The sequence below is a fragment of the Saccostrea echinata genome, unplaced genomic scaffold (assembly GCF_033153115.1).
Source record: "Saccostrea echinata isolate AGI-Se365-2 ecotype Australia unplaced genomic scaffold, CSIRO_AGI_Sech_v1 ptg000030l, whole genome shotgun sequence".
Lineage (NCBI taxonomy): Eukaryota > Metazoa > Mollusca > Bivalvia > Ostreida > Ostreidae > Saccostrea > Saccostrea echinata.
In genome coordinates, this window is record NW_026889779.1 from 23,207,776 (window position 1) to 23,329,246 (window position 121,471).

Sequence of the window (121,471 nt, forward strand, 5' to 3'; positions counted from 1 at the left end):
AGTAATGCCACCGCTGCTTCTGGGAGTATTCATTGTAAATTTGCAGTAATATTTTCACCTCAAGAGCAGTTCTCAACGTCTTGACAAAAAAAATTACCCAATGATTTTTCCAAAAACTAATATATTTTGTACAAATTATTATAAGTGACTTACGGTTAAAATATGAAGTAAGGTCATCACATTCATTTTGACGCTACATGCATTTCAATACCCCCCCCCCCCTCCTAAAATATTATAAGATTTCATAAATTTTCCTATGTTGCTTTGCTGCTGAACCTTAAATATGTATAGTCTGTTAAAAGACTAAAAAAAAAAACAATGTGTATAGATTAATGCTTTTTTCCTGAAAATCTTACGTTTGTTGCTCATTTTATATGTAAATCAGAATAACAAAAGTAAAAAAATACGATCATATACTAAAAAAAAGAACAACATGCACATTTGTTTTTTTTTTATTTTCCCATCTCCAAAACATTCATTCCGTTATTATATCAATATAAATATATATATTCTAAAACAGTACACGGTGGTCCAAGGGGCAAATTGTTCATGCGCTGAACAAACATCGAGGTCTCTGCACTGTGACCTGAAATGGGTGGGGGGTGGGGGGGGGGGAGTTAGACACCTGTCTGAACATATTGAATGAATAGGGGTTATTTCATAGAACTTATATCTGCAATAAATATATAAAAATCCTAATATCTTATTTGGCAAAAAATAGTGATTTGGGGTAGAATTTGCTTTGCCGGTCCCCGGAAGTTTACGCAATGCGAATGTCATGCGACCCACATCTTGGTTGCTATGCAAAAGTAAACATTACGACGCCATTTTGTTTCAGTGACTGATCGAAAGAATAGCAATATTTAAATTATCTTACCTTACATCTGGAAATCATCCAAACTGTTATTTAGGGCACTAGTGATGTCGGTTAAAGGTTGAGTTTTTTTGAGTTTTTGGAGGATTGGGTACTGGATTTGACACAGTTTTGGTTTCAGTAACAAATTCTGATTTGGAGGATTCCGGGTTGTAGACTTCTTTGATAATATTGCAGAAAGCTAGGAACGGGTCTGTGGAGTCTTTGAGAAATACTTTTCTGACACAGTACTGGGCAAAATAACTGTCGAACAGTACTTTCTGTGTTCCGTGTGTGGGCAATGATTTCTTGAGTGCCCTCCACGTTGATTCTATTGTATTGATGTGTGCACCTGAGCTCCGAGATAGCATTACTATGTTGGGCCAACGTTGGTTTTTGGTTGTATGGGCGTTGGGGAACAAATGTAGGCACAATGTTGGTTCAACGTTGATCTACGTTGGCATGAAAGCTAAACCAACGGTGTTGGGTATTCGATGTTGGCCCAATGTTGGCCCATTGTAGTAACATGTTGACAAGAACCATGGCGACTATGTGTTGGACATTAAAATGTTGGCCCAAGATAGGTCCAACCGAGTAAATGTTGGCATGGATCAAGACCATTGTGTGTTGGGTATGAAATGTTGGCCCAACGTAGGTCTAACTGAGTACATGTTGACACGAAACGTGGCCACCTAGTGTTGGACATTCAATGTTGGTCCAACGTTGGTCCAGCTTAGTAAATGATGAAAATATTATGAGTCACCGCTCTGTGTTGGGCTTGTAACACTGGGCTAGAGTTGGTCCAATAGAGGGAATATTGGAATTACATGTACCGGTAGCCTGTAATGTTGGAGATGAAATGCTTGTCCAATGTTGGCCCAATATTGTGAAAAGTGTCATTCATCAATTTATGTTTATTTATTGTAAATCGATGGAAATGTAATAAGCAACTCATTATAAACATTGATCTATATTATATTAAATGGAAAATTATGAAACAAACTTTATAAGTCTGTGAATTCCATAGTATAATGTTGTAACTTGGTAAATTCTATATTTAGCATCATTGAATTAAATTTAAAGTGCTGTGTTTTAGAGCTCCAAATAAATAGGTCAGTGGTGAAATTCACTGGCTCGGCAGGTGACTCATCGGTCTCCAAGGAAACCGGCATCTTAATCAGATTTTTTTTCACAAACCGTCACGTACCTACGATGGCCGATATCAGCCTGTACATTTTCCGACTGTTTTTGAAATTTATACATTTAAAATGTACATTGACATGTACATTTTGCACTGACAGTGCACACTTCGTGCTCTTAACTTTTGTCTGTACATGTACAAAATGGCAAAAAGGCAAATGTCAAAATGTGAACGTTTGAAACACATATTCTTTTAATTAAAATTCCTGGTTGGTGAAAACCATTAAATATGAATAAAATTGTACAAGGCACTGGGAAGAGTTTTGCAGTAAAAAAGCTGAAAAATATTAAAAGAAAATGTTAAAAATTTTTGTCCATCTGTAAGTTAAAATTAATCGATCTTCTTTAAAAAAGATAATCATAATTATAAAAAATGAACGAAAAATGAAAGGAGTGATGTTTATAAATGATACGTTTGTTTTCCCTTTTTTGAATAATCATAATCATTATACGTATATATAAAATAACATTTTTCGTGTTTTTTTTTGTTTGTATGTTGTTTAACGTCCCTCTCGAGAATTTTTCACTCATATGGAGACGCCACCACTTGCCGGTGGAGAGCTGCAAATTTTGTCCTATACTCGGCACTTACGGCCATTGAGCAGTGAGGGATCTTTTTCGTGCCAGCACCTACTGCGACACGGGACCTCGGTTTATACGGTCTCATCCGAAGGACCGGTCTCCACGTCCCACAGTGGGATTCGAACCCGCGACGTAAGGATCAACTCCTTACTTCGCGACTCTAGAGCAGACGCTCTAACCACTGCGCCACGCGGGCGACTATTTTTCGTGTTAAGAGTACTTCTATCAGATCCTTCCAGCTGTGTAAAATTACCATTGAATTAGAACTCTTCAGTGAGCAGTGTTTGGAGTTTTCTTTTAAATCAAAGGTTTAGAACATTTTCCTCTAATATTTATCAGTCTCTTTTTTATTGTCCAACTCTTTCCAGTGCCATTGAACAGTTTTATTCATATTTAATGGTCTTCGCCGACCAGGAATTTTAATTAAAAGAATATGTGTTTTATGCCTCTACTTTTTGACATTTGCCTTTTTGCCATTTTGTACATGTACAGACAAAAGTTAAGAGCACGAAGTGTGCACTGTCAGTGCAAAATGTACATGTCAATGTACATTTTAAAAGTACAAATTTCAATAGTAGTCAGAATATGTACAGGCTGATATCGGCCATCGTACGTACCGCACTTGAACAAAGCATATGTGTCTGTTAGTGAACGCAGGAATTTTAACCCTTGAAATGTAAGTATAGTTTTTGTATTTGTTATTGATAATTAATAGTGTGAAATTCAAACTAAAGAATTGCTTTAAATATATATATGATTGTGTTTCAAAATCATAACGGCCAAAAAGCTTTTAAATTATCAGTACCGGGGCACAGGGACTTGCGACAATCTTAGCAAAATCGGGTATATAGTACTCCCCTATTATACTATATACCCGATTTTGCGAAAATTGTCTCAAGTCCCTATGTACGGGGTGCTGATTAAACATTTGAAAATATTATTTAAATTGATGACGTTCTTAACGTTTATAGGAATTGGTGGGCTTGAACAAAGCATATGTTCCGGATCTGTTAGTGAACGCAAGAATTTTAATCTTTGAAATATAAGTATAGTTTTTGTATTTGTTATTGATAATTTATAAATAAATGTGAAATCTAAACTAAAGGATTGCTTTAAAAATATATGTGTGTTTCAAAATTATAATGACCTGTAAGCTTTTAAATTATCAGTACCGGGGTGCTGATTAAACATTTGAAAATATCATTTAAATTGATGACGTTCTTAACGTTTATAGGAATTGGCGGGATGGAAAAGCCTTCTATATTGTGAGACTATTGGGGTGGCATTTTCTTCATATGGAAGGGACTGATTAATATGTGTGGGAGATATGGATTCTAGGAACAGATAAACAACAGACAAAGGAATGAATGATTCAAATGTGACCTTCCAAAACTCTACAAATCAGAACTTGAATACTCTTATATCAAAGCGATATTTTGTAGTGGACATAGTGATGTGGAATATACTTGAGAAAGATTGAACTTTCTACCTCTTACTACTTTTAGTTACATTCCGCGGGATAATTTAATGAAAGTGACAAAATATTGAGTTGGCGTAGGTATGTTGGAATAACGTTGTACCAACGTTGACATATAAACAAACAGTGTTGTACCAACATAGGCCCAACAAGTTGGGCCAATGTCGCGCCAATGAGCAATAGGACATGGGGCCAACATAATCAACATTGTTGGGCCAACGTTGGGCCAATGTCCTCATGCTATCTGGGATCCCAACTCAATATTTTGTAACGTTGGCCCAACGTTGGACCTCAGTTCAAAATATAATTATTACGTTGGTCCGACGTTGGTACAACGCCTTTGTTGAAATGTCAATGTTGGTACAACGTTATTCCAACATACCAATGCTAACTAAATATTTTGTAACGTTGGCCTTACGCTGGACCTCAGTTCAAAATATAATTATTACGTTGGTTCAGCGTTGGTACAACGCTGTTTGTTGAAATGTCAACGTTGACACAATTATTCCTGATTATCAATGTCTTACAAAATCAATTAAATTCTGTAACTTTTTTATTTCCCAGATTATACGACACAATTAATTTCACCAAGTTTGGTCAAATAAATTTTTCCTCCTTAAAATGTATCACAGTATATTCTTTGTCACTTTCATTAAATTATCCCGTGGAATGTAACTAAAAGTAGGAAGAGGTAGAAAGTTCAATCTTTCTCAAGTATATTCCACATCATATAAGAGTATTCAAGTTCTGATTTGTAGAGTTTTGGAAGGTCACATTTGAATCATTCATTCTTTGTCTGTTGTTTATCTGTTCCTAGAATCCATATCTCCCACACATATTAATCAGTCCCTTCCATATGAAGAAAATGCCACCCCAATAGTCTCACAATATAGAAGGCTTTTCCATCCCGCCAATTCCTATAAACGTTAAGAACGTCATCAATTTAAATAATATTTTCAAATGTTTAATCAGCAGCTAGCTTGGGTTTACGAAATTCACGCTGTGATTCACAGTTAAATGTTGGAATCCTTCTTCACTGAGGGAGCTGTAGGCTTTCCAACAGTCACTTATGATAGTGATTCCAGGCCTGATATATTTTTAATAATCGTGACAAGTGTATCTGCAGTCCTGTCTGCTACGCTGACAACCCCCCCCCAATTTTTGGAGTCCCTCTCAATTCCCCCAAACGCCCACACCCCGTCCACAAGTCTTCCCCTATGGTATTTTCTCTTTCCAAATTTTGATTGTCAATTTCGACAATTTTTCCCTGGCCCCCCGATGATGTTACTCCGTATTTCTCTAAATAAACTTCACATACTTCTCGTCCAAAATTATACCAATCCGTTATATTTTTCTGAGAAATTTCCAGTTCATGAATGAGAAAATCTTGAGCACATTTATGAACCCGGAAATAAGTGATAGATATATTTTTTCCAATGTTAAATTATGATTTTCAAACCGGATACTGCTATGGGGCGCAAGGGTTTCTTTGCTTTCTTCAGATGCTCTTTTCGCTGGCAGGTGTCGCATTTCAGGACATATTTCTTCACATCATTAAATGACCCCACCCGGTAGTATCGAGAACGGAGCTTCTGCCACCTAAGATTGAAAAAAAAAACTTTATTTTACATTATTTTCAACATAATCCTTTGTAATATTTTTTTTTAAATCTGGCCCACCAACATAACAATACATAAATTATGCATTACGTTCGGGGCCCCACTCAGTTAAATGCAAAAGTTTTACTGTGAGTGTCACAGGCACTTGGGGAATGGATCCCCCCTTGCCATTTTTTTCCTCCTAAAATCTGGGATCGACACACCTTTTTCCTAATTCTGTATTGTAATATGCACTATATTTATCGATAATGTAACCATTTTGTCTTTTTAAGCTGTTTTTAAATAAATCGTTTTCGACTGATTTTTAGATCACCTGAGCCGAAGGCTTACGTGAGCTTTTCTGGTCGAAATTTGCTCGTTGTCTGTCGTCGTCTTCGTTGTAAACTTTTCACATTTTCATCTTTTTCTCAAGAACCACTGCACTAATTTCAACCAAATTTGCCACAAAGTTTTCTTGGGTAAAGAGGATTCACATTTGTTCAAATGAAGGGCCACGCCTTCTTCAAAAGAGAGATAATTACGAATTTGTGAAATATTAATGGCATCATTTAAAAATCTTTTTCTCAAGAATCACTGTGCTAGAAAATATGAAACTTACATGGAATCATCGTGAGGTAGTGTAGATTCAAGTTTGTTCAAATCATGACCCTCGGGGGTAGGGTGGGGCCACAGTGGGCGATCAAAGTTTTACAGAGGAATACATAAGAAAAATCTTTGAAATTCTTCTCAAGAACAGCAAAGTCATGATTGATCATAATAATATAAAAACATCCTCAGGTAATATAGATTCCAATTTATTCAATTCATGAACCCTATAGGAGTATAGAGGGGTCATAACAGGGAATCAGAGTTATACAAAGGAATATAAAGGACATATCAATAATAAAAAATCTTCTTAAGAACAGCAAAGTCATTATGTGTCATATTAATTTCAAAGCATCCTTAGGTAGTGTAGATTCAAGTTTTTTTTTTCAAATCATAACACCCCATCTGAACCACTTTTATATTTAAACTTTTCAATAATGAACTGATTTCTGCTATTTCCTAGCCAAAGTGCTCAGGTGAGCGATCTGGCCCATGAGCCTCTTGTTATGCTTCAGTCGAAAACGATATAATTTAATTTTGTTTGTATTCTAGCCTCTGATTGGTTAATATCCAAAAAAGGAACACAAATTATTTCTGTATAACCTGGTCTGGTATGGGGACCCCCCCCCCCCCACCCCCGACAACCAGCTGAATCATCTGTATCCATTCAATCCTCTCATTTCCAGTCCTCGGGATTCATGGAAAATTCCAGATTTAATAAATGCACCTTTAACTTCAAACAATAATTCGATCTTACCACATGTAAACTAACAAAAAGGCTGCTAGGCCTATGTATCAGTTTTTACCTCCCCTCGCTTCCAATCACTTCCGTTAATTCCGTTACTACGGTTGTATTATTGAGCGGCAAATTTGAACTAATAAAAAGGAACGAAATTTTACACCCATAGTTATTTAATGATTTTAAAATTAAATTATAAGGAATGACTCTAATTCTTGGCCAGGTTGTACTCGAATAATCTGGCCAAGAATTAGAGTCATTCCTAAAATATTTAAAAACGGCTTAAAGAGATAAAAGGGTACATTATCAATAACATGTAGTGCATATTAGAATATAAAAATAGGAAAAGAGGTGTGTCGATCCAAGTTTTTAAAAGAAAAAAAATGGAAATGGGGGGGGGGGGTGTTTCCATCCCCCCAATACCTGTGGTGTGTGTAGGAAAATGTCTTTTAGTTTAGAGCATTCTTCAAGGGCGATTTTGGTTTTGCTAAATACTTACGTCTTGTTGATTCCAAGGTGACCTCCATGTACTTGAGCATGTATACTTTTGAGAATGTCCGTCTTTTCATTTTCGGACACAACTCTGAGGTCTTTGTCTTTAAATCTATGGAAAAGGTTACCGTCTTTCACTAGGACCTTTCTGCAATCTCTTCTGAAATTTCTTTTTCTTGTTTCCGACTTTTTGACTACTTTTGGATAAATTCCTTTGGTTAAGTAATTTTTTTTCTGTAAGATGCGTCTACTCTCCATCTTTGCTTCGAGCTAAGTGACAGACTGGGTTTTATGCAGCAGTCAAGAACTGTCCTTCTTATTTGATCTACCTGCAGAACTAGAGCTAGAGTCTGGGATGGACTAGAAGCTACATTTCTCACCATCTTTGATATCAACAATCAAAACAACGCAGTTAATGCAACTTCTTTGATCTAAACAACTAAAAAGCGCATTTCTCTTCAAAGAAACCGATGAGAGAGAGAGAGAGAGAGAAAGAGAGAGAGAGAGGGATCCTGGAGTTTTTCTCGGAGGCGGGGCTGTGGTGTCAAAACCCTCTGAAATATTGTGACAATTAAAAACCATAAACAAAATAAATAAATGAAACAAACAAACATCCAAGCAAATAAAAAGGGCAAACGAACCAATGTTGAAAATCTTGAGGATGGAAGGGTCGCTTCAGAAACTCCTCACATATAATCCTGCGTTTCCCTGGTGGTGGTTGGCGGAGGTATTATCTTTGGCAACTTTGTTACAAAAATTAATTAAAGCTGAAAGTCAGGTTTTGTGTGTCTAAGCCAGACATTTTTTGATTACCCCCCCCCCCCCCCCTTAAAAATCCAAAACGAAATAAAACTATACAATACAATACATGAACAAAACAGCACAGTCACAAATACAAAAAAAAATTCTTCATATATATGCATAATCTTAAAAATTTACAAGGGATCTGTGTTACCTTGGATGGTACTTATCCCCCCCCCCCTTTTGATCCTCTACTTAACAAAATAAGTAGGTAATGTGGGGTTCGTTGTTGAACTGTTTGATTAACTAGGCGAAAAAGATCACTAAGCTTTTATTAAAAAAATCCGGTTTTCAAGATGGACATACATGTAGTGATTAATATTGTGATGACCGAATATGCATAAAAATGTACCTGCATCATGCGTAAACGTCCACAATATCCCAAGTACTCATATTACGAATTTTAGAAGTATTAAAATAAATGCAGTGTTGTTAGCCTATAGCAAATATAAATAAACATATTTCTGAACTAAATTGTATATTGTGTAACTATATATATTAATATTCTAGATTTAGATATATTTCTTTTTAAATAAATATTACATGAAATATTGCGATTTTACGCTAAATTTAAAATTGAAGATATTTATGTAAATATTTTATTCTAAGGAATAAAACTGAATTAAGTGTGTATATTTAATTGAATAAATCACAGTTGTGAATATCAATTCATAAATATGTGTTTTTATGCTGTTGAATTTAGAACCGGTTTCATGATCAAAATTCCAACACTTTTCAACGGACTAGGGTTTAAATTCAACACCTTTGGTCTCAATATTCAATGTTGAAAAATGACCCCCTGGGTCAATTTTCAACCCAGGTCAAATTCAACTTTACACCGGCGACAATGTGTACCCACACTCATCACGCATATTGTCGTCCATTAGAACATGTCGTATGTCCGGATAGGGCCATTTGCAAAAGCTCAACAGCGCGTTCAGAAAAACACGCCGTCGCGCTAACACACAACGCGCTGTCACGCTAACACAATTTCGCACAACACGATGTCACGCTAACACACAACGCGCTGTCACGCTAACACAAGTTCGCACAACACGCCGTCGCGCTTACACACTACACGCTGTCACGCTAACACAATTTCGCACAACACGATGTCACGCTAACACACAACGCGCTGTCACGCTAACACAAGTTCGCACAACACGCCGTCGCGCTAACACAAGTTCGCACAACACGCCGTTGCGCTAACACACAACAGCGCGACGGCGTGTTGTGCGAACTTGTGTTAGCGTGACGGCGTGTTTTGTGTTAGCGCGACGGCGTGTTGTGCGAACTTGTGTTAGCGTGACAGCGCGTTGTGTGTTAGCGCGACGGCGTGTTGTGTGAACTTGTGTTAGCGTGACAGCGTGTTGTGTGTTAGCGCGACGGCGTGTTTTTCTGAACGCGCTGTTGAGCTTTTGCAAATGGCCCTATCCGGACACCATACGTATGACAATGCACGGCAATGCTCCATATAAATATGACTAATCATTGCTTTGCTGTTTTTGAGAAAATTATTTTTAAAGAATTTTCCCATATATTATTATGTAAAACTTTGATCGCCCATTGTGGCCCCACCCTAGGCCCGGTTTTATTTGAAGATACTTGAATCTGCGCTACCTGAGAATGCTTTCATATAAACATCACTAAACACGGGCCTACTGCTCTGCTGTTCCTCAGTGGTGGATCCAGAAATATCAGAACGGAGGGGGGAGGGGTCTGCGGTTCAGAATTCTTTTTTGATAACCAAAAAAAAAAAAAAAAAAAAAAAAATGAAAACAAAAAAATAATAATAATAATAAAATCATTTGTATGTTAAATGTGTTACTGTATATGCTAAGTAAATTATTTAATAATGAAATTTTATCTATGGACTAAATAGAAAGTATATACAAGTTAAACAAACAGAATTTACCAATTTGAAAGAAAAAAAAAGAAAAGAAAAGAAAAATCAAACCATCGGGGGGGGGGGGGGGGCGACGGCGGTGCTACATCTGTCTGGTTTAAGAGATTTTCTGTATACAGGTATATTCCTATGTAAAACGTTGATCACCCATTGTGGTCCCACCCTACACCTGGGTTTATGATTTGAACAAAACTGATTTTGTTTTTGTTTGTTTATTTGTTGTTATAATGTCCATCTCGAGAATTTTTCATTCGCATGTAGACCTCACCACTTGCCAGTGGAGGGATGCAAATTTAGAACTATACTTGGCACTCAGGGCAGTGAGGGATCTTTTTCGTGCCAGCACCTCAAAATTGAACGAACTATATAATGAAGCTTTTACATAAGTATCATCTCTTCTGACCCAGTATTTCTTGAAAAACGATTTTGAAAGAATTTTTTCTAAATATTTTATGAAAAACTTGGATCACCTATTGTAGCCACACCCTTCCCCCGAGGGACGTGATAGAAATAAAATTGAATCTACACATTCTATACCAAAACTTGGGAAAATCTGAACTGCAAATCTTCTAATGTTGTCTACGGAATAGAATGTAATCTTTGTGGAGTTATTTATGTTGGTGAAACCAAGGGTTCACTTCATAAAGGAATATCGGGTCATAGATTTCAAATAAACAACGAGGCCAGCAGCTTCTCTACAAGCACTTTAATTTACCTGATCATTCAATTTTGTCAATGAAAGTTAGAATTCTAGAAAAGATTTACCATCATACAATCAAACAGTCCATCACTGAGTACAATTTTTCGTAGACAACGAGAAGAATTTTGGATAAGGAAACTAGGGACGGCCTTTCCCTATGGATGCAATGACAATATCGATAGTGTTGGGAATCTTCCCAGTCCACAGTGTAATAATGTCAATGTGATGGGACTTTTCAACCATACATAGAGAAGTAAACGTAGTCATGGGCATTGGTCTTACAATAAACTTTTAATACACGATGTCTCTTTTGATTCGATACTACCTTATGTAAATCAACAGTTAGTCTTCATCCCATTCGCATCAAACTTTACTCTGTCCCTTTGAAACTTTTGAATAGTCTACTTGTAAAGGTCAAGGAAAGTCAATTTTTTTATTCCTGTCACCAGTATACAGGCTCGGATATGTGATTATGAATATTGCAAATCATAGGCTTTCTAAACCGCCACGTTTAACAGAAGAAAATGCAGCTAAAACAACCCGTTTTTTTCCTTAAACTCCAATATGCCAACAAAGGAATTGACGCGGTGAATATAAGTAATATTCTTAATCACAAAAGGGTCCAGTCTTGTATTCCACCATATTTCAAGTTGAAGACTATACCTTTTATTTCCTACAAATATACATCGACTATTGTTTCCAAACTTTTTAATTACAAGAAAACTTTACAGGGCCTGGATATCGCATATCTGAAACATAACCCTCCTTCGTGTTCATGTTTCTCACCCTATAACTATAGTCCTGTTGGACTATTACTGGTAACGTAAATATAGTTAATAATGAGGACCTTAGTTCATTAATTTTTAAAGGTCCTAAATATAGGGAACCCCGATCCTTTAACTGGCGTCGTAATTTCTGTAGAGGATTAAGGCAGGCGTTGGGTCAGACATGAAAAAGAGGACCTTGACACTTTGTCAGAATGGATTCAATGTATCAGATATATGTTAAAATCTCTCATTAAACGATTGAGGGGTAGTATGAAAATCATCTATCATTCTGTATTCAATAATTCAGAAGTGAAAAAAGAATTAGATAGATTACACGATCAGTACGCACTGGTCCCTGCTGACAAAGAAGGTAACAACATTTTCTTTGTAGGGCTCATTATAAAAATTGTATTTTAGAGGAACTGGGATTTAATTCTACAAGTGGTAGTCCAACTTATACCCATAGCGCCTTTTCTAAGGAGGAAATTATTCAAAATCATATGTCAGTTTTGATTATTTTTAATATTCCCAACAACCAAAATGGATTTGAATTACCATATCTGTACTGAATTCCAAAACTTCATAAAAATCCTTATAAACAAAGATACATAGCGAGTTCCAGTAAATGTTCTATCAAGCCTCTTTCTTTACTCCTGACTAAGATATTAACAGTACTGAATGAGAAACTTCAAGAGTACTGTGCAACAATATATTCGAGAACTGGTGTAAATCAGATGTGGATGCTGAAAAATTCCAAGGAACTTTTGGAACATTTGAAATCACAAAATTTTATTATTACCAAAATCAACATCATAAAAACTTACGACTTTTCAACTTTATATACAACTATTCCCCTTGGTAAATTGAAGTCCAGACTTTCTGACATCGTTGACAGCTGCCTTTTCAATAAAAATTAAACTCGTAAATTTACTTACTGTGTCCTAGGTCATTTGCAAAGTTACTTTGTTAAAAAACAATCTGATTGTTGACACAAGTACTCGATTTCTGATTGACAATATCTATGTGGTTTTTGGAGACCAGGTCTTCCAACAATCTATTGGAATTCCCATGGGTACCAATTGCGCCCCGTTATTAGCAGACCTATTTTTGTATTCATATGAAGCAGAATTTATTCAAAATCTTTTAAGTGAAAAGAAGAAAACTCTCTGTGGCCTTATACTCGACATTTAGGTATATCGACGACGCATTGTAAATTAACAATGGTTATTTCCATTCTTATGTCGACACGATATATCCTGGTGAGCTTGGGATAAAAGATACCACAGAGTCTGACACATCTGTTTCATATTTGGATATTTTATTAGAAAAAAAACTTAATTGGTAATCTAACAACAAAGCTTTATGATAAACGTGATGACTTAAACTTTTCAATCGTCAACTTCTTTTACTTATGCAGCAATATACCCTTATCACCTACATACGGGGTTTTTATCTCTCAGTTGATTCTATACGCCAGAGCATGCTCTGCGTACGAACAATTTCTAAAACGAGGTGAGTTATTGACAAACAAGTTGATGAAACAAGAATAACAACAGTCTCGATTAAAGTAATCATTTCGGAAGTTCTATGGTCGATACAACGAATGTGTCAGCAAATACAATCTCTCATTAAGTCAAATGCTGAATGACTTTTTTCATAATAATTGTTAGGTCATTATTTACACACTGAATTGTTGACGGATTTTTCCGTTGCTTCCCGATCATGACAAGGAGAACACGGCGGGTGTGACCGGTCGGCAGGGGATGTTCACTCCTCCATTGATAATACGTCGCTGATATATCGAAATGTCAAGTTGAAGGCAAGTGTTTTCTTCTTCTCATGTAGAAGTTTTGAATAAATTCTGCTTCATATGAATACAAAAATAGGTCTGCTAATAAGGGGGCGCAATTGGTACCCATGGGAATTCCAACTCCAACAGACTTTTGGAAGACCTAATCTCCAAAAACTACATAGATATTGTCAATCAGAAACTCAAGCATCTTTTTAATATCAACTTCAGAGTACTTGTGTGTACAATCAGAGTGTTTTTAACAAAATAATTTTGTAAATGACCAATCACAAGGTAAGTATATTTACGAGTTCCATTTTTATTGAAAAAGCAGCTGTCCATGATATCAAAAAGCCCGGACTTCAATTTATCGTGGGGAATGGGTGGATAGAGTGTTGAGAAGTCGTGCGTTTTGATGCTATTGATTTTAGTAAAATTTTGTGATTTCAAATTTTCCGAAAGTTCTTTTAAGTCTTTTAAGTGGAGTTTTTAAGTATACACATCTGATTTACACCACTCCTCTAATATACTGTTGAATAGTACTTCCGAAGTTTCTCCTTCACTACAGTATATATATTAGTGAAGAGTAAAGATAAGGGTTGGTAGAACATTTACTGGAACCTGCTATGTATCTTTGTTTGTAAGAATTTTTATGGAGTTTAGGAATCCAGCAAAGGTATGGTGATTCAAATTCATTTTGATTGTTGGGAATATTAAATTATTTAAAACGGACATATGATTTTTAAGAATTTCCTCCTTAGAAGGGAGGTATGGGTGTAAGTTGGATTTCCACCCGTAGAATCAAATCCTATTTCCTATAAAATACAATTCAAATAATGAGCTTTACAAACAAAGACTATGTTGTTACCAGCTTTGTCAGCTGGGACCAGTACATACTGATCGTGTAATCTATGTAATTCCTTTTTTCTTGTAATGTTTAATGGACTTTTGAGCTCGAATACTGTTCGTTATCTCCACATATTTCAATCAAACTTTCACATAAGTTTCAACTTTTCTGACACTGTGGTTCTTCAGAAGATTTTAAAAAGATGTCACTAAATTTTCACTAATTCTTAACTACTTACCTTGAAAGAGGACATGGCCATTCATTTGAACAAACTTGAATCCCCTTTATCCACGGATGCTTTGTGGCAAATTTGGTTGAAATTGACCCAGTAGTTCTTGAGAAGAAGCTGAAATTGTGAAAAGTTTACAGACAGAGAAACAGTCAGACAAAATGTGATCAGAACATCTCACTTGAACTTCCAGTTCAGGTGATATAAAAATGTCAACCCCAACACCAATTATATCGACACGACATGGCTACATATTAATTCGACTCGACATGATTGTATATAAGAATAATGCAAAAAATAACTTCCTAATAATCATTATTACTGAACAAAAAGAACTAATACATGTATTCAATCTCCAAGTATATATTACAAGAAAAGAAGAAGAGGTTGATATCAGATATCTCAAGAATTACGGTATCTTTGACATATCATAGTGATGTACATCAATCCTGGACACAATTTTTCTGTCCAATAAGTATTCTACCTACAGTATTGCGAGTAATACTGTCTGTCCCCCCTCCGTGGTGTGTGTGTGTGTGTGTGTGTGAGGGTGTGTGTGTGTGTGTGTCGATCTAGCTTTCTTTTCTCAAGTAAATATTCGTCAAAACAATATCGACGACAATTTATGCCAACCTTGACTGTACATATCGTCGCCGACGACAATATGTGCTGTTGCTTGACTGCACATTTTGTCTTTCATTATGCAGGAGGAAAATAAGGCTCGTCTCGGTACATATTGTTGGTGGCGACAATATGTTCCGATGGACGACAATATGTGCAGTGAGGGTAGGTACATATTGTCGCCGACGACAGTATGTACAAAACGACAACATGTACCGTCACAAAAGGGCATTCAAATCAATTTCACAGCTGGTTTAGTAGAAAAACACAGCAGATGTAAATATTGAATAATATTTGATTCCTTAGAAATAATTTAACAATTATTTCTTAACGCAAATCCTAGACAGAATGTCATAATTATTGTAAGATAAATTTGTGTTGGGGAGAGAGAGCGTCTTCTCTCCTCAAAGTCTAAGGTTGGAGTGCTCGAGAATTAGTATTGGCGCGAATGCGCAGGGGACAGAGTAAAAACCAGTTTGATCATTCACATTAGTACTCTCACTGACCACTCACCCGTATAAATGAATGAATGAATAAGGCAATGAATGAACGTAGTAAATTCCGTAGTGACAACGGAATTCACTAGTTACTGTAATAATATGATGCATTATGAAACTATATGAAAATGATATGAATGATAATTAGTATTATTAATTTATTATAATTAATATTACTGTGACAAAGATCTCGTGTATTTAATCTAATGTATTCACGGATGTCCGTGACTACGCCTACGTCTAGATGTTTTGCCAAAAAGTCCCATCATATTCACATTTGCACATTGTGGGCTTGAAAGATTCCCTACATTATTTATGTGGTCGTTGCAACCATACGGAATTGCCGTTCCTAGGGTTCTTATCCATTATCCTCGCGTTGTCTAGGAATGGAGTACTTAAAATGGGACTATTAGTTGGATTTTACAGATGTTTTACCCTCATTGAAAGAATAGAGTGATCAGGAGAAATGAACTGTTTATAAAGATCTAGATTCAAACCGAGTGTGATCCTTGGCAGACAAAATTGCATACTCTATTGAGCTCTCCAGCAAGCATCAGATAACTGGTATTTTGAAATTTGCTGTAATGATAGATTAATGTCATCTCAATGGAATTTGCATTGTCATCCTGCTATTTAAAAACTGTCTATATAGCAAAGAGTCGCAAAAGTTTTTAAAATAAAGGATTGTGCTTTAATCTTTTTTCTTTTCATTTGATAGACATTTGATAGTTATGCAAAGCGCACACGTAAAAAGGTACTTATTATAAACATTTCACAAAACCCCCCGGAATTTCCAATTTAAATTTAGAATTAAACATTAACAACTGTATAAGCAGGCTAGGTAACATAAAAAGGATAGGTCATGGACAGGTAAATGTTTAAATTGTTTGACTTTTAAAAACTTTGCTTAATATACTAGACTCATTTTTGGAGAAAGTTTCGTTTTAAAAATATTTTGGTTTATTTATCATGGTTTTAAAGAAATCTAATGTATCTGACGTGTATAAATTCGGAAGTTGCGAATATAATACATGAGCAATATGACAAATGCATTTTCCGGTGAAACCGGTTTCCTCCGAGTCTGTCTGTCCCTCTGTCTAGCTGTCTGTCAGTCTGTCCCGCCACAAGCCCATCCGCGACTGAAGCATAATAACACGTACTTTAAAAATAAAAAAAAATTGATTAACAAGTTTCTTAAACCGGTAAATACAGAAAGAACTCAGGGACCAACCTACTAACCTAGACCCAATTTAGGGAGACCTGAAGTCTCCCTCGGAGAAATTTAGAGAGAAGTTTTAAATTCTACGGAAACTTCTTTATTTAGTGCACATTGATCATTATTTAAACTTTAAAAAAAATAAATACATGTTAATGTATATCCTTTAAAAACCGCCTGGATCACGTGATTCGCGCATGGGCAGCACGGTGGCAGTATGCATTAAAATCGGAGATGACCACTTTAAAAAATAATAAACATTGAAACCTTATTTTATTTCTTTTATGGAAGTAATTCAAATTAATTCGCGAACTTTTTGATTACCCTCTTGTGTATTAACATATCTCAAAATTTTCCATTACTGATATCAATTTTATGACATTTTAACTTTGAAATCTCAAAAAGTTCCAAAAAGTTTCATAGTAAATCAAAGTATCAAAGCACATGTATTTACTATAGTTAACAATAGTTAACTAGTTTACTATAGTAAATATTTGTTAGGGGTGCCCTTCGATTGTGATAGAAATGCTGGCAATATACTCCCCTTTCTTTTTCATTATAGATAAATGCATAATCTACATTATCATGCACATATGCATTATGTAACTCCTTACAAGTAGGATTTTTGATGTAAGGAAAAAAAAAAGATTTTTGTTTACTTTTATCCTTAAAACTCATACATTAAACATCGTATCACACAGCAAGAACGCTTAATTTGTGCACAGGAAAGACATGGCCAGAATTTGGTTTTCTATTGGCTAGAAATTTAAAGAGTGGGTTACATCCTCGTTACCCACTCCCTCAAAACTTGCCACTTTAGATACGCTGACAGGAATCACGTACTTGATTCTGACAAAATGTGATACAATATTTTTGGGCACAGTTCTATGATTTTTGCAAACGCAACTTCAAATATGCTAATATTGCCAATCATACTAGGGAAAAAAAATAATATGTAAAATAGGCTGAGAAGCTTTTTCATGGTGCAACATTCGTTTTTTTTTTTTCTTTCAGTAAAGACTCACGGTAGCTCAGTCAGTAGAGCGCTCTCACCATGATTGGAAGGTCATGTGTTCGAATCACGACCGCGAGTGATCTAAGTCGTTAAATAAATAGGTAGCAACTGTTCCTTCGCCAGGCGCTCCGCACTTTGAAGTGAAAGTTGCGGGTCCTTCGGATAAGACCTTTTAAAAAACCGAGGCCCCGTGTCACGGTAGGCGTCGGCACGATAAAAAACCAACACTGCTCAATGGCTCCGAGTGCCGAGTAAAGGTCTAGATTTGAAGCCCTTCACTGGTATATGGTGACGTCTCTATATCAGTGAATATCTAGAACGGGATGTAAAACAACATACAATCAATCAATCCATACATGTACATACATGTAACTAGGACTATTGCAGCTCTCACATGTATAATGCAATTAGTTACACTAGCATAAACTGCAATATGAAATAAAATCCCATATGCTTTGGTACTGGTAAACTGATCAAGATGCTGATAAAATCCTTCTCTATTCCAATTTCAAGTTTTTAAATGTATTCATATAATTGCAGTGGAATTTTTCACGACGTTACGATGTAACGTTATGACGTTACGTTATAAATGATGACGTTCCTCGCGCAAATTTCCATAAAACAATGCTATACTGTAAAATCTATTATTGAAAAAGTATAATAGATATCTTAAAAAGAAAAACAGTAATGGAAAATTAAAAGTCAACATTATCTATATCGAAGACCTCGTTAATTTTTTAGTTAAGGCACTCTTGCAACGCGAAATGTAACAACAACGTAAAATGTAATAATCAGAGATTATTACATGCACTTTGCTTTATTACATTTTGCGTCGAAATCAACGCAGAATATAATAACGCAAAATGTTGTAAGAAACTTTTAGGAATATTACATTTTGCGTTATCATGTTTTGTGTTGAAGTAAACGTAAAATCTAATAAAGTTAAATATAATAAGATATTTTTGGATTATTATATTTTATATTAATATAATTTGCGTCGAAATTAAGCAAAATGCAACAATAAAAATGTAAAAAACACCTTTTGGTCAGTTTGCTTGAGAATGATTTTCACACCAATGATTATATATTGCTTTGTTATTAGCCGTTTCCTGATCTACGAAATAATGCAAGTTCCATTTCAAGGGATCAAATATAATGTGCCGATTTCCTGGCTTTTAGACATGACAATTTTTATTATTTTTTAAATTTTTTAAAATGTAAAAGGACATGCCCATGTCTTGTGTTTACGTATATTTTTTCGAGTAACTAGTATTTGATTCGCCAATTATATCATAGATTAAATTCTGCTGATTTTAAATCATCATCAGACAAAGCTTTTTTAATGTATAAACAAAGGAAAATTATATAAAGGACCTTGAAAGCATTTTATACTCCTAACCAACTCATCCACTTCGGTACAATACTTATTCATATTTTATAAAATATATTTAATGCTTAAATCAATTTTATGATGTTTTGCGTTACAAATTGTAAACACAATACAAAAAATTATCATGTTTTGTGTTGTTACATTTTCATTTTATTACATTTTGCGTTGCTTTCAACGCAAAAATTAAATAACGCAAAATGTAATTATTAAAAAGTACATTATTACATTCTGCGTTAATCTCGACGCAAAAAGTAGTAATCCTAAAAAATTTGTTATAACATTTTGCGTTCAAACATTCTGCGTTGATTTCCACGCAAAATGTAATAAGAAAAATGTAACAATCCCAGATTATTACATTTTGCCTTGTTATTACATTTCGCGTTGTAACAAGGAACATTTCGATGGCTCTTGGCTCTAGCTCTTTGTTTTGAGGTTATGGAAAATTCTCTAGTCATTTTATGCCTTTAAATGTTTTGTATTTTTATTCACAAGTTAAAGAGAAAAAAGTTATATCACAAGGTAAATGAACCATTACAAAAATTGTTTAAATTGCATCGTCATTTATCTTGAAGAAAAAGATTAACTTCACCCAAAGACGAGTATTTTAAGCCCTTTATTGAAATGGATACTCTCGGTTTTATCTTAGGTTTTGTTTTTTGTCAAGTTTTTTCTATTGGTGTTTTAGGTAGTTTAAAATGTACAGATTACATCATGTTCAAAATGCATCGGAAATGTATGTTTAAAAAAAGGTAAGGAATACATTTCCTCATCTCATCTGATGAAGAATAGAAAATACAGAAAACATGAGTACATGTACTAATGAGTCTGACGGAGGGGAGGAAAACTTTGATAAACTAAGAAATTGTTTTAAAACGCCTTGCACAAATCTTTTCCGCAATATTTTGAAACTGAAATTTAGACGATATGAGGAACTTAAAGAAGCAATTCCTTTGGAAAATTTATCCGATGGATCAAAATCTACTTTAGAAAGACTGAAACGAATACAACAATTAAATTTTCCGGTTCTTTGTGAAATATTTCGTTTGGGGATTTGTGATCGATTTTTCGGTCCGCCAACCATTAGTTGGTATTCGAATGAAATAATTCCAGAAGAGTGTTATGGTGTATCGGACGATATCCAAAGAATATGGAGGATTTGGAAGGAGAATATAGAGAACAATGTGAACTGGACAGTTTCAGATAATGACAGTAACAAAGTATTTACAATACTGATGAACATAGGAAGGAGGATGAGTTATCGACAGGAATTTAAAGAGTTTGGTCAGGACTTCTACAAGGAAATATGTTTGGCAAGAAAAGGCAGCTTAGGTAATTATATATATTTTTTTATCTTTATACATATATTTATATATGTTTGTCTTTTTATATACATGTATATTTTACGGTAGCCAGTAGGTGCCAGGTAGAAAAATATTTTATCTGGTGGCCACCAGAAACTTACCTGACGGCCGCCAGAAATTATATGGCGACCGCCAAATGATTGTCTGGTGCCTGCCAGATAACTTTCTGGCGGCCGCCAGAAAACTATTTGGCAGCCTCAGATAAAATTTTTTTTTTTTACCTGGCACCTACCGGTTTCCGTAATATTTTCAGTATGGCATACAATATTTTGCTCAGAATGTAAGTGTCTAATCTTTAAAGTTGATAATTACATTATCAGATCAGAGAAGCAACAAAATACAAACTTTTAAGAGAATATATTTGTTAAGAATGATAATGTAAATACTTTGTACATAAAACTGTACAAAGTACATAAATTGCTCATATTGGAAACAACAATTCTGCAAATTACATTTTCAAATATTACAGATGCTCTCTCTCTCTCTTTCTCTCTCTCTTTATATAATTTATATATATGTATGTATGTAGCGTGTGAATGTTACTGAAATGTTTTGACAAAAAGAAAAAAAAAGATTATTTAATATAACCTTTTGAGGGTAATATAAGGAAAAAGTTACCAAATACAATTTAAGATATAACCACGAAATTATTTTATCTAATATCGGTATAATAAAACAATTGATTACTCCTTATGAGGTCAATATGTGAAATTAAGTCATTTGCTGATCTGACATCATGTCAGATCATGGGCCATAAGGGGGTAATTATATTCAAATAAAGTATTTTTTTCTTCTTAAAGAGGTGCATGCTGATGCTATTCAAGCAGGTGATGGAAATACTATTGAAATGAATGTTGATTCATCCTTCAAGGGGCGAGTTAACGTTGCCCAAGGAGGAAACAACAATACATTTATATTGTACCTGTTAAAGGACAATCGAGTTGGTAGGCTAGACTACACATCAACAGGACATGGTGAATATAATTATTTTTAATCTTGCAAGCATGTTACATAGTTTATCACAAAATATGTACATTATTCCTTTGTGTATAAAGAATTTTCATACCGTTCTTATATTTTAAGTGCAAGCTACAGCTGTGCTTCATTCAGACGATCCAGCATTCCAAGAGTTGGCAGAAAACGCAACTAACCTGAACATTGAGGAAATCAACGAGATGCCTGCTTTAAAAGACAACGACGTTTCTATTAATGAAATAAAACGTGGAAGTCTGGTGATTTCATTTATATACAAAGTCAATGATACATTGGAGAAAACTCTTGACAAGATATTTCGGTGTATTTTTAAAAAGGAAAAGACAGAAGAAGTATTTAAAAAGCATAGTCGCGAAAATGTGACAGTATTTGGATATATTTATAATCCTCAGGAATATTATCTTGATTATGGTAAGCACATAGATTTCCCATATCATCTTAGTAGCTTGTTGGATTTATAGTTGGTCACAAATACCAACTTCCTCACGTTTTGCATCATGCCTAAAAATACATAAATATCTTGGCCTTCAAACTAGTATCCTTATAAGTCATTTTCCCCAAGATTTGCAGGAATTGTTTTTAAGATCTGTAATCGGTCCAAATGTACAAACGTCATCACTTTTTTCACAACACACTTGGAATACATTTTACCATCCCCGGAAATAACGACATCTCCCTGCACTTGACAGCAATGGCCGAAGTTAAAAGTGATATTTGGTAGAATTTAGAAATAGTTTGAAGTTGCATTCCATCTACTAAATATTGCTCGGAAATGTTAAAACTTTAATGTTAAATGATATTTTCTTTCAAGAATTCCCGAAACAATTGATTAAATTAGTAAATGAGGTGGAAACGCCCATGAGGGACATTCTTTATATGTTGTAAATTCTAATAGATCAAAACATTGTAGAAAGTACGCTTAACACTGGATATAGGAAGAATTGTATGATCTTTTCTACAATATACTGGAGCCAAAACCATTACGATTCAGGCCTGTTAGAAGTAATTTCACTTTTAGGGCGGCATCGATGAAATAAGATTTTTTTTCCATCGTATAATATATACGGGCAAAATCATTGAGGGGCATAACCATAATTTAGCTTTGTTTTCTATTGCCTCGTATATACTGGCAAATTTAGGGGGGCATAGTCCCCAGTGCCCGCGGTTTCTATCTACTATATCCCTAAACAAATGGCAAGCATTCCACTCGAATGATTATTAAAAAAAAATCAAACATTGCAGTTGTAATTTTTTTTCACGATATTAATAAAGGAAGCTGACGAAAGAAAAGTTGAAGTCATAACGTTTATCATAACGTTTTGATGTTAGGTTACCATTAATGTGTTTTTCTAGAAAAATATCCAAATATGAAACAGATGTGTCAGACTCTTTGGGATCTTTTGTTTCAAGCTCACTGGTATATATCGAGTCTACGTATGAATGGACGTAACTATTGTTAATTGATAATACGTCGTCGATATGTCTAAATGTCGAGTTGAAGGTCACAGCAAGTGTTTTCTTAATTCTTCTCATGTATATGCTTTTGAATAAATTCTGCTTCATATGAATAAAAAATAGGTTTGCTAATAACGGAGCACAATTGGTACCCATGGACATTCCGGCAGATTGTTGGAAGACCTAATCTCCAAAAACTACATAGATAAATTCAATCAGAAACTCAAACATCTTTTTGATATCATCTTCAGAGTACTTGTGAATACAATGAGAATGTTTTTAACAAAATAATTTTGCAAATGACCAATGACAAGGTAAGTAAATTTAGAGTTCCATTTTTATTGTAGAAGCAGCTGTCTATGGTGTTAAAAAGCTTGGAGTTTAAGTTATCGTGGGGAATGGTTGTATTAAATGTTGAAAAGTCGTTCGTTTTGATGCTATTGATTTTGGTAAAATGTTGTGATTTCAATTTTTATAAAAGTTCCTTGGAGTTTTTAAGTATCCACATCTAATTTACACCACTTCTCGAATATATTGTTGAACAGTTCTCCTTAGGTTTCTCCTTCACTACTGTTAATATTTTAGTGAGGAGTAAAGAAAGAGGCTTGGTAGAACATTTCCTGGAACCTGCTATGTATCTTTGTTTAATTTTTTATTAAGTTTAGGAATCCAGTATAGGTATGGTAATTCAAATTCATTTTGATTGTTGAGAGTATTTTAAATATTTAAAACTGACATGCATATAATTATGAAAAATGTTCTCCTTAGGAAGGGAGCTATGGGTATAAGTTGGATTACCACTTGCAGAATTAAATCCCGGTCCCTTTAAAATACAATTTTAATAATGAACCTTACAAACAAAGACAATGATATTGCATTCTTTGTCAGCTTGGACCAGTACATACTGATCGTGTAATGTATCTAATTCTTTTTTCACGTCTGAATTATTGAAGACAGAATGATAGATGGTTTTTATATTGTCCTTCAATCGCTTAATGCGAGATTTTAACATCCATCTGATACTTTTGGTAAATTTTGACACTGTTTGGAGGTCTTCTTTTTCATATTTGCTCCATTGCCTGGTGTATTCTTCAGCATTCATAAAATTAATGGAATTAAGACGCCAGTTGAAAGATCGGAGTTCCCTAAATTTTTACCCTTTCAAAATAAGTGATTTAAGGTACTCATTATTAACTATATTTACCTCACCAGTAATAACATTTCAATAGGACTGTAGTTGTAGGGTAAGGAAGAACATGAACACGATGGAGGATTATATTTCAGATGAATAAAGTGTTAAAAAGGCGTATGTTTTGATGTATTGATTTAGGTAAAATTTAGTGCTTTCAAAATTTTCTAAAGGTTCGTTGGAGTTTTTAAGTATTCACATCTGATTTACACCACTTCTCGAATATATTGTTATACAGTAATTCTGAAGTTTCTCTTCACTGATGTTAATATTTTAGTGAGGAGTAAAGAAAAAGGCTTCGTAGAACATTTACTGGAACCCGCTATGTAATTTTCTTAGCATTTAATTGGGAGGCTACCGATCTATGAACAGATTTGAGTAAAATAAGCAAATAAAGTTCTTTTTCTCTTATTTGACGGTCAACATTTTATTTTATCTATTTATTTTATGTTATTTGTTGTTTTTTTTTTTAAAAATTTTTTAAAGTATCTTGCTCTTAAAATTGAGTTACATGTTTTGAAACTGTAAAATTGAGTCTGATTGCTACCATCACTTAATAATATGGTCTTCTCGAATCTATTGAAAATTTCATTAAATTTGAAATACAGTACATATGAGAAGAGTTGAATATATGCTAAAAATAGCAAATATACCTGTATCCTAAAGGAAAACTTCCCACCTAATTTTTAGGAGTCAGTTTCCGTCAGTTCATATTGCAAATTACATATTTTGGGGGTTCAAGTTTCAGGAATCAGAAATGGCCAGAACAGAGTTAAGTTGGTACTACATTCTTCACTACCGATATGTTACTCTAATGAAGTTTTATCATATTTCGACCTATTATCACATTTTGAAAAAAAATATTAATACGCTGAATACTATTTGTCTTATCTACACCAGACAACGCATACACAAAGAACATAACAACAGCAACAAAAGACAAACAAACCACATTTAAAGCAAAGTAAAACTTAGCATAGACACACGCGTTATACACAGCTTATGCATAAAAGGCGAAGGTTATCAAAATAATTGCTTAAACTCATGAAAGAAATATTACTAAACGGGGAGATGCTGAAGTACATTCTTATCTAGGTCATGTTATGAAAATAACTATTCTCCAGAACATAACATTATTACATTAATGTACTTTTCTCTTTTTTTTTTTTTTTTTTACTTTTCGTAGTCACAAAGGAACGCATTCACGTGAAAAATTTACCGAAGTTTCATTGGTATTCACATCTGACATGGAAATTTGCCGAGTGTACATGTGACGTCGACGTCATATTGACTGATTTGTTCCATAATCTATTGCATTACGATTTTACAACAGGAGGTATATAGCATAGTTTTTACATTTATAAAAGCTGTAAAGTTTTGTCATCTATTTCATATCTAAGCATGATATGATAGATTAGGTATGGTCAACATTTCAATTTTCAATTTTGCTAAATACATTAATTCTTGAAATGTATGAGCTTCCAATTATCTACATTTGTAGCAAATGACAACTACATTTGGATCAGAATAAAAGGCAATGTGGTCTGTCCAGAGGATATAACATTTTCATCAATTGAACATTTGCTGGTTGTAAATGGTGATTTCAAAATAAAAAGAATCAACAGCGAACTTGGAAAATTAGGACACTGTGAAATTCAGAGCATAACTCAGGTGAAAAAGACGATACATGTTACTTTGAAAGTAAAAGGTTGTGTCAGTTATTCAAGATTATTAGCAAAAGAGGGAATTCTCTCTATCATTAGAGCAATATTGTGGTGTGATGAGACTCGAGATTTCCTTTCCAAAGTTCAGCAAATGAGAATCGGCCTAATTATTGATACACAGTTGACGCAGAACGGACCAGATCAGACAGGCCATTGTAAGTACAAGCACTATATAAGCAAGCTTTTTAAAATAAATGAATTACAAATGCTTTTTTAAAAAGAAAAGTCTTCTGACGATTATAACAAAAAGAAGATTGGAGTATTTGTCTGTTATCTGCAGGAATCGTGTACGAACATTTAGGCCTATAGTTTAAATGTCCAAGATTTTTGGTCGGCGGCGCACAGCTGGACAGACTTTACAAAGTTACTCACATAGTAAAGTGTGTCATTTACATTGAAATACCTTGTCAAATTGTAATATTTAATTAAGTCTGCTTATCTTAATAGTTAGGACGACATAGTTACCCTTCAGATAAATAATAAACTACTATAAGATAATAGAGTATAAATATATTATGATTTTAGTTGGTTGGAAGAATTACTTCCGCTGAATCTTTATCTATTTTAAAATTTGAATAAATTAGTACATAAAATTAATAAGACAAACGACTTGATTGTTTGAATAACAAAAAATTACAACTGACCTAGTGAGGATCGAACAAAAAAATTCTTTATTCCTGCTTGCTCTGGACTGATAATAATGCTTACTGCTGAGCTATCATCGCTACACATAATACATGTACACGTGTGGATTTTAAAACGGCAGTGAAGTGCTGCAATCACACAATGTAATTCTTTTGGAAAAGTTTATTTTTATGATCTCTGGTTCTTCTCTCAACATTTTACAATGGTTAGGTCGTTTGTTTGAATTAAAATGCACACAAATAACTGTAAGAGGGATCTTGTAGATACTAGTAAAGAAACAAGAAGACATCTGTGGGTTTGTTGATGGTTTATTACCCAGTGGTATTTTGTAATTAATAATTAGAAAAACAATATTCACCCTGTAAATATACATATAAATAGTATTAGTACAATATGATAACTAGAGTGTTCCAAGGAACGCATGTGTCGCCTGCTTCGTAGCTTCATTAAAGATGTAAATAAATCTAAGAGTGGTTTTTTATTTACTATTAGTATGATAGTTCATGTATTTGCCTGCAAAGAAAAAATGGCATCCATGGATAGTAAGAGACTGCGATAGAACTTGACAATCAAAGAAAATTTTGTTCCCTAAACCTCCAATGAATAATTAAATTGAAATTACAATGTATTAGAAATAACTGTTTATCATTTTATTAATACGTGTTTCCAACAATCCTCCAAAAGAGACTTCATTCTGTCTTTACTAAAATTGTCAGTCTACACAATCCATTGTAGAATACAGATCCCAATGTATTTTCATAGTTTTTAAATATATCTGAATATCATACAATTTCAAAGTACAGTATCATGAGCTCATAAACATGTATAAATGCTAATTATCAAATTCTGCCTCTCAAATTTCGAAAGTCATAAGTTAAATTAAACTGCTCAGGGTATTTTTGCAAAGTAGGTCAAAGGTCAGGGTCAAGTGGATTGTAATACTGATATTTATTGTCTTATGACAAACAGTGTACATGCTAAATAGCATAGACTTGCCTCTTAAATTTCAAAAATATGCTGTCTATCGGCACTATGAACTATTTTGAAAAGTAGGTCAAAGGTCAAGGCAAGGGTCACGAGGTCGGTAGTCATGGTATTTTACAAAAGCCATAGTGCAAAGAAATATATGTGCCAAATCCATATCTCTCACAACTCTCGAGATATAGAGTGTGACAGAGGAACGGACAAACATACAGACACCGGATAAAGTGATCCCTTAGTGCCGCTCTGCTCTGCTGGCGACACAAAAACAGGATGACAATCTTTAAACATACAATATACTGTTACGTTCTAACTATGCATAGTATGAGAGAGTTATTCCCCTTTTTACAGCATTTTATAAAAATCTGCAGTTTATATATATTCTCTTCAATCATATATTGAACTGTTTTGCAATTATTTCTTATAATAATTGCGTGAATTTAAGTCCACTTATTTATTCAAAGTATATAAAAATGATAAGTACATTTATCAAAATATAAAATGTAGGTACATGGATCAGAGTGTCTGGTACCTTTGTGTAATTAACACTGGCACTTTATCTGTTTATCATTTATGTACTTTATTAAAATAATAGCATTCACTCTCAACTCTTTCATACTCATTGTTTCCATTAGTTTATTAATTTCAGATAAATCAGATAAATCACAGACTTTGAAATATATTCGGGTAGCTAGTTCAAAGTTCAAATTATTGATAACATCTCGAACATGTATGTATGAAATAAATATGAATAATGTCTTTGATGTCAAGAATTTTGGAATAAAAGTTTAGCCAATAGGATTACAAGAATACTACTCATTTAGCTTATTTTAGGTGTACAAGTAGTACGAGGGATGGGTCTAAAATTTCAACTGATTGTTCATTTTATTGTAATTAGTTTATTTTATTTAGAAAGTTATTTTATTTGATAAATTATTTTATTAAATTATATCATTTGATTAATAAAATATTTGTCTTGGTCAGTATTGATTGAGACACTAATTAAAGGGGCCTGGACACAGATTTGAAGTTAATATTTTCTCAAATTTTCTGTATAATATTTATGACAAATATGTTGCTACAGCATTTCACACGGAAATATAATTAAAACTTCTCTTATCTGGAAATTATTGAAACTACGAAAAATCGGGACGCGTTTGATTGACTCATTCTTGCACTTTTACAAAGTAAACATTTATTTTTTTAAAAACTATAATCCATAAAATTCAGAGTAGAAATGTGAGAAAGCAAAACCAACTTACCAGTATTGTCAGTCCGTGCTCAGTGATGTGTGCAGAGTTTAACAAATTGAACACACCCGGTGAAACGTGAACTGTTTTTGTAAACAGGTCACAAGCTCTGTTATTGTTAATGTTTAAGTTTCATCGGGTGTGTTCAATTTGTTATACTCTGCACACATGAATGAGTTATAGCAACATATAAGTCATGATATTATACAGAAATTTTGAGAAAATATTAACTTCAAATGTGTGTCCAGGCCCATTTAACACATGTAGTTGAATTTAAAATCAGTAGGGGTGAAAAAAGGTGAAGATAACGAACAGTGATCGATCTCAAAAACTCTGCAAACAATACAAATCTGTTTACGGGATATAAACACGGACCCCCGGAAATACCAGAGGTGGGATCAGGTACCTAGGAGAAGTAAACATCGCCTGTTGACCGGTCACACCCGCAGTTAGCATAATTATATAATATGTTCACAAATGTATAATTAATAAACTATTCATTTGTATATCATAATTATTAAAACAACATAAAACTATCACTATTTTTTAAATAATAGAGAGGTGACCCAGATAGAGCATTTTTGTTTGTTTGTTTGTTTTTTTTCTTCTTCTTCTTCTTTTTCTTTTTTTTAGAAAAAGGAGTTTAAAAATATAGCATTTTGTATCAAATCACCCATCTACCCAATTTTCAAGTTATGTTTTAGCAAATCAAAAAATACAATTTCGGGAAAATATTTTCCTTTCCTATTACTCAGGGACCCGATAAATACCTCTCCCCAATGAAAATGCTAAAATTTTATGTGGCAGATCAATTGCTTTCAGAGTCTTGCAAAATAACAATCAAATGCACCCTCTTTCTTTAAATTTAGCCCTAAATTTTATTTCTTTTAAAAAGTGATAGTTATTTTCAACATGAAGACCAATATTCCTTATTAAAAAAGCAGTGCAGCTATACAAGGAAAAACTGTAATCACAACATTAATAAGTATTACAGTCATACATGTAGCTATAATGTGTAGCATTTGTACGCATAGGAATAAATAGAAATAGTACCTAACTTTGATTAACATATAAATTTCCTTTATACTTTCAATTTATCAAAAAATAACATTTGAAGAATTTGATTTAGTTTAACATCATTTTGTTCCATATTCATTTGCTTTTGAAAGTAGTTAAAAATTTGTAAATATGTTTACTAGAATTTATATAAAATTAATGTATCCCATGATTGTTTTAAATATATTATCATAGCACTGGTCATTAAGTTTAGTCCTGAATCAAACATAACAAAGGCCATCAACAACGGTGTTTTCCCAAACATTCTCACAACTGTATTAGAGAACAACAGAAGCCGTGGTTTGTATGTGCCAAAAAGACTGAAAATAACAGTGGATATCAATGGAATGAGAGGTAACTGAAATTTTATGTTCTAGCTTGATCAAGCGGAGACTATGCTTAACGCTTTAAGTTGCATTTAAAATCCCAGGTTCTATTTAACTTACAAATAGAAATATTTTTTTAATATATATGGAGATAACGAACAGTATTCAAGATCAAAAGTCCATTAAACAATACAAAATATGGAGCAGAGTAAACACGGACCTCTAAAACATTAGAGGTGGGTTCGGGTGCCATGGAGGATTGAGCATCCCCTGCTGACCGATCAAACCCGCCGTATGCTCCTTGTCATGATCGGGAAATAACGGAAAAATCCGTCGACAATTCAGTGTATAAATAATGGCCTAACAATTAGTATGAAAAACGTCAGTCAGCATTTGGCTTAATGATAAATTGAATTTGCTGACAAGGTCATTGTATCGACCATAGAACTTACGAAATGACGACTTTAAACGAGACTGCTGATATTCTTGTTTCGTCAACTTGTTTGTCAATAATTACCTCGCTTTAGAAATTGTTCATACGTAGAGCATGTTCTTGCGTATCGAATCAACTGAGAGATATAAATCCCGTACAGGTGATAATGGTATACTGCTGCATACGTAAGGGAAATTGACGATTGAAAAGTTAAAGTTAAAGCTTGGTTGGTAGGTTACCATTAACGTCTTTTTCTAGTAAAATATCCAAATATGAAAAAGACCTGTCAGACTCTGTGGTATCTTTAATTTCAAGTTCATCGGGATATATCGTATCGACATAAGAAAGAAAATAACCATTGTTAATTGACAATACATCGTCGATATATTAAATGTCGAGTTGAATGCCACAGCAAGTGTTTTTTTTTTCTTTTACGTATAAGATTTTGAATTTTTCAATTTTTATGCCCCTGTAATCGAAGATTCGGGGGGGGGGGGGGGGATATAGTTTTTGCCCTATCCGTCCGTCTGTCTGTCTGTCTGTTTGTCCGCAAAAACTTTAACCTTGCCCATTACTTTTGATTGGTTGGAGCTATGGCTTTCATATTTCACATGTGTTTTTCTTGTGACAAGGCCTTTCTTTGGGTACCATCATATTTGACCTTGACCTTGGAGTTTGACCCACTTTTGCAAATTTTTTTGAGACTTTAACCTTGGCAATAACTTTTGAACACTTAAAGCTTGGGCTTTCAAACTTCACATGTGTATTTCTTGTGAGAAGGTCTTTCTTTGGATACCAACATCTTTGACCCTTTGACCTTGAACTTGGAGTTTGACCTACTTTTGAAAAAATTTAACCTTGGCCATACCTTTTTAACAATTTGAGCTAGGTCTTTCATACTTCGCATGTATACTTCTTGTGACAAGACCTTTCTTTGCATATCAAGAACTTTGACCTTTTAACCTTGACCTTGGAGTTTGACCTATTTCAATTTTAAAAAAAATTTAACCTTGACCACAACGTTTGAACCATTAGTGCTAGGGTTTTCATACTTTACATATGAATTCCTTGTCAGAGGACTTTCCTTTAGATACCAACAACTTCGACCTTTTGACCTTGGCCATGGAGTTTGACCTACTTTGGAAAAACTTTAACCTTGGACATAACTTTTGAACAGTTGGTGTTAGAGCTTTAATACTTCACTTGTATATTCCTTGTGACAAGATCTTCCATAAGATACCAACAAATCTGAACCTTTGACCTTGACCTTGAGTTTGACCTATTTTTTAGAACTTTAACCTTCGCCATAACTTTTCAACAGTTGGTGTTAGGGCTTTCATACTTCACATGTATATTCCTTGTGACAAGACCTTCCTTTGGATACCAACAGTTTTGGCATTGACCTTGACCTTGGAGTTTGACCTACTTTTAAAACTTTTTAACATTGGCCTTAACATTTGAATGTTTGGTTCTAGGGCTGTCACATTTCACGATAATGTGTATCACTTGTGACAAGAACTTCCCTTGGGCACCATTTTACCTTGACCTTGCTGTTTTACTTACTTTGAAAAAACTTTAACCTTCGCCATAACTTTTCAACGGTTTGTACTAGGGCTTTCATATTTCACAAGTATGTTCCTCGAAACAAGACCTTTCTGTGGGTACCAACATTTTTGATTTCTTGACCTGGAGTTTGACTTGCATTTAAGAAACTTTAACCTTTGCCATAAGCTGCCATACGGGGGCATCATTGTTTCACAAACACATCTTGTTTATTATGAATTATGATATGTTTGATAGAGAAAATACCTGCCATACGTTAGTGTGATTCTTAATATTACAAAATTAAAAATCTCAGACCTTCATTGAAAAAAGGAAATGTATGAAATGCTGTTAACTTTAAGCTTTATATGGGATCATATCAATGAATATCATTAGAGAACCGTTTACAAAAATAAAAATCGTATTAGAAAGGTTTCTTGTGACATATGTCATTTCCAATTCTTAGAACTGAGCAATCAGATTAACCTTTTCATCCCCTCTCTATAATGAGGTCACTTAAAAACTACATCGTAGACACTTAACATAATGTTTATTATTTTCACCTTCTACTACAATTTTACAGGGAAAGGGGGTGTTTTTGAGATATGAATGTAAATTTATTTCTTTACGTTTTTAGCTTCGGTACTTTCCGTGAATTTTCGTATCTTAAGAATACTGGTTTTTCATGCACGAGCGATTTAGCGCTCACTATAAATGCATTTACCGGGTAATGTTCGATTAATGCCACGTTCGTTACAAAGAATCGCAGGTCGTTTTGTGTCTTTGGCTTGTCTACAGAATTTTCAAGTACAACTTCTGATAGAGATGTTCCTCGAGAATTACAGACAGAGACTAACTCCAAATTTGGACAGGATTTTGATGTTATTGACGCTGTCAGTCTATTCAACAGCAGGTTAGACGCCCCTCTTGAAAAAAAAAAATTATTCTTTCTGAAGTTCAAGATAAACTTAAACCAGCAAACACTGCGAGGTTTAGAGCTATTGTCACAAAAACTCACATCTGGCGATTTTATAGGTGTCACAGATTTAATTTCCTCCGAAACACAGGTCGCAAACATCGTCTGCCACTACTGCTGACTCCCGGGTCACTTTGCAAGACTCTGCCCGTATACCCAGCAACTACGTATACAGTCCACAAATCCCCAGAGAACCCAAACAACAGCACTTGTTCCAACATCAACAGCAGACCTGCAGTGAAGTTGAGTATGATAGTCATTTATTAGAACAGAAATCTGACTTTGATTCAAAATCTAACATTTCAGTTGAAGATCGTTTAAAAAACTCCTTTGAATTTTGGAAGAATGTTATAAAACCATACGATTATATTTTAAATGTTATCAAATTTGGTTATAGGATAGAATTTATTACATTTCCTGAAGTTGTATTTTTGTCTAACAACAAATCAGCACTGCAGAGCACCCTTTTTGTTGAAAAGGCCATATTAAAATTGTTGAAAAAAGAGTTAGTGATTGAATGATTTGAACCGCCCCTTTGTGTAAATCCACTGACCGTTTCTGCGCCATTGAATAAAAAGCCAAGGTTGATTCTTGACCTTAGACATGTCAATGCATGCGTCTTAAAGAGAAATTTCAAATTCGAAGGGTCTTCAGAGGGTCTCAATTTTGCCCCCCCCCCCAAAAAAAAGGCTTATTTATGATCAAATTTGATTTAACAATGCGGATATCATCACGTAAACATTCATCCAGATTTTTACAAATACTTGGGGTTTTCTTGAAATTTCAATGGCTCAAAGCGTTATTTTGTATTCACGGTCCTCCCCTTCGGCCTCGGCAGTGCGGGTTACTTTTTCACTAAAGAATTAAGACCATTAGTATTGCATTGGAGAACAAAAGCGTATGGAGTTATTATGTATTTAGATGATGGCTGGGTTTGCGATTCAAAAAAAAAATTGTATTTTAAAGTCACAGGATATTCAAAAAGACTTATTGCATGCTGGTTTTCTTGTTAATGAAGAAAAGAACGTTTGGAATCCAATTCAAAAATTAGAGTGGCTAGGTTTTGAGTGGAATTTAGAAGTCGGGTCTATTGGTATTCCTCGGCATAAATTAGAAAGTTTGTGCAGTAAGGTAATTAAACTTAAAAAAAAAAAATTCTGCCAGAGATCTCGCTTCAGTAGTAGGCAGTATTATTTCATTTAAGTTTGCACTTGGGCCTGTTTGTCAAATAACAACTAGACAATTGTCAATGCTAATTGCAAATGCATCATGTTGGGATGAAAATATTAATATTTCACTTCCCGCGTGGTGTGAGCTAGAGTTTCGGTTAAAAAATAGCCTATCAATTCCCGCCAGGGTTATTTCTCCATGGTATCGCATACCGGAACGCATTGCTTTTACTGACGCTAGTGATTTTGCAGGCGGTGGCCTGATGATAGATTCTACTAAGAAAGTTTTTCATGTTATGTGGGACGAATCAGACAGAGTTCAGAGTTCAACTTTTAGAGAACTTAAAACAGTTGAAATGTTCATGGAAACTTTTGGTGGGGTTTTAGAAAATAAATTTGTAAAACTATACACAGACAATCAAAACGTCGTTAGAATTTTGCAGATCGGCAGCATGAATTCGGATTTACAAACTCTTGCTTTTTCTATATACACAAATTGTTTGATTAGAAATATCGATTTTTCTGTAGCCTGGGTTCCACGAGATCAAAACGTAGAAGCAGATTTTGACGATTGGGGTATAAGCAATCATATTTTGCATTTTTCAATAAGGTTTGGGGACCTTACACTTGTGATAATTTTGCGAGTTGCAACAATTTCAAAGTGAAAAAATTTTATTCTTTGTTTTGGTCTCCTGGAACAAGCGGCGTCGCCGCATTTTCGTTTGTCTGGTCACAAGATTTGAATTGGATTGTTCCTCCCATTTATTTGATAGGGAGGACAATAAAACATTTATTAAATTCCGGGGCTAAGGGCACCTTAATTGTTCCTAAATGGAAATCAGCAGCTTTTTGGCCATCTTTGATCGACAAAAATGGAAAGTTTTTGTGGTTTGTGAAAGATATGATAGAATATGAAAAACCAACAATTTTTTTTTCATTTCGGGTTCTGATAAAAATAGCATATTTGCATCTCACAAATTTATCAGTAATGTTATAGCACTGAGATTGGATGCTTCGTAATTAAGTCACTGTAACAATGTACTATGTGCAATTAGCATGCTTTGATTGTGAAATATGGACAGATAGTACACAAAGGTTGACTGCTAGCCAGTGTACAATGTGCATGCGTATTGTAATGAAATAATTGGATGACTGTTATCCAATAAGGAGGACTGCTCTCCTAGATATGATGTGTTAACTTTGAATGACTGCAACTCAAATATAAGATTATAATTAACATAATATTCTGGTACTAACAATCATATAAATTGATGACTGCTTAAATTAAATCAAGGAGGACTGCTCTCCTGTTTTGATGTTGATTATAAAATGTTTTGTGTGTACGTGCATGTGTTATACTATCGTGGCTACATTTGGCTATGGTGCAAAATTGATTTGAATTTTAATGTGCATTATTGTTATATATTTCAGATATTGAAAAATTATCAAGGCCAATGGATAAATATTGAAAAGTTTAAATAAAATCACCATTTTAGTGATATAGTGGAGTCTTTGCCTGATATCGTGAGAAACGCAAAATCTCAATCCATGAACAAGAAGTACGACATATATTTCTCTTAATTCAGAGACTGGTGTTTGAAGCATTCCTTTACACATCTTCCGGCATCAGTATCTACCGTCGTTTTTTTTATGGGAGGTTTGGTGCAACAGAGGGTATCAACATCCGTTCTGGAAGCGTATTTCTACAGCATAAGATGGACTCACGAATTTTCTTCAAGTTTGAATCCATGCGAGGACAAGTTTCTGAAACTAGCACTTGAAGGAGAAAGACGTATGTTATCAAAACCTATCAACAAAAAAGGATATATTACGTAAATTAATGGATGTTTCTTCCAAGGATCCTTCAAATGTGCTGAAATTGAGATCGTTTGTGATGTGTTTATTGGGTTTTTCCGGATTCTTTAGATTCGGTGAATTATCAAATATTCGATTATGCGATATTAAATGGGAAAACGTTTACATCGATATCAACATTCCCAGAAGTAAAACAGATATCTATAGAAGAGGAAACTCAGTGATAATCGCAAAAACTGGAAATGATCTGTGTCTTGTGTTTTGGTTAAATAAATACATTGACATGTTAAAGATGGATAAGTCTTCCGACGATTATCTTTTTACAGCTTTAATCTTTGTAAAAATCTCTTAATGTGTTCAAAGCTTCCAATAAATCCAAACCTCTGTCATACACAAGAGCTAGAGAAATATTGTTGTCATCTTTAAATGAAATTGGCCTTGACAGTTCTAAATATTCATTGCATAGTTTACGCAGCGGCGGAGTTACAGCCGCTTCTAATAATAATGTGTGAGATCGACTGCTTAAAATACATGGTCGCTGGGTCACGGATAAAGCCAAAGACGGTTATATAAAAGACAATTTTGAACAAAAAATACTTGTTTTAATGAATCTTGGATTATAAAATTTATATTATTGCAATCACTGTCCTTTGTTTAATGCGATTTGTAACGAACGCAACAATCCTACAATATATTCTTTTTCTTTGTTTTTCAATAAATTAGTCAAGAAAATATTTATTTTCGGAGGAGTGAAACGAGGGAGAAAATAAATTTATTTCTTTACGTTTTTAGCTTCGGTACTTTCCGTGAATTTTCGTATCTTAAGAATTCTGGTTTTTCATGCACGAGCGATTTAGCGCTCACTATAAATGCATTTACCGGGTAATGTTCGATTAATGCCACGTTCGTTACAAAGAATCGCAGGTCGTTTTGTGTCTTTGGCTTTCCCTGCCCGCCCAGCCCTTGCATTGTTTATTTTGTAAAATTTATATAATTGATTTGTGTTATTTTGAATAAAAAGCGATTTGTAACGAACGCAACAATCCTACAATATATTCTTTTTCTTTGTTTTCAATAAATTAGTCAAGAAAATATTTATTTTCGGAGGAGTGAAACGAGGGAGAAAATAAAAGATGAAGATAACAAACAGTGATCGATCTACGAACTCCAGTAAACAAAATGAATCATGAACAGGACAAAAACACGGTCCCCTGGAAACACCAGGGTTGGATCAGGTGACTAGTAGGAGTAAGCATCCCTTGTTGACCAGTCACATCTGCTGTGAGTCTTATGTATTGATCAGGTAGATTGAGTATTCCGTAGTCAAGTTTAATATAAGAGCAATGGCCTGACAAAGGGTATGAAACATTTCAGACAACATACGACTCAAAGATAACGTTGTTTTTACAAACAAGGTCATTATAACGATCTTAGAATTTGCAAAAATCTGACTTTAAACGGGAAATGAATTTGACTTGAGCCTGTGACTATCTACATATGTTAATCTACATAGAACTGAACTGCTCTCCGATGCGCCGTAACATCATCAAACATTACTATTTCTCGTGTGTTGCCCATTTCAAATGCTCGGAAAACTGTCAAAATGCCTTGAAATTTTGCAAGTGACGACCCATTAGACAGTGAATTAAAAACATGAAAATTTTTACCCCAACGTTATATTCAATTCTTTTATTTCGAAATAATACTTGCATATTCCCTAATAAAATCCAGATTTATTGGTCGTGCGCCGTAGGATCATACCCTGTGCACATTCAAGTATAATACAATACTTATCTTTGCTTATAATTTATCAAAAAGTATTAAGATGTACTTGAATGTGATAAATAAACATTGCTGAAAACTTCAGCTTTATTTTGCGATAATTGAAAACACAATGTCCACGATTTTAACTGACAACCCTCGTATGTCATCACTGGTACAGTTTTTATTAGAAGATACTGTACATGTACAACAGATCTTAATTAATTGTATATATTGTTGTTTTCATCAAATACACTATTCATGTGTTTAGAAAAGTGATTTTTTTCATAATCGTCTTTTGTTTTAGCAGGTGTCATTTATTTTGAATTATTATATTTAAAAAATAAAGAAAAGGCTTCAGTATTGTTTTGGTCAATTATTTGATTTTACATATGTCTGTTGCAGCATTTCTGGGTCTGCTTTCTATCAGGATATTTGTAAAAATATATTTGTGGTGAACGATATCATCTTCCCAAGTTCTTCCGACTTCAAACATAATATCATCAAACAAGAAACAAAATTGATTCTAATATGCTGTTTATTTCTTTTACCAATTTCTGGTACCCATTTCGAGAGCACACACACATTCTCACAAACACACACATTCAACTACTACTGTTAAATATTTATTCTTTTTTTAAAAGGGCATACAAATATGTATGTAGAGTGAAGGCATTTCGTTTGGGTGATTGTTAAGTTGTTTTTTTTTACTTAGATGGTGAATAAGCTTTCATATTTGACCTATGTATAAGGAAAGTTTTGATACATTCAATTTTGAGAAATCGTGGATTTGCCATTCTTGCAGTTCAAACGGTTCTCATTTGCAAGCTTCTTTTGCACTAAGCATTTTTAATAGATTTGAATCCCTATTTTCTTATTCTAAATTAGAGGGGTCGAAAGTAATAATTTTAGACTTGCTTACCCTATAAATTCATTTTCTGGTGTGCGTCTTATATAACAAATATTTTACCTTTCATTTACAGAAAAATAAAGCGGCACTATTTCGTCTTTTGTAAACTGTGCAGTGACTTTTTGAATAAAGTATAAAAACTTTTACCGTGTAGATATTATCGTAAAGACGCAGACTTTAAAACTGACATTTAATCCTGTTTCGAATCATTCGAGTCACCCGACCTAGATAAAAAGGAAGTGTAGACAAAGTTTTTGTGTGTTTCACTCTGAAATTCCACCCAGCCACTAAAGCAGGTGTCAACCACTTCTCTGTAAAGTGATTCCTCCAGCATATACCTAATCTATACATAGAAAGATTCAAGGTGGCATGAAGTGTCATTAAGTAATTAAAGTTAAAACGTTGTATTTAATTGTGTCAAAGGAGAATGCAAGTCTCAAAAATAGGTACGTTAAATAGAATCATATTAAAACTTATATAAGTTTATTTCCATTTAGGAAATATTTTTCTACTTTGAACAAAGAAACTATGAAAGTATACTAAACAGATAATCATTTTAAGAAAGAAACCGCGATAAGTGGTTTGTTAATACCAATTTTTAAGAATGATTTTTTTCTTTTTCTGTGCATCATGTGATTTCTTTTCTCTTTTAAAGCTAAGGCCATCTTCCGAAATCTCAAAACATTTGGTAGACAGGTGTTTTTTTTTTTTTTTAAATCAGCAGAAAGGATGTTTTTATCAATCAAATTGATATATTCCTACCTTTGAGTATATTTTGACCGATAAATATATATCCATATAAGTGTTGTTTTTTTTTTTTCACTTTTTGGTCAAACAAAAAATACGTAAATTGAAATGCCGTTTGACGACCTCTAGCCATACACGAAAAAGTTACATTTTGTAGCATGAGGACAACGTTCGTACTTAGCAGAAAAATAAGAAAAGAATTAAAAACAGGTCTGGGCAATAATTCTTCTTCAGAAATGATGATGATTTAAAATTGCTATAAGTAAAATTATACTTGAAACAAATAGTGGTCTAAATACAGCTTCAATACGACACCGGACTTTCAGAACAGGCTTTAAAAAGCATCAAGAATGTTGGCTATTTTTTTTTTACGTCTTTTAATACACCACTCTCTTTTTGACCGACATTGAGTCCTTTCAAAAACGGCATACACGTAATAATTACATTTGGAAAAAATTCTATGCTGCATTATCATGAAAAAAATTTGTCGTGCAAATATAATATTTATTTAATGCCGAGATTTATTACAGATGTTAGATATCTTTCTTCATGAACATCTCCCAAGTTATGTCATATATACGTATAATATTATAACCTGTGTGCTTAAGGACACTGCACATTAAATGAATAATATATACATAATTGTAAAGGCCTCCCCTTTGGCAGAGGGACATACCCTCACTTGGACAATACAAGCGATCATTTCCAGAGACCACTATTTAGAATTCGTAAAATAACATGACCAGACTACTTCTTGAACTGTTAGTCTCGTTTGAAAGTCATATCGTTCTAACGTTGCTTGTATTCCAGAAGAGCAAATCATCATTCAAATATTTCCCCATACTTAAGGTGATTCTGGATAATGGACAAAAAGGACAACATTTACACAAAAGTCGTATCTTTCCGAGGAAAAAATTTAATAGCCGCTACCTTTTATGAGTTACATGTATGTGATGTTTTTTAACCATAGAATAATTTATGCCAAGAGAATTTTCCGCAGAATAGTTTTGTTTGTCATAATTGCATACTGTATAATTCACTCAATTCACAAATTGAATTTGATTTTTATACATTTAAAGCTAAAGGCATTTGTCACTTCTTCTTTAAAAATTATTTTCATATTTGAGGGTGGGGATGTATACATGTTGCTTTCTCGAATCTTAATTGCATATTTTCTGTTGTCTTGACATGCACATTGCCCAGTAATTATAATTTGAATATGATTTACAGTACATGAGGAACTTTGCATATTGGTAAATGTAACTCGCGTTTAATGAAAAGATTTTGCTGAGATTTCTCCTATATTTTTCATATTTAAATATTAAATTAACATTGTTTTGAAATGTGAAGGCAACGAACAGTGATCGTGCTCAAAAGTCCATTTAAACGTTGCAAGTTGTGAGCAGAGACACGGACCTCTGAAAAAAGAGGTCGGATGAGGTGCTATGGAGAAGTAAGCATCCCATGTTGACTGGTCACACCTGCCGTGTACTCCTTGTCATGATTGGATAAACGGAAGAAACTGTAGGTAATTAAGTTTGAAAATAACGGCCTTAATTTTGTGCGAAAAACGTCAGTGAACAGAAGACATGAAAGATTTGAATAATTTTAAGACGTTTTCAAGAAGAGAGACAATGAGAAAATGTTGGTCAAATTTAAGAGACATCGTTGGATCAATTGGGGTTAAGATGAAATATGAAATATATCTAACTACAGCTTTAAACCCTTTAAATTGCACAGTACATCATTCTTAATAGCGACCAAACTTTTTTTCATGAACATGGAACACGTATCTTGTGAAAACTGAATATAATTTTATTTTTAACTGGCTGTTCTTTAATTTTGATTTGGATGATTATTAGTATTTTAAAAAGCTATTGTAGACTATTTCAGAAACCCTTTTTGTGGTTTCGATTCCATCTTAATATAAAGCGGTTCCTTATCTTTTCCTTATGCTGTTTAAAGTCATTTTAGCATAGCTACGTTTAAATGCATTATTTCAAAAAGAAAGTTCACCAAAGCATGTTTAATGCACAGAATACAGGTTGCGTCTCCCGGGATCCAACTTAAAGACGGACGAATTATTTGGATACACTCCAAACAATTTAAATACCAACATTACACTGTATACCTCTATTGCACCTCACACCACGGACTACTTTGTCAGTGCGGAGAGTTATCAAAGAACAGTGGTGAATGAGCCTAAAATATTACACAGTCTGGTATCCTCTAAAGGTACGCAATGGCATTATCAAATTGATAACATTTTATCTATGAATATATATTTTTAAAATTGAGATTTAAGTATTTTAAGTATAAATTTATTAGTTTAATTACAGTACTAGAATGAAAATAATTTTTATCTCAGGTAATTAATATATTAGAAGAGAGAAATTCAGAGGATTCTATGTCAATACTAATTCAAGAATTAAAATTATCTTTCATTTAGATAAAACGGAACTAGTTGTAGACTTTGAAGAAAAATGTGAAAGGTTTACTGATGTAGAATTACACGACTTAATCCAAAGAACTCGCACTCATATCGTTCCGCGTTTGACAAAATCCAAAAATATTACAGAACTCTCAAAATTATTGGTATGTAAAGACAGGCAATTTCAGAAATTCATACTTGGAAAACTGAAATATATTATCTGCAGGTTAGATATTTCTGCCCTGCCCTTTGTCGACATAAAATGCTGTCTGATGAATTTGATGAAAAGATTCCAAAGGGACACAGTTGAAGAGGATTTAGAAATGTGGTACGAGTCATGTTTACCAATTATGGATATCATGGCAATTTCCATGCTACAGTATTGTTTCCGAAACAATGAAAAGAAAGAGATTGAAAGCAAACTTTGTGACATCTGCAAGAAAATTGATGATGTGTATACAAAATTGAGTTCAAAGAGGAAATTAAAGAAGACTCAGCCTCGTAATTTTGCTGCATTGAAATGTATGGCCTTATTTGCCAGGTCACTTTCATATGGCTTTCAGTTAAGTAGACATTCTCGTTTCATTTTTGAAAGATGGGAGGATGTGTTTTACTCAAAACAACATGCTGAACACCTAGTCGGCATAGAAAATCAGTCTTTCAATGAACAATTCATGGTTCTTTTTGCGTTTCTACTAAAGGTAAGACACTGCGATTGTTTGAGAGAAGTGATATTTTTAAGGAGGAAAAATACACCGTCATAATTTTTCGGTAGGAAGTACATGATTGCAAATCACAAAAGCTAAGTTTAAGAGCAAGTTCATGTTAACTGTTTTGTTCCTTTTTGCTCCCCCTCACAAATTGCTAGTTTGTTGCACGGTAGAGTAGGAGAGCCATTCCCGTAGTCTTTTTTTACTTCAGTAAATTTTTGCCAACAGTTCCATTTTCCGCTAAATATTGCGTTTCTGTGAAAGTTTAGAATACCATAAGGATATTCTTTAGTGTAAAACTATCTATCTATAACAATTCTACTGGGTGTGTTAAACCTGGAAATATTTTTTAAAAGTGGTATTTTTTAAAAAATACAATCATGATGTTAGCGGCCATTATTGTTATGCTTTGAACATTTTAGCTGAAGACCAATGCTGCCGTGCATGATCAGTTCTCAAGGTTTGTAGGGCTATTATTTCTCCAGAAGAAAACTGATAAAAGGTGGTCAGAAGTACAGCACCATGCCTTGGCTGAGATTACCTTACGTGGAATTGGAGATTGTCTTTCTTATCATAAGTGTAAACTTATACTTATTCCAAATAAAATGATATAGATACTTATAGCACGAAAGATATTTAGGGGAAAAAATTATAACAATGCAGTGCACTATTGCATGCATATGGCATTATTAAAAATTACATCAGATCTTATATCAATCAAACCTTTATGTGCAATTTGTTCAGAAGAATAAATATTAATGAATCATTAGTTAATCAAAAAGGATTAAATAATAGACATATTGCATTAGCGCAGTGGATATCGTCCCCTTCCATCAACCCAGCTCCGCGTTCAAAACTTTATCTAAAATAAATAATAAATCAGCTCATGAATGACTGCTGTTGCAATTGCAGTTTTCATATAAAATTGTACACAGTCTAAATCAAAAGAAAATTTCCAATGATGAGACTTTTATATGGAGTGATCAGAGACTCTGTCTTTTCTTTAGTTAAGGGAGAGAAGGGTGACCTTCTGAAGGTTGTTGAGATCTGCTGGAGCAGGATGTCAGGACACAAGAGTTTTCTACCTCTTCCAGAGGAACTCTCCAATCATCTCTTCACAGGTGACAAACAACTTGCCAACGTCATCATCCAATATTTAAACATCTCTGAAAGATCTTTGTTGGAATTAACAGAAACGTACGTTCAAAGACACGTCACTGATATAGTCTTCCATCACACGAAAAGAAAAACTCTGCCAAAAAAGACTGATCATTCATATTGGTCTATTTGTCAAGGGCGCATCAACAAGTGTGAGGCAAGTATTGCCATTCGTGTTCCAGGCATATCAATGAGTTCTCTTCAAGGAATAAAGGAAGAATATAAGATAAAGAACAGCATGCTGGAAAATGACTTCAAAATTCTTTTAGGACTACAAAAGGATGAAACTCATATCAATGTTGTTAGATTACTGGCTTATAGTGACTTAAAATACTCCCTTCATTTCTATGTAAAAGACAACCACAGAATAGAAATATTGGAAAAACTTCTAGAAGTACGAGGACAAAAAACAAGATTTTCTGGTCTTTGGTTAAATAATCGTTTGATTGAAATGATAAGCGCTCTCAATTATTTACATGGCAAAAAGATCATTCATCGTGACGTCACACTTCGGTGTTTTCACCTTGCACATTTCTCAGAGACGGAAGAGGATGAAACCGTTTTGTATGATTTAAATCTTGCAAGTCAAACAGGTTTTAGTATGACAGCGAGTTGTCAGGTAGAAGGTAAAATTTCATTCCAAAATATATTGCACTTAGATAAGCACTGACGTCACTTTTGCAAATGTTATCTCTTTAATTGCGTCATAGACATAGCTATCTCTTCCTGTTTTTTTTTTCTTTTAGACATGCAGGGGGATGGCATTCCTATTCGTTGGTCGGCTGTTGAGTCAATCCTTTTAAATTGTTACGACGCCAGATCCGATATCTGGATGTTTGGTCACGTGATCCACGAGCTATTTACTTACGGATGTGAACCATTTACTGATCAGTACAGCTCAACCACAGATGATATTATATCAGGGGTATGGATCATTTAATTTGATACTTAGACAACAAAGATATATATATTGTCTTATTTACGGGTAAAATTGCAAGTTATGTTTACCATACATGTACAAAACCAGAAATTGATGTTTATATGTTGAAAAGTTCAAATCCTTGTCTAACACATACTGAAATACTCGTTACCTGATGCAGACATCTTTTCAGAATATAAGTTCAACTTATATGCTATTTACAAATAAGTTTTTATGGTAAAAGAACGTTTTGAACAGTAAAGAGCATCCTTTTTAAATATTGCTCGTTCGAGCACATGGCAATTTCACCGCCGTGTTTTTTTCATGGTTGTTTTAAAGTTAACAAAACTTTCATTGCTTAATGGTAAATGACTGTGACTACAAGAAAAGTGTGTAAACAAATAGCTGACAAACTACACTTAGGTTTAATTCAATCTTGAAAGTTTGGTGATGAAATGTGCTTCATTTCAAATATCATATTCTACTCCGAAAAAATGCAGGTATTATCAGGAGACATATCCCCTTACCGGTGGCCCTGTATTCCTTATGACTACCACAAGTTAGCACTATCATGCTGGAAGACAGACCCAAAAGACAGACCATCTGCTGAAGAAATCCTGAAACACCTCAGAAGGCTAAGGGATAAGCGAGTAGTAGGAGGTATGTTACGTACACAGAAAGACTAATTATGATTTCAAATAGTGGTACAATGAAATGCATTTAAAGTATTACTAAAAGTTAATCGCTCTGAAGTATTTTATTGATAATTCAGAGCAATATATATATTTTACTAGTAAAAGCAAATACTTCAGTATTACATGTACTTCGCTGGAAAAGCATTTTGTATTTAGTATTTGGGGTGTCTGTCCGTCCTTCCAATCCTTCTGTGCGTCCGTTACGCTTAAGTGTATCCATCCTTTATCCGCAGTTTCTCCTATATATCACTGAATAAAATTTAATGGGACTTCCAAAGAATCTTTATAAAAGTGCCAAGAAGCACCTCCTATTCTGCATTTCGATCGGACAGATATTTGAGGAATCCCACAGCAAAACATGGACACTGCTATTCTTTCTATTATTTTTGGGGTATCCATCTCTTATCCACAGCTCATCTATACCACTGAAAAAATGTAACCTTCTATTTTACGTTTTAATCAGACAGATATTTGGGGTTTCCTATAGTAAAACATGGACTCTGCCATTCTTTCTATAAATATTGGTGGTAAACATCTGTTATCCTCAACTCCTCCTATACCACTGAATAGAAATTAATGAGTCTTTGACAGAATCTTTTTCATATAGTGCCATTGTGCACCTCCTATTTTACACTTTCATCGGACAGATATTTGGGGTTTCCCATAGCAAATCATGGACCTTGCCATTGTACTTATTTGGAAGCGAAGGTATCATTTCGTGAGCTAATTGCTCACAGAACCTCTAGTTTATTCTGTTATATATAATCATGATATCACTGTATATGCAGAAGAATTTTGATATTTAAACTTTATTTTATCTATTGCTTTGAAATAATATATAACTAAAACAATAACCCAGAAGCATTACAAGTTTCATTGGCATGATGTTGGTATAGATCAAAATTCACTTACGAAAACAATACAAACTGTGAGTTGAGCCAACACGGACCTCTGACAACAGAGGTGGGATCAGGTGCCGTGTAGTATAAATTCCCTGTCAACCGGTCACACAGACCGGGTGTCCTTTGTCATGGTAGGATAAACGGAAACAATCCGTAGACAATTAAGTGTGAAAATAATGGCCAAACAATTTGTATGAAAGAAGTCAGTCCCCAACGTTCGACATAACGACATATTATATTTGCAAACAACGTCATTATATTGACCATAGAATTTTCGAAATGTTGACTTGAAATGATATTGTTGATATCTTTAACTTATTTCTGGATAGTCTGCCTCGTTTTAGAAATTGTTCGTATGTAGAACATGCTCTTGCGTATCTAATCAATTGGGAGAAATAAACTCCATATGCAGGTGATAAATTAAATGGTATATTGCTACACAAATAAGGGAAGGTGGCGATAGTAAAGTTGAAGTTATCACGTTTATCATAAATTTTAGCTGTTAGTTTGCCATTAATGTCTTTTTCTAAGAAACAATATCCAAATATGAAACAGATATGTTAGAATCTGTGGTTGTCTTTTATATAGAGTTTAATGGGATACATCGAATCCCATAAATAAACATGTATTTACCATTAAATCATTGCACGAACATTAAATTGCCTAGATAAATGTTTAATTATTTTTTCTGTAATGATAGTAATTATTACACTCTGTAAAACAAAACACAGAGACTTTTTTTAAAATACTTTTTAAATTAATGTTAGTCTTTGAAGTGAGTTTGAACTATTCGTTTTAAGAGATTGAAGGAACGTAAAATATCATTTTATCGATCCTAACGTTACATTGATGGAAGAAATATGAAACAGTTGCTGATCTTGAACATTTCTTTCAAGTTTCAAATGGTTTTTAATAAATCGGATCTAACAAGTTTAAAAAGTAGAATTCTATATATTGCCTCAGAAAACAGCAGTATTATTTTCATAAAAATGGTGAAAGTATGAAGTGAATGGGAATTAATATCCATTCACATTTTCCTTCATATGGTTAATGTAAATTCAACAATGAATATTACGGTATGATGGAAACAATTTTGTTTTTATTATTTTAAAATCATTCTTTTTTATTTAAAGTTAAAAAAAGGAAAAAAAATTGAAATGTTTCTATTGAAGCGAGTGAAGAAACCCCCGATCTTCCACGACTCAGTGAGAGTCAACAGGAACGAGGCCATGAACCAGAAAGGGTGTGTCTACAACTTATCAATGTATACTCAATGATTTGCTTTAAAAAATATAAAACGCACAAAAACTTAAAGAAAGGAAAGATTTATGCAAGAAATTTTGTTTTTCATAGGAATCATTTTTGTATTTTTGTTGTATTCTGTTGTATTTTCAGGGCATTTCTCCGTTCATAAGAAAGCTTAAAGAGAAAAGCCTAGAGAAAAAAGAAAGTCAGTCCGAATACATAATTAACTGAAAAGTTAAACAAAAAGAATATCAAATGAAATGATTAAAAGAAGCCGTAAATTATCATAGATAGTTTGAAAAGAAACATTATAGAGTTAATTCATGTTGTAGATATTAGGAAAACCGTTATCGAGATGAGACGCCAAAGTATGCCGAATCCTCGAAGTCCTTTAAAAGAACCTGTATTGTGCCTTGATGACATCAAACCATTACATGACCCTGTCGTCGAGGAAACAGTAAATATCGTTTATTTTGGCTATAAAGGTTGGCAAAAAAAATCTAAAAGCTCAAGCATGAAAACAAATAGAATATTGTTGTAAAATATCTCTCTTATCTTTAAGTCTCATAATATTACTAGAACAGATGTCATTGATTGAAACAATCTTCTATCTTGAAGGTTGAACATACATGTACACTGTATTGTATATAATATTTTGAGAGCATGGTGTATGGTTCGGCAAACATTTTCAGGGAGAACACCTACGCATTGCAGAGCAAGTCTCTGTGCAATTTTGCGAGAAAATTCTACCCACCATGAGCCCTGACTTCTGTGAGAAAATGGGAATCATCGCTGATACACTCTCTCGTGAAAAGGGCAATATCTCTGGAAAGGGAATAGATAATATTTTAGTAAGTATTCATATACCTATCATAGATGGCAATGAATTGTTTAAAGAGATGTAAAATACTACATATGGTACAGTGCAGGACAAAGATGTTATTCTTTGTTTGATCTCATGTGTGAAACACAATGTCAGTACAGAATTTTCCCGCGTATGCCTCTCACTGCCTCATATTATAGTTTATATTATTAGGCTGTGTATTAAAACATTTAATTAACTTTATCCAAAATTTTAGAAATACATGTATCCCAAAGCTGTTAATATTCTGAAACTACTGAAAGGCAATGTGTCCCACCATTCTTCTGCTAAGATGCTTTTAGCTGTGGCACGGCTTGTTCAGAGAATGCATGCAAAAAGATGGCTGATGGTTGCCCTGATAGCAAAGAACATCTATATTCAACATCAGGAAAACCAATACAGGGTAAGGATGAAACCTGTCTTGAAAAGGGGAAATTAAAAAAGTATCAAGACAATAAACGTGTACAACAACTGTTAGTATTCTTACAGGTGATGATCGTAAAGATAAGTATCATGTGACCTTTAATTCTTCTTAGGATAACTGTTAGTACAATTATTCTTTAAGGGTTTGCTCTCTTAAAGTTGAACACGACTCGTAAATAGGCTTGTGTCATATTAGTTTTCCCATCTCCGATATCAGCAATGGGGTATACCCTTCGCATTCGTTACACCTGACTGCTTTCTTGCCACAGGTGCCTGCGTGGAATGGACGACACGAGTTCGTGTTGATTTTTTTTACATTACCTTTCTTTACAATTTTTATTTTCAGTTTACGTGTATTTGTGTTTGTTTGTACTGCACTGACCTGTGCAACTGATGTAAGTTTCTTTGGTAACTTTCTTTTCTGTCGTGGAAGAAGCACACAGTTACTTTTGTCGCTACCAAGAGTTTTACAATATTTGTGAGAATATGTATGTCCACACCGACCAAAACTGATTACACTGAATCGTTGCCAACAGAACGGCTTATATAGGGGCCGTACAGTAAGGGGAATTGCAGACTAATATGACGGACAAAATAAATCTCTACCTTTTACGAATCGTCTTCAGCTTATACACACTACAAAGTGTGATGATGAAGTTCAGATTCAAAATATTACTGAAATAGATGTATTCTCTTTTTCTAGGCGTTTCTTGTAAAATTAGGGACAATGGTACGCTTACCGGAAACACCCGATATAAATCAAGGAAGTATTCGTGTCTCAGACAGATTTGAGGACATGATATTTTGGTAAAATATTCTCTACGTCTTTGGCCTCTGACTTTTGATTTCATTCTCTACTTTATTATAACAGAGGAAAACGTCTTGAATTTTAACTTCTGGTTGGTGTCACTTCTCGTAATTACATAACTAATTGTAGCTATACTAAGATCAAATTTTGTCATCTGTATTTATACAAAGCTCCCCTTTTTTCGTTGTCTATCTTCTTTATAAATCCGATTCATCTACACAGGATCCCTAGGGAGGTGATATCGTTTGGAGAATTATCTACAGGAAGTGACGTTTACACAATGGCGATGCTGTTTTACCAAGTTTATATGGCATTCTCAGGGCATGACGAACTTCAAACTGTACCTTTTGCCAGAAATTATAAATCTCAGGTACGTTCAGCACATATAGAAAATACGCTTAAGATACTCAGTTTTATGCTTGAAGTTACCATATATCATTGTATTTTTATGTATTTCATGCGCAGGCATATCCACATTCTTTGAAAATATTTTCTAACAAAATCTAAAAAAATAATCAATGTAGCAATAAAACAGCACAGCAATATAAGTAGAAAAGAACATACATGTATAATCAACACAGTGCAACATACAATCCAAATTAAAATAGGACAAAAAAGAAACACAGAGTAATTCCAATGTAAATGTAATTCACTTGGAACTTGGTTGTTAATATTAGATACAGAAATGACTATTTTGCAAACAATATTGTATTAAATATTTTCATAGTTCACATCAATAATATTCTCACAAGTGTTTATGTCATCAAGTAAATCACATATTATTTAAGCTTTATTGAAAAGATGCGTTAAAGATTTGCAAATTAAGTACTTGTTTGAGATCATGACGTTTAGTATCCTATATTTGACTGAAATAAGTTATGACCAAAACTTCATTTTCAAACTCAACAATGTCGCTGTCTAAGGTATGATAAATGTGCCTCCAAATTCTTTCATTGTCTCCATTTAGAAAGTAAATACATTTTCCTTGCCTCTGAAATTAACTGTAAACACTACACTAAGAAGTTTTAATGATTTTTGAAAAACAAGCCTATAAGAGAACGTTTTAATGTTTATTTATGTCTTCTTTCACATTATTTTCTACCATATTTTTATGCCCCCGTAATCGAAGATTCGGGGACATATAGTTTTTGCCCTATCCGTCCGTCTGTTTGTCTGTCCGCAAAAACTTTTACCTTGCCCTTAACTTTTGATTGGTTGAAGCTATGACTTTCATATTTTACATGTATATTCCTTGTGACAAGACCTTTCTTTGGGTACCATATTTGACCTTTTGACCTTGAAGTTTGACCCACTTTTACAAAATTTTAAGAGACTTCAACCTTGGCCATAACTTTTGAGCATTGGTACTTAGGCTTTCAAACTTCACATGTGTATTTCTTGTGACAAGGCATTTCTTTGGACACCAACAACTTTGACCCTTTGAGTTCATCCATCTAACATAGATTTGTAACAAATTTATTCTGTCAGATACTTGGTGTACTTAATGAGGGTCAGAAACCAGAAAAACCAGAAAAGTGTCCTGGCTGGCTGTATGATGATGTCATGATCCCTTGTTGGCATAGTGATAGATCTTGCAGACCATCGGCTTGTGACATTGTGGAAATCATGACGAAGAGGTGAATACTTGTAAATTGTATGTTTTGAATGTATTTTTATTTGTATTGATAAACTTGCATTCCTTAAACTTTTGTGTATGTATATATAATAGGATAAGTGAGAACCAAGACATCACGTCGTCAAGTTTAAAAACAGACAAAAGATCATTTAATAATCGAGATGATACATCCCCAGAAAGAATTACTGAGGAACAGAATCTTGATGGTGGATATTTGGATGCCATAGACACTGGAAAACAACAATGCTGTGGGTATGACATGTTAGGTCAGACTGCGGAAGACCAGTATGATGATATCGCGAATACTAATTCCACGACAGAAAACAGTTTTTCTAGCAGAATGGTTGAAATATTTAGTCGATCATTTACTCTTAACGAGAAAGAAATGGCACAATTTGAAATGGACTGCCAACCATCAGTGCCTTCTACGTCAACATCATCATTTATTTCACCCAATACAAATGATACGAACTTAGAAATTCCAATATTTCGACCTACTGAACCCCAACCCTTCCGTGATAAGTCTCAGGCATTTGGAGTTATGAACCCTGAATCTCACAATTCAAAGAGCAACCCACTTTTTCAGAGTTTTCAAAGTAGTGTCGAATACTCAGCAAGCACATCCACAGACGGTATCAGAAAAGAAGAACCCGAAAACAAAATTCCATGTGATGTGCTGACAAATCCTAATTCTGACTCGGTGAATAAATCATCGGATTTTTCGAGCTCAGAAAGTAAATAAGCAAGGATTTCTACGGTGAATAGAATACAGTAAATAATGAAGTCTTCCGGAATGTAATTGGTTTAGAAGCACGGAATATTTGAGAAAATAAGGCCACACATCCCACTGAACTAATTCAACTTTTGGATCATTATGCATATGGTTTAGGGGCATTTGAACTACATGTATTATGTTTGATTACATTCATTAAAGTATTACTTCTCTAAATATGTCTATAAATTCTACTTATCCAATGGTTTTTAATTTGTTTTTAAATATCGGATAAACTATGATTTAGATTAGATACCCGATCTACAAATATTACTTTATGAGGAATAGTTTCTGTGATTTTTACTAAAGTAGAAACACTATCCAAAATATTTTAAATGACACCCATATTTTCTCTTCTTTCTCACAATACTCATTGTATGAAATAAAAATGTGTAGAAAAGGAACAGTGTTTATCTCCAAGAAAAAGTCTACGTCGCCCGCGTGGCGCAGTGGTTGCTCTAGATATGCGGAGTAAGGAGTTGATCCTTACCTTTCCGATTCGAATCCCACTGTGGAACGTGGAAACCGGTCCTTCGGATGATACCGTTTAAACCAAGGTCCCGTGTCGCAGTAGGTGTTGGCACGAAAAAGATCCCACATTGCTCAAAGGCTTAAGTGCCGAGTATAGGCCCCAGGATCATGAAACAAACTTAGACTTAAGTCAAATTTTCAATCGCCTATAAAATATTTATCAGTTTGAATTTATCTCTAAATTTGTAGATAACAACACTTTTGTGTAGCAATATTGAAAAATATTTTAATTTTCTACAACATTTTAATATAAAATAAAGATTTTGACTTGAGCTTAAGATGTTTCATGATCCCGGGGCCAGGTCTAAATTTGCAGTCGTCCACCGGAAAGTGGTGGCATCTTTATATGAATGAAAAATTCTTGAAGGGACGTCAAACAAACAAATAAAAAATCTACAAACAATACAAATCTGTGAACAGGGCATAAAAACGGACTCCTTTGGAAATTCCAGAGGTGGGATCAGGTGGCCTAGGAGGAGTAAGCATCTCCTGTAGACCGGACACACCTACTGTGAGTCCTATGTATTGATCAGGTAGACGGGATATTCCAAAGTCATATATAGTATAAAAAAAGAACTAGCAATTGGAATGAAACACGTTAGCCAAAATACGACCGAATGTTAGGGTATATTTGCTAACAAGGTCATTCTAACGACCATAGAGTTTACGAAATGCTGACTCTAAATGCAGAAATTTTTTACTGGGTGGTAAATTCCAGGTGAGGGAGGGGCTTATTTTGTACAGGTGTGAATGCCTTGAGGGCTAGCAGTCTACCTGTGGTCATTTGTCTCCTAATCCTTATACACAGGAAGTGACTTAATAAACAATAGAGTACCCAAGAAGTCACACTTTACCTGTGTTGGGATTTTGTGATGGTTTTAAATTAAAAACAAAAAGTTGTAAATAAAGTTTATTCTCAATAATTTTTATTAACTTGTAATTGAATGTGTGTCAAAGCATCCCTACCCATTAAAAAAATATCATTATTCAAAGTATTTGTTGAGCTTTGAAAAAAATTTTGCTACATATTATCATAAAGAACATCATAATTATTTCAAATACTCTATAAAGGTAAGTATGCATATATATATATATTATCAAGCTAAAAATTCCAGAGTAATACAGTATCTCTATCGCTTATACCATGTGTGGTAAATATCAAAAGATCAAAAAGTTAATTTGAAGGTCACCACGAGTGTCAAACAAGGTGTATAGGGTATACACGGGGACTAGTAAGTAAATGTCAATCAAGTTCTGGCAACTAATGATGTACCTTAATGCACTTGATTGACAGGGGTACACAAACCAGGTATTTTTGAAGGGGGTGCTTTAAATGTTTGTCTTTAAACGAGGTTGTTGAAATTCCTGTAATATCAAGTTATCTATCAGTAGCCTGCCTTGGTTTAAAAATTGATCGTACTCAGAGCATGCTCTTAAATATCGAATAAGTTGGGAGACGAAAACACTATATGCAGGTGAAGTAAAAAAAAAACTGAAGTCAAATCGTTTGTCATACAGTTAAGTTGTTAGTTGCACCTTATAGTCAGTAAAACATCGAAATATGAATCAGATATGGCAGACTCTGTGGTGTTTTTATTTCGATTTCACTAGGATATATGGAGTCGGCATATGAATGGGAGTTACTATATTGTTAATTGATAAAAACGTCGTCGATATGATCTGAATGTCGAGCGGAAAGCCAAGCAAGACTTGTGTTTTAAAAAAGTGATATTTTATGCAAACCCTTAAACTACAGGTAAAAATCTTTGATGCTGAAGCACGATCTTTTTGCAAAAAAAATTTAATGCATTTTTCCAAGCTAGTTAACTATACATTTTTGCTTGGTATGAATCATATTAGCTTTGGTCAAAGAATACATGCTACTTTGTGAAAAAGGTGAAAACAATGAATAGTGATCGATCTCAAAAAACCTAAACTACAAACAATTCAAATCTGTGATCAGGACAAAAAAACTAGGATCCCCTAGAAATTTCAGTGGTGGGATCAGGTGCCCAGGAGGAGTACGCGTCTCCTGTCGACCGGTCACATCTGCCGTGAGCCCTGTGTATTGATTAGGTAGAAGAAATCCTATCGATAGATGTAACCTAAATCGTATACTAGTATTTTTTTTGACGTTCGAGTACTTCAAGATCCGCACGACCATAACGTTATAAAAGTATATTTATAAAATTTCGGGATCATATAGCTCCGGGTGATTTCCTGTAGGACCACCGTAACGTTATATAAAATGTGTAAAAAGAACCGATTTCATATCCCCAACTTAAAAACGGGTATATATTTTTTATATTTACTTAAGATATGTGAAGTCTTGAAAACGGCTATTACGTATTTAACGTAGTAATCACATTTTTACGTTTAAGAACTCTTTTTTATTATAAAATCTTTTTTGAAAAGTTTCTTCAAGAGTAATTAAATCAATGTCATCATTGTTGAATCAATGCTATAAAGGAAATAACCTAGCTATATGAATAAGTGATATCACCTATTTAAATAGGTGATATCACCTATTCGAATAGGTGATAATTATCACCAATTCAAATCAAATAGGTGATATCACCAATTCAAAAGCTGAATAGGTAAAATCACCAATTCGAATAGGTAATATCACATTGTTTTGCATTGTTTTGAAAAAAGTAGGAAAATGTACAAATCTCGCGGGATTTTTCCCCCAAAACAATGCAACGTTATTTATGGCTTATTTTTTTCACTACCTTAGCATCCCAAATGCTAAATTTCCTGCAGTTTTTTTTCATATAATTTCAAGATGATTTTATCATATATTTATCTTTTTGTTTACCCGTAATGAATATAGTGAAAAAATAAAATTTATATGACTCACTTTTGGCCGGTAACTCTAAACTTAATGCTTTACATTATAAAATATCGGGGGAAACGTATATGCAACAATACGGCACCGTTTTTCTGAGAACCATCACCAACCATAAAGGCTCTGATTTTAGGACGACTGAAAAGCTGGAGTGAACTAGTACTACTGTTGGCAAAGTGACTTTTTTTGCATGCAAATTAATTATAATTAAACCTGAACTACTGGCCAGCAAATTGGTCAATATTCGGTCAATTAATCAGCAGTAGGATACATGCTAGTTGAAACTTCATGACTTTAATTTGAGTTCCTAAAGACACTCATCAAATATATCTAAACGCCTCTTAAAAATAATAATAAGCCGGATAACTTTGTGACATTACAAACTGAGGTAAAAATAATTATTGTGTTGTCAACCAAGCTTCAAGTTAATGGTGACTTGTCGAAATATGTATAATTGTAGATCACCTTATTTTCGTTAGTTACTTGGTATTTACAAGAAAAACAAAATTTTCATGGATTCTGGTTATTGATATAATTATATAATCTATAATAATATTATACTTTCTTTTATCATATACTTAGTAGTAAATACACCGATTCTGCACTCTGCGATACGGGTGACGTCACAATACCCTATATCAATGACCGGTCCGAAAATCCATATCACGTATCGGACCGGCGTGCAAAAATTCATACGTTTGTATAAAGTTTAAAAGTTAATTAACTTGATTTTATTTAAATATACATGTAAAATAATTCTTTACTAACATTAGTGGACTTAATTTGTTTTCTAAGACCTAAGGCGCTATTAGATTTTAAAGAAAAAGAACATAAACATGCACGAAACATTTTTCAATAACTTTATGTTAACTCGCATATTTTAAAGTATTTTTAAAAATATATGATAATTAGAATACTACATACTGAAATCCATATCATATGTCATATTAGCCCTCGAGCCCCATATCAGCCCTCGGGCTGATATGGGGCCACTCGGGCTTATATGACATATGATATGGATTTTAGTAAGTAATATTCTCTATTTATTACATGTTTAGTAATAAATACAGGATATTTGCATAGGCGATATGCCTGACGTCACAATAGCCGTATCGGCCCTGCGGGGCTGATATGGATCTACAGGGCTGATATGGATCTGCGGGGCTGATATGGATCTACAGGTCTGATATGGATCTGTGGGGCTGATACGGATCAATATCACACATATGGAGGGGGGGGGGGGTCACATTCTCCTAATTCTCTTCGGCCCTCTTGCTGATATTGGTGTCTCGGGCTGATACAGGATGTGATATGGAAAAAGGTGTACATTAGTTGAATCCGATTCGTCGAGAAACATTTGCTAAAATACGCTATTATCCTCTGCATGATGAAACCACGACCTCCAGCATGATAGAACATAGCAATAGTCAACATTAATTGACGACGGAAGATATGGCAAAAAATGCAGAATTTAAGCGCGAACGATTGATTTTTAAATGAACTTGTTTAGAACATTCAGTATGATAAAATAATTATTGAATCACATGAAAGGCAGCCCCCCCCCCCCCCGAACCAATAGAAGAAAAGTATACAGTATTTCATGCAGTCACTGAAAAAAAAGAAGGAACTTGAAAGTCTTGTGTAAGTAGTGTTGAAGAAAAGTCCTTCTTAAAACACAAATCTTTATATTTTCCATGCCAGTTAACCATCAAAACATGAAATTGTTAAATTTTTTCACATATCTAGTTATTTATTAGTCCCCTACCGGTGAAACCGGAGGGGACTATAGGTTTCCTCTGAGTCTGTCCGTCCGTCTGTCTGTCTGTCCGTCTGTCCCCCTGTCTGTCTGTCAGTCTGTCCCACTTGGTTTTCCGCACTTTTTTCCTAAACGCTAGCAGATATTGAGCTGATTTTTGGTATGTGAGTGTATCTTGATGAGTTACAGATCAAGTTTGCATTTCGTTCCGCTTCATTGATTTTTGACGGAATTACGGTCTTTTCAATTTTTAGGGGTTTCCGCATTTTTCTTCTTAACGCTTTCATATATTGAGCTGATTTTTGGTATGTGAGTGTATCTTGATGAGTTACAGATCAAGTTTGCATTTCCTCATGCTTCATTGATTTTTGACGGAATTATGGCATTTTCAATTCTTAACGGGAACCAGATTACACTTGCCGGTAGGGGGACTAGTATTGCTAATGCAATACTCTCAGAATGCTTGTTAGATGAGCTTTTACAACAAAGAATTTATGGTACATAGCAAAAGAAAAGACCGATACCAGCTGTGATGGCGGGAAGGGGGGGTGGGGCATGGGACCATTATAAAAACAGAGAAAACAGAGACAGAACATTACATGAAATGATTCCTGTTGTTTATTATAATATAGCAAAAACAACCAACCTTGTTCATGATAACAAAAACAAAAGAGCTCAAAGAAAATTAAACTTTACATTATTTTAAACATTTGTGAAACTTCAGGACATGCCTGAATATGGCACAATAGCTTTTATAAACTTATAATGATAATTGTAAACAATTATAAAAAATCACAGCTTCAAATGTAATAACATTGAGACAGATATATCATCTAAGTATTTGTGCTGCAATATACCATCAGAATAAAACTGTTGTCAAATGTATTACTAAATCTCAGTGGTAAAATGTGTAATCTTTGCAAGATTTGTGAATTTTTCGATTTTCAAACAAGTCATTTGTAAATCAAATTGCAAATAGATTGAAAGTTTTAAAATGTAAAGAAATCCTAAGTTTGTATCAATACTTTTTGCATGATGTTAAATTTTCCAAAGGATTTTTTTCTGGCTGAGTCACATGTAGCCACTTTTCCTGAACTGATGTACATGTATATAGGCCTCATGTGTAAAATTGTCTATATATACTTATGAATTATAAATTCTAATGTAGGAAAGTATAAAGGTATATAAACTTCTGGGATATGATATACTTTTACATATATATGAAGGATTCCAAAGTGTGATTGGACTCCAAACACTGTTGGTCTGCGGCAAATCCTGATGGTTTGGCATGCCAAGGTTCACATGCAGTCACAAAAGTCTGGTGGTCTAACACACCAAAGTCCGATTGTCTAATGTTTATATGCCAAAGTCTGATGCTGCAGCCATGACAAAATCCAATGGTTAAAAATAATCACTTATGATAAATTTGTAGATGACATCTTTTATTATAATGATACACCATAATCCTCAACTCTTGAGTTGGTGCAAGCCTAACTTTAACCAGCCCAATAGAGTGCGAAGACTAGACTGAAAATCTCCCTTTGGTGCGAGACTAACGCTAATTAGTCAGTGTGCCAGAACTAAACTAAATCTATTGATTGGATGCCAGACTATCCCTAATCAATATTGTGTGAGATCTGATTGTAATCTATCAGGTGGGTGCAAGTCTTGCACTGCAAGATAAACCTGATAAGTTGAATAGAATTCAAGACCTAACTTTAATCTCTCAGATGGGTGAGACACAAATTCAAAATCAGTAAGATAGTGTGCAAGGACTCACACTAATTAGTCAAATAGTGTTCAAGACAGTCAACTAGTGTTCAAGACAGTCAAGTAGTGTTCAAGACAGTCAAATAGTGTTCAAGACAGTCAAATAGTGTGAGAAGACTAATCCTAATTCATTTTGAAAGTCGAACAATGAATTTAGGATTGATGTCGGAATATTGCAACATCATAAACGTTTCCCCCCACACCACAGAATGTGTCAGACCATCTGACTTTGGAGTCTTACATATACATAAATGAACATTTATATTTCCAAATATTTTCCCTTAAGATTCTTTGCAAATTAGAAAAAGTTCATGATCTCATGAACTACCGTGGGATGAGTAAGAATATTTTTTTCATTGCGACCTAACTGAAGTCAAACAAGAGGTCCATGGGCCACAACACTCACCTGAGTAACTTTGGCCTTGCTGTTTTTCACCTGATTTCCCCTCTTGCAGTACTGTAGATTCCTAAATATGCACGATGAATTAATTATCACGTAATTACGCGAGAAGCACCATTCGCAAAATAAAATTACTCGCCTTTATTTTTATGGTGCTGAAATCAATGTAAAATCACTTGATCAACCGTCGACTCATGAATTATTGTTCTCGCGATTTTACGTGAAAGAGCCAGTTCGCGATAATAAGTACTCGCTAAAAATAAGGTATCTACAGTACTTATTGTGGCCCCGCCCACCCCTGGGGTCATGATTTGAACACTTGGAATCTACACTACCCAAGGATGCTTCGACTTAAGTTTCAGCTTTTCTGGCCCAGTTGTTCTTGAGAAGTTTTTTATGCGCCCGGATCGATAGATCGGGGGCGCATATTGTTTTTGTCCTGTCTGTCTGTCTGTTGTCAACTTTAACCTTCGCCATAACTTTTGAACCATAGGAGATAGAGACTTCATATTTGGTATGCATACTCCACTAATTAAGTTCTTTCAAATGACACCAAGGTCAATGACCTTGTGACCTTGACTGTGACCTATATGCTAAAAATAGCTTTTTTGAACTTTGTTGCCGCCGGGTGCATCTTGTTACTATATATTTCAATGTGAAAATTGGATTCCCTATTGTGGCCCCACCCTACCCCCGGGGGTCATGGTTTGAACAATTTAGAATCTACACTACCCCAGAATGCTTCCACATAAGTTTCAGTTTTCCAGCCCAGTGGTTCTTGAGAAGAAGATTTTTAAAGATTTTAACTACATATTTCAATGTAAAACTTGGATTCCCTATTGTGGCCCCACCCTACCCCCAGGGGTCATGATTTGAACAATTTAGAATCTGCACTACCCCCGGATGCTTCCACATAAGTTTCAGCTTTTCTGGCCCAGTGGTTCTTGAGAAGATTTTTTAATGACCCCATCCAATTTTTGTCTTTTCTTGATTATCTCCCCTATATAAGGGGGCTTGGCCCTTCATTTTATCAATTTAAACTCCCCTTCACCCAAGGATACTTTGTACTTATTTTGGTTAAAATTGGCCCAGTGGTTCTTGAGAAGAAGTTGAAAATGTGAAAAGTTTACAGACGGACGGACAGACAGAGGGACGGAGGACAGACAATGGGTGATCAGAAAAGCTCACTTGAGCTTTCAGCTCAGTTGAGCTAAAAATAGTGCAAACTTTTTTTTCAGAGATGATCGTTGAATGACAAAAATATTTGGCAAATCATCAGAAAAATAAAGTAAATATAAGAAATGAATTTAATTTTTGAGAATTCATGAGGTACATGAACTACAATGCTTCACATTGGCATATTTATCATGAAGCGCTAACGCGTTTCATGAAATATGCCGACGTGAAGCGTTGTAGTTTATGTTATGTAGTTTTGTGAATTCTCAAAATTAAATTCATTTCTTAAATATATCTATTCTGATCACATGTAATTGTAAGTATGCCTTCTCACAGATGATTAACACTATATTCATATATCAAATAATATAGTTCTTCTACAATAAAAGACAATCATGAGACATCTTGATTTTCAGTCTGGATGTTATACCTCTTTGATGATAGATCTTAATAATAAGGGGGTATGTTCTTAATATAACATTAATCTAAAATGTCCTTCACTATACAGTCATACATTAAAGGATCTCACAACTTATCAAATTCAATCAAATAGAAATAAAATGACCAAGAAAATACATACATTTATAAATCAATTGTTCGTGACTTGCATGATATATATAACGGTATAGATATACAAGTGAAAACAGCTGTTTATGATTTCACTTCCTGTGGGAGGGGGACCTGGGTGCGTTGTCTTCCCTCGGCCATCAGACTCTCAATCTCCTCCACGGTCCGGGGGACACAAGTCAGCAGCTCCATCCCGTCATCTGTGACTGCTACATCATCCTCAATACGTACCTGTCATAAAAATACCAATTATATTCTTTATAAATGTATTTACTCACATAATGAATATTTAAAAGAAAAATTTTCCAATGGGAAACAGTCTTCAAATTTGAATAAAATAAAAGGCTTTTTACCCAGTTTTTACTTTGAAATACATGTAATGATAATTGACACATTCCTGAAGAATTCAATATTTTAAGGTATTTTAGACAATTCTCACCCCTCCAAAACCTCTGTACTGGTTTAAAGCCTCACGGCACATGAACTGGGACTGCTCAGGATTATTGAAGGCTGCATCTAACAGCTGAAAAAGAAAACAATAGCTGATCGAACATAACTCTCTACTATTTCCCTTTTGCATCAATTAAATCACTTATTATTAGCAAAAACTTTATTTTCGTTCGACTATTATTTTTCTTGCATACATATTGTAAATTACCGGATATATTATAAACACCACATAAAATACATACTGTAAATTATGTTATAAACACCACATAAAATACATATTGTAAAATACACTATAAACACCACATAAAATACATATTGTAAATTATGCTATAAACACCACATAAAATACATATTGTAAATTATGCTATAAACATCACATAACTATCTCACGTGAATAAGGTATAATAATAATAATATTATTACTGATGTACAGTGGCTACTGTGCATAGTACATTCAAATACCATTCTTGGTTTACCAACATTCCAAAGTACATTCAGTCAAACCTCGTTATCTTGAACTTGAAGGGATCGAGAAAATACTTCGAGATAACCGAGGATTCGAGATATCCAGGGTAAAATACATAAGGAATAAGCAGTTGGGACTTCAAAATCACTTCGACATATCCATGGTATCGAGATATCCATGTTTGAGATACCGAAGTTCAACTGTACCACATCTCTGATATAAACGAGTACTTTAGTCATTACCATTGTGGCCCTTACCACTATTACTATTCTTAGAACTTACCACATGCATTCCTGATTCTATCATCACTATTATCATTCTGGGCACTATCATTATCGCCAATTTTAAAAACTTACCACATCTATGAAATAAACTCCTGGTTCTATGGTCACTATACCATTCTGGGCACTATCATTGCCAATTTTAAAAACTTACCACATCTATGAAAAAAACTCTTGGTTCTATAGTCACTATACCATTTTGGGCGCTATCATTGCCAATTTTAAAAACTTACCACATCTATGAAATAAACTCCTGGTTCTATAGTCAGTACCATTCTGGGTTGGACTACTCTGGCCGTCCTCAGGGACTTCAATCCGGGCTGATCACTCCTCTCTATACCCTACTCATATCAACAACCACAACTGGTTATTTACAGAAATATAAAACAACTGTACAAAACAAACTTTCTTTCTTCCTACATGAGGTGTGTTCATTCTAAATTCATGAACTTTGAAGCCAATATACAATACATGTATATAGATGAATGAAAATTTACTTAGCTTAGTTTAATAACATTACAGTTAAGAATGAGTCATATTTTTTAACTTAAAATAAAAAAATTGAATCAACTATTAAATAAAGAATGATATGCAATGTTTGTCATCTGAATGAACACAAATAAATAAAGTATGCCTTTAATGATCATAATTATGTGTATTGATGGATGGGTATTTAATGGGTATACAAAGGTTTTATAAAATCCTAACCTCAGGATACCCTCCAACATCATGGGTATCAATTCCCATAAAGTGTCCTAGACCATGAGGCATAAACACTGCCCCCAGACGGACCTTCATCATCTCATCAATGTCCCCCTTTAGGAGCCCCAGCTTCTTAAGCTCCTCCAGGTGTACCCTATCTGCCAGCAGGTGCATGTCCACCCATGACACACCTGTCAGAAACAACAGAAGAAGTCATGATAGGTGATTCCATGGTGAAATAAAAAGAAATGCAGAAAATACGAGGGCTGTTCAAAAATTACGCGGACTCTGCTTTTACTTACTTTTACTGATGTCAAATAACTATGAAATTTTACAGAAACATATTCCTTAATGATTTTAGTAAAATTTTGGCACAATTTTTTGATAATAATTAATTTCTCTAAAAATTATTGCTGTTTTCATATTGCCCATGGGGACGTACGGAGCACGGCCAAATATTTGAAGAACGAACTCTCAAAACCCATAATTTTACTCATTGAGTTTATATAATTCGCGAGATTATTCGACAATTTTCTCAAGATTCTTTACATTGTTACATTATTATGAATTAAAAATTATTGAGGTTATATTTGAGGTATTAACAGAAATACTGTTATTTTTCTCCGATGTGTTCCCTATGAAAACAACTGCAAAAATGACATCGAGTGATTCGACGGAGCAGCGCACGTTTGTCAAATTATGTGTAGAATATGGAACACGCCCTCAGAGACCCAAATATACTCGATGAAACATGTAGTAAACAAGCGATAAGCCAGACATCTGTCTTCAAATAGCACAAGAAAAATTCAAATGGTAGGACTTTATTAAAAACGTTGGAGGGGGGGTGTCGGAAGAAGATCTGGACTATTCCCCTTTTTCAGGGCGAACAACGTCACATAATATTTCAGAGGTAGTTCCAGTTTTGGGGTTAAAAAACAAAAAAAAAGATTTAAAATACTTCACTAGTTTTATAGTTTCCAAGCTGGTTTAGAAATGACATATAGATGTTAATGATGAGTGGATAAAGTGACACAAACTGTGTATCAAACGCAAAGGAGAAGACTATTTGAGAAAATTAGATTGCATAAGTTATATGATGTTGTGACATCCCAGATTTCACTTTAACTGCATCGTGATTCCATGATAGGTCTGAAGTTATCACTCAAAATTGATATTTATTTCCAATATATTGATATGAAATGTTGTTGACCATTAAAGTAAAGATTCAGTTATAATATGTGTGACTGTTTGTGTGTTTTTGTCGTCAAATATTTTTTCTCTGCAACAAATCCGCATATTTTTTGAACGCCTCTCGTACATGTGTTCAGCAACCAATGATAATTTTAAAGCACCATTAAAAGTGAAAATTGAAATTCAAAACAGGTGACTGTCATGTATGAAAACCCTCCTACAGTAATGAAAACTACTAGTAATTGCATGGTACAACATGCATTTTCAGCCAGTATTTAAATTAAAAATACTTGAAGGTCAGGTAAGACAGCTCATTGCAAAATTTCCACAGGGGTTGGTGAAGCACAAAATATACCAAGTAAGGTGAAAATATTAAAAAAATTAACATAGGTTGGGATTCGAACCCTGAACCTATCAGAAACTGGCCTTCCAGCAAGAAATCAGAACATTTTTTTTCTTTTTTACTCAAATAATTTTTTCCAATGGCATTTAACTCAATATTGAATGCCCCCAATCTACAAATTCTTCCCATGGTCTTGTACGTTTGACTACAGGAGAATTTAGTACAATTCACCTGGTTTCAAAGCCTTCATTACAGCCCTGCTTGATTTATACACAGTCTCATAAATTCCTCTTTGTTTTTCTGTAAACTTTCCATTGGCTGGGTAGGAACAGGTAATGTCAGATGTGTAACAGTAATATTCTCCACCCATGTCTAGAAGGCTAAAGGGAAAAAAATTCTTTTGCTATAACACCATCTTCTACAGTTCATGTAATTAATATGCATCCATAACAATGTATAATATTCAGTATAAAACAACATGTGTTTTCCAAACTTTTTTTGACTTGTCATAAGGTTAAGGATTCCTATCCTGGGACCCTTACCACATGTCTCCGTCCTGTACCTTTTTGGCATTGGGGGCACCTGCATGTCCATAGTGTAACACAGAGCCATTATCCCCACTGAAGTAAAACACAAGAACAGTGTAGAGAAAACACTATGTCAAAAACACACAAAGCAGAGACAATCATATAGCTGTATATCTACTCATCTTTTTATAGTAGCCTCACAGTGATAATAAGTACTTTTATTAAACTAAAATTTATAGTTAAGCAATGCCTTTAACATATGCCCTACCTGCCACAAATACATGTGTATGCTAACAGTCGAATTCCTCCATTAAATTGACAGTAATGCTTGAAGATACTGTAAAGAGAAGAAATGGAGAAATCATGAAACACACACAAAATATAGCAGTGATTACATACAAGTCTTTTATACTACTGTATAGATGATCAGATTTACCTTTCCATCTGATATTCATACATTCCAGGCCTAACACATCTCATCACCTGTAATTATAATGCCAAGATAAGATAAATTGCTCCATGTATTCTATATCTGTATACAATACAATGTACCAGTATAAAAATCTAAAAAAGAAAAGATAAGGGAAATTTGTGTTATTATCATATTTATATGACATTGTCTGATTCATTGAGAAAAAAAAAAGGAAAACTGATTCTCTGCACTTAATTGACAAACAGTAATATTACTCAAAACTGTTTAGAATAAGATAATCTGGCTTTATTGTAATTGTTTATATAATTGAACGTTTTAACACATTAAAAGTCTTATCATGTACTTGATACTAATAGTCTTCATTCATTGTGACATTGCTGTATTCTGACAAGACTTAATCCAACAGATTCAGTTTTGCTATTACAATTGACTGACAATGATAATTACATTCACAAAAGGAAATAATTCTGTATTAACACAGTCAATCTTTTGTCAAGCCATCACTATATAATTATTCTTTAATAATCCTTAATTAACAAAACAAGAGGCCCAAGGGCCTTAATGGTCACCTGAGTATAATACAACAATTTAGAAGTTAAATACACTGATAGATGAAGCTTTGTTGCCCTAAAGCAAGAGAAGTAGAAAGATCAGGATCAACAAAATAATTAGTCTAGTATTCAGTATCAACTCATAACTTAAGTTCTAAAGCTGTCCCCCACTTAACACTATCACCATGCAGACTATTATAACACACTATTAGTGCTCCTGTACTATTTTTAAACCCATATTAATACCTCTAGCGTTGACCTCTCTTATGGTCTTTGAAGAACTTTTAATAAGATAAGTTATTTTTGTTCATTTTTATTTATCTATTACTTACAGGTCTGCCTGATTATTAAAACTAAGAAAGTACTTATTGAAATATACGATAAACATTCTTGCATAATTATCTTATTCTATTAACCTTTCAAATACATTATTTACAGTGATTCATTATCAAAGGTGAATGGAAAAGGGGAATAACTTCTCTCAGTAGAATACAAATTAATAGAGCCCTGCCCAGTACCAGAATGCTTAGACAAATGGTCCAGATGTTCAAAAATCTGGTAGAAATATGCTTACTTATATCATTTAAACTTTTACTCAGTTTGCTTCCAATATGCCCAGAAGCAGAGAAGAATTTCACAGGTACAATGCATTTTCACTACAGATTCAACAAAGCCTTACCCTAACACCAGAACCCAAGACCAGAGGTCAAGAAATTTACAGATTTGGAAGAGTTACCCTCATCATCATACCTATGGACTTCAAAGAATTAAAACTTTTCCACTATATTATCAAAAGCCCCCCCCCCCTCCTCATTATGCCAGAACCCATGACCCTAGGACCACAAGATTAAAAAATTCTGTTCGAAGCTCCCATTTTCATCATAGCTAAGCAATTTATTTATTAGCTCAACACTAAGGAGCAGACAGGATTAATTAATGATTAATTAATAGAATTAATGCATTTTCACTATATAATCAATAGAGTCCCCCCCTCCTCAAGAACCCCAAAAACTGAGGCCATATATTTAAAAATTTTGGAAGAGGAAACCTTGCCTATCATAATCATGCACTTAGTTTGTTTAAATAATCTCCAGTAGCAAAGAAGAAGATTTTCATAGAATCAATGCATTTTCACTATATAATCAATAGAGCCCCACCCTAACACCAGAACCCCTGACCCTGGGGCCATGAAATTCACAATTTTTAAAAAGGAATCCTTATGCATCATAACCATGCACTTAGTTTGTTTAAATAATCTCCAGTAGCAGAGAAGAAGATTTTCAAAGAATCAATGCATTTTCACAATATAATCGATAGAGCCCCACCCTAACACCAGAACCCCTGACCATGGGGCCATGAAATTCACAATTTTTAAAAAGGCATCCTTATGCATTATAACCATGCACTTAGTTTGTTTAAATAATACCCAGGAGCAGAGAAGAAGATTTTCAAAGAATGAATGCATTTTCACTATATAATCAATAGAGCCCCGCCCTAACACCACAACCCCTGACCCAAGGGCCATGGCTTTCACTATTCTGGAAGGGGCCCACCTCCTCCTCATAACTATGTACTTAGTTTATCACCTTAATGCCTAGGAGCAGAGGAGAAGATTTTCAAAGAATTAATGCATTTTCACTATATAGTCAATAGAGCCCCGCCCTAACACCAGAACCCCTGACCCAGGTGAAATTCACAATTCTTGAAAAGGCACTTTTGCTCATCATAACTATGTACATGTACTTAGCTACTTTATTTAATACTCAGGAGAAGAGAAGAAGATTTTCAAAGAATTAATGCATTTTCACTATATAATCTATAGAGCCCCACCCTTACACCAGAACCCCTAACCCCGGGGCCATGAATTTCACAATTTGGAAGAGGCACTCTTGCTCATCATAACTATGTACTTAGTTACTTTATTTAATACCCAGGAGCAGAGAAGAAGATTTTCAAAGAATCAATGCATTTTCACTATATAATCAATAGAGCCCCGCCCTAACACCAGAACTCCTGACCCTGGGGTCATGAATTTCAAAATTTTGGAAGAGGCACTCTTGCTCTTCATAACTATGTACTTAGTTACCTTATTTAATACCCAGGAGCAGAGAAGAAGATTTTCAAAGAAATAATGCACTTTCACTATATGATCTATATAGCCCCACCCTGGGGCCAGAACCCCTGACCCTGGGGCCATGAATTTCATAATTTTGGAAGAGGCACTCTTGCTTTTCATAAATATGTACTTAGTTACCTTATTTAATACCCAGGAGCAGAGAAGAAGATTTTCAAAGAAATAATGCACTTTCACTATATGATCTATATAGCCCCACCCTGGGGCCAGAACCCCTGACCCTGGGGCCATGAATTTCACAATTTTGGTAGAGGGCTCAATGCTTATTACAATGATGCCAACAGTTTGACTGCTTGATGTCCAGGAGTAAAGAAGAAGATTTTAAAGATTGCATTATTTTTGGTGGTTTTAGCCCCATCCCTCAGGCCCCAGGGGGGCAGGGACCATGAAATTCAAAAATTTTGTTCCCCTTCACCCATAGCTGCTATATGCCAAATTTGGTTGAAATTGGTTGAGTGGTTTCAGAGAAGAAGCTAAACATGTTCAAATGTTAACGCACGATGACGGACGAGAACGGATAGCAATAGGTCACCTGAGTGACTCAGGTGACCTAAAAATTCAAAGAATTGTGGTCACCCGCTTTTGGTGTCTTAGTGGATGGGATGCCATTATTAACTATTTTGGTCAAACTTCAAGGTCAATGGATCAAAAATCATAGTATATTTGGAAAGGTCTTGCCACAGGTAATGTACATGTCGAATATGAAAACCCTATCTTTTCTTAATCAAAAGTTAACAGTAAAGATTTAATTTTTGAAAAGTAGTTTAAAATTCAAGGTCACAGGTTCAAAAACCATAGTACATTTGGAAAGGACTTGTCACAGGTAATGTACTTGTGTAATATGAAAGCCCTAAATTTTCTCATTCAAATTTTATAAAATTAAAAGTAATGTTAAAAGTTTTGAAAAGTAGGTCAAACTTCAAGGTCAAAGGGTTAAAAATCATAGCATATTTGGAAGGGTCTTGTCACAGGTAATGAACATATACAATATGAAAGCCCTATCTCTTCTTAATTTAAAGTTATAAGCAAAGATGAAATTTTTGAAAAGTAGGTCAAACTTCAAGGTCAAGGTCATGGGGTCAAAAATCAAAGTATATTTAGAGAGATCTTGTCACAGGTAATGTACAAGTGAAATATAAAAGCCCTAACTCTTGAACTCTTCTCATTCAAAAGTTATGACCAAGGTTAAAGTTTTTGTGACAGAATGACAGACAGACTGACAGAGGACAGACTGACAGACAGACAGAAGAATGAGATTTAATGTCCCCAGGGGGTGTTAAGCGGGGGACAAATAATATAGGCACTTTATCATAGATATCATTTTACAAATAGTTCTGCATAACACAGAAGCACAATATTTAGCAAGGATTCAATTTTGGCATAATTCGCTAGGGTAATGAGATCGCTTTAATTGTATATCATGAAAAATTCATTCAGCACTATTAGGTCTTAAGGGGTAGGAGTCATCATGCAAGATATTGTCAAATCAATAAAATTACTTCTTGCTAACATTATATACCAATTATTGAAACTTAATCCCTTAATCTTTTCTATTTATATCTTTATGGACCTCAGTGTTTGTGTGCTGATCATCTCTTCATTAATTCTGTGTGTGTTTGTGTACCATTCTATAGGCCTCTTAACTTGCATTGAAATGTTTTTTTAAATCTTTTTGAATCTGAATTTGTGTGGATTTCATTTTGTAAGTTTGGTCTGTTCTCCCTCTAGCTATAGACTTTAATAACACCCTTTGCTTGATCCACTAGCTTCTGCTTTGTAAGTTCAAATGTTTTTCTTTGTTTTTCTGTGCCTCATGTACCATTTATATCATTTTGAGCAAATGACTTGAACTTGATCTGTTTACCTCTTTGTGGGCCTCACTGCTAATTCTGTTGGAGTACCTCATTACTTCCAGTTCTAAATCTGTCTTAAACACACGGCTATCAAAAAAGTAAAAAAATATTTCAAAAAAGATGCATAATGCATTAATTAGAGCTAAGTTCCGGTGTCTGCACATGTATATTCTGTGAATTTATAAAATTAATAAAAACTAGAAATATGTCCATAGGACATGAATGCCCTGCCTAGGGTATATTAGTAATGCAACATGAAAATTTGTATTAGTGTATGAAATTTGAAGAGAATATCTTGAATAGTTTCTTTAAAATTGAAATCTAAAAAGTTGGATGTAGATGATAAATTCTCACCAAATTATTTATAAGTGCATAAGCTTACATAAATATATCTTAAATGGTTTCTTTAAAATTAAGCAAAATGCAAATTTAAGAAAAGTGAGGTCAAGGTCACAGGAAAGTTCAAGGGCAAACATTTTTGATGCAGTTGAATAGTTCTCACAAATACATATCAGCATATTAAGTTTGCTAAAAATATTTTGAATGGTTTATTTAAAACTGAGCTAAACACTAATTTAAAATAAATGAAGTTAAGGTCAAAGGGAAGGTCAAGGTAACAAAATGTTGATGCAGTTGAAAAGGTTACATCAGTGTGTATAAGAATATGTAGTTTGATAAAAATATCATGAATGGTTTCTTTAAAACCAAGTTAAACACTAATTGAGACAAGATGCCCAAGGGCCTTAAGGGCCTGAGTATAAAACAATAATCCATAGAAGATCCATGGAGTATAAAATAAACTGATAGAAGGAGCTTTTGTAAATCTTTGATCGTCCATTGTGGCCCCACCCTATCCCCAGAGTCCAGAGTCATGATTTGAACAAACTTGAATCTATACTACCTGATGTTTCCATGTAAATATAACCAATCATTGTCCATTATGGCCCACCCTACCCCTGGGGATCATGGTTTTAACAAACATAATCTACACTACCTGAGGAACCTTTCATATAAATATGACTCATCATGACTTTGCTGTTCTTGAAAAAATTTTTGAAGATTTTTTATATATATTTCTATGTAAACCTTGATCATCCATTGTGGCCCCGCCCTACCCCTGGGGGTCATGATTTGAACAAATTTGAATCTACACTACCTGAGGATGCTTCCATATAAATATAACCAATCAGGGCTTAGCTGTTCCTGAGAAGAAGATTTTTAAAGATTTTTCCTCTATATCTCTATGTAAAACTTTGATCGTCCATTGTGGCCCCACCCTTTCCCTGGGGGTCATGATTTTAACAAACTTGAGTCTACACTACCTGATGATGTTTCTGTATAAGTTTCATCTTACCTGGTCCAGTGGTTCTTGAGAAGAAGATTTTTAAAAGATACCATTAATTTTTCACTAATTCTTAATTATCTCCCCTTGGAAGAAGGCCTGGCCCTTCATTTAAACAAACTTGAATCATCTTTACCCAAGGATAGTTTGTGGCAAGTTTGGTGGAAACTGGCCCAGTGGTTCTTGAGAAGAAGTCGAAAATGTGAAAAGTTTACGCACGACGCACACCCGCATGATGACGGACAAAAACAGATTGCAATAGGTCACCTGAGTGACTCAGGTGACCTAAACAGTGAGGTCAGGGTCAAAGGAAAGGTCAAGGTAAAAAAATATTGATGCAGTTGAATAGCTTACATCAGTATGTATCAGCACATGAAGTTTGACACTAATTTAAGAAAAGTGGGGTCAATGTCAAAGGAAAGGTCAAGGTCAAAATATGTTGATGCAGTTGAATAGCTCTCATCAGTATGTATCAGCATATGAAGTTTAATAACATTATATTGAATGTTTTTTTTAAACTGAGCTAAACACTAATTTAAGAAAAGTGAGGTCAAGGTGAAAGGAAAGGTCAAGGTAAAAAAAAAAATTGATGCAGTTGAATAGCTCTCATCAGTATGTATCAGCATATGAAGTTTGATAAAAATATCGCTCTGTTTCTTTGAAACTGAGCTTTGAACAGAGCTAAATGCAAAGCGCGACGAAAAAACAGACAGAAGGATGGAAGGACGGAAGACGGACATGACAAACACTATATGCCCCGTCCATATTCATGGTAGGGCATAAGAAAAACATAACGAAACAAAAAACAAAACAAAACCAGTCACGCTGTAAACATAATTTAGAGATGTTCATATTTTAGCACCTTTTGTGCTGCTTCTTGAATTTATAAGTACATGCTAATACATGTATATCACAGGCACTTGTTTCTGCAATTTTTTTTAACCCATACTTATATGTTATAATAACACTCCCCAAAATCTCAGTCATGTACACTTTCAGTTTTAACGCAGTTTACGGAGATAAAAAAAAAATAAAGACAAGTATGCCATATAAATTATCATAGAAGATAATGCATGGTAATAAATACTTTGCCAGTGCATTTTCTCTGAAAGTGTTCATGACTGCGATTCTGGGGAGGGGGTACTCCATGTAATTCAGAGTCAGATACCTTGTGTTATCATTATACTATGGGTTAAAAAAATTATTACAGAAACAAGTGCTTGTGATGTATAAAATTACTAGAAGCTTGGCTCTGAATGTGCTGATTTTTGATATATACTAATTAAAGAATTGTTAAGGAAGATTGCACATAATTTTAAGCCCACTTATTTATATACATTTACAGCATTTAACACAAAATTAAAGAATTAAACATACCATTCAGAAATCTCAGGATGCAAGATGGCATTGTCAACTTTGAACCTATAAAAGGCACAAGTTATAATTCCAAGATAAATATTGATCTTTCTTTTACCATGTTCTCAAATAATTGAATTCCCCCCCCCCCCCCAAAAAAAAAAATATGCTCTTGTAGAAAAAAGAGGGAAAACAATTCGTCATGAAAATACTTTTAATTCAATATTGATTTTTATTAACTGTTAATTCAACACCCCTCCCCCTCACTCTACTTACTCACTGATGCCATCAAATGCTGCTTCTCTACTGTACTTGCCACTGTCTGTGTTCAAACCCCTCTACAACAGTCAAAGAGTTAAACAGCTTAGTGCTTAATGTGTCATTCAAACCCCCTCTACAATAAAATAGATAGAGGTGAAACAGTTTAGTGCTTAATGTGTCATTCAAACCCCCTCTACAATAAAGTAGACAGAGGTCAAACAGTTTAGTGTTTTATGTGCCACTCAAACCCCCTCTACAATAAAGTAGAAAAAGGTGAAACAGTTTAGTGTTTTATGTGCCACTCAAACCCCCTTTACAATAAAGTAGAAAAAGGTGAAACAGTTTAGTGTTTTATGTGCCACTCAAACCCCCTCTACAATAAAGTAGAAAAAGGTGAAACAGTTTAGTGTTTTATGTGCCACTCAAACCCCTCAAAATAAAGAAGACAATGAGTTGAAACAGTTTATTGCTTTATGTGCCATTCAAACCCCTCTACAACAAAATATTCAAAGAGTTGAAACAGTTTAGTGCTTAATGTGCCATTCAAACCCCTCTACAAATGTAAAGCAAAAATAAACAGTGAGTTCAAACCCCTCTGTAAATAAATGCAGATCCAAATATTTTTCAGTTTAAAAACTACAAAATGTACATAGGCCTGAGTATTGCAAACTACCTAAATATACCATACGTATCATGGTATGGTCATGAGATACAACATGTATCACAATACAGCTGTCAACAATAGAATTAACTGATGTCTTTACATATTTTTGTGTTGCTTAGCTTCACCATTCTAGAAAATATAATTACAGTGAATATTTCAACCCCATTTACCAAAGTTTATTATGAGTAAATTCACAGTCTCAACATTAGATTCTTTTTAATCTACCTTATTTTCCACCTTTTTGGAAGGACAAAATTTGTAAAGATTGTATGTAGATTTTTCAGGTAAGTCAATGTAAATGAACTTGTACTGGATACCTCAGCCATCAATATGATCAATGTAACACTGTATCTTTACACCTCTCAATTGTAACTGCTATTGCATACCAACTAAACACTCTATACAATGCACCAAAAAGTATGAGTGGTGTCCATTTAAAAATGACAATAAGCAAACCCTGACTGGAGAAAGTCAGTGCTGGAACAAAATATTAAACTCAGTCCAGATTCTGAATGTTTGGATGGGTGAAGTGGGCACTGACCAATCATTATGGAATGTCTACAGAACACGGTTACTGTATCTTAACTATGCCTAACTTGCATTCCCTTCTTTGGTCTTAGTTTTGTTTGATATAATCAGTCACATACTCATGTTATCATGGTAGATTGCAGGTCCTTTTTGATCTCCTTTTTAGACATATAAACTTGATACTAGAAGTGTAATGAAAGACTGATACATTGATCTCAAGGGCTCATGATAATAATAAGGCTAACTAATAAGTCTGTATTTTGATACTGTGAAAGTTAATTTTAATTAACTTTTTTATAGTTGTTTCATTAAAATTTTCAATGTCTTACTTGAGAAGTATACAAATTTTTCATGTTCCAAAGTAGCGGAGAAACAAGGTAGATAAAAATTTCCAATGTTGATACTATGGATTTACACATAACAGACTATCAAAGTAAACAGTGTTGAAATATTCTATATTTTCTATAAAATTGAAAGTAAGCAACGATAAAATATGTAAAGAACTAAAGTTGTTAGTTTATTTAACTGTTGACAGCTGTATTGTGATACATGTATCACATGACCATCTCATCATGATCATGGTGCGTATCATATTGTTAAGTAGCTTGTGATACTCAGGCCTACTCAATACACATATGAAACTGCATACAAAATTACAAATACTACAGTGTGTACAATTTTCATTTTGTTTTTGCTTATTTTGGATTTTCATTTGTTAGATGAAAATTATAGTCTTCTTAGAAAAAGCAAAAATTATTTAAAATTATAAACCTGTGAATTTAAATCTCAATACATTACATCTATATAAATTCAGGTAGCAAAACTTGATTAAAATGTCATTATCCTATAACTTTTAATACACCATTGGACGGGTATAACATTACCATCCGATTCAAAATCCATAGACATTTCAGCATGATACTTATACCTTCAGTATTAGATATAGAACTACTTACCAAAGTAAGCAGAAGGGAAGCTTTTTTGTCTTTCAGTATCTTGGCTATCTGTTGAGAAAAAATAAATTCAACGTTTGTGTGATATTGAAAATTATTAGTGTATTATTAATTATATAAAATTAATATATATATATTATTTTTTTTTTTTTTTACAAATTGTTGTGAGGTTACAGGGAAAGAACTCTTACATCATCTGCCCAATGAGCCTCCTCCACACCATAGCGAACCTGGAAATCCTTTAGTTCTAGAAGTCTACAGTGACAAATATAATCTTTGATTACATCATAGTATAACCCTTTTCTTTTCTAATTAATGAATCAGAAAACACTTTTTATATCATGTTTATAAAAAAGGTTGTTCCAGACACAAAACAAGAATATTCTACATACAAATATGAATACTGAGTACAAAGGAAATACAAATTTGAATTCAAATCAAGACGTGTTTGTGAAAAGCTGATGCTCCCATGTGGCAGCTGACTGTGAAAATTAAAGTTTCTCAATTGCAAGTCAAACTCCAAGGTCAAGAGATCAAAATTGTTGGTACCCAAAGAAAGGTCTGGTCACAAGGAATACACCTGTGAAATATGAAGGCCCTAGCACCAACTGCTCCATAGTTATGGCCATGGTTTAAGTTTTTCAATAGTAAGTCAAACTCCAACATCAAGGTCAAAGGGTCAAAATTATTGGTGTCCAAGGAGAAGTCTTTCACAAGAAATACACCTGTGAAATATGAAAGCCCTAACACCAATCATTCAAAATTTATGGGCAAGGTTAAAGTTTTTGGGAGTTTTTTTTTGTTGGGGGGGGGGGGGGTAAGTTTGTTAAAATTTTGCTAAAGTGGATCAAACTCCAAGGTCAAGGCCAAGAGGTAAAAAATGTTGGTACCCAAGGAAAGGTCTTGTCACAAGGAATACACATGTGAAATTTGCAAGCCAACGCTCCAACCAATCAAAAGATATGGGCAAGGTTAATGTTTTTGCAGAAAAACAGAGATATTGATGGGCATAGCAAAAACTATATGCTCCCAAATCTTTGATTATGGGGGCGTATAAACCTGTTTTATAAAAATAAGACCAATGCCTTAAAAATATAAATGATAATAAGATGAGCACATGAAGATATCAAGGAAAACTACAAGTACTGCAAATTTGCTTTGAAAATGAAATTTTTCAATCGGTGGTAACTAAGGCATCTAAAAATAACAAAATACTAATCAAAATTCTGTCAATATTTGTCTGAAAATAACTACCTGATGTATTATAACTGTAATGTATAAACAAATAGAAAAACATGTATCTGCTTTTGAAATTTTTCAAGTACCTGTTAGCCACAGAAAGTATCTGTTGCCCTAGAGTTCTCTAATATTCAATATTAGAAATATGAATATGTGCAGAATTTCCATGGATACAAAATAAAGTGATATAATCCTTGTAAATGTGACTTGCAATTTCCTTAACAATAAAATAAGGAAAAGTTTGTGCGGATTGTTTTGTATAATGTGTTTAAGAACTGGATTGATGGCAGATTTTATTTCTTTAGCTTTTAATTTCTCTAAACAGTGCACAATTCAATCAATGGACATGTGTACAAATAACACTAGATCACCCAAAGATATGTTTGGTCTTTCAATTCAGTTGAAAAAAAAATTATTATTAAGAAACAGGAAAGAAACAAGACTTACTTTCCCATCCAGACTGCATATACATCAGGAAGCTTAGGTGGAAAGAGAATCCCTCGTCCAGTGTCCACCTCAATAGCACCGTAAAAATCGGGTTCCTCCACGCCAAAAGCCCAGTGGAAGTAAGACTCCTGTTAAAAACTCACCCATGAAATTCATGACCAAAAAGGTTCAATGTTATATTATAGATTCTTAATCCTTCAACTTGTATATATAACACTGTTTTGAGTAAAAAGAAACTTGCTTGTCTAAAAATAGGTTCATGGTCTGAGCAGTGTCGTGTTTCTGATTCTCCACCTTGGAGGAGTACATATGCCCCCGCAGGTACTTTCTTTGTTGCTCTCAGTCTCTCTACCAAACGTTTCCTATTCTCCGTGAACATTTCAGCTGGTACCTTGAAGGTGTGTTCTCCACGACAGAATGCTGGCCTGAAAATACATGGTATAAGAGACAGGTGTTCAAAACAATAACAAAACTTACCTAGTAATTAATAAAAAAATTTTGTTTATCAAGAGGGCCACCTGTTCCTGAGCTTCCTTGTCTCAGATGTGATAGAGCAAGAGTGCGAGTGTAGGAAAACATGAGTAAGAATGCGAGGGAGAACAACAAAGTAGAGTAAGAAGTTTTCACATTATCACTCTTGTTCCTCTGCTTTGTTGTTCTTGCATTCTTCCTCAGAAAGCTCAGTTGGTAAAGCACCTGACTAGTGATTCTGGGGACCAGTTCGAATCCTGGTCTGGCACGTCACATTTTTCTAATTTAATGTTACATGTAAACATGGTAAATTAATCCCACACAGAAAAAGTATGTCTTCAATATCTTACCGTGAACCATACCTGGGAATTAGTTAGAATGCTAACTCTGTCTTGGGACTGGACATATTCATTTTAATGATAGTACATCCTATATATATTTCCATTTCTATTTGTTTTCTCAGAGTGTGATAACTCTTTGAAAGTTAGTTGACTTGATTTCTTGATCATTCTAACAGAATGCAAATTTCGCCAAGCAAGAGGCCAGGAGCTAAGGATGCCTAATATGCATGTAAATCTTGTGCGTATGTCTTAGCGTCTGACGCCAAGTAGGCCTAATATGCATGTAAATCTTGTGGTAGTTAGAATATTCTAACTGTGTCTCGGGACCCTCACCACAGTTAGAATACGTCCCATATACTTGCAATGTAGCAAATCGGAGTGGATCCACTCCGAAATGATTCTGAAGAATACAAAATGAGTTGCACTGAAAATAACTACCAAATTAATCATAACAAACCTTTTTGAGATTGTATATGCCTTTTAACCTAAAAATTAATCCATATATATACGAAAATTCAACTCATTTTCTCAACGTTTTTTCCTCGCTTCAAATTTAACGCCATGTTGACATTCGGAACTCTCTGGATTCTTCATAGAAAATGCACAGAGTTCAAGTTATCGCCCGTGTTTATTTTGCTACATTGCGAATACACGGAATGAATTCTTCCATTAAACCGGGTCTGTAGGACAATATCATTTTAACGATAGAACATTCTATCTAATCTTGTGGGGCTGTCTTTGTGTTTGACGTCACTGGGCAGGGACTATTAAATTGACATGGGAGACCTCGTGTAATTTAAATCTATTAGTCTACAAAGCTAAATTTACAATTTTTTTCACAATGCAATGGAAATATAAGGAATCACTGTCTAGTTAGTAGAGTATGCCAGGGACATCAACGATAGTTGGAAACGTGGGATAATTTATGCATAATGGGCTTCGCCCGTTCTGCAAATTATCCCACGTTTCCAACTATCGTTGATGCCCTGGCATACTATACTAACTAGACAGTGATTCCTTAAGTACCTAGACAGCAAAAATATCATCAATATGTACGATACCTTTTATGCGTCTGTACATGCATAAAGATTAAAACCTAGGCTTCAGTGAGATAAAACTTTTAAAATGTGAGGTGAAAAAATACTGACTCTGTTCTATAGGCTGCCATCTTCTATGTACGTTGCGGGTGATATGTCTCATGTAATTAAGTGGTGTCACAAGATATGACCAAATTGAAAGTGAAACTAAAACTGAAAAATCAAGACAGACAATCATATTTGTTTCGTTTTATCTAAATCATATGTCAATTACACAATTTAATAATTTTTAAAATCATTTATTCACAAGAAAATCATCTTAATTATTTGTAAGTCTATAAAATTAATCTTTCTGGGAAAATTGATAAAAATAGTTTGGAGAATCTAAACCTCTTATACGAACGAGTTGTTAGGTGTGGTGTCATACGGGTACTTTCAAAATGGACGCACACATAACATAAAATTCCGAAGTTCAGTATATAGGTTTACTTGCTTATTTCTATGATGGCAGCTGTTTTGAAGCATTGGAGAGAGGCAGCAACTTTGTTGCTAGTTTCAAAATCTTCAAAAATTGTCCCTAATCTCGTTAATGGCGGTGGAATGCAGCTTCAAGGTGTGACTTCCGAGTTGTCGGAGTACAACTACAAAATACTGATGCTGAAAAGGTCATCGAAGAGCAAGTTCATGCCGGATGTCTATGTGTTTCCCGGAGGTATTGCAGAAGATGCCGACTTTTCGACAGAGTGGTTAGATTTATATAAGAAGTTTGGTGTATCAGAAAGTCAGGAGTTACTTAAATCTCTGACTGTTTCAGGGGAAGGTCCCCCTATGTTCAGTAGGCGTCGAAATCCTGAATATGAGCAAATACCAAGTGAATTAGCATTCAGAATTTGTGCCATACGTGAAACTTTTGAAGAATCAGGGGTACTGATTGCACGAAAATTTGAAGATAAAACTGCTTTAAAAAATAATTTCCCTCAGCAACCAATATCTGGTACAAGCTATCACTTGGAGAGTGATGAATGGCGTAAACGTGTTGACAGAAACCCAGAAGAATTTATCAGAATGTGTCAGACACTAAATGTGATTCCTGATGTCTGGTCACTTTCAGAGTGGTCTAACTGGCTGACCCCTACGACCTTGTCAATGAATGCAAAGAAATCAGGTAGAAGATATGACACTGCCTTTTTTCTGTGTATACTGGATCATCTTCCAGAAGCTTTGCATGATGACAAAGAGACTGTACATTTACAGGTAATTGTAAATATTGTATTTAAAAAAAAATAAAATCCATAAACATCTAAAGGTAAATGATTTAAAAGAAGGAATATGCAATGGTAATGTTTGTTTATCAAATTCATAAAAGAGAACAATCTGATTCATGTTATAGTGGACAGCTCCTGACACTTTGCTGAATGTGTACAACAAGTATAAAGGAGGCCTGGCCCCTCCCCAAATCTATGAAGTGTGTAGGCTGCTTAACTTCCAAAACGTTGAAAACCTTCATCGCTTTGCCTGGGAAAGGGCACTGAAAAACCGTGTCAAACAATATTTCCCTGTTGTAATGGTGTGTGAAGATGGAATAATTGTTGTCTATCCTGGTATGTTGTATGTGGATATGTGTGGCACATGAATTATGCAAAATTAACTTTGAATGGTGGCAACTTCTTGATGTCATACAAATAAATTTCTGTTTATAAATAAATTACTATTTGCATTTTATTGACAGACACAGAAAAAAAAATGCATGTAGTATATACAGAGTTTATCTGGAAAATCACATCTGAACTAGGTTATCTTAAATAAAAACCAGGCTTTGGGATCATGAAACAGACCTACCTAGACTTAAGTCAAAACTTCAATCACCTATAAGATATTTATTACTTGTGAACTGAAACTTAATCTGCAGACATCAACAGCTTGTTGCATTTTTTTTGGCTTATATATTATCATTTTGTTTTTTGCCAAAAAAAAAAAAAAAACCAAGATTTTGTCCTTAGATGTTTCCTGATACAGGGCCCAGAATGCATTTCTGTTTGTAAAATGTAACACAGTACAATATTTTCTTAAATTCTCAATAAATTCATTTTTGCATGAGGTACAGATGCAAAATACCCTGCTTACCTCCCCTTTATCTTGCAGGTGACGAGTTGTATCCCACAGACCCTGACAGAGTTGGAGAAAATTCACCGATCAGTATTGAGTGTTCCATTGAGGAGCTTCCAAATAAATTCCCTGTCATGAATAGAATGCTCGTTAAAGGACCACACTGGGTCAACACCTCAGCAGGGGATGGTCAGGTTATTCCAAACTTTCACCACGAGACTCTATCTGATTCCGCTAGCTCAAAGTTATGATATATACCGTGCAGACTGTAATATTATTAGATATTTATAAATGATATACATGTACTTCTGTAGTATGTATGGAATGTATGTTGTAATGCACATTTGATTTGAAATGGGTTCTATAAAGATGAAATAAAATGTATTTATTGCAAAATTATATAAACTTTAAAGTATTCTTAATGAGAAAATCATGAGAAAATCATCATTAATCTGAAAAAGAAACCTAAATTTATAGAATTGATTCAATAAAGGTTTCTGAAGCAAAGGAGGCCTATGAGCCACAATGCTTTGTGAAGTTTTTTTTAAAGAATTCATCATACAGAAAAACCCACTTAGTACGAAGATGGATGTAGCAAATTTATGGACATATTGAAGATTTCCGGAATCTCCGGCAAAATTTTTAACAATTCTTTGTAAAATTTTATGGTTATATCAAACTCTGATATAATGAATTTAAGGATAAAGCAAACTGATTTTTGGTCATGCAGAGGTTAAAAATAACAAAATTTACATCTTTATAACGAATTTTCAAAGATCTAAAAAACTGAACTGAGTTTTTTTTTCTTAAGTATTTATAATTCATTTCATAAGAAAATTAAGTTATCCAAGGTAAATTTAGTTTATACTTCCATGGACATATTCAGTAATCATACTTGGATGAAAACATGTATATTGCAAATTCGCTATAATTATATACTTTACGAATTTGTTATTCAGATGAGATATAACAAATTACAGATACAGTGAGGTAAATTCTCATGACCCCAGGACTATGCTATCAGTAATAACAAAGTTTTACTGTATTCTAAATTTCATGCTGAGGATCTCATATTCAGCTTATATTTATTCATTAACATAATTTGGAACAAGAAATGTTGAAAAGCATATACCGGTATGTCCCCCATTTTTGAATATTTTAAAATATGGAAAAACTTAAATATTTTAAAAAGGGAACAACTTTAAATTTTGAATTTCTGGTAGTGAAAACAATTCATCATCATTCAGGGGTAACATTATACATGAACTAAGTTTGATCTCTATTAGATAGAATGTTCCATCGTTAAAATGATAAATGTCCTACGGACCCAGTTTAAGTGGTGAGGGCTTGTCCCAAGACACAGTTAGATTATTCTAACTAGATCTCTATTAGACCTCAATATCATTAGTTGTAATTTACTTCTTAGAAGGTGCCATTGTACCTTAATTGATGTCTGTACAGCAAATGGTTCTCAAGAAACTGAGCTGAGAGTATCTTCCTATGTTGGTTGACCATTGACCTTGTGAATTGAAAATCAACATGGTTCATCTTCTCCTGAGGGAAAACCAGTGTACCAAGTTTAATGTCTGACATGCAAAGATTTCTAGTTTGCCAAGTTTGTCCTTGACCTTTGACCTCAAAATTTATAGCAATCATATACTCCTCAATGGGAACGAGTGTCCAAAGTTTGATGTCTATCTCAAAATACTGAGCAGTCAGTTGCTTTGTTTGTTAAATTTGACCCTTGACCTTGTGACCTCATACATTGTAAGCAATAGGGGTCATCTACTCCTTAAGGAGAACCGGTGTACCAAGTTTGATGTCTGGCAAGCAAAGGCTTCTCAAGATATTGAGAAGTTAATATATTCCTATGTCCAGTTTGACCCTTGACCTAGTGACCTCAATCATATACTCCTCAATGGGAATCAGTGTTCCCAGTTTGATGTCTGTCAAGCAAAAGGTTTTCAAGATATTTAAAAGTCAGGTATGTTCAGTTTGAGCCTTGACCTTGCGACTCCAAAATCAATAGTAGTCATCTATGGTATGTTCCAAATTTGATGTCCATCAAGCAAACGGTGCTCAAAATATTAAGAAATCAATATCTTTCGCTCAGTTTGACCCACTGACCATTGAACTCAAAATCAATAAGGGTCCCCTACTCCTTTAGGGGAACCAATGTTTCAAGTCTGATGTCTATCAAGCAAAGAGTTCTCAAGATATTGAGCTGTCAACATCTTATGTTCAGTTTGACCTGTGACCACAAAATCAATAGGGATCTCCTACACCTTAAGGGGAACCAATCAAAGGGTTTTAATATCTTGAATCAATAACTTCCTTTGAGAGTTTGACCCTTGACCTTGTGACCTCAAAATCAATAGGGGTCATCTACTCTTCAGGATATCAGTGTACCAAGGTTTGATGTATTTCAAGCAAAGTGTTCTCAAGATATTGAGCGGACAAAAATTACCGACATACCTTGTACCAACAAAAAGGTTCAAAGCAATATGCCCCCCTTTGAAGGGGGCACAATAACTTCAAGAACACTCAACAGCTGCAAATTCAAAAAGTGACCTTAGCCTTGCTATTTTTCTTCAAATTTTACAAAGAGTTTTCCCCTCTCTACTTCCATGAAAATTTGTGACCCTTTATTACTCCTATGGGTCTTGACTTCACTGAATCTGAATCCACACATGAAAATGCTTAAAATTCATGATTTTAAAATTTTTATCCCAAATTTTAGCCCAACTTTAACCTTGAAAATTGAAATCAAATCCACACAACTTTGGAAAGTTTGCAAATACATATATAGTCAATCCTCATTATCACAAAGATCAGCCAGACCAAGAAAAAACTTTGAAATCTAAAAGGATTTGAGATATCAAGAGTGAAATACTTAACGAATAAAAGGTTGATTACTTCAACATATCCATGGTATTCAAGATATCTGTTTTCAAGATACCAAAGTTCAACTTTAAGTGACTCTATTTTTTTCTTGAGAAGATTTTTTCCCTTTACATTTCCATACAAAATGCCACCTCCCATTGTGGTCCCAGACTATGCCTGAGAATGTATTCAAACAAACTGAATCTGCACTGCCTGGGGTTGCATATTAATAATCATGCTATTGCATCACTTTTTTAAAATTTTTAGACATGCTATAATAAAATGTGCAGTTAACTCCACAAAACCATTTAACTTTGCTCAGACTATACCTTATGCAAAAATTAATGTAAATGAACTGATAAAGTTACAGTCCAAAATCAAACATATAAATTAAAACAAGCAGCTCTCATTCAAGTTCATTTTATTTTGTTCTATAAAGTCAATACAGAAAAAGTATAGACCTTGTCAGAGAATGTTTAGATGCATGACAGAGTTAAATGTTACAGAATCTCTGAAACTCTTTGTTCACCATGAATACTAAGCACATCATGATGTTATTCTTGCTGACATACAACTCCTAATACCACCAAGAAAATAAGACATTACGACAAGAGGCCCAGGGGCTTTGGAGGGCATCTGAGTATCAAGAGTTTCTCCTGGAACTCTGTACTCATGTGACATGTATTTTAAAATCTTACGACTACTCTATGTTCACTATAATCCTTGTTGATTAGTAGAAAAAGATATTTAAAAATAAACTGATCAATTTAACCCCACCCTGGGGCCTCAACTTTTGGGATACCCATTTCACCAATTTGGTAAAGGGCAAAAACTTCTAGAAACCATGAATAAAGTCTGCTTGCTAAATGTCCCTGAATAAACAAGAGTTTCAACGGTATGTCATATAGTTAACTCTTAACCAAGGGGTCTAGAAGTAAAGATTTACTATTTTTTAAGCCACATTGCAATTTTAATATACATGTCCAGTAGTGAACAAATTTTTGAAGATGGCATTAAAAAGACATTGTTTAGACTACATCCCATAGGCCCCATGGAACATAAATCATGAAATTCACATTTTTTGCTCCCCTTACCCAATAGATGCTACTGATATTTACCAATAGATGCTATTGATATTTACCAATAGATGCTATTGATATTTACCAATAGATGCTATTGATATTTACCAATAGATGCTACTGATATTTACCAATAGATGCTATTGATATTTACCAAAATTGATTGAAATTAGTTCAGCTGTTCAAGAAAGAAAGCTTGTGGTGGAAAAAAACCAGAAGATTATACAAAATAGAGACAATAACAGACAGCAGCAAGTCACTTGCGTGACTCAGGTGACTTAAAAATAATAAGGCAATGGGAAAAAAATTTCCATACAAGTGTGTGTGTCTCTGATTGTGGGACAGTTTAGACTATCATTGAAATTAGAATTCAAAGTCATCACATTATTTGACAAATAAGAAGATAAACATCAACACTCAATTGAAAATTCTATCCAATAATTACACTCTTTAGAATCTTTCGAACTTTCCCAGTACTAAAGATTCTTTATGAAAAATATAAAGGTTTTTTCATTGCTTGAAATTAAGTTAAGAGAAATCCAGCATTCCACAATCAAGTTAAAATCTAAACAATCAATAAAAGTGTTCTAAAAATGTTGTATATATAGTCACTTTCCTGGTTTTCATGTAAATTTAACACAGATCTGATAAGGAATTACATGGTCAGCAAGATTATAATTGTATGGTGATCAGAATATTTTACTATGAATAAATAATTGATACCCCCTTTCAAGAAAAAAAATATTATACATGTATGTATAAAAGGCTGATGTAAGCTTTTAAAAATGTCCTCATCAAAAACATGCAGATACATGTATATGCGATTTAGAATACATTCTACAACATTTTGCTATTTGTTGTTAACATACATATATGCTGTCATTTAAGAATTTAATTGAAAGACATTGAACATTCAGGAAATATAGGTCTATAGGTACTACAAATATACCGTTTCCACCATCGGTTGTGTTGGCAGGCACAGCAAATACATGTACCACTATTCAGTTAGAAAATGAGAATACTTCTATGTTTGTTTAATAAATACATTAATTTTCAAAAGGAAATCTGAAAATGCAATTTAATTACATGAATTTATCATGTTTAACATTAAATTTCTCTAGCTGGAACAACTGCAAATCACTTTTGAATATGCATTTACATGAACTTAAAATCTGAAAAACTGTATGTCCATTTACATAAGAGAGTTGGTGATAAACATGTACCTCATGTTACTAGCCTTAAAGCTTTGTATGAAAGGAGTTGGTAAAATTACGAAGTGCTTTCAATGACAATGAAAGTGCTGGTACTGAATTCATGTAATAATGACAGGGTTTTAAGTCATTTAAAACAAGACAATAAAACAAAGCTTACATGACAAAATTCAGAACAACAATTACACTGGAAAACCTCAACAAGCAGGCCACAGCAGGAAGGGGAACTCAGCTGTGACTCAAAGAAATCCCAATATAAAACTCAGTTTTTCTTCCGTTTCCGTACAAATGCAAACATCAATGTAATATCCTGTTGGGTTTGGGTCACAATGAAATATCCTTTACTGATTAACATGAAATTTCTATATGTGTCGGTTAAGGTTGAAGTTCTAATTATAGACTGGTCGAATTATTCAATAGCATTACGGAATTGTTCAACAAAGGATAAAACTCCCCCCAGAACAGAAAGTTTAAAAATTCTCCTAAAATGTCTCATCGTTATTGATGTGCACATTGAACTCTAGGTCCATGTCCATGATGGTCATCATCATCGTCGTCATCATAGGCTTCCCGTCGGGAGCCATGACCTCTCGACTCTTCAAACTCAACCAGAGTTACTTCTTCTACATCCTCTCCTGCAGGAATATCTATCTTTGGTCTTGGTGGCAGTAACTTTTCTAGTTTCTGTCAAGAAAATTTATTCTTGTTTAAGACTTGCTTAAATTATTCTGACCATCATGTAATTATATACATGTAGGTCTAACAGGTATATGTGTTTTCTAATAATTTAAATCAGAAATCTAACACAGATAGAAGGTGTAACAAACTTTCTTAGACTTGCTAGGATGTGTTGGATAACAGATTCCTAAGAAATTGGTAACTAACCTGTAAATCTTCTGGAGGGGCAAAGTTCTGAGGTGGAAATGTGATATCGAACCTAACAAGAAGGTTCCCCTTCTCGAAGGGATTTCTGTAGAAGGGCATTCCTTCTCCCATAACACATCGTACTGATCCTGAAAATAGATTGTAAGACATTGTATTGGCCTTTAATACAGCAGTTATTATACTCTTTCCACTAATCCTGAAGTTAATATTTTTAATGCAGGTACTGATCCTCTGGCTTTAACCAATGTTTCACTTTAAATGTGACTCACTAAATCTTTCACATAAAAGAAAATTGTTAAATCACTAACTTGAGGAAGCTCCTACAAGTATATTTCTGGAAAAGTTATTCCCACTCCTGTTTCTTTCCTTTTATAATTACATGTAAGATTGAAATCTTTAAACACCAAGTTTGCAACAAACTTCCAAAGCAGTGGCTTTAGAAAACAACTCTGTCCTTATCTGAACTAACAACAACTTGTGGGGGACTTATGACAGGTTTTAACCTACCTGGACTAACAACAACTCCCGGGGGGCTTTTAATCACTAGATCTCTTCCATCCAAATGTTTTAATGTGAATTGGAAACCACACAATGCCTCAGTCAATGAAAGGTTATATGTACAATACAAGTCATTATCATTGCGTGTGAAAAGTTCATGTTCTTTCTGTTGCAGGATAATGATCACATCCCCTGGTTCTATCTCTGGCTTTAAAAAAAAAATCGTCACAATAAACTCACATAGATCAAGACATAGATTTAGTTATGTACCCTAAGAAAGTTCAATTGTGATCCATTAGAGAAATTATTATAATAAAGCATTTCATTCCAAGATTGATATACATTTACTCAAAACCAAATACAAATCACATACATTTCTATGAATAGCAAGAATCTCTGCAATTAAATTATTAAGTTGTGGAAAAATTTACATGGGAAGCAGTGTACATCATTATCTATGCTCATCCTATATGAAAAAATTTTACTATCAACTGTTCTGCTGGCTTAAGGCAAAAATTAAACCCCTGTCCCATTAACAGGAAAAAAATTATTTAAACTTGTCACCAGTGTCAGACCCCCCCCCCCCCTCCCTTTTTTTTTTTTTTTTTAAAATTTATAGATGCCTTACCAGTTGATCTCCCTCCCCTCGGAAGGTAATCTTCTGGCCATCCTTCATACCCTTGTCGACATGGACCTCCAAGATCTTGGTTTCATTGGTCACTTTCTTTCCCTTGCATTCTTTACATCTATCTTTTTCATTTATGATTTCACCTACAATAAAAAAGGATAATTTATTTGGTGAAAGTCTGACATGCAAAGTTAGGACAAACTTGCTGGTCACAACACACTCAATTTTGGACTTATCAGTACTGACTTATTTCCTTTAAAAATAAATGTACTTGATCTGGGTTATTTTATTTTCAATTTAGTTAGAAAATGGGATTTATGTTAGGAAAAAATGGATTTTTATATGAACATTAAAATTTTTTGAGCTAGTAAAATATTGTCTAAGCATGAAAAAAAAAAATCCTCCAAAATGCATTAAAGAGAGGCCTATGTGCCATAAAGAGTGCCTAAGTCTTAGTCAAGTTTTCTATAGTGAAATAATGAATCATATCAAAACCCAATTCGTGGCATGTATGGTGTACACGTTGAAAAACAAATATAAATATCCCTCTGTTTCATATAACTGCATACAGTTGATATTTTGAATGAGGGGTCCTAAATACCCCCATTAACAGGCATTTTCCATCTCATTATTCCATTTCATCCTATTCAAAACTTTAAATTCTTTTGTGGGCCTAGCAAAATCTCAGAGGTCATGGTTTTAATAAATTTGAATCTTAGCCAAAAAGAGGACATATCAATTATGAATTTATGTCATCACTCTTATTTTACTATTCAAAATTATCTTTCCCATAAATAAAACATGGCTTTTCATTTGAATAAAACTAAATTTCCTTTAATAAGCATCCTTTTTGCCAAGACTGAATGAAATCAGCCCTTTGTTTCTACTAACTTATATCATGAGAGCTTAAATGGACCTTTGACTCAGGTGAGCTAAGAAGGCTGAAAGGCAAAGAAGAATCTTATTTAATTAAGGACACCTTTGAATCTTTTGGTAAAACAAGCATCCAGGAGCCGTTCCCATTGTTTTCCTACTGCATTATACACATTTAAACATTACAGACATGTATTTCATGTAAACATTAAAGTAAGAGAAGCTAAATTTTCACAATGATTTTTCACACCATTGTTATCTATCACAGTGTACCTTCGCCGTGACAATCTGGACAGACAGACTGCATCTGTTGTACCATTCCCGGACCCAGCTGTCTCAAGGTGACCTTCACACCCCGCCCATTACATGTCCGACATTTCTGCATGGCCCCAGGTTTACCACCAGCTCTACAATACAACATACTCGTCAGATATTCCTTGACACAGTGTAATCCTTGGGTATACATAATGACCAAATCACTTATCAAACTTTATTTTTTTTTTTTTTTTTTTTTTACAATTTATTGCTATAGAGCCTGTTGGGTCAGACTTTCATTCTCTCTTTTATAATGATCATACACGTACCTCATTAAATATGTCTAAAAAATATAAGGAATCTTTACAACAATTTTCCTTCTGAACAATGTATCACTCTGACTTATGTAATTAACTTCACTGACAATGGGTATAAGCATACATACCCTTTACATTTGGAACAGATAATTGTTTTACTAAGCTGTAATTTGGCTGTTTTTCCATTATACAGATCCTCTAAGGACACTCTGAAATGACATCATGATGAACAATTGTTTAATCAATGAATTGAACATCTGAAGAAAAAAAAATTAACTTATGTAAATTCCAGATAAAGTTGACTACTGAAAGCAAGAATAAAATCCACATAATTTTATTTTTTTAATTATAGTTTAATTATTTTTGGCAATCATGGGAAAGGAGTTTTTCATCCATATTACCCAAGTAAATTAATCAACTGTAATGCAGAAAACAATGAAATTAGGAAGGACAAAAGACTTGCCCTATTCTCTTCCTATAAAAAAAACAGAGACTGTGAGTTCTGTATACTCTATTATCAATTTGGGGAAAAAAGGGGAACACATTCTATCTATGCAATTTTACAATTCAGAATTCAGTTCTAAAATGTTAATAGATGTGTTCTGCAACATATGAACATAATTTGATTCAATTTCAAAGTGACTATCAATGAAACATGCATATAATTTGGAATATTGCGATGGGGAATTGAATCTAGTGTGCCTGTTAATGGGGGCATTAAGGACCCCTCATTCAAAATATCAACTGTATGCCAGTGATTTTTTTTGGGTTGAAATGCTACCGATATTTGGCTGTTTCCCCTCACAAAAATTAGCTATTTTTTCCCAATTATTAGTATATTTTTCCCAATTTCAAACATACGAAAATTATGTTTTAATTTTGAACAAAAGTCACTAAATTTGCCGACAGAGTAAATACGTTTTTATTCTTCAAATCCATGGATATGCAGCGAATTTTTTTAATGAATGTGTAAAACAATGCAGATATCCATATAAGCAAATAAGTAGCTTATAATATTCTCAGTGAATTGTTAAGTAGTTCCCAGATACAAGTCATGTTGCATGTTGACATAATGATTTTGGTTTGACCGCCATTATTACATAGAGGGTCAGGCTAATAACAGGAAATGGACAACACATAGTGTTTCACTAAAATCAGGAAAAAAACAAACAGTAAAGACTGTAAACTTTATTATCAATATAAGACAGTTTACTAGATTATGAGTCTAAGTGCTGGTTATTTTTTTTTTTTCGAAATGATTATAAATTTAAATCAAATTTAAAGTTAAAATCAAACAAAATCTGTTGTTGTTACTCAATAGTTTGATTATTTTATGTACTTTTTAGCATTCTAATTTACTATAAATAATTTTTCCCAATTTGAGGAAAATGTCGCTAATTTTTCCCAATTCAAAAGGAGGGGGTGGTGGTTTAAAAAACAAAAAAATAATCACTGTATGCAGTTACGAAACTGAGGGATCTTTGCATTCAAAATGATCTCTGTTTTTTAGTTGGTAACTTTTATTCAGAGTGCAATGTTATCTGTGTGTTTATTTTTTACCTATGTGTTACTTCCTATCTGTGTTTATTATCTACCTATCAGCTATGTTTATATTTTACCTAAGTGGATGATGAGTATCTTCTCCTCTGCGCCTGCCTCGCCGGCCACCCATACCTCCCATTCCAAATGGTCCACCTCCCCCGCCAAAGATTCCTCCAAACAGATCTCCAAAAATGTCCCCCGGGAAGCCACCTGTAAAACAAACACATATCTGATTACCAGAAGCACTGAAAACAGACAAAAATTCAATTAATTACTTCAATGTCTTCATACAATAATTAATGATACAGAAATGAATTTCAAAGTTTTCTATACTGATAAGCATTTCTTGTTGTAAGAGTGGCATTAAGGATCAACAGAACCACTAATTGATAATTATTTAGGAATGTTGATGTACCTGGTCCACCACCTCCCTCTTTGAGGCCCTGTAAACCATATCTATCATATGTTTCCTTCTTCTCTGGGTTTGACAAAACTTCATATGCAAAACTAATTTCCTTGAACTGCAAGAAAAATTAAATTGCCATCTAAAGTTCAATTTCTTTTTGCTGGGTCCTTCACAAACATTCCTTTTAATTCTACTTTTTTTCAAGAGATTTCTTCTTCTTCCAGAATTCATAACTTAATTCAATTAAAATGTTTTTCTAGATTTACAACACAATATGCAATACCATGAGAGACCTTCAGTCACATTTACTTCTAGTTTAAGAGATCAAGATCTATTCACCATACTCAAATTATATTAAAAAAAAAGTTCTGATCACAAGAGAAGATATATTTATTACTTGACATTCAATTTTTTTGCTTATTGTAATTTACCTTTTCTCCAGCCTCTGGGTTTTTGTCTGGGTGATATTCTTTTGCCAACTTGTAGTAGGCCTAAAATTGAATAGAAAGTTATATCAATATTTCTTCTTATTGCAAGTACTAATTAAGAAAAACAACTACCAGAAGGCAATATAATATGCATAAATAGCCATACAGTTTAATACTATTACAATTTTATTAATAGCTTGGACATTCAATATGCAGTGATATGCTTTATACATTCTAAGGTTTCAAAGTTAATCTTTAGTCTAAGACTAATAAATTTTCATTGAGACTAATAAAATCTGAGGCTAATCAGTCTGAACAGACCAATAAATATCATGAATAACTCATCAATGTCCAATTGTAAACAACTTTAACTAGTAAACCCCAATTAAACTTCAGTTCCTTGGAGGGTAGTCACACAATTCCTAGTCAATTCTGCACTTACTAATGTATACATTTAATTTGTTATCATTTTGGTATTTACAAGTTAAGAGTGATAATGATACTTAAGCTGTAAGCAGTGAAGTATTAAAATTCATCATGGTGATAGAGAATTACTTGAACATTCAAATCACACATTTGCACTAAACAGCAGTGTCACTAGGTTCTCAACAATAGTTGCCTAGAACTGGCTGAAGTTGAGTGTGAATTTCCATTCTTGATCAAATTAGGAAGGACTGTCCATATATAAATTTGGTAAAAAGGGGCTAGTCCAAATATCTAGCCAAGGTGAATCTCAGCAGAGATCTGTAGGTGAAGTCTATTATCCAATAACAAAGCTGTTAAGTGTCATTCTAGTCCGAGGCAAAACAACAAATTTTAAAACTTGAATGAAAATCACTTTGCTGTAAGCATGAATTTATTATAAGCATATTTGCTGTTAACCTTTGCTGAATTCTGCTACCAAACATACCGGGCTTAGTACTGATTGAACGTATAGGGTCTAAATGCAAAATACTCGGATCTTACAATTTTTGAATGACTTACACTTTACTGATTTTAACTTATTAAACTATAGCAAACATCATGGTACACAGAGCTATTATAGTTGTAGACCCATAATTCTCAGTCATCATCATTACTGATGAAATACTACGGGTTAAAAAATGTGCCAATCAAAATGCACCGATTCATAAAGCTTTATCACAAATTGACTAAAATCTAATTATTAAAAGTATAATGAAAGTATATAACGACAGTTTTATTTAAGTATTATTCATATACCTCAGCTTAATTAACAAAAACGCCATTTGAATGTAATTTGATTTTTCTAGAAAAGGATTCCGGTAGGATTCAAGAACCATAACTTCCGTGAACCTCGTGGTTTGTTCGGGGAACTGTTGATCGCAGAAATAAAAATTTACATCTATACATTTACACGTCTTTATCATTCATTGTGTGTTACCTTTTTAATTTCCCCGTCTGAAGAATTCTTATTCACACCTAAAATGTCATAGAGCTTTGTGTCTGCCATTTTCACGAGGTCTTCACACAAGAATAGACGTGACGTTTGGAAACAGCGACGCCTCCCGGTCAAGAATGGTAACTCAAATAGGAGTGGATCCAAAGGAACGTTCGTACATCGGTCACTGAGACAGATACCGGGGGGGGGGGGGGGGGGAAATCTGACGACAATACGATATCTGTGGTAAATTTTTGAAGTTTTATTCTAAAATGAATTTTACGAGATTTTTTTTGGTTATAAACATCATAAACATGATAAATGAAACTGTACCGGTGAATGCCAGAAGCAATTTCGTGGGTGGATACTTTAACTGATGTCACGTCATAACCCTGGGGCCACACATGCTCAAGAGGCCTTGAAAAAATATACACAAGAAAGTAAGTTTAAAAAAAAACTCTTCATAAACTTACAAGCTTTCCAAATAAAATGATGGATAAAAAAGGGGGGTTAACCCCCTTGTGAAAAAAAAAAGTACTGTGTATATTTAAAGAGGCATTGTGTGTCCTTTTTAAAAAATACACATACAATTTCTTATCATCATTCTGAACTCAAAATACGTATATATTGAAAAATATCTTATAAAATATTTGATTACAAAACAAATGAATTTTTTAATTTTACCCCCTCCTTTTTTTTAATGTACTTACAAAGTCAGTTAGATTTTTTCAAAAGCTTAAGGTTTTTCTATGTTATTTCTCGATCATCGAAGAAAAAATCCAAAGGCCTATGTTTTAAATAAATAAATAAATAAATAAATAAATAAATAAATAAATACAGTATTTTTGTCGGTAATCCTTCCTCTTCAAGTATTTTTGAAACATGTTGGAGGCTACTAAAAGCCCCCCCCCCCCTCCACCTTGGCAATTTAGACAAAGCAATTTATGTAGATTTTACTAGAACACGAAGATACAATACTGAGGTAAGGTTTTTCTCAACGGAAATATATGTACTATCAAACAAAATGATAACCATTTGAACTTTGACTTCCATTATACAAGTTAAATCTGACGTTACTTGGTCGGACCATTCTCATTCATACATTTTTTATACCTGTTTTGGTTGTAAATGATCAGAAGAATAAATTTCTAAAATATTAGGAAATTGTAAACTTTCTACGGTGTTCAAAATTCCACTTTTCTATAACCATCCTTATTAATCTTAAAATTAATTTTTGTCACTTTAACTCCTATTATTGTGAAACTTTAAATGAAAAAATAAAATATGTGCGGTTAAACTTATTCATTTTACTTATATAAATATGATTTTAGTTGTAATTCTCACGATTTTTGATACATTTTAAAGATTGTTTGTATCATCTGTTCGAGCGATATTTGCCGTCTTTGTTGAAGTCTCACCTCTATTTTTTGGTCCAATGTAGAAAAATGAATAAGTGTTTTGTGCACCTGTATATTGAAGGTCTGGTGCAGGTTGACATAACTCTGATTTCTACAACGTTGGATCTCAGCTAATTAGAGGGTTATTTAACTATTCAATCATATAATACTGTAAAATGAAATGGCTTCTTGATATTTTTACAAAATTGTATATATTCTTATTTTTTCCCACATCAGTATACGAGAAAACAAAACTTGCTTCTCTCTTTCTTTCCTTTCTTTTTTCTTTTGTTTTGTTTTGTTTGTGTGTTTTTTTTTTACCTCAATGGACCCCAAGGTTCAGGTGAGCTTTTCTGATTAACATTCATCCGTCTTAGGTCTTTTTAACATTTTCGAAATCCTCTCCAGAACCAGAGAACCAATTTTAAACACACTTGCCACAAAACATCCTTAGGTTAAAATTAAAGAATTCAGATTAAAAGCCACGCATTATCTCAAGCGAAATAGCAAAACAGCACAGGGCCATATAATTAAGAACAACTAGGCGAGAAAAGACCAAACTTATGTAAAAGCTTAATCTACATTGAGTTCCAGTATCATGACCCCCAGGGATATAGATTAGGGTCACAATATGTGCATAAAAATTTAAAATGGCTTTTTTTTTTATTAAAGAAATTGATTAGTCATATTCTAGATCTATTATGCAAGCATCCTCAGTAATGCACATTCAGGTTTGTTCCGGTAGGGTGGGGCTACAAGGCATAAAAAATTACCGGGTATGTCTAAATGAATCTAGTTCATTGTAATTTATAACTACATAGGGATTGGGCACAAGATCTAAAAACTTCTCCCTACATACGTCGCCCTCTCCCTACATGTACATGTATATTAAAAATCTAAATTAAGCCATGATTAAGTCAAAGTTACATATGAAGATTTAAAGTATAAAATATTTGCAAAATTTACAAATCAATTCATTATGTAGATACATGTAAGTAATTCAGTATATACATTATGCTGGTATATTTATTAATATTATCAAGGAAATCTACCAGAATGTTAAATAAATGCATGTTCTGATCAGTACTTTATTGGAAGAAGAAGAAATGCATGTTTGAACAAAAGAGAAAAGACGATCATTCTCTGTAGCACTCAGTGAATCTATCCCCCATAATAAGACGAGTATATATCTGAAATATTTTATCAAATATTAAAAAAAAATCATTGAATAAATTCTTTCCTGGCTATAACATACTTTGCATGGACATATGAAAAATAATGATACGTATAAATATATCTGGCTATTTTACCTCGTGAGCATAGAGGGCTAGAGATTAATTTGCATAATTTGTTTATAATGCAAATTATGGCTCTTGGGGATTGGGTGGAGCAATAGAGGATCTGATTCAACGTTTTACATGTGAATGTGTAGGATAAAAAAAATCTTCTATATATAAGAAATAACAGGACCGCAAAATAAACCATACTATTATGCCAGCATTATTTAAAGTCATCATTTCGTAAGTTCTACGGTCAATACAATGATCTTGTCAGCAAATACAATCTATAATTAACTCAAATGCTTCACTGACGTTTTTCATACTAATTGTTAGGCCATTATTTAAACACTGAATTGTCTACGGATTTTTCCGTTATTTCCCGATCATGACAACGAGCACACGGCGGGTGTGACCGGTCGACAAGGGATGCTCACTCCTCCATGGCACCTGATCCCACCTCTGATGCATTAGAGATCCATGTTTGCTCTGCTCCTGATTTGTATTGTTTAAATGGACTTTTGAGCTTGAATACTGTTCGTTGTCTCCATATATATTTCATATAAAAGAAAAAAAAAATCTTTAAAAATGTCTTTTTCACCAGTCCAGAACAATACAGCTATATCTGAGTATATAGTATTTTGCTATAGTAAAATTTCCTTTTCATGCATCCCCCCCCCACTTTTTGTTGCTGTAAGCTAGGTCGAGCACTGGCAAATTCCAGGATTTGGACAGGTTTATAATTTTTTTTTTTTTGCTTGTCAGATTATTCTGGGAAGCCTCCCCCTTTTTGGTCAGTTTAGGTTTTTTTTTGCTTGTCAGATTATTTTGGGAAGCCTCCCCCTTTTTGGTCAGTTTAAGTTTTTTTTTTTTTTTGCTTGTCAGATTTTTGGGGAAGTTGCCCCCACCCACACTTTTTGAAACCGTTGCTACGGGACAGATTCCACTCAAAGTTCTTGCTTTAATAACAATCCTTCTTTTTTTGGCATGCATTTGTAATCATGGTAATCCGTGACAGGGACAATATAATGCTGTCCCTAGTAAACTTAACCCTGTACGTCCCTGCAAATACAAAGGAAAAGGAAAACTCAATGTTCTGTATGCCTATAATCATTGTAACTTTGCACAACTTTCAATGACAGTATGTATACATGCTCATGTATGATATATTGTTCTAAAGATTGCGAGTTTTAGGTTCGCGCCATCTGCTCGCCCTAAAACTTGTTAGCACTAACGATCTGCGACACTTTGGACGGATGCCCAATCGATCCTTTGTCGACCTAAGCGGCCTTCTATTGTTTGCTCGCTGTATCGTGCTCTAGATTGCAGTTGCCTTCCGCACGTGTTTCTTGGAGCGTTTATCAATGACCCACGGAAAACTCCCGACCTGGAAATCAACGAATTCAAAGTACGATGTAAGTATAACACAATTTTATGTCCCCTTTGTTTTTGTCTTGAAAGGTCTCTGGACTAGGCGATTCATGAGGAGGTTTGATTGTCGAGGCGATTCTCGTGCAATCAAGATGGCTGCTGTCCACACCATAAATAAAGCAGGAACTTCTTTGTATTCGTGAAAAATGAAGGATTCTCCTATGAAAAACCTACCTAGTGTAGGACCATATGTTGTATAATATTATTTGTTCTGAATTATGTATGAAAAAAACAATATATGGACAGTATGAATTGACGAGGACAAACGAATCCCGTCAGTGTAAACAATCGGATTGTAGCAGACGCCTTCCGTGTGCGCTATCTATAGACATTGATTTGTAATCTCACTAGTTCTACGTTGCCGAGGCCCGTGTATCGACCTACATAATATCTTACAATGTAAGAAAACGTTATTGCAGAGACTATCATTATGTAGTCTGGCATCTTGTGTTTGCTTGTGTATCATGTCAGCTCATTTGCTTGTTATTGTATGATAGTACAGAGCCCCAAGACATATGTTTGATATATGGAGACGCAAAAGTAATCCACATGACCAGTTCAGCAGTTGGCTTAGTCATGTTTAACAAAAACCTTTTCACCAAGACAGGATAAGTGAAAAGATTTTTGGTTATTTACTTCAGCATATGGTGGCATAGATAATTTTTGTAGAATTGCAAAGTATCTTTGGTGACCCTCAAAATCCCTAATTGTTCAATAAGAGTCCATAGATATATGTAACTTTTTGAATGAATATGTACATCTGCTCATAATTTTAATTACATATAACATAATTAAAATTATATATTCTAATTTGAATATTAACAACAATTTTGCCTTTATGTAGTTTGCTTAATGTCATTAGTCTGGTTATTGTTTAAGCTAAACTTACTGAAGTGGTCCTAGAGAAGTCACAAATGTGAAAAAGTAGATTAAATATCAACAAAAATTAGAGGTCCTAACTGGCAGCCAGTTCTTTGACACCTTTTACTTTTCTCCTCGATGCACCAGAATTGGATCAAATGTCCAAATTAAACTATTAATTTTTACAGAAAACATTTTTGGAAGCATTTTTGTAAATTTAAGCATGATTGTATGTGTACATCATTGTATATTTTTGCATAAGACTTAGTAGTGTAACAGTGGTTTGTTATATGCCACTGAAATTATCCCGGATTATCACGAGATACCAGATCGTAAACAATAAAGAACAGCAACAATTATTCAGATATATTAAATGACTGTGATTTTTTTTATAAAATGATATTTAATTAATCAACAAATAACAAAATAATTCAAGTAAACAATGAAATTCAAGGAAAATGTAGTGGATATATTTACCTATAAATAGGCTATAAATAAATAAATTCAGTTATTCAGCTTCGAAATATGGATGTAATTACCACAATAAATAGATAAATAAATGAAGAGGATACAAACTCCTAAAAACATCTGTATTTGAATAAAAGAAACACAGAATGACCCAGGGAGCAGAATGAATACGCCGGGTTCTCAGACGATAGCACCAGTTGTCAATGACAACCGCTCACTTCCTCTGAGAACCAAGAGAGAGATAACTCTCATGAAAAATACAACTCCACTACAATAGTTTGATTAAATCCTTGGTAATTTTCCAATCAATTCAATGACCAGTACTCTTGTAGTAATTAAATTATCTGCCACTTTTATACATTGTTTCTTGAAATTTATTATAAGTTTCTTTGTGTAGATTTCAAGAATGTTACAGTAACTGAACACAGGTGCTTGTGGACAGGACCCTGCTTTTATGATGCCCCCCCCCCCTTCAATGATTTTATTAAATAATTTTTTTTACACAACTTTATTTTTTATCTCTCTTAGTCTATTCCATCTACATATTCCTGATCAAAATTTTTTCTCAAGAATGACTGTAACAAATCAATAATCACTAGTTTAAAATATAATACATGTAATAGGCTTATACAGTGAAGCATTCTGTTGTTATATATACATAGATTTAGATTTTTAATAAGGATTGTATTTAATACTCTCTTCCTGAAGACAAACTTAACATCATGAACATAGAGAGTGAAGATTATAATGACTGCAGAAATCATGCTGCCTGGTCATGATTGATTAGGACTTACTTACACTGGTTTTGCATTCATTTGATTTTGGAATCATGATACAAATTTCCAAGATTAATGTGCTAATTATAATTAGGATATAAACAGTCTTACCAATGAAGTATGTTAAGTTGCTGTTAACGTTAGTTGTAGCAATCATGGATGTTCGTTTTGCAGACAAAATCTTATCCTATAAAACCATACAAATATCTTCATTTGAGTTATTATTTTCATCAATTGATATACAAATCTCATCAATCACTTACATCTTAGCCTTGTAGAGTGCTTACACAGTTACACATACATGAAATTGTCAGGACTTCTACAACTTTCTCAGGCTAGGATTATATAAAGCACAGGAAAGTTACAATTAAGTACTAAAGTTTTAATCAATATAGTTTGGATTCAATCTCAGGACTGAGCTATCCAGGCTTCCCTATGAAAGGAAACCTTGAAATTTTAAACTTTCAACTTCATAACTATCCCAAGGATAATATGCAGATCTATACTTGTTAAATTTATATTTAAACAATTTCATTAATATAATTAAGGACAGCAAAGTCACAGCTAGGTATTGTTTGTTGTTTAAGGTCCCACTTGAGAATTTTTCACTCATAAGGAGATTATTGCCACCACTTGCAGTTGGAGGGCTTCAAATTTATACCTATACTCGATACTCAGAGCCATTGAGTAGTTATTTGGATCGGAGAATCCAGAATTTGGGAGGGAAGTCTCCAGAGAGGGGGCAGGGGAAGAATTCTGAACACGATCAAATCATCAATGGGTCATGGGAATTCAAGTCATGCTCATTTTCTTTGGAAGTTACTTCAGAAAAAACATATTTCCAAAGGGTCAAATTTTCATGGTTTCAGATACTAAGAGGTTTAGAATCATCAAACCTTGTAAGTTAATGCACCTAGGGGCCTTAAAACAGATTTATCAAAAAGTAGGTCACTGTGACCTACTTTTGGAATTTTACAGGTATTCATTTTCGAATTGTTTTAGGGGTATATTTTGGACACTTTGAAGCATAGGATCATCAAACTTAGTCAGTTGATGCATCTTGAGTCCTTGGAGTTTGTCAATCAAAAAGTAGGTCACCGTGACCTACTTTTGGAATTGGATGGCTATTTCAGTCACTAATTGGCTTAGAATCATCAAACTTTGTCAGTTGATGCATCTTGGTCCTCAAAGTTTGTCAACCAAAAAATAGTTCACTTTGACCTTCTTTTGGAATTTGATGGCTTTTTCAGTTACTAATTGACTTTGAATCATCAAACTTGGTCAGTTGATGCATCTTGAGTCTATGGAGTGTATCAACCAAAAAGTAAGTCACTGTGACCTACTTTTGCTATTTCATGGCTTAATTTTAATATTTCAGACACTAATTCGCTTGAAATTATCAAACTTTGTCAGTTGATGCATCTTTGGTACCTGGAGTGTGTCAACCAATAAGTAGGTCACCGTGACCTACTTTTGGAATTTGATGGCTTTTTCAGTTACTAATTGACTTGGAATCATCAAACTTTGTCAGTTGATGCAATTTGAGTCATCAGAGTGTATCAACCAAAAAGTAGGTCACTGTGACCATATTTTTGCAACTTCATGGCTAAATTTAAGTGTTTCAGATACTACTTGGCTTGGAATTATTGAACTTTGTCAATTGTTGCCATGCTGACCTACTCTTGGAATTTCAAGACTTTATCCTTAATCATGTATTACCAAGAGGCTTAAAACAAGTGAGATTATAGGTTGTACAATTTTCAGAAGGGCGATTCTAGGCCCTTGGGCCTCTTGTTTTATATTACAATAACATGCATTTAGATTTATATCGGAACCAATTTTTAATGGCATCAATTTTTGATTTGTTGATTTTAAATTGCAATAATTGAGTATGATATGTGTCAACTCATTATTCTGATAGTCAGTTAATTATTCTTGAGTAACAGTATTCCACACCAACAAATTACTACATGTAATAAAATAAATAATGAAATATTAGAGGAAACGTAAGTTAATGTCTGCAGATGATCTTGATAGTGAAAAATATGGCTCTTCTCCAAAAGATGGACAGAGATGGCTCAGGGTACAAAGTGATCCTGTCTCAACTGTGCCTGAAATATTACACACATACCTAACTAAATATTGGCTTAAAATCTTTAACATTATGTTTGATAGTGTTTATGAACTTGTATTCAGTGGCAAAGAGATCTGTTTTTTGATAAATCACACAGTACAAAAATGAGTATATCTAAATATGATATAATTAATAAATCAAAAATGCAGAAACTATATAACTGGTATAGGTATGTGTCTGTATAATACATTAAAGATAATAAATACAGGAAAAACAACCATTTCTAGGGGTGAAACGATACACCTCCTTCGCGGTTCGATACGTATTGTATAATTTTGTCTCGGTTCGGTTATTTTCGATACGATACATTTTGATAGAATGAAACAAATTCAACGTTGTTTTATGCTTTCTTTTTCTAAATCTAGTCGCATATTTTACGAATTTTATTTGCAAATTGACTAGAAGAAATTGATTAAAATTATTTGACTGTCAAAATTTATTTTACAAGCTATCAGTCATCAAAAATTTAGGTTTTCTATAATTATTTATACTGAGTAACGTGTTTTACCTTATGCCAAACCCGACTGAATAACGATCCCGACCGAAAAATGAACCGAACCGAAAATTAGAGATTTTGCACCGTGTATCAAACCGAGAAAAAATACCGCGGTGAATTGATACCGCGGTGAACCGTTTCACTCCTAACCATTTCAAACTTTTTAAAGTCTTCACGTAGCGAACAAAATTTCAGGCTCACATTCTGATCACATAACATGAGTTATATAATAGTTGAATTGCATGCCTTTGCAAATGTTCGAGAACATGAATGTTGAAATTTATGAAATGTATTTACATTTGATTTGATATTGATAATCATTCCAAAGTTTCAGTAAATCAAAACTGAATTTTTATTATTTTAAGTGTATTTATATTTTTAATAAATTATATTTGAATTTTATATTCTTTTCACTCCATGACTGAATTAATGTCATAGCTATCTCATTCAGGTCCTGAAATTACATTCAAAGAGAAAACATACGATCATGAAAATAAATAGTTTTAAATTTTGATTTTTTTTTCTTGAAAAATGAGTATGCAAATGGAATGGCAGGCGAGTAACCAGTTACTAAAAATTGATTGAATTGACAACCCAAGTTAAACTATTAAATCCTGGCCATTATTTCACAGTTGAATTTTTTTTTTTTTTTTTGCAGAGATGAAGTCAGCAATTAAACCATTAATGAAGTGTAAGGACCACTTGAAGAATTGATATACAACAAATCCAGCAGGTATTATCAGCTTACCTGAGCAAAAGGCTCAAGTGAGCTTTTCTGATGAAAATTTGTTATCTTCTCCAGTTCTGGAGAAGATAACAAATTTTCATTAAGCAGTTCTGCTAGGCCAATTTCAACCAAACTTGCCAAAAAGCATCCTTTGGTGAAGGGGATTAAGTTTCTTCATTTGATGGGCCATTTCCTTTTTCAAGGGAGAGCTATTTAAGAATTAGTGAAAATTTAATGGCAACTTTCAAAAATCATCTCAAAAACCATTAGGCAAAAGCTTCATTACATAGTGTACCCTGGGGTAGGGTGGGGCCATTATGGGCAATCAAAGTTTTATACAGGAATTTAAAAGAGTAATGTTTTAAAATCTTCTTCTCAAGAAACACTGGGCCAGAAAAGTTGAAACTTACAATTTCATTACATAGTGTAGATTCAAATTTGTTCAAATCATGAAGCTCGGGTCAACTGCTGGGTTAAGGTGGGGCCATAACAGACAAAGTTTTATAAAGGAAAATGTAGGAAACAATCTTTAAAAGTCTTCTTCTCAAGAACAGCAAAGGCATGATTACTCATATTGATATGGGGCATCCTCAGGTAGTGTAGATTCAAGGATTCAAGGTTGTTGAAATCATGACCCCTGATGGTAGGGTAGGGCCACAGTGGGCAATCAATGTTTTTCATAGGAATATGTAGGAAACAAAATTTTCTTCTCAAGAACAGCATGGGCATTATGAGTCATATTGATATTAGAGCATCCTCAGATGGTGTAGATTCAAGTTTTTTTCAAACCCTGATGACCTCCCTATCCCCCCCCCCCCCCCCCCCCAAGGAGTAAGGTTCGATCACAAAAGAGGACTTAAGCATTGGAATCTTGTCAAGAACAGAAAAGCCATGATGTACAAGCACCCTCAGGTAGTTCTGTTTTAAGATTGTTTAAACCATGGCCCCTTGGGGTAGGTTAAAGCCAAAATAAGGGATCAAAAAGTTGCTTGGGAATATTTAGGAACAAACATCAAGGCCATGATTAGACATTGATTTGGAAGCATTTTCAGGTACTGCAGATTCAAGTCCCCAGGGATATATGGATGATATAATATAGGATGAGGCCAGAATAAGTTATCATAGTTTTACGTCAGAATATATAGGAAAAATCTTTTAAAATCTTCTCAAGAACAGTCAAGCAAGATTCAGTTTCTTCATACCAGGAAATCAAGCCACATTCAGTTTCTTCATACCATGAAATCAACAAAATTAACAGCATCCACTATACCCCTATAAATAAGTAATTTCACAGTATTTAATAAAAGTTAAGGGATGGCAAGGTAATTGAAGTAAGAGACATTTCTCTCTCTCTCAAAGAAATGTAAATGGAGGATATTCACTGTTTTGTAGTTGGATATGGAATTTATTTCAGAAGTGGGACAGATTTTTTTTTTATATTTTCATGAGAGGGAAGCACGAGTGAAAGTATTTTAAAAAATCCTGTCTCACGAGTGAAATAAATTCCATATCTAACTACAAATCATCGAATTTTCTGTTTATTACATATTCTTTGATTTTCCCTTTGCCTCTATCATTTCTTAACACAGTGTCATAGGCTGTGTCCTCATAGTTGAGGGGTTGAGACGCCAGCTTAGCAGTTGTGTGATTGAAAACATAGTAACATGGATTTTAGCCACATATTTGGGAATAAATTGGCAGTTTTAGTCTCTATAGTCTCTATCAAGATGGTTTAGTTACTATATCTCATGACAGGCCAGATGTTATTTTTTACTTTAACACTGTGACAGAATATCACTTTGGTATCCTTTCACACTGTGAGAGAATATCACTTTTATTCAATAAATTAATTCACTGTTGAAAATATAATTAAAAAAAATGTATCTGACATTGAATAAATATACATGTATTCATTGATTATCATACATTGCACCATTTTTTGTTTTACAGGTTGTCCAGCTGGAGCAGTGATGGGGAAAAATAAAGCTGTAAACCTCCCTTTGCACAAATGTGACTTGTGTGAGTTTGCTACAAAAAATATCTACATTTTCAAGCGGCATAGGGTAAGATGCAAAAAAGAACGCAAAAAGACAAAAGGGAAAACCAAGTCTGCTGTCCCAATGTTTGCCTCAGCAGCTACTGCAAAGGGAATCACCATTTCTAGAATACGACCTAAAGAAAGTACAGCATCTGACAGCCATGCTACACCAAAGTCTACAGATGGAAAAAGCAGTGAGAGCCAGAGCCTAGTGCCAGGGAAGGCCAAGAACAGGTCCTACTACTGCTCGGAATGTGGATTTAGCACGGGGAAATCAAGAACCTTTCTTTTTCATCAAGTAGAGGCTCACACTTACAACATGAGCATTTTTACCTGTGCTTACTGTGAGTACTGTTCAAGGTTTAAACAGAAAATAAAGAAACATGTTCAAATGGTGCACAAGACAGATATTGATTCTGCAGACATTGAGACTTTGTATGAGGCAAAAAGTAATGTCAAGACCCCTATGCCTAAATTGGTAACAAGCAAATCTCAGGACTCTTTAGAGGGACTCCCAACCATGGTAAAAGCAGAAAGAAGCAACAGAGTTGCTGCAGTGTCCAAAGGAACCATAACAAATTCAGTAGACATGGATATTTATATAGAGGAAGTAGTCAGCTCAACTGGTCATGTTAACTTTAAATGTAGGAAGTGTGCATTCAATAACCCAGACAGAGGCTTTGTACAGAAACATGTTAACTCTAGTCACTTGAATGCCAAACAGTTTTCCTGCACCTTGTGTGACTTTAAAACAACAAAGAAAATTGAGTTTTTTGCCCACAAGGCTGAGCATGGCAATGCAGGAGACCAGTCCACGAAGGTCCAGACACAAAACACTGATGCAATGGCCAGTGTGCCCAGCCAGCAGTGTGAAATGGAGTATTCAACTTACTATGAAGAAACTGGAGCCTCTGGTGATGGTGGGTATGAGCAAGCTTGCCACACAGAACACAGTGAAGGTATGAGGCAGACTAAATCTTCAGCCTACCAGTGTTCTGAGTGTGACTACAGTACAGACTTCAAGCCCAATTATGAGAGACATCGCAATAACCACACCAACTCTTTTGCCAACAAATGCAATTTCTGTTCATTTTCCAGTGATAATGATAGGGCAATCATTAGGCACATGGCAACCAGTCACTCCAGCATACATGAGGACATCACTGTAGTGATTCCTCATGCTCCTGAGGAGGAGGATGAAGCAGCAGTGGAAATAGACACTACCAGAGGAACAATTGACCAATCAAATCATGGAGCAATGGACCAGCCACAGGTAGAGCAGATGGAGTATGAAGTGGATGATAGTCGAGAAGTGACTCCAAACTCAGTAGGAAGTGACCCAAAAGAACATGTGGTGGCCAAATATAGTTACAAACTTCAAGCACCTGATGGAACTTATGCATGTCCTTGGTGTGGCTTGAAGTATAAGAGATCTTGGGACTTGGATAGACATATGAAGTTAAAGCACAATAAAAGGATGAGAAATCATTTGCTGCAGATGTTACAAGAGGAGCAGAATGATAGTCTGGAAGCAATGGAGGATATGTCCTACCACTCTGATTCATCTAACCTAAACAGCAGTGATTTATCTAATCAACAATCCTTCACAGCAGAGGACCTAAAATGTCAACAGTGCAGTTTTGTAGGAAAACTGCCAAGTGATGTTAAGAGGCATTCTGCAGTCCATTCTATGGAGAAGAGGTATAAATGCCCAGAGTGCTCCAAGCAATATAAATATGTTGGAGATTTAAATGTTCATCTTAGACGTGATCATAAAATGGAACCTTCAAATGTACCTATCTTGAGAGTTCCTATGGTGCCCAACAGGAAGTCTTCTCCAGCCATGTTCAAATGCCCTTCCTGTTCCTTCGCATCACCATGGAAATCTGAGGTGGACCGTCATTCAAGAAAGCATAAAGATAGCAAGCCTTTTCGTTGTAACTACTGCAAATATCAAACTCACTGGAAAGGGGATATCAGAAGACATATGTTTAAGCATCATCCAGCAGTCATGACTGGTGGTGTCAAAATTGAGGAGGTCATTACTATCCTAGAGAACAAAATCAAAGAAAAGGGAGGTCGCTCTAGCCAAATGGATGTTGATAGTGAAGATGGGAAATACGCAGAGGACTTGTCGGAAAACAATGACTCCAATCTTTCAGATCCGAGCATGCAGAGTGACATGTATGGACATTTGGATAACGATAATGAAGAAAGTAATATCAGCTCTAACACAGAAAATTCATTTGGAAATGATGGAACAAATTCAAGAGAAAACTCCAGAAGTGTATCTCCATCCCCTTCCAAAGATACTGTATTCAAGTGTGAATACTGTCCTTTTACAACCAATGCTCCTTCTAAGCTATCGGCTCATGTTTCAACTCACACCAATTTAAAGCAGTACATGTGTCCTGTATGTGGAAGGAGGGCAAACTGGAAGTGGGATATTCGTAAACACATAAAGCGGGACCATCCAGAGAGCAGTCTGGATGTTGTCAAGATGAGTGAGCAAGAAGCAGAGGCTACTATCAAATCTTATATGGACACTATGCCTGTGGTCAGGAGAGAACACCATTTAAATTATGACCCAACAGCCAAAGAGAGCAAGAAAGATGCAGAGGCACTGAGTCCCAAGTGGAAAGGATACAAATGTGCAGCATGTGGCTTCAAATCCAGTATGCGGTGGACTGTAAGCCGACACATCAGAACGGTTCACAATGGCAAGGCTATTGATATTGTTTATCATGGAGGTGATGAAAAAGGCAAGAACAACAAATCTGATAACTCTACAGATTTACCCAGCACTTCAAATAACAACAGACAATCAACAGAGAAAAGCGATAAACCCTACATGTGTGCTGAGTGTGGAAAGAAATGTGCCTTCAAAGCAGATATAAAAAAGCATTATCATTACATTCATCCATACATGGATGTCAAGATAATATATATTGAAGGATCCAGTGGCACATTGCTGTCTCCTGAGGACCTAAAACCAAAGTCACAGAACAAACTGGTGAAACTGTCCAAAGTGAATCCTGCTGAGGCACACAAACCATTCCGCTGTGGAGAGCCTAATTGTGAGAAAAGAACTAACAGTCAGGGAGACATGAAAAGGCACTATAGCTTTATACACCCTAACATGGAAGTTAAGATATACTACAAAAATGAAACAACTCGTAGGAATATTGATGAACCTCTGAGTGGAAAGTCTACACCAACTCCTACAAACAAACCACTAGTATCTGCTAACCCTAAGGTGTTTGGCTATATTAAACCATTCAAATGCTCTGCTTGTGGCCATCGGTCAAACTGGAAATGGGATTTGAACAAACACATGAGAATGAAACATCCCAACATGCATGCCACAGTTATTACAATGGATGAGGATGAAGCCAAGAGAACTTACCATGACTACATGAGACAGCTAGCAGCAGCTAACAATGCTAACCAAAATAAATCAGTAGAAAAACCAAAAACACCAGAGAAGGAGAAATATCACAGGGATAAAATGCCTTCAAGAAGTGTTTTCAAGCAGTTTAAATGCTCAGCTTGTCCATACAGGTCCAACTGGAGAAGTGACCTGGTTCGCCATATTAAAAGGAAACATGGAGTTGTCAGAGCAAAAATAATTCTTCTTGGTACTGAAGAGGCCAAAAAATCACTGACAGAATATGAGTATAATCCACGATTCCGTCGAAATACTATGAAGACTTTGGAGAAAAAAGATTCAGGTAGGATTTGGAAATGCGCCAGATGTAAATTCACCAACAAAGACAAACTTCTGGTCATTAAGCATCTGTCGTCCCATGGAGTAAAGGCTTACAAATGCAATGAGTGCCACTATGCAACAAATTATAGGAGCTCAGCTTTCAGGCACATTAAGGCAAAACATGGTACAGAAAATATGTCAGTATGTAAAGTTTCTATAAAGTACATCAGAGACTTGAAAGCAGAATGCGATGTTGCAAGAGAAGAGGACAACAACTCTGAAAAAGTGGAAGAGGAATCCGAGGAAAGTGACTATTTGTCCGATGATAAGGAGGATACTATGAGGTACATTGAATCATTTAGATGCAAACTTTGCACATTTCAAGCCAATTGGAGGTCTTCAGTTTGTCGTCACATTCGTCAGACTCATAAAACAAAGGATTACTCTAACTTGATAGATGTTGTTCACAAATTTTATCAGTCAGAGGAGAAGAAACGGACAAGCTCCTCTTCCTCTGATAAAATGCAGCCACCCAAAGATGATCTCTTTAAGCAACCAAGTGACCCTAAGAAACACAAGTGTGGCATTTGTCCTTACAGGACAAGTAAACCAAATCTGCTTCATTTCCACGAGAGTTGTCACAAACCACAACCAGGGATTCTACAGGAGAAGTGTAAATTCTGTCCTTATTATGTCGTTGCAAAACGTCTGCTACATCAACATATGCGGCTCCATCTTCAGGACATGTACCTGAGACAGAAGGAGGCTGCCAACATGAAGTCCACACCCACCAAGAAAATGTCAATGTTTCCACCCCAGTCACCAAGTGGAACACCAAAACGTTACAAGTGTAACATATGTCCATACACAACTAACAGCAAGAATGATTTCCTTTACCATAAACAGTTTCATCGCCAGAGGTCCACCTCTGAGTTTAAGTGTGATTACTGTGACTATTGGGTAACACACAAGAGGCTGATTAACCAACATATGAGGATGCATGAGGCAGCTGGGCATTCTCCGGGAAATGCAAGCCCTGTGTCATCCTCACCTTGCAAGTCTGACATAACAGAATCGAGTGCCATACAAGACACAGTCACATTAGCCATGTACAAGCAGCGCATGATCTCATCTAAGATTACTCCCAGTATTTCACAAAAGCCAGCCATGTCACCAATGAAAATTGCATGTTCTGTTGGTAATAGGCCTGGGTATGCTCTGAAAAATGGTGTATATAGGAAGATGCACACATGTGACAAGTGTCCCTACATGAATCTACGTTTGCGAAACCTTCGTCTTCATCAACTCATGCATGGATTTAGGAAGTCCAAAAACCTTTTGCTAAAGTGCCCTCATTGTGATTACTATGTGGGATCCAAAGGTCTTCTATCACACCACCTTAAGGTACATCAGCCAAGCTACAGAGCAGACACATCTATGGACCTTTCACTGGAGCTGGAGAATGGAGAGGAGAGTGCCCCTGTAATGGAGGAAATGGAAGAGTCCAGTTCAGATGTGGGAGACATTTCGTATGACAATAAAGTGGACACGCTTTACGAAATTGCAAGATGGAAAAAGTACAGTTGTGAGAAATGTCCATATGCCAGTGCAAAAAAGTCTCACTATGAGCGCCATGTTGCTCTGCATGGCAGTAAGCAGAGATGCCAGTGTCTGTACTGTGACTATAGTGTACCCTCAAACAACCTTTTGAATCAACACCAGAAGCTTCATATGACCCCTAACCAGAATCTTCTGGCTGTGCAATCCCTCTCTAACCTCCAAATGTTGTCTGAGGTTCCAGCAGATGTTGCTTTATCTAGTGCCCTGCCTCCCTTGGACAAGAAAGGAACCTTCTCTGTTAGCGTTACACATGATCACATGGACATGTATGAAAACTCACCTGAGCTAGACATAGAGCCAAAGAAATTGTACCGATGTGACAGATGCCCTTATGCCAATGTCAGACGAGACCATCTTCTAGCTCATTTAAAATTTCATATGATCAAGAGTGAACTTGCCTGTCCATATTGTGATTACTCTGTGTCCAAACAACATCTACTTACACAACACATTGGGGTTCATTTTTGCCCTTTGCCAGAGCTCTCAAGCTGGCTGGCACAGAATGGTGAGATTGACCGAGTCAAACAAACCAAAAATCCGGATCTCTCCGAAGCATTATTTGTGGCAGAACTCTATCGTGCTGATGGCTGTGGGAAGGCAAACTTGGAGGATACTGGCAGTGAGGATAATGAGAAAACTTCAGAGGCAATCAAAGGTGAGAAAGAAACAGATAATTCAATTGAGGAAAATGGTTCTGCATCTATTGAAGAAAACACTACGAAGTTTGCTACAAATGAGAGCAGTATTGAAAATGTTGACAAGAAACCTACAGAGCCTGATCAGATGGATGACAACAAGACAGAAAATACTAAAGAGATGGCTAATGTGACAGAGAATGAACCAGAGACAATTCAGCTGGAGGAGAGACCTGAGATGTCCCAGACTGAACCAGAGACAGCCAAGACTGAAATGGAGAATTACGAGTACATCTGCCAATACTGTGAAAGAGAGTTTTCAACATCTGATATCCTTGTTAAACATGAAATGCAACACTTAGTGGGAAACAACTATGAGGTTTGTGAATATTAAGTTGTAGAATGTTTCAGTTTAAAGGATCATTCTCTATAAGGCCGTTTTGTGGCCTACAATGACTTCAAATTTTCAAATAGTATTTTTTCCCTTAAAAACTGCATGAGTCAGTAGGCTAATGTTCCATTTTAATGATAAATGTTGATTGGTTAATGATACAAAAGTATTTGTTATGATATAGGGTCACAAAGTAAGGTACTATCGGTCCGTATTAGCATTAGGGTAATGGGAAAACTCAAGAGGGTTGGTGTGTTAGGTAACTCCTACACATGTCATAACCACCTTTAACCAACACCAAAATTTGCAAGTAAACTTCTTATGAACATAAAAAGTGACTACCAAATTATCAACATGGTTAAAGGTGGTTATGACATGTAAATAAAAACTTTTCGCTTCATTTTTACGATATATGCAGGAAAAAGCTAACTACTCACAATGGAGGATATCAGCTTATGTAGATTATTTCTTATTATAAACTTCCACTTAAAGTACATGTTTCTATTGATTTACTAAGAATTAATATAAGCCATGCATGTTTACTCAAAAAAGGTAAACTTTTTACTTAAAAAATCTAAAATCAAAGGACTGAAATGACTGGTTGTTATGAAATTACGTGAAGACAAGTCTCATTGAACTATCTGCTAGAAATAAAGAAATTTTTTTATAGACTACATGTATAAGGCATGAATATAAGTTACTTATTATAATTATTACTATTAATAGGGTAGTTTAGTTTATCTATGCTAATTCTTTGTATTTGTATTTCCTTAGGAGTACTGCATATTTGTTATTAGTTCTAGAAATGATAAAAGCTATTTTTGTTGTAGCGGGAAGATGCATTTGCTATTTGTGTTATAAACTTAATTTTTCTATGGGTACACATGTAACTTTTATAGATAGAGAATTACTGATGGGATGGTTTCATAATGGAAATTCTCGCCTCGACCTTTTAGAAGGACACTTTTCCGTATGAGTGACATAGGATCCATGTATTTTGTTAACTGATTGTTGAGAGGACTCAATCTATTCATCACACTTCTTTGGTAGCATCAATATAAGTTATGAGAACAGTAGTTCTGTCTTAGAAAATAAAACGCCAAGGAGGAAAGGGGTTCCTAAATGTCAAGTGATTGATAATTGAATGTTGCTTTAGGTCATTTTAGAATTTTTCACCCAGATAAAGAGATCAACCACTTAAGGTGAAGTGTCACAATTTTGATTTATGCATGGTTTCAGTATTGACCAACACCTACCGTGGGGCAGGACCTCCTTCTTTAAGATAATATCCAAAAGACCCATGACTTTTACTTTCAATGCTGAGGACTTAGCAAAGGAACTGTCACTACCCGTGTTAAACACCTTAGTTCTTGACGCAGCACGGAAAGAGAATTTAATCCTCAGGTTTCAAGAGTGCAAAAGGAGTGTCATCTCTTACGGTCCATTTTGTTCCTGAGATGTTGTAGAACTCTGTTAGTCCATGGATATACTAAAACTTCTGATATGCGTAGTGAAAGGAACTGTTGAAAATCTAAAATCTACTCCATTTTATGGAGTGCCGTGGGGGGGGGGGGGGGACTCGACTTTTACACATACATTTGTGTATTATAGTTTAGATAGCATTTTAAATTAAATATATTGTTTTACATGCGTAATTAAATTGAATAAAAGCAACTCTTACGATGTTATTTCATTTTACGTCGATATATATATTTTCAATACAACCTTTCGAGTTTTATGTACTGACTATCAAGATGTACTTGCATTAATATTTTTATCCTGTAAATTAATGAATTCTTTATTTATTGTTATTTTTTTTTTTTTTTTGCAAATGTAGACTATATTTTATAAATTACAACTTAATTTTGATTTAATCACAAACAAAATTCATTCATTGCTTTAAACATTTGATACACAACTTTTATAGTTCAATAGAAACTTAGAAATCTCATTTCTTGCATGGGCATTTTATGCGTAAAATAGGTACCACATCTATAGAAACAATACACAATTACAATATAAACATATATGAAATAATACTTTTAATTAAATGCTAATTAAACATTTTTCAACATCATACGAGGTGCATTTTGTAAAGATTTACATTCAAAATATGCAAAATGTGAATGCATCAAAATTCTTGCCATAAAAAATATCTTTAGCCTTAAATTAAACAATCTTTGCCTTTATTACTTAAGTCTGATATGTTTCCGACATAAATAAACAATTTTTGATCATTTACATCTAGAAACATGCAAAGAAACTTGATGTAAATAGACCTACCCTCAATTTTTCTTTACTTGACGGCAGTTTGTGATTTTTTAATCACGCGACTTAGGTGATCGATGTTGAAAAACAAACATCAAAATCATGAAATACAATGATTAAAGTTACATAAAATCACATTTTTAAGTGATTTTATCGTAGGCCGGAAAATGGCATTATAGAGAATCATCCTTTGTATAGATACTTCAGCATTATAAATAGAATTTTTTGTTTAAGTCAAGTAAGATGGGGTGATGGTTTTTGTTGAATTTTTCAGGAATACATGACACAAGTTCAAATGTTGGCAGAACTCAGTGATGCAGAAGAAGAAGATCTTCTTGGAGAAGAGATGTCAGATGTGGAGATGATGGAAGACCAGGAGGAGGATGAAGGGGCAGACAGTGTGATGGATGATGGACATGAAGAAGTTGATGATGAGGTATCCTTCAAGAAAGACTCCACTTTGGATAGTATAGACGACATTTATGATGATGCTGATATGAAAGAAGAGGAAAAAAGCAATGAAGAGGAAGAAGAAGAGATGGTGGGTGAAAAAACTGAAGACATAAATGAAGAGGAGAAAGAAGACAGTGGACAGGGTGGAGAATTATAGTGGTGGATGATGTATTAGTGGCTGAAGGTACAAGAGCATCAAGTTCTATCTGTCCCTGAACAATGAGTTGTAAATGAACTCTGTAATTGTTAACTGTACGTAGAGGAATGGAAAAGAAGTGAAATTCTGTTGTATTAAAAAAAATGTTTTATTTAAAAATGTAAAACTTAAAACATTTGAACAAAAAAAAAATGTAATAATTAAAATGACTGTGTTTAAATGCAATATATTCTTTGCCAGCACCTGGTGCTTGTTATACAATATTTACATTTGAAAATATCTGTATATAAATTAATGAGGATGTACTTTGTAAGTACAAGTATTTTTATTTTGTGAGTGATTTGCTTCCAGCAATTCCAATGTGAAGATGTGATCAAATATTTGTATGCTATATTTATTTAGTCGTGATTTTTTTTGTCTTACCACAAGTAAATACTGCTTCATATTGTATGTTAATCAAGAGTTCTTTCTTAGATTCATATTAAGTAGCCTTAAAGTTTGATGCAGTGTAATGAAAAGTAAGATTTTCTCTGGCAAAAATGTGAAGACCTTGTAAAAATTTTTTTTAACCCAATCAAAATCAATTTTACAGTCCAGAACATTACTTTTCCTAATTTTCAATGATTGAATGTGACTGTAAAATAAAATGTACACTTTTTTTGAAAATGAACAAATGGAACTTTATTAAAGTAAGTTATAAAGAGGATAAAAAATGATTCGAACAACGTGTTCCTAAATATGAAAGTGCATGGTCATTGATTCATAAAGAGATTGATACATGTAATGATATTTAACACACAGCATGGAATCTACCTGGGCTGGGTTTCAGATAAAAAAAGAAGTACAGTTGTTATAGCTTATTTGTTTCTTTTACAAGGACTGATACTTTTTTTTTTAAATAAGTATTATGCATTCATTTGTAATCAGTGTTTTTTTTTTTTTTTAATTTTTTTTATGAAAATTATGCAGTGAATATTTGAGTTGTCTTTCTTACTATATTTTTCATATGATGGATTTTTTTGTGCATAAATACTGTATATGTACATTAACGAAAGTGATAATAAAGTAATGTAAGATCAAGTTTGATAGTTTTGTTGCAGTTGATGTTGTATTTAAGGAAGTCCATTGTGGACATTTGTAGGATAAATAAGCAAAGAACAGCCATCAAAATTGCTTTATTTAAAAAAAACAAAAAAACAAACAAAACAACAACAACAACCCACATTTTCAGCAATAACTATCCCCATCTCTGAATTATGATCTATGAAAAAATTTTTTTTATCCAGAAAAAGCACATTTTATGATACATTAGTCATTCATACCAGTCTATGGTTCAATTCATCAATGATATTAAGTAATAGTTGACCTATTCTCTGTCTTCATACTGGTATCACTGTGTATCATTCCTAAGTGACTAGGGTAATGAATTACTATCTGTTCTATCTGTCTTGAGCGTATGTGGCCTGTCTTTGAAAGAGCGAGGGCACTTTAGACTGGTATTCGGCAGGAATCTGGGCGCACTTGAAAAGTGAAAATTTCATTGATCTGTCGCATGAAATTTTGGCATTCTTTTGATGTATCGGGTTCCTGTGAAATAGGAAAGGGAAATATTTTGAATTCCTGATATTGTGTTTTGATTTGCTAAAAAAGAACTTGAAAATTGGCTAGATGAGTCATTTTTTACAAAACGTTACATTTTTAAACCTCTGGGTCATCTCTCCATGATTTTGAAACGTTATTTGTGTGTATTTTAATTCAAAGTAAGAAACTTTTGTAAAAAATGGAGTGAAGACCCAGAGACCATAAAAAATGAACGTTTTCGAAAAAAAATTACAATGTGGAAATGCGGTGCTTCATTGTCGTTTAAAAATCCCTATCGTGTAAGTAGTGATTATAGTTAAGTTGTATGCGTTACCCGTCTAGTGCAATGGAATCGAAAATTTTTTGGTTCGATTCTTAAATGGAGCGTAAATATTTTTAATGCAAACAATCAATTCTTTTATCAATTTAATTTTTGTACTGTTTTATTTTAATGGTTAAATTCTGGTTCTGTTGCACCGGGAGCGAAAGCAATTGTTCCAACCTACTGATACTTTAGTATACAAATGTATTTGTAATTGCATTTACCGGTGTTGTAGAGGAGGATTTCCCGCAGAGCAGCCCCCCACCCCCCGGAATATTCGAGAGTAGGATTTTCCCCAAGGGGAAATCTCACACTAGAGCCAAATTTCCCCCTCTTTCTTTCTCAGAGTAGGATTTCCCCTCTTTAATGAATGCTTAAATCATTGACTAAAGAGTATTTGAATTTAATATGAAATCTTAAAATAAAGAGTTTAAATCACTGGGTCTCAACCCAAAATTTTAACTCGTAGGAAATGATAAATAAGTCAATTAAAAATCTAAGACTCGATATTTCAATACCCTTTCTCGGCGCAGCGGTACGTATTTGTTCACAAATTTTAAAATTATTTCAGGACACTTCTATAGTGATTTGACAGTTTGTTTGCCCTCTTAAGACCCATGCAGTATTTCCTCTATGGATCCATCCTTTTTACAAACTGTGTGCGAGAAAATTCTAAAATTTATGTTATTTATGGGTTTTATGCACATGCCATTTTGTGAGTATTAATATAGTTCTTCAAAGAAAAAAAAAAGCCAAATCCATAAACACAACAATACAAGAAACACTGCTTTTGCAAGCGGGAGCATGAGTATACCCCCTCAACCCTAGCGATGTAATATTGAATATAAAAGCAGAGAGCAAATACTGTCGAGAAGTTTGAAATACGATTGAACTCTGGATTGAAGAAAAAATTCATTTAAAAAAAAAATGTGAAATTCATTTTTGTATCTGTATCTATGGAAAAAGTTAAAATCTGTTCACCGATTACATTGTTCTAAGTAATTTTCAGAATCTAGTTTGACCAGATGAAAAGAATACAATTTTAATTCTTAAAAAAAAAAATTGGACAGTTACTGAGAAAAGTGAGATTTAAATTTTCATTATTCATACTTCGTATGTTCCAATGGAACTGGTCGCTATTTCGAAGGGACTCTTGTAACAGTATGTCGCCCCTTCCCCCTCATACATAAGTACAGCCATGGTATTTTATGGGGGGTGGGGGAAATTGGCTCGGGGGAAAATTGCACTCTATAACTATTACACAGAGTAGGATTTCCCCCGGGAAATATTTTTTTTATTTGATTTTTTTTTAAAAAATCTCCTTGATTTCATTGAATTTTACAATAGGAAATAATACTTAAATACAACAATTGAAGCGATGCTCGCATTAATTCAAATAACTCGCGAATTCTTCATTTTCGTTTACATTCAACTGAGGCACTCAACAATCCTATAGAAAGAGCCACTACTGAATTAGAGATAGCTACATATCAACAGCAACATATATCTATAATTTTCATGATGATCTCTTTAATTGAATTGATTCTGTCTATGATAAAAGAATTGATGCAAGCATTATTTCCTATTGTAAAATCGTTGTAGAATAATTGCAGAGAACTTCAATTAAATTAAGGAGGTTTTTTAAAAATCATTCATACATAGGTGCTAATTAATTTTTGTGAAAAAAAAATCATCAATTTTTAAGCTCCGCAATTGAATTGATGAGAGACGTGATTGCATTAATGCGCGCATCAAATAAAAAAAAAATACTCCCATAAGTTCAATTGATGCACACATCAATTGAATTGATAAGAGCAATAATTGATTTTACGCACACATCAATTATAGCACGCAATATTAGAATCAATGATTTCGTAAATTAATTTAAGATATCTGCAATATTATTTGAGTTTACGTTAATTTTGCGCTCTACACGGATTGATACAAGTACATATTAGTGAGCGGATTCACTGGATGGACGAATTGTTTGATTAGAGGAGTTAAAGGCTAGGTCAAGATTGACTGCAGAACATGCCCAATTCTCTTAAATATACATTGTAACTGTTTTTTAATGCATTAAATAAGTCATATTTATATGTAGAATTGTTTGCTTTACATTTTGAAGTAAATTAAATAAAGTGAACTGTAAAAATTTTTTGAGAAAAAAAGAAAGAAAAGGGAGAGAATTATAGCGAAAGTACCTTGACAATGGATTGATTTTTGCTAAAAATGTTCGCACAGGTGTACATTCTATCTTGTTGGTAGATATCTTTACTTTTGTTGTTCGTATTCTAATGGGATTTGATGGCAAAAGAAGAAACCTATAGGACTGGGAATGAGTTTAGTCTTTTTACGAAAATCTGATCGATTTCCGCTCTGATCGATGACTTTAAGCTATACTGTAGTAATTCGTTTATCATAAATCATTTTAGTAGCAACTGTCGACGCATTTGAGTTTGTTGTCTAGAAAAGTTATTTGATATTTTCCTTGACTTTTTTCATTGTAGTGATAATGTCAAGTCTTAATTTCCTTCTTGATGTGTATTTATTCATTTTAAAACACATTTCCATGGAACTATAATAAAACATGCCATTGATGAAGGATATATACAAATTATATAAATGAAATCCAAGGGAGTGCAGTTACCAATACTCAGTATGTAGATCTATAGAGCGCAAAATTAACAAACGCAAATAAACTCAAATAATTCAAAAATTTGAAGAGTTCTTCAATTGAATTGTTTCATGCATCAAATACATTGATAATATCTTCTTCAAATAATTAATAATATCTGGAATTATTTGAGTTTTATGTTAATATGATGCTCTTATAAACCTACTGTTTATGTACCTGGGTACTGAATTAAACCCTTCGACTTCAAAAGTATGATTAACATATAATTGTAAATATATTTATCACAAGCATTATTATATATTCCAGCTCAATCACCCAGACAAGCACTTACTACTAGTACAGACGGAATAAAAACATAGATCGAATTGCTTAAATTCTAAGGTATCAGATTGATCAAATACCATTGTAGACATGAATAGCTGTATCGAGAAACAAAGAGTGAGTCATCATTCTTGTGCTACATTCAGATAGTTGATTTTTTGTATTTTAGTTACATAGGAATTACGATTTGCAAATCTCTTATGTCTTGATTATCAAGAATGAACATAATTTAAAGATAGATAATTTGAGAAAAATGCACAATCTTCTATAAAAAAAAAAATTGATATAGTGCTCGAAAAGACGAGAATTTCAAACTTTAAAAGTATGGTGGCATATTTCTACCCCCTACATACAAGTTATTTTTTCTATAGATTATGTCGACTTGCAAGCTAATTAGGTCAAAAGTCTCATAAATATGTCAACATGCAACATAACTATGTTGGCATGAAAGTTCAAGTTCCACCCACATGCGACGTCAAACATGCTAGATTTCGCAATTTCTAAGGCTAAACCAATGACCTTGTTAACAAATAAAATCTATCATGAAAGGGTCTTAATTGTACAGAGATTTGAAGTTGAAATTTTCAAGAATTTTTAGTAAAACATACTTGTATGTTGTTAGAGCATTTCACCTCGAAATGTTATTTAAAAAAAAAAACTTCCTAAGAAACTTCCTTTATCTGGAAATTATTATAAGAACAATTTTTGGAACGCGTTTGATTGACACACATCCTTGTACCTTCACGAAGTAAACTTTATCATTAATATTTAAGAAAAGTGGAAGATTTTTTGTGTATTAATGGAAAACATTAAAACTAGGGATGTCAATTTTGTCAGTAATTCATATTCGAATATTCAATGAAAGTATTTGAATATATTCGAATATTCGATAGGATTTGGTTAATTTTATATATGCATCATCTTACCCTCATGACAGATTTGGAAGAAAAATTGGGTGTAGAATTTTGTAGGTATACAGTGAGGAATTTTACATTTGCTATTTGTCGATGTTTTAAATAAGTATATTGATTTGAATGTACATGTAAACATCCCAAATATAATTCTACAAATTATTATATCTTGAAGCCCTAAACGATGAACTGATTGTCTTATCAAGGGCAAAGATTGTCGTATACTGTTCAGATTTAAATGTATGTTATTAGTTACAATTATCTACCCAATAAGAGTTGTAATCATAATCCTTGATTCAATATTCTCAAAACGCAAACAAACACTTCCAAGGACAATTTTCATAGGTAATTAACTATTTTCCCGAAAATGATTTTTAGAATATAGAATATGTACAACCGAGATAATCAAGTAATTAACGCAATTAATTCTGAAATTGATCCCTTTACGGTATTACAGACAATTAATTAAATGATCAGTGAATTTATTTTGTCAAGTAAACTCTTCACATCTTTTAGATGTACAAAGAAGGGTTTCATTTTGTTGTCCTCGAAATTAATCATAGTTATCTCTTTTTTGTGAAATCTGGAAAAAACGAATATTCGAATCGTAAATTCTTATTCGAATATCAACTCATCGAATGAATATTCGAATAATCGAATATTCGTTGACATCCCTAATTAAAACTATAATCTAGATTATTCAAAGTAGAAATGTGAGAAACCAAAATCAACTGACTGGTATTGTCAGTCCGTGCTCAGTGATGTGTGCAGAGAAAAACAAATTGAACACACCCAGTAAATCGTAAACATTAACAGTAACAGAGCTCGTGCCCATGTTTACAAACACCTGTCAGATATTTGACGTGATGATATGAACAATGTCACTCTCTGTAATTTTTAAGAATTTATGTAAGTTCAATTTATTAAACTGAAGATATTTTTTTTTAATTGAAATTCTGAATTCTAACAGAACAGCAATGCAGCTGTGTCCAGGTCCCTTTAAGTCGAAATTTGACGTTTTTCATACAAATTGTTAGGCCATTATTTTACACTGAATTATTTACGGATTTTTCCGATTATGGCAAGGGGCACACGGCGGGTGAAACCGGTCGAGAGGGGATGCGTACTCCTCCTTGGAACCTGATCCCACTTCTGACGTTTTTAGAGATCCGTGTTTGCTCTTTTTAAGGAAAAAAATTAAAACAAAAAATCAATATTAATATCCTGTTAAATCACTACTCCTCTTTGAAAATCGCTCAGTGGGTAGAGCGCCCTTTCCGTGATCGGAAGATCGTGTGTTCGAATCACGGCCGCGACTGACCTCAGTCGATAAAAATAGGTAGCAACTGACAGTTCCTCGCCAAGCGCTCGGCACTTTGAAGTGAAAATTGCAGGTCATTCGGATGAGACCTTAAAAACCAAGGCCCCGTGTCACGGTAGGCGTTGGGACAATAAAGAATCCTCACTGCTCAATGGCCCTGAGTGCCGAGTAAAGGTCTAAAGAGGGTGTTGCAGA

At 34.2% G+C, this 121,471-nt stretch overlaps 5 protein-coding genes across 5 annotated transcripts; 3 read left to right on the top strand and 2 right to left on the bottom strand.

Moving 5' to 3' along the window:
* The first annotated feature begins 20,575 nt into the window (after window positions 1-20,575).
* Window positions 20,576-52,417, top strand: LOC133196963 (uncharacterized). The gene is made up of 19 exons (XM_061332806.1): window positions 20,576-20,654; window positions 21,487-21,660; window positions 21,770-22,090; window positions 30,175-30,333; window positions 33,079-33,193; window positions 33,316-33,503; window positions 41,696-41,893; window positions 43,807-44,583; window positions 44,704-44,882; window positions 45,377-45,536; window positions 47,646-47,716; window positions 47,869-47,923; window positions 48,051-48,175; window positions 48,411-48,569; window positions 48,798-48,983; window positions 49,707-49,810; window positions 50,034-50,082; window positions 51,300-51,448; window positions 51,541-52,417. The coding sequence occupies exons 1-19, from the start codon at window positions 20,576-20,578 to the stop codon at window positions 52,187-52,189; spliced, it is 3,897 nt and encodes a 1,298-aa protein (XP_061188790.1). The 3' UTR covers window positions 52,190-52,417.
* Window positions 52,418-61,203: 8,786 nt separating this feature from the next.
* On the bottom strand, window positions 61,204-79,006 carry LOC133196569 (xaa-Pro dipeptidase-like). Its single transcript, XM_061332438.1, has 16 exons — window positions 78,949-79,006; window positions 77,230-77,413; window positions 76,989-77,116; window positions 75,494-75,557; window positions 75,306-75,353; window positions 73,173-73,234; window positions 72,918-72,962; window positions 70,210-70,285; window positions 65,664-65,710; window positions 65,496-65,564; window positions 65,243-65,320; window positions 64,932-65,080; window positions 63,173-63,357; window positions 62,698-62,805; window positions 61,707-61,790; window positions 61,204-61,498 (listed from the first exon to the last, which is right to left on the bottom strand). The coding sequence occupies exons 1-16, from the start codon at window positions 78,966-78,968 to the stop codon at window positions 61,352-61,354; spliced, it is 1,494 nt and encodes a 497-aa protein (XP_061188422.1). The 5' UTR covers window positions 78,969-79,006; the 3' UTR covers window positions 61,204-61,351.
* A 270-nt stretch (window positions 79,007-79,276) lies between these two features.
* Window positions 79,277-81,450, top strand: LOC133196571 (acyl-coenzyme A diphosphatase NUDT19-like). The gene is made up of 3 exons (XM_061332439.1): window positions 79,277-80,091; window positions 80,228-80,438; window positions 80,980-81,450. The coding sequence occupies exons 1-3, from the start codon at window positions 79,339-79,341 to the stop codon at window positions 81,192-81,194; spliced, it is 1,179 nt and encodes a 392-aa protein (XP_061188423.1). The 5' UTR covers window positions 79,277-79,338; the 3' UTR covers window positions 81,195-81,450.
* A 2,780-nt stretch (window positions 81,451-84,230) lies between these two features.
* LOC133197557 (dnaJ homolog subfamily A member 2-like) lies at window positions 84,231-93,476 on the bottom strand. Its single transcript, XM_061333647.1, has 10 exons — window positions 93,351-93,476; window positions 91,952-92,011; window positions 91,530-91,635; window positions 91,192-91,324; window positions 89,701-89,781; window positions 89,274-89,407; window positions 88,128-88,270; window positions 87,509-87,707; window positions 87,002-87,129; window positions 84,231-86,800 (listed from the first exon to the last, which is right to left on the bottom strand). The coding sequence occupies exons 1-10, from the start codon at window positions 93,417-93,419 to the stop codon at window positions 86,615-86,617; spliced, it is 1,239 nt and encodes a 412-aa protein (XP_061189631.1). The 5' UTR covers window positions 93,420-93,476; the 3' UTR covers window positions 84,231-86,614.
* Window positions 93,477-104,867: 11,391 nt separating this feature from the next.
* LOC133197558 (zinc finger protein Xfin-like) lies at window positions 104,868-115,212 on the top strand. The gene is made up of 2 exons (XM_061333649.1): window positions 104,868-111,295; window positions 113,850-115,212. Exons 1-2 carry the CDS (start codon window positions 104,885-104,887, stop codon window positions 114,183-114,185), a joined length of 6,747 nt encoding a protein of 2,248 aa, XP_061189633.1. The 5' UTR covers window positions 104,868-104,884; the 3' UTR covers window positions 114,186-115,212.
* Window positions 115,213-121,471: the final 6,259 nt, after the last annotated feature.

Coding starts and splice junctions, on each gene's coding strand:
- LOC133196963 (XM_061332806.1), top strand. CDS start 20,576: ATGAGTTATCGACAGGAATTTAAAGAGTTTGGTCAGGACTTCTACAAG. Junction 30,334..33,078: donor GGATATCAATGGAATGAGAG/GTAACTGAAATT, acceptor GCTTGTCTACAG/AATTTTCAAGTACAACTTCT. Junction 49,811..50,033: donor TTTGAGGACATGATATTTTG/GTAAAATATTCT, acceptor TCATCTACACAG/GATCCCTAGGGAGGTGATAT.
- LOC133196569 (XM_061332438.1), bottom strand. CDS start 78,968: ATGGCAGCCTATAGAACAGA. Junction 77,414..78,948: donor ATGGCAGCCTATAGAACAGA/GTCAGTATTTTT, acceptor ATGTATTTTCAG/GCCAGCATTCTGTCGTGGAG. Junction 63,358..64,931: donor AATGAAGGCTTTGAAACCAG/GTGAATTGTACT, acceptor TGTTTCTGACAG/GTGTGTCATGGGTGGACATG.
- LOC133196571 (XM_061332439.1), top strand. CDS start 79,339: ATGATGGCAGCTGTTTTGAAGCATTGGAGAGAGGCAGCAACTTTGTTG. Junction 80,092..80,227: donor AAGAGACTGTACATTTACAG/GTAATTGTAAAT, acceptor TTCATGTTATAG/TGGACAGCTCCTGACACTTT. Junction 80,439..80,979: donor AATAATTGTTGTCTATCCTG/GTATGTTGTATG, acceptor TTTATCTTGCAG/GTGACGAGTTGTATCCCACA.
- LOC133197557 (XM_061333647.1), bottom strand. CDS start 93,419: ATGGCAGACACAAAGCTCTATGACATTTTAGGTGTGAATAAGAATTCT. Junction 89,408..89,700: donor ATCTGTTCCAAATGTAAAGG/GTATGTATGCTT, acceptor GTTGTATTGTAG/AGCTGGTGGTAAACCTGGGG. Junction 88,271..89,273: donor TCCAGATTGTCACGGCGAAG/GTACACTGTGAT, acceptor TTTTTATTGTAG/GTGAAATCATAAATGAAAAA.
- LOC133197558 (XM_061333649.1), top strand. CDS start 104,885: ATGGGGAAAAATAAAGCTGTAAACCTCCCTTTGCACAAATGTGACTTG. Junction 111,296..113,849: donor TAGTGGGAAACAACTATGAG/GTTTGTGAATAT, acceptor TGAATTTTTCAG/GAATACATGACACAAGTTCA.